Below are 144,179 nucleotides of genomic sequence, written 5' to 3'. Positions count from 1 at the left end.
GGAAGCATAGGCTCTGGAGATGGTGCTTGTGGAGGTCAGGTGTGTGTATGTGTGCGTGAATGTATAGAGATGCTCCCACAAGGTCGTCAATCACACACAATCATCAGAGAAAAGAAAAAAAGGTGGGTGGGTGGGGGGGGATCATTCACTAAAAATCCCACTCTACAATACTTTTGTCCTTGTGTCTGAATCTCTGAGGCAATTACTTTTTTTCTAATTTAATTAACCATAAAAAAGGTTACATGACCCTCTTATATAAAAGTATCTCAAACCTTGGATAAGTTCCATGTAAAGTTTCAAACCTTATTTTATACTGTTTACCTGAGATGTATTTAAACCATCAGTCGAACAGATGTAGTGGTTCATTTCTTCTTGGGCGAGTCCTCTGCAGCACCTTCCTCTTTCCCCGACAGGACGTGAATCAAGCTCTGAATCAGCACGGCAGCATGTTTTCTGCAGAATTCAGACCTCAGTTTGGACTTACTGAGCCAGTGTCGGCTCGGTGCTCCTGGAACAGCCGATCTGTCTGCATTGATTACCACCGTGTGAGGGGTCAGTGTGGCTGCAAGCAGCACAATCTAAGCGCTTGTAAGAGGCCTTGTGGAGGTGAACTGTTTATTGTTTAACCCCCTTGCACCCTTTTCTTTTCTTTAAATTTCCCCTTAAGTAGCTCTAACACTGGGTAATGTGACAGGTTTTGCAAAGTCTTTCTTTGGTTTTTCAGCCTGCAGCTTTACCACGGTGGTTGATTCTCAGTGCTCCCATCAACCTTGTTTCCACCAGCAGCAGGCAGCTCTTCTGAGTGAAAAAACTGTGATAAACTCACTGTGGACTACCTGCCCAGCACCACACAGCTGACACACAAAGTTAGCTACTAGCTGGTGAACATGGTGGAGCATTTAGCAGCTAAAGAGTCTTTTCATTTCCTCAGGAGTTGGTTGGTGAACTAAAACAGGGGTGAAGACTGGACTTGGATTCGTTAAGTTATATGACTCCAAACCAGAGCTAATGTTGCTCCGTCTCTGCAGCTGTTTGCTAACACTTTTCAGTGTTGTGTTTACAGTAAGACGACTGAGGGGCTACATAAAGATGACACCTATCTCCTAAAAATTATATTAGTAGCAAGTAAAAAAGCCAAAATATAGGCTTCAGAGAAACTGTCCAGCTGCTGACCTCTTTATAAATATGGTCAAACATCTGCATCTTCTAGAACAGATGACTTATTCAATATAGCTCTACAAGAACTGGGAGGAAAACAATAGGAAAAACGATGTGTTTGTTTAACCAATGAGACAGATCTTTCATAATTATTGTGTGTAATGTGCATTATTTTGTTTTAAATTAGGCAAATTTGCCTTTACTTAGTTATCATCCCATGACCTCGTATGCATTTGTTCTTTTTTTTTTTTATTGTTATTTATTTGTTCTCTGCAAGGTGAATAATGTTAAAATGATGAAAAAATCAGATCATATGAGAATATCTAATATACTGTATATTTCATATCAACTTGCAAGATGCACCTTATCAAATGTGACATGTTTTTTTATTTTTTTAATTTATCACCATTTCATAAAATGGAAATATTCGAGCTGCATTTAGAAATATTTCATGCACGTGACCCATCATTTTTGCCCCAAATGTTTGGTATTTTTGGAAATCTTGAAATCCAGAGTAGATTTTAAAACACTTTTGGGTTTGAAGGATGCTTACATGAAAAAACTGTAACAATGGCTGCACCAGTCTAACTGGGTCAAAGGGACTATTTCTAAAACCCACAGTATTCAGGTCTAACTTGGCCAAAAGACTGAAGACTAAATGGTGTGACATTGAAAGCGACCACCTCTTTCAGATGCTCTTAAAATATCTTTTTTACCATCCTCAAAAAAAATAAAAATTAAAAAATTAAAAAACAGATTGCCACAACCTTGCACGCTTCCGTCAAAGCCAAACATACAGTATGAGTTTATAAATGTAAGCAATGTCCTTGTTCAGGGGCTGAATCCTTCATATTCTGTATTTAAAGACTGAATGCATCATATTGGGGCTAAAGGTTGTCCCAGTCTAAAGGTTGGTCTAAAGGGAGCTGATAATTTTGTCCAACTTCATGGTGTCCTTTTAAAATACCACATGTCCACATCAAATTGACCAGGTACTCGCAAGCGAAAAGCCACTGTACTTTAAATCAGGCAAATCTGCTTTTACTTAGTGATCATCCCATGACCTCATATGCATTTGTTCTTTTTTTTGTCTTATTGTTATTTGTTTGTTCTCTTCTTATTGTTCACATAAGGTGAATAATGTTCATAAATAAAAAAAGGCTTTAAACTTTAGAGAAAAAAATCGTCTCCTGAATGAAACTCTAATTAAAGACACAACCAGATATTTGTCTCTGAGATTTCTGGCTCCCTGCCTGCATGCGGAGATACAACAAGAGATAAGCGAGAAAATCCACTCAACCTTTGTTAAAGATAAAGACAAAAACATTGTAGGTGCTTATGTCTGTTTCTAAATGTACATCTGATCTGGGAAAATACATTAGAATTGCAGTTTAAGCAACTTTAACTTTAATATGTGCGACCACAGAGGTGTAAAAATATTCCAGACCGACTCTCCAAAACCAAAGCACTTCGTCTTCTGCTGCAAAAGCTGACGGAGGCTTGGATCAATAAGCGAGAACACTCCTGACTTCCCCCGGTCTTCTCTCACAATCGTTTCAGTCCTGTCCGAACCACAAAGGTCAGATTACCTGAAGAGAGGACAGGGGGGAGAAGGGCAGCTCATGCATTAAAGACTGAGGCGAGTTATGGGGTTTGGAGGCGAAGGAGGTGGAGGAGTGACTTTAATAAATAACAAATTCCCCTCAGCTCCACAGAGCCATGCTTTGTGTTTAATTGCACTGTATTGATTTTTCTCTCTCTTTTTCTTTTCGTTCTTGGGTCGGGCATTGCTCTCATTTTGGATGAATCAGGTGGCCAAGGTGGACCTCGGAGTTGAATGCCATTTATTCTCCCTCCTCCTTCACCCTCTCACTCCTCTGTCCTTCCTCTTCTCCCCCTTCCTCCTCTCACCTTCCTCGTGATGCCTTTAGTGTTTTACACTTTTTGTGGCATCTCAACTGTCAAGGTTATCTTGAAATGACTGAACACTTCCCGGCTGTTTGTGAGGGATTTTGATAAAAAGAACAGATTGCATCCACCGGCATAAACGTTTTTGTTTTTTCAAAGTATAATGTATTTTTTATATTTGTCAAGATGAATGGAATAGAGAGGAAATAAGACATTGGCCACAGGATCTGAAGATCTAAGAAAAGCATGGAAGCTATACTGTATATGCTAGAGAAACTCAATGCCCCACTATACTTTACAAACAATGTGAAATCATATTAAACTATAGCAACTTGAACCTTTGTCGCAGACGTGAGTCACTCAATCTTTAATTACATCTTCCACAGTACATGAGCTCAAGTTCTCCAAGTGTTTATTATCATAATTTCTTTGTCCTTTCCCGTCTTCAGCGTCATTGCTCGTTGCTCATCTGTGTCAGAAAGTTTGGAGAATACTTCAAAGGTGACATAAAGCTCAGCCGGAGCACAAATCGGAAAATAACATGAAAATCCATCAGGAGAAATAATAAAACTCAGTCGATCTAACTCGACGTGTCAGCAGCCCTCACCTTTAAATAAGAGCGTGTGGTAAATTATGTGTTTTGAGCCGACAGGGTTCAAGTTAAATGCCATGAATAAAGCTACAGTAGCTCAACCTCTGGTCTGATGAATCAGGGAGAAGATCACACATGTCAACAGTGCCATCACACTGCTCTGAGCCCCGTCTGTGAACGGAGGTGTATATTTTCATCTAAAAGGAAAGCAATTTGCCGGGATCCTCCCCTTTAAAAGCTGACTTGACATTTCCTGCCATTATGAACACAATGTGCTCTATTATAGAATGAATGGCAATTAAGCACATGGGAAAATGTCAGATGAATTACCGTCAGCCATCACCCACTTTGATCCTCCCTTACCTAACCACATTACCCCTCGTCTCTATCTCATCAAACTACCTGAAAAAGGGAAGTTTTTAGGTCCAGAATAAACTTTTTGACAAGTCAGACAAAACCATTGTGTAGGCACAGCTGTGGAGAGGGTGCTGGTAAAAACGATGAACAAGGTTCGACTTTTGCTGCAAAGCAATATGACAATGACAGGTAAGAAATCAAGCAGAGTCTGCAGGAACGAGTCGTAAAACCCAGAAATTAGTTCCCATTTTAGCACCTCTGGTTCCCTCATCCCAGAGTCTCTGGGCTGAACGTCTGTGGTTAACACAAGCTCAAGACTTTACCTGTTTTATTCTACAGCATAAAATATGTCACGTGTGATTTCTGTGAGGTTCCACGTCTCTTTAAAAAAGAGCAGTTGCTAACAAGTGGCTAAATGACTACAGAGGTTATCAGGGACGTTAAATATGATCACGCTCAACAGGAAAACTGAACGACTCACCAGTCCTCCTTTACAGAGGAAAGGCTTTTGTAGAAGAGATAACCTCCAAACTAAAAGTTGGAAGTTTAGTGGCGGTGATGCTGAAGTCATGTGACCATGGTGTAGTTTGTTTATAGCCTCACATTAGCTTTTCACTTCTGGTGATTTTATTCGGGCTTCAAAAATCATAAAAGAGGTGTTTTTTATTTGTGAAGATTACAAAATGTGTAAGTATCATAAACTGTTGTTTGCTTATTTTCCGCAGTAATCCAAAAGATAATGGAAGAATCCCATTGGCTTTTAGTCGAGGGAACCAGGGTGATGCTAACTTGACAAAAATCAACATTCACTGCAGCACTTTATACACGCAAGCACACAGTTGTAGTGAATGACTAACTGTGGAGCTAGAGGCTTTTAGCTTAACTTAAAGGTTCAACTGACTCTCAGTGAATAAGGACATTACCAAAACTATTCCTGAAGCATAAACAACTGTTGGATTTTGAATTTCTGTCTGTTAGCACGTTTTTAGGTCTGGGGTATTTAATTACCATTAAACCTTATGGCTGTACCTGCTACTAAAAGACCATAGATACAGTAGGAAGACTGCCAGTCAACCAGAAAAGGGTGCAGGAACCATGGTGAGCTCGACTAACTTCCCACCATCCCTGCGCCTGTTCTGTAGTGTCACATCCTCAACTGCATGATCTGCTCCAGACCTTTTCTCATATCAACACAGTCAGTTCATTCAGGTTAAATAGATGCAGACAGAAACTGCACAGAAATACTTCAGGAAAGAGGGTTCACATGCCTCTCCTCTCTTTTCTTCTCTCCTCTGGCATCTTGCCCTAAAGCTGGCCAATGTGTAAAAAGCATGACAGCCTTGACCACAACAACATTACCATATTAACCTACTGTGCCCATTGCTAATGATGTAATATTTATCAGATTACCTTCTTAGCTTGCAGCATGCAAACGTGTGTGCAACAACACTCATTCATTCATTTAAACCTGTATTTAACCCTAAAAAAATCATCAAGGTTTCCCTGATTTGCAATGACGTCGAGATACAGAGAAATAAAATTCAAAAGACGTGAACACAGTGAGACACTGAGGCGAAGTGGTTTGAGATCATCGTCTGGAAGTAATGATCTTGAGAATGTCTTCTAGATAATTTTATGTTTGGTACAACTGGTGAAAGGGTGAAAGGGTGAATAAGTTCAGAATAAACGTGGAATTTGAAGCATGAGAAAGTTAGAGTGAGTTTCAGCGATAAGGGGTTTATTCATGAAAATATACAAGTGTTGATCACATGCCCAACTTTATTATACAGAATGCAATGGTGAGTGTCATTGGGATCTCCAGTAATCAATCAGAGGCCAGAATGATAAACGGAGTCGAGGGGTTTAGAGGGGGGCAGCACGTCTGTAGATTATGTCACCATAAAATAGGAATGATAGAAAGCCTGCTTCAACTATGCTTGTCCTTCAATTCAAAGAGAGGCTGCATCTGTACAAAAATCATAGTTTTTGCTGCAGATCTTTGAATGTAAATGATTCATGAAGCCAAATACCAACATATTTATACTCTGTGTCTCTCTCAATGTTGCAGATAGGTGTAGACAGTTACAGTCAGTATCTCCTGCCCCTTTCTTCTGGTGCTGTATTGCAATTCAGAGAGTTTTGGTTGTGGATAATCCACAGAACACACTGTTTTTTTGCTGCTTTTTCTCAAATTTATGTCAGTTGTATTTCAATGGAGGCAAACATTTCTGAGATAGACAAATAAACCTCCAAATTACCTGCAGATATATACCACCAGAGGTAAGTGACGAAACACTGGGGCTATTGCTAGACTCACTCGGAGGCTGTAAAGGAATCAGAACAGAAGCATTTTGTCCTGACGAACCTGAAAGCTCTTGTTGTTCTGGGCGATGGGACTGAACATCATATCTGAGGTTTACCCTCTCATCTTCACAGCTGCACACTCTAAATCTACTGGAGATGTGACACAGGCGTCCCTCTGCCGCTGGTAGTGCTGGATAAAGTTTTCCAGCCTTAGCAACAGTAACCAAGCGGAGCGGAGAAGTGTGGAATGCCAGCTCGTCTGCTCAGATTAGCCCGCCGCTCTCTGTTTGCTGCAGCTTCCTTTGTTCAGCCGTACACATTGTGCAGAGAGACTATTGCCTGTGCCGTCTCTCAGGTAGAAGTCTGACTGAAGTTTGTTTAAACATGTCAGTCTGAGAACTGCTCCAAAAACACAGGTCAATTTTTGAATTGTGAAGGACATGATAATGACATGACAATTACAAACTTTGTCCACTAGAGAGCACTGACATGACTCATTTTCAGCAGCGAAAAACGTCCTGCTCAGTACAGACTGTATGTAAAATATAAATTTTTAATAGATTATTATTAAAACTGTTTTATATGCAAATTTTCATATGCAGTTTTTAAGTATTGGTGTTGTATCTGCCACCAAAAATTGGGCTCTTAAGATTTAATCCTCATGTGAATCTGCATGTGCATCAAAATACACACATGATACAAATGCAAGAAATATGTCACAGATCTTTTTAAAATCAAATGAGTAAAAATGGGGGCAAAAAACGGACAAATGTAAACAAGACTAAAGCCCACATTCATGCTAGCAGCTCTGTGAGGCTGTGGCAGTGGTGCTTTGAGCTAAATGCTAATATCGCAACATCACAATGTTAACATGCTTATTCTGGAGGTATAATAATGTATGAGCAAGCAAACATCTGTAGATAACCATATTTAATCATAAACCAAATACTGTACAATTGTAAAATTTTGGCCTGATGATGGCGCTAGAAGAAATGTTAAGGGAGCAACCGAGTTATCAGGCTTCCTCCTCTATGATCATCAATATCTGTACAAATTTCATGGCAATCAATCCAATAGTTATTGAGATATTTCAGACTGACCAACATGACAAGGTTGAGAATCACAGTTCATACCCAGATCCACACCAGAAACATATAAATCATTTCTAACTTTCTGCTAAATTCTGGGAAAATCTAATGAGATAATCTAATTACCAAAGAAAACCACATATTGAGAATGAGAGCACAATTTAAATGTTAATAACCTAAAACCATAAGACAACGTAAAGCAAGAATTTAAAAAAAGAAAAAGAAAAGAAAAGGTTATGTTGCACATATGAAGACAGAATAAAACACACACACACACACACACACACACACACATACACAGTGCACCATCAACAGTCATATAAAAACAGGTGACGCCTTCATCCGTGCCTACTTACCTCATACTAACACACTAATCATCAGCGACAGATTTCCAAAGCTATCTGCCCGAGGTCATGCCTCTTTAATTATCCAAACAGGTCAGAGGTCACAAACACTTATCATGTGGCGAAGGGTCAAAGGGCAGCCAGCGGGGTCACGGAGGTCAAGGCAGTGGCAGGGCACAGAGAGAATCTGGCAGCAGATCCTGGTTACTAACCAGACGTGATTAGTGTCGACCAACAGGGAGCTGATCACTGGAAACTTTGATGGGTCAGAGCAATCAAAAAAACCAGACTGACTTACATTATTGATGTAATTATCAAGTTTTTTACTGCAGTTACTTTACTTTTAGCAATGAATGAATACATTAACTGACTTTAGTGAGAAATGGTAGTAATTTAAGAATACTTCAGAGTTTCCTGCTACAACACCTGGAGGTCTGTGAACGCTGCAGTCTGAAAAAAGGGATTTCTAAAAGCAGAGATTTCATTGGGTTACAAAGGCATCATGCAACACACTCATTTCATTTTTTAGGGTGTTGCAATTTTACATTCTAGTGCAACATTGCATGATGAGGAAATACATAATTACTTGCTGAAATATCAGTTGACATTTTCATTTGGAGACATCGGTTGGTGGCAGCGTAAACAATGAAAACTATAAAACGATGCTGCTTGTTGCACCACTTAAATCTACTCTGCCTCACACACACAGACACACACAGACACACACAGACACACTTTTAATTGACTTTGCTGTGATTTAATTACCTCCTGTAACAACCTGTCTCAGTTTGAATTTACACCACCCACCTCCTTCCCTCCCAACTTAACCCCATTAAGTTTCCCACTTGAAAACACACAAGCACACACACACATACACACACACACACACACACTCTTTTTGTCTGTCTGCTTTCAGGTGGGGGCTCATGACATGACTGACAGCTCTAACACTGCCAATCAGCTGCAGCTCGGCAAGGTCACCTACCGTTCCTCGCCTCTGATTGGCTGTTGTGCTTCTACCTGTCATCCCTGTCTGCTTTGATCACTGCATGTGTGTGTGTGTGTGTGTACGACTCTCACATTTTGTCCGGTAATCACTGTCTTAGGGTTAAAATTGGGCTTTGGCATTTAGTTGTGAGGAGGTAAAGGGCTAGGAAATGCATTAAACCAACAGTTGTCCTCACAAAGATGCACAAATGAGTGTGTGTGATGGAGAGAGTCTGGCTTATTGAAAAAGATGGAATGAATGAAAGTGAAATGTGAGACACTGTGTAGAAAACAAAGCATTTCAATGCTCTATTATTTAAGCATTGAAATCCACATTATCACATTTGACTTAATTTGACTTTTGTCTCAATCACATCATCCATATGTGCATTTATAGGTTCAGGATGTGACAGATCTTCACACACACACACACACACACACACTTAGACGATCATGTCAGCCATCAACAGGGACAAACAGGCCAAACTGTAAGCAGGCAATTATGAGTGTGTGTTTCTTTATTCTGCCTGCCGTCAGAGAGATTATGGGAATAATCGGTTTAATGAGCTCCAAACTAAAGATGGGATCCAGATTCCCCGGGGGGGGGGGGGGGGGGGGGGGCTATTGTTCGAAGGCCACAGCCTACACATAGCTGCTATGTCAAACAGCCCTGCTGCTCAAATACCATTTACTGCAACACCAATCACCACAGTTCTCTTTGTTGTATGTGTGTGTGTGTGTGTGTGTGTGTGTGTGTGTGTGATAGGGACAGAGATGACAGTGAAATCTGCTGTTCACAGAGGACTCCTGTGGTTTCTACCATCATCAAAGACAATAAATGTTTGTGAATGTGAATAACTGGCACACGAGTGACGTCACCTCAGCTGTGCTCTGTGAAGATTTTCAGATTAATTTGCCTTTTACACACATTGAAACACCTAAAGTTCTGATCCTTAAAATGTGCATTACATTACAGTAATAGCTGCTTCATGTATTCACAATCTGTAGTAATTTTCCAGTGTTTTCAGATTCATGCCATACATGTGTGTACTGGACACTGAATTTCTGAATTAATAACCCCCGACCAGCGGGTTAAGTTGGCGACATGTGTGGTTCCTTTTTTCGTCAGTGTTTTATGTAGCTTCACTACAACTACAGTCTGATCTGATGGCTACTGAGAAAGTCCACTGGTGGGGGGGGGTTGAGGCTGCGCTCAAGGACAGTGGTGGTAACGAGTGAAGGGCAAGTGTTGCTCTTTCTTCTTTGTCACCCAGATTTAACCCACCAGTGTAAAAATACAGCTGTGTTTGAAATGACACATGTATCCAGCACTGGGGGAGCAAACGCTTCTTTAGCACCTGTATCAGAAGAAATGCAACAGAAGAAGAGCAACGTCTGCATCTGTACAGCACAGACGCATAAACTGTGGCCAAAGACGATCCACCTCATCATTGTAGATTTATATGGAAGACTAATGGTGTCAACAGCGTCATCCAAAACAGCACAATTGAACTCATGACTGAATGTTGAATTGTGAATTAAATGAAATGCACACAGGCAGGACAAGTTCATTTACATAGAACCATTAAGACACAAAGCAACTCAAAGTGCTTTAAAGAGGCATGGAAATACATTACAAATAGAACATTAAGATGACATTAAAACTGCATTAAAAACAATGAGAACTAATTTGAATAAATAAAAATATTTAAATAAGAAATGTTAAGATTGTGAAAAATAAGATGAGAAACTTTCTCTTAAAGATGAAACTTTTTTTTTTACCTGAATGTACTTTCTACTACTAAATGGCACCTGAGGCAAACAGCACAACAGAACCTCTTTTCCTGACAGACACAAATGCACCACAGGTTTTGTTTACACCAGGATGAGCCTGTTTCTGCTGCCCCAGAGCATTTTCCCTAAGGCCTGGAATATACTCGCTGTTTGACCAAGCGTTCGCGTACGTAACGGCTGCGTTGTGAGTGATAACTTGCTTCAGCACATGATGCTGGAGGTCTCCACTTGGGGGCAGACCACAGAAATCAGACCCAGGGTCGTAAACAAAGCCAGTCTTGCACACTCATGTAAATAAACAACATGGCGACACTAGAAGAGGTCTGTGTTTTGCAGAAAAAGAGACAGCGGCGCCATTGTAGCCGCCATTTTGTTGACCTTATCTGACCCTCTGACCTCACTTTCCCAGTACTCGCACTACCGCCCCTAGCGTACATGTCAATATTGCATCTTGCGTATGTGTCGCGTAATTTTTTGGCTACATGAACGACCGACGAACCAAACGAACACAGGATACACTCAGAAAAGCAAGTATGCTCCAGGCTCAAGGATGCAATCTTGCCAACTTTTGTCTTCCACAACGCGTCCAGCACGTAACAATGAAAACTACTGCACAGAATGTTTTTAAAAGAAAATTAGGTGTCATAAGAATTATGACTTTTGAGTCGACACCTCATCACACACAGTATTTCCTTCTTCATGATCATCCTGAAGAATCTAGTAAACAAAATAAAACTTAACAATCAAAGATAAACCGAGCGTGGTTTTGCTTTTGAGCCCTCTGCTGCAGCAGCCCCTGTTGTGTCAGCAAAGTTTTCTTATTTAATTGCATTTTTTTTTTTAAACAGTACGACTATTATTGACTTGTTTCATGGAAGAAATCTTGATATGTCTCTGAAGGAAAGGCATAAATGTAAGTAATAAAATTAATGAATTTCATTTAGTTACATCCACACTCAACTGTTCTGGATCAGAATGTGAGCTTAGTCCTTACTATCAGGCCTGAAAACACATATCACATGACCACTCACTTACACTGGGCATGTACATTCAGGTGTAAACAGGAAGCAGATTGTCTCTCTACTTGTGTAGCTGCAGAAAATACTACGAATGAGGAGCATGTTCGAAAACTAAAACGTATTGTTGGCGTCCTCGTGCATGTCGTCATGTTTTCATAGAACAGAGCCAGTGATGATGTTAATAATAACACCTGTGCTTCTCCTACATGACAAGTCAAAATGTCTGCTGTGCAGCAGGCTTATTGGACTGGAACTGGTCCAACCTGTGCACCTCTACCCACAAAAACAACAAAAAAACTTCATCCACCACAGAGGTCTCACAGATTCTGCCGCACACATCCCAAAGCACAGATGGAAATGATGAAGACGACTGCTTCCTGCTGCCGGCTGGTGTGATCTCCACCTCTGCTGACAGAGCTGTCAGGGGCTCAGCAGCTGCATCCAGGCACAGCGCTCTGCAGTACATTGACATTTTATCACTGCAACTCGGATTACAGTGGACCTTTTATTTTCTTTGATAGTGTGACAGTCTTGTGACATTTTCACTTCACAGCTGAGAGATGCCAGCACACCCACCAAAACCTGAGTCTCACAGGTAAAAAAAATGAGACTTGCAATACAGGAGGATGCAACTCCTCCACAAGACGGGTGGGTTTTTGGTAAGGTGCCACTTTCACTGCTTTTTTACTGGAACATTTATAAGTCTTGTGGCCTTTTAGAAAATGGAGGAAATATTTCCCTGAGAAAAGAATTGAAAAGGCAGACTGGAGGGAAAGTAAAAAAAAACAACAACATAGATTCATTTATGTACTACAATGCAACAATGCAAGGATCAGGATGGACACCCTTCAATCTTTTATCAACAAACTGTTTAAAATAAAAGTTGTTTCTATTCCTTCCTCAGAGAGTCAAATTTGAACTTTGACTTGTCTGCTGATAAAATATACTACACATAGATTCTTTGTGTATTTTAGCTTCAATTTTGTTTTTAAAATACTTGACTTGCTGCTGGGAGACTTGGTGCCGGGTACATGAACACAGCCAGAGGACATGGAAACATATTTGGAGCAGGAGAACGGAGTTAAAGGGGTGTGGGGAGTGTAATTCTACTTTTAGTCTGATTGGGAACATATGGACCCGGCTGAGGTCTGGCTAGTCTTGTAAAAGAGGTGAGAGGCTGTTTAATAGTGTGACTCTTACAGCCATGAGGTCATCATCTAGAGACAGAAAGGACGAAGGAGGGAATCTGACGCACAGTATGCAATTTTTCTTCAGCTAGGGGTCTCTCAATCAAAATAATATTAAAAGACAGTGTGGGATCATAGGAGTTGACTTCCCCACCATTGCCGTCATTACAGTCAGCTTCTCCCAGTTTGGATTCCTTTGGTGTCGTTCAGTTTTTACCAGGAGTCAAATTATTCGCAGAAGTTTCCTCCTCTCCAAAGCAAACGGATCAGGTGATTAAATCATAGACTGTAAATAAAGATGGACGTAGCCCCTGTGACGTCACCCAGAGGTTTCTGAAGAGCGATAAGCTTATCTAAAACTAGATAAAGAGCTGGAGCGTGTGTGGAGCTGAGACTTCAGTGCAGACCTGTTATTCAAAGCAGCCTCACCTTCCATTGTGCATAACTTTAAGCCTTAATAAAATTTTATAAAAACAGGTGAGTTATATGAAAATTCACCCAATGGAAGACTGTGGGGATCGACTCGCTTTTTGAGGCACAATCCTCAAGTGGACATTCGAGGAACTCCCACATTTGCTTCCTTTTTCAGCCCCGGATGTTGCTGGTTGGATTAAATCCAGTTTAAACTTGAATACAGCAGTTACACGTTTAAAAAATCTCCCTGGAGGGGCTGCAAGCTGCTGCTAATGTTTCTCATTCTGCTTGGCATTTGGGTAAAAACAAAAAAAAATTATTAAATGGACCTGGATCTGCAATCATCAACTGGAATGAAAGATAAAAATGTATATGTAAATAATGTATATTTCTAATGTCTGTTCATGATCAGTTTCTCATTTATCTCAAAAGGAGGGGAGTGCTGCCAAACTAAGATTCATTGTGTCCTGATATGCAATGATGGCGAAGTATCGATCAATCTAATATTTAATGGACCTTAATGTTTTTAGCCTAAAAATATCAGTATCTATGCAACACCAAAGCCTTGAGGTTCTGCAGCAAAGATGGAGCCCAGAAATAGCAGCGTTATGACACATTCATGATCTACACTAACTAATCACCTGTTTCACCACAGGTCAAAGGTCAGAGGGATCCTAGTGGAGCTCACTTCAATAGTCGGCTCTGTACAATATGCTGATGTCTCCTGGTGATGTCATCTGACCCTCTGACCTGCTCAGTGTTTTAGAGCTCTAATTAGCCGTTGACCTCGTCTCCTCCCACATCACCCCTTACACCCAGCGTGACCCCGCTGACCTCAGTGGCGAGGTCACATGCCTGTTGACATCAGCAGTCATCACTCTTGTAAAGAATTCCTGTTATTAAAGGAAGAATATAAGAAGACTAATTGTTGATAAAAAAAAAAAGGCCTTTAAATTAGTCTTTAAAGTTTTAACCCTGAAGTTGTTCCTGGTTAATTTGGCGTAAACTGTTGTTACCGTGGTAATGGTGAGTGCAGTTTAATACCACAGCCAAAACTCTTTGAGCAGCTACTTCATCAGACATACAACAGAACGACTGGTGTATCTATTTCCACCACAGCCAAACAAACTCACATTGTTATAATCAAGACGTCCTGTCAATAATCTGCCTTTTTTTCAACATGCTGGCATCAGCAGCTGCAATCTGATTTCCTGCTGTGCACAATGCAGCTATTTTTCCACACAGCATTAGGACTGGGGATGTGTGCAAGTAGTAGATTAATTCATTTGCTAATTGGACAGCCAGACACCAACATGAGCATCTGCATGGACGAAAAAGTGGCGCATTAAGATTATAAAAACACCATATTTGTCCCAATATAAGACTTTTTTTTCTGGAAATTATGTTTGAAGAAGTGGGTTATATTATATTTAAAGACAAGACGATACTGCATTATTCACAGCATCACATATTCTGTTTGAATGTAAAATAGTATCTCGTTCCACTACAGAGAGTGTTGCATTGTGGGTTGTTCGTTTATAGTCTTTTACAGTTTCTCAGTGCAAAAAAAGGTCCTGTTGTGTGTTGCCACGACAGAAGGAATAAATTCATGACGAGCAAAAACAAGTCGAAAGCGTCACCTGACGTCTTTATTGCAGAAACTGACCTGAGAGCGAACTGTCAAGCAGACGAGAGCCACCACTGTCACAGAGGATGAGGAGCTCAAAAGGACAGAAAAATAGTAACTGACAGAAAAAAATCATTCTGACGTGTTCCAAGAACCTGACCAACAGACAGCTGACACACATTCATGTTTTACTTTTACATCTTAACCAGGGTGGTGTAATATTCGAGCCAGTACGGTAGATTTCTTCTTTCTGCTCCCTGCAATATCTCAAACTGACCTGCTGTCAAAAATTATGAAAATGACTTGTTGTTTTGTAGAAGCATTTTTTAATGAATGACTGTGGTGAGTGCTGACAAATACGTAGTGTTTCCTGTGGCTTCTTCACAATAATAGCCCCCAGGTGGTGTTTTGTCAGTTGAACGCTTTTAATGTGAAGCAGCGGCAGCAACAGTTTCCATCCGCAACACAACTCTGACAAATGAACACAAACACACAAATCAGCAGTAGAAGTAAACAGTGAGGCTGATAGCAATGACATAAACTACTATATAGAGCGATAATTACTGAATGTAAAGACCCTAAACAATCCCACAAAAAATGATGAACAGAATAATTATCAAACATTGGGTTAGGATTAGGCATTAAGGTTTCATCTTTACTGCAGCGGCCCTTTGCTGCATGTCATCCCCTCTCTCTCTCTCCCCAACTCTCCTGTCTCTCTCTCACTGTACCCATAAATAAAGGTTTAAATTAATAAGTAAAGTATTAATAAGGAAAATTAATAAGTAAATAAAAAACTGGGTTTGATTTCACAAAAATCTTAGGAAGCCCTTGGTCTGCAGTAAAGATTACAAAGATTTTCCCATGTTAAATTTTTCCATGTTAAATAGTCAACATCAGCATTTGGTATCTGAAAACTGTCCCTGGTATTATTTGGTGTCCCAGTGACAATATTACCCAGCATGAAGTAGAGAAAAAAGAAAGTTTAAAAGAGATTTTAAGAGAGAAATCTTAGAAGGGAATTTCTCATAGAGACCAAATGAGTTCTTTCTTTTTTTCTTGCCATTAACTGGAACTTTAAGAGAGATATTTTAAACTGATCACTTGACTCTTGGGGAATCAGAGAAGCCTCTGGTCATGTCCTTGACTCCTGCAGGTTAATTGACTTTCTGATACACCAGATTTCTCAGTTCACTTGTTTTCTGAGGTTACTACATCTTAAAGCACAAACCCCTACAGCTGAATGAAGTATAATAAATAACATTTTTACAAGCCAAATGGTGGCACATAGCATGTTATCACTGCCAAGTGGGGAACATTTGTTTTTCTAGAGTCTGGGCACAGGAAGCCAACGCCCCCCACAAGCCAGCAAGATATAACTTGACAAAGGCGAGTCTGTTTCCCCTTCATACTCCATCAGACAGAAAGATGGAGACAGACTGACAGTGAGCTGTGTGTGTATGTAAGACGATAGCCTGGTATTCAGTCAGAGGAGATGGGCAGATGGGTCATCCATCTACACCCTGACATTACAGACCCAGCAGAGAGGAAACACTGGATTAGACCAAGTCTGTCTCATGAAATATACGTTTTCTGTCTCGCTGTTAAGAGTTTTTTAAAGTTAGGATATAACTTTTCTAAAAAATGGCTGGACCCATGTTATATATTATCATACATGTTGTGTTCTTACATTATCCGAAATGTTTCCAGCAATTTTCAAACCTAGAGAAATAAGTGATTGTAATCATGGTAGCAGTCCGTTTTATTTGGTCGCCTGCTGATGATGTCATTATTGCCTATGTGCATGCAGCTTTTTGACTTTTTATCCATTTTTTGTTTTCAACTATACATTTTAACCAGATGAAGGATTTTAGTCATCGGACGTCTAAGTTAGAGAAAAAAAGCCAAGCAAATGTTAGGCGGCTTCTCTGAGACGTCCTCTGTCCACCGAAGAGCGTCAGTGAATTACTGATTTTTATCTGAAACTTCCTTATTTGGCGTTTCCACCTGTTTTAATCCACTGGTCAGTTTGTTATGGAGAGGAGGACACCTCTGTGGATAATTCAGCTGCTGGTAAAAACCTCCTGAACAACTGGATCATAAGTTATCAAAGAAGAAACCAAAGACCATCAGCAAAACACTGACTTTAAATATATAGAAACTGATTTATTCAGTGCTTTTATCAATTATAATCACCAGTCTGTTCGTGCCGGAGATGAGGAGACCTCTGTGAAAAACACTTTCTGAGCCACTGACACTGAAGGAATCCAAACCAGGAGAAGCTGAGGACAATGGTGGTGAAGACAACAACTCCCATGATCCCACACTATTTCATGAAGTAACTCACTTCCTTATCTGAAAACCTGTCTGATGATCTGATGGTTTCTTATTTTTTCATGAACACTTACTGTGAAACAGAACAAAGACCCAGTTTTCAGGGGCTGCAATAGTTTCTGATTTGTTTACCTTTTATTTTCTCTGAAAACCACTTTTTTTTTTCTCAAAGTTACCGCTCAGTCTTTCCTGCACCTGTCCATGTATGTGAGGAGTTCACATGGTGGCAGTCGCAGGTTGTCCAGTGGGTACAGGCCTGGTCCCTTTTCTTCTCTAATCTGTTTCCGTAATCTGAACAAGGTCCCTCAAACTGACAGGGCTCTTTAAAGGGAGAAAGTTTAGAGGATCTGGGCTCTTGATCATGATTTATGCAGTAATCCTGAGCATGTCCAACTTAAAAAAGACCTGAGTACAGGCCCACACACTGGAGGGATTATACTGTATATCCTATCTAGACCTGAACACCTGAAGTTCCCCCCAAGGGAATTGGCCAAGGAGAAGGATGTCTGGGTTGCTTTGCTTTCCAATGCTCCTACCATGTGCAACAGCTCCATGATTATCAGCATTTCATTCAAGATTACATCACTGGTAAAATCCATGACAGCAGTTCAGAGACACACAGAGAGCAATAACTAGAAACATGGGCAGCAAAGGCAGGAGAGGGGCTTTGGTAGAAAGTAATAACTAATAAAACTTGAGAGCCCCCCACATAAACAAAAAAGTAAGTGTAAGATAAGTCAAGGTAAATCTTTCAAATACGTCTGCACTTTCAGTTTCAAGTGTTGACGGATGGCAGAGGACACACATCAGCATTTTTGGAATATTCCCTCTAGAGAGCGTCTTTTTTAAGAAGCTTCATTTTCTATACCGTGGACAGAAGGTGAAAACATGCAGTGAAAATATTCATTTCAATGTTCCTGCATAAGTTCTGATATCACTCAAGGTGAACACACCACACACACTGTGTTGTAGGACAGGCATGCTGCTCCCCACCTTGGATGTCCCCTGTGACCTGAAGCCCTAATAGAGCGGCAAACTTTGGGAACCATATGTACCGTGTGTGTGAGTGTGTGTGTGAGTGTGTGTGTGTGGGGAGGTGCTGAGTTACACTGTCAGGGTCACCTCTGCAGCCTCTTGTGAACACCCCTTACAATGCGCCACCTTGGGGTAACAATGACTCCATTGTTTGTCTGGACAATGCCGTCTGAAAGACAGGGTTAAAGGGGCGGAGGGGAGAGGAGGGGTGACGGAGCAGAGGAGACAGTGGGGGTCTCAGCACCTGGTAACAGTGTATGGACGGGAGCTGGAAGTGGTGGGGGTGGACACAGTCCATCGGGCAGCAATGGTAGTGTTCAGAACTGGAGGCAAACATGCAGCACTGATGTTGGGCAGGATCGCTGACCTGAGGCAGCCTTTCCCAAAGCTGCGGCCTGGGAGCCACCGGGGGCCATAGTTAGAACCACAGTCAGTAGGTTTAGACACATCAAGAGGACAAATGCACTAACAGCCTCTATGTGTTCTCCCATGTCCTCAGTCAAGTTGAAGTTTTGGAATCAGGATCCCAGAATTACCAGGACTAGAGCAGACACGAAACTGGGGGGGACCGAGAGGGATGGGGGATGTTGTTGTCACATGGTCAGCAGCATCACAAAATCCACCACCTTCTTTTTACTGAGGACTGAAAACTTTTAGCACTTTTGAAGACTCTTAACTTGTAGCCAATAAAGCACTGTTTCCCTCTATTAGCACAACGGGCAGCGATGGGTCCTTTCCAGTTTGGTGTCATGCAAACAAGCTCCAAAAAAGATGGGATTTATACCATATAAGTATTTTTAACCCATGGGTTAAATAATATATAACATAAGTCCAGTCATTTTTAGACATTTTAATGTGGAAAAGTTATATCCTAAAAGAAATAAGCTACATGTATATTAGTTAAACTTTACAACAGCTCACTGCTGCTCCCTCAACTTTTGGGATGTATCTGAGATCATCTCCCATATAGTGGATTAGACAATCCCAAACAGGACTGGGAGATTCTCATCTCAAGTCTGTAAAAGGAGCTTTACAGCAACTCTAAAGTTGTCATATTTATAGTTTGTGTGTGATTTTAACATGTGTGGAAAACACTGGACTACACATTTTTTGACCATATGCTGTTGACCCCAGCGACTGAAGCAACGTGTCAGATGTCCAGTTCTTATCACAAAAATGTTGCACAAAAACCAGGTGAGCTTTGGATGTTATTGTAGTAGACTTGCAAGTGTTGCTGACCCAAGAACTGAAACCTGAGGACAATGATAAGAAATCACATATTAGGGGTGGGCAGATCGATCCCCAAAGTATCAATACAATCAATACAAACTCTTGTTTAGTCCTGTGCACATCACCAACCTTCTTAGTGCTGCAATATATGCATCTCTGCTGCTGTTGTGTGCATGTGTGCAAGATATATTCAGATGAGGTGAATGCTTTTTTTTTTAGCATTAGCTCATGTGGATATTTTACATTGTACCCCTAAATGAACAGTCCATACACGGATTCCTCATGGCTGTTGCTGACTGCATGATACATACTCTACCTGTCTAAACATGCAAACACATTGTGTATGTGACTCACATATATACACACACACACAGATGCATATGAACCAGCTACCACTACACTGCACTCAGGGCCACAAAACAAATACATCCCATTTTTTGCTCAGAAATAATGGGCCCATTTTTCTCCCACACAGTGGTCTTTATGAATAGTGTATAAACCCGGCCACGCGTTGGATCCTTGGGGGTGAGGGGGTGACACTGCCATAGGAGGTGGGAAGAGCTCAAACACATTTCTGCCTTTTATCCCCTCCTGATAAAAAAAAAACAAAAAAACTCCCACTTATACAAACATAAAGTATGGCACGCAGACCCACACAACAAATACACACATGCACACATACACTGTTTGATTTTACAATGAGCACAAGACATGAGAGTGCTTAAAAGCTCTGTCTAAACATAGATCCAAGGCCAACAGTGAGTGCTGTGGTCCTGAATGGAGCTCCACCACTGCTGCATGGCAGAGGAATTGGCCACAATAGCTGCTCTGTGTGCAGGGGAAAAAGGGCATAACGCACTTCCTTGCATTTTTAGTTTAGATTTTTTTTTTTAATGCACAAATTCCATCATTTTCACCATGCCGCTCCTGTTGGCAGTGGCACAGTAAGACGTATGTGGTTGTGAATGTGAGGATTACTGCAGGTCTCAGTGTCTCTTGCTCTCTCTCTCTCCTTGTCTTGTCCGCTGTGTTGTAAAAAGCCCTTTGTTGTGCTCTGCAGTATAAATCATTTACAGGCTTTGCATAAATTTGTGTAATCTCCTTCATGGGGGCTGGGCAGCCTATCGGATTCACTGGAAACCAGGGAGGAAGAGTTCATGTTGACAACGTGTGCCAAACATGCATGCGTGGGGAGAAAACCTGAATGCACTTAGTTACAGTATCGCATGCTTTACACGCAACATGTGTGAGGAAACGCAGTCACATACCATTCCAGTACATCTATATACAAACATTAAAATGCCATACGAAGCGTGTTTCCTTCTAAAATTATACACTGCATAAAATATATATTACCTAACAATTTCATTAAAGGTGAAATCTACCTTAAAAAGAGCTTATAGTGAGTTTTTGCATGAGATAAATCTTGAGTGACTCATAACTCTTGTCAGAGTCCAGTTTGCAGCATTTGCCAAACGCTGAACTATCGTTCCTGACTTGATCAAAATTCCAATCCTAAGCAAGGACTTATTTAGTCATAAAGCACTTTTCAAAACTTAAGGGCTTCACAATTAACACTAGAATGGCACTCAGTAGAGTGCATACTCCTGACAAGGCCAAACAATCCTACACATGTCTGTCTAGTTCTTATCATAGAAAAATAAAATGAAAAGGGAAGCAGTCTGATAAGAAAATTGTACAAAGTATTAGATCTCATCAACATAAAAATGATTTTTTTATGTTAAGGTCCAAACATTGACGAAATGCACAATCTCGCAATGTGTAGGAGGAATTCCTGGATCTGCTCCTGACCAGATCAGCACCAAAACTGAATGGTTTCTTCTCTGGCCCATGCTCCGTCCCTCCACCAAGTTTGGTGTAAATTGATTAAGTGCTTTTTGTGTAATCCTGTCGACAAACAAACAAAGCAAACACACACAAAGCATAACCTCCCTCCCCGAGGTGATAATTGCAACAGGTGCGAGAAAAAAGATCAACTGCAGTGCAAAGCAAAAAATATCAGTGAGTCTTCTATTAAAAATCTCAGTTTTGTTGATGACATAAAACTTCCGTTGTTGTCTGTGGTACTGCAGTGCGTTTCTGTATTTGTTGTGTTGTGAGTATTTGCAGTGCATGTGTTATCAAATTGACAAAGCTATTTTCTGAATTTGTTTGTGTTTTGTCAGTTTCCATGTGTTTTCTTAAGTTGCAGCACATTGAGCCCTCTGGGCCACCGTAGTTCTCCAATCTCAGTGATAACTTCAGTGACAGGATTGCACAGATAACTGATCATACTAATCGTAACTAATCGTGGCCAAAACTATGAACGTGAGACCCTTGTTAAAATTATACTTTTAATTGGTAAAGTGATACAGCAATTCAGAAATGTACTCTGGCACTTCAGCGTGTACAGTAGTGCCTGATGGGCACTTTTATATTTCATCTTGCACTCCACTTAAAGCTAATGTCTAACATGCTGATTAGAATGTGTTGGTGCTAATAACAACTTTCTGCATTGGCCTCTGTACTGAGTCAATTGATCTCCTAGAGCAATTATGTACACAGTGTACCTTTATATTACTTTTTTTTTTTTTGTAATGAATTTTTTTTTTTATCATTATTGTATGGAGCTGCTAATAGTTTGTTCTGTTAATTCTGACCCATCTAGCAGTTTTGAAAAGCTAACAATGCCTCTGGGAAGATTTAAATCAACTGTTAGATCCTGACTCTGGCTGATGTAACCGTGCCCACGCACTTCTCCCCTCTATTCCATACCAGTGAGTTTTATTTGAATGGAGGGGTTGTCCCAGTAAAACCACTATGGCAGCTGTCACCTTGTCCTTGCTGTTGTTCTATTATTCACTGTCCATGGAGGAGATCCAGGATTTTTGTCTCTGGATGACATCATCACCACAGTCCGTCTCTCTGCCCTTCAGTTTAATGAAAAACCGGCTCGAATTCATTAATTATACAGTAACTGAGTTGCACTATATTATAGAAATGAGATGAGAATTCTCTGTTTGGGAGGATTTCTTTAATAGCATGAAATCAAATCCAATTCCAAGACTGTATCAAGAGTGGTACAAGATAGTGTGTGTTTTATAGATGTCGATTAAATTAACTTTTTGGGACATAATTAGTTTTTCCTGAACAGACATTTCGTACATCATTCTGTTCTCATATATTTCACACCATCAGTTTCTATACTGGTGCTGTGATACACACATTCACACACATTCACACACATTCACACACATTCACACACTCCCTCGGTGCAGTGACGAGGCTGCTGTGCGACAGTAAATCATTGGAAGGCGGAGCGCGGCACTGAAAGCTCAGTGACAGAAGATAAAACATACAGCAGCGGGTGGACTCTCCACTCCGAGCTCAGCACACCTCCCGCCACATCTCCCACTCCTCTGGAAAACACTGACAGTATTTAGTCGAATGAAAACAACGTCCACTCCATCATGAGGCGCAGAGGGAGCGCTCATTTCATTCTGATTAATCACCTCAAACAAACATCTGAAAACAGAATAAAGCAGGGTTATGTACAGTATTGAACTGGTGGAGAGGAGACTGTATCCAGTTTAGAAACCAGCAACACGTTTCGAAAAAAGTTGGGACAGAGGCAACAAAAGACTGGAAAAGTTGTGTAATGCTAAAAAAAACACCTGGTTGACTATCTCACAACTAATCAGGTTAATTGGCAACAGGTCAGTAGATGATTGGGCATAAAAAGAGGCTCCAGAGAGGCAGAGTCTCTGGGAAAATAGTGTAGCAAATTGCAAAGAATTTGTGAATTTCAACCTCTAAGGTTCATAATATCATTAAAAGATTCAGAGAATCTGGAGAAATCTCTGTAGACAAGGGACAAGACTGAAAACCAGTACTGGATGGCTGTGATCTTCGGGTCCATAGCAGCACTGTATTAAAAACAGATATGATTCTATAGTGGAAATCACTGCATGGGCTCAGGAACACCTCTGAAAACCATTGTCTGTGAACACAGTTTGTTACTGCTTCATCCACAAATGCAGGTTTAAACTTTACCGTACAAAGAAGAAACCATATCTACACATGATTCAGAAACATTACCGACTTCTCTGGGCCCGAGCTGATTTAAGATGGTCTGAGGTGAAATGGAAAACTGTCCTGTGGTCTGACCAATCAAAATTTCAGATTGTTTTTGGAAATCATGGACGCTGCATCCTCTGGGCTAAAGAGGAGAGGCACCATCCACCTTTTTATTGAAAGCCAGCATCCGTGATCCGCATTAGTGCCCATGGCTTGGGTAGCTTGCACATCTGGGAAGGCTCCATTAATGCTGAACGGTATAAACAGGTTTTGGAGCAACATATACTGCCATCCAGACAACATCTTTTTCAGAGAAGGCCTTGAATATTTCAGCAAGACAAGGCCAAACCACATTCTGAGCGTATTACAACAGCATGGCAGGAGACACTAAACTGGCCTGTCTGCAGTCCAGACCTGTCACCCACTGAAAACATCTGGAGCATCATGACATGAAAAATACAACAAAGGAGACCCCGAACTGTTGAGCAGTTGAAATCCTGTATCAGGAAAAAATGGGACAACATTTCACTTTCAAAACTCCAGCAGCTGTTCTCTTCAGAGTGTTGTTAAAAGAAGAGGTGATGCAGCAGAGTAGCAAACATGCCCCTGTCCCAGCTTTTCTGAAACATGTTGCTGGCATTAAATTCAAATTGAGCAGATATTTTTCATAAAATAATAAAAATTTCTCAGTTTCAACATTAGATATGTTGTCTTTGTTCTATGTCCAATTAAATATGGGTTTACATGATTTGCACATCATCACATTTTGTTTTTATATACATTGTACACAGTGTCCCCCACAGTGTTACAGGGTTGTAAATGCATTTACAAATCATGGCAATAAAAAATATGCTATTGTTTCTTTATGTTCCAATGGACTGAGAATCTGAACATGAGAAACCACCTAATAGTAAAAATGACAATAAATAGTCTCAAGAGACATCTTCAGAAAGCAGCATGTTCAAAGCCCTTTGAGTTGAATATGGTGTGCACATAATCAATAGGATACAATATACTGATTCATTCCCTTAGAAAATGAAATTAGAGCAGTCACATTAAATCAGGACAGTGTTTACTTATTGATTTCCCTTTTACTTCTCGCTCACTTCCAGATCCACCGACCATTGGATGGACAGATTTCTTTTCAGAAATCCTGAGTAAAAGTTGTAAATCTTTGATGATATTTTGACATGTATAAGTACAATAACATCTTATGTTTACTTAAAACACAGTTTCAACACAAATGATGCACTTAAACAATATAATTAATAGATTATGATGTGCCCTATGCTTACTTCTTGGCCATACTTGCTGAAAAAGGGGGTGTGGTTCTACTGCAGTCCACTCTAGATGATGTGGAACACTGATGTCATCAGAATGCGCATGTATGCATAAATAATCCACCACTACCCAGCCAAATAAAGTATTCTCCAGAAATTACAGACCCACACATTATCATTATTTCTTATTATTTATGGTATGGTAACACATATGACACTGAAGTAGGCTAGTTTTAAATAGATAAACATTTATGTTTAGTAAAAGTTTATTTATTTAGGAAAAATTAAAATGGCAACAGGTATTTCCACAATAGCCTTAACACAGGCTGATATTTAAATTCTGAATGTCACAATTACAATGCAATACAATACAATGCTACAAGCTCATAATAACCTTTGGCCACTGCCCAGAATAAATAATAAATCAAATCATTAAAATATGTTCACATTTTAAAGAGTGTAATTAATATTTTCCTCATATATTATAATATTATTTTTATTATATTATTATATTATTATAACCACCGGTTATACCACAGATATAACTACGATCCACACATCAGTGATCCAGACTTCCTAGACATCGGGGGATCTGAACGGGTTAATATCAGCCAATAATACCTCAGTGTAAGGGATCGTGTCATTATAATGTTAAAATTCAAATAAACATTGTTCTTTTATTTTCCAACATCGCTGATGAGCAGTCAGGTTTCTAGTGTCTCCCAGGATCTCAATGTTCTAAATGCGACATAATGTATGTTTGTGAAGATTTGCATGTGTTTTGTCCATTTGCATATGTTTGTTGAAGTCGCCATGCGTTTAGCTCTCTCAGACACCTTGCGACAGGGCGATGAGAGATGTTTGACTGGAGCAAGTAGAGCTTAGAAAATTGGCAGACATCGAATTGAGTCACACAGCAGCAATCAAATGGGCTTCGAAGTAGTTGTGAGGTAAAATGAGAGCCGCAGCGTGAGACCACACAGCCTGGCTTTTCAATCAGACTCGCTTCCTACCTTACCTGTTCCAACATAATTGTAACACACACATAATGTCACATTACGCACCAAAGTCTACTTCTCTTTCTCTCTCACACACACACATACACACACACATACACAAATCACTTGCCAGGATCATTTCGCACGTCCTCAGTGGGAAACCCCATCAACTTTCACAGCAGGGAACAGAGCAATGAAGCGCCACATCCCAGACACACACACACACACACACACACACACACACACACACACACACACACACACACTGCGGACACATTTACTCAGAGAAGTAGTGGGTTATCAGCACCCAACATGGTGGTCACATTCATGCACGCCACACTGAGATGTAGCATGCTGCAGGAGGTTAAGCACTGCGCTCTCCCAAGGTCTGAAACAAGGAATACCCAGCAGCTCCCTCAGGTAGAATCTGATAGAAGATATTGATCAGACACTTGGCTTCGGTGTGCTGCGAAATAAATATCAACATGTTTGTACAGATGCAACTTCTCTCATGTGATGTTTGGTTTACTTTCTCGTGCATCACTTTCTAATAAGTGGCTGTATCAAATTCAGATAATGGTGTAGTCTGTTTCCCAGAATGCCTTGGCAGTAGCCACAAATGAACATGGAGTGTTAACTGGAATTACTTCTCTGAGGAAATGCTGCTTCTGAGCACAGTTTTTCTCTGAAGAACAACAGTGTCAGATAAAGTGGAAGTGTGTGTTCCTCTGATGTTGTGTATAGTGGTTGTTTCCAGTCCAGAAAAAAGTGTAAAGTGTTTTCTTACCCAAAATCATGGATGTATTAAGAGAGCTGGACACAACAAGACAAATCAGTCTTGCTAGCAAATTGTCCCAGTGGTCATACATGGTACTGCAACTAAAAGAAATTTAAATACTTTGGTTTTTTTCCCCCATATTCCACCATGATACATTGAATGGCACACTAGTTCTATTATAATTCTTTTTACTGTGAAATTTAAAATTTTGTAAAATTTTCTAGAAAACCTATGATTATGTGTGTGTGACATGTGACAATGTAAAGTGCGTTCAGCAGCAGAGAAACTAACCGGCCCTGTATCCTAAAAATTATGTAATATACCACTAAATGTTCTACCGAATACATTTTGGAAGAGAGACGATTGCTGCTTGGATTACATTCACTGACAATGTAGACAGAGGTAAGACTTCGGGGTTAATTTTGGATCTACAAACTGCAGGACTTTTGGATTGGGAATCAGGGTTTGTGTCAAAAGTGTGGTTCCACTTTTGCTTCAAAAAAACTTCACTTAGCAACAGACTGTGGTTTTAGTGACCTAAACATATCCTGTGTTGAGTTTTTCAATATTTAACCAAGACTCTGGACTTAACCAAGTGCATGGAGTTGCCTCAACATAACCAACAGTTGTCATCAGACTGTAGCTGCCACAAGACGAAGACGATAAGTGAAAACAAATTAAATATGTTGTCAGTAAATGTTTTGTACATGTAACATGAACATTTTAGGACATTCGTGATGTTTCTGGATTATATTGATAAAAGAAAATCTGAGAGACAATACATTTCTTCATTATATTGCTGTGGCTGTTCTGTCTCCCAGAAATTACATTTACATATTACTAAATTGTTTTACCAGTTATGCTACATAGATTTTTTTGGTCTGTATGAAGATATGTTCATCTACCACACACCGGAGTCGCAGGGAGGAGGTGAATGGCAGGTGTACAAAGACCAGGACTTTGAACCCAGGGACCGGGATTTGTATCCTGTGGTTGGGTTTAGGCAACAGAGGCACTTTTGTTCAGGTTAGGAAAAGACTTTGGTTTCTGTTAAATGCTGATATTCACATTGATTTTGTGATTCAAGTCACATTTTCGGTTGTAAACCAAGACCACAATTGTTCCCTTACCTCAACCAAATGCTGTGAGTCCCTAAACATAACCATTAAAAGGTTTAACAACACTGTAACTCGGTACAACCGGATATTGTGTTTGGAAAGTTGGAGATTTTGGCAGAAATACAAATTAAATGCACTTTCAATGAAGATGTTACTGATTCGCATCAACATTTTCGCAACTTGCCTGAGATCTTCATTAGCAATATCCTCATTGTATCAATAGAAAATGTAATCCAGACAGCATTATGTTTCCTCCAGTGGAGCTGCTCGGTGGTGAACAGCTCAGACTGTGGCTGCAGCTTTCAGGCTTGAATGTGTGTGACTGTGTGAGTGTGAATAGGGTGACATTGCTCTCAGTAAAAATTTTGCTGAATACAAAAAGGTGTGGGTCGGTTAAAACAGCTATCTGGTACATAAGCCAGCAGAAATCAACTTTGATTTTGAGTTGTGTTTCTGGCCTCCTGGTAAATTTGATATTCCAACCATACAGGTTGCTTTTTTTTCAACCCTCTGATACGACCCATAGGACTGTCCCAAAGGTATTAGACCTTGGTTGTCATGGTTACAACAATAAACATGCGGACTGTACTGAGAGCGGTGCACCTAACTTCATCTCCATGGTTACTATAATAACAGTCATAGCTTGGTTAGATTTTGGAAAAATTGCGATTTGGGTTCAAATAAGTACTTCCTCAACATTAGATGATCTTTGTTGCCATGGTTACAGTAGTAACAACATGGTTAACTAATCAAATGGTCATGGATAATAGAAACAACATAAATTGCTACACCGCTGTCCTGTGTCATATTCCTGTGTTTTGTTGGCTCATCCATCCAACCCGCACACTCTCTTTACACTACATCACCACACTTTTCACTTTCCTCCTGTTGCTGCAGCTGCTAGATGTCACCTAACAACAAAATTTAACTATGGGTCACAATAACCTGCTGCACAAATACGCTATGGGCTTGTAATACAGCAGGACAGTAACTAATATTAACTCTCCTTTAGCTCTGTTTTTGGTCTCTAACAACCCCTGAGGGAAATATCTGGCTCAGTTAGTCTCTAACTGTGTCTGTGTGGTGGCTGAGCAGGTCATGAACAGTAGCTTTTTGGAGCTTTTTTGCCAGAAACAGCTGCGTGCTGCTGCTTGAGAGCAGTGAGCGTGAACCGCAACAGTAAATTTACAGACCAGACAACTTAAAAAAAATGAGCTCAGACTTGCTATAAAGCTCTGTGCAGCTGAGCCAAGCTGCAAACCAGGGTGATAATTCTCTGTAGGCTCATCAATATGAGTGACCCCCTTTCACACTGTTGCAGTTTTCATATTGTCATTTGACACACTGTTAATGGAAAATATTGGTTTTAGCCATTTTAAGAAAAATCAGTGTTCTTAGTTTGCAAATTACTTTTTGTTCAAACTCCCACCATTCAATGCTTTTCCTTTGTTAGAGGTGAAAATTAAAGTTGGTGCAAAATCTCAGTTTTTTATTGACTGTAGAATAAACTGTTGATGGTTTACTATGTATAGTAAGGAAAACTGAATGAGTGACCATGGGAGTGAGTTCAGGCACAGCAAAGTTCTCATAATATATTCAAGCTCAAAATATGACTCCTCAGTGGTCTCAAGGCTGCATTACAATTATGGTCCATGGAGGCTAAAACCTCCAAAAGAAGCCCTGTGTCTTTGGTACTGACTAGTTTAAAGTGCTTTGAGTGGTTGTTAAGCACTGAAACTGTCCTCCTAAAAAACAAGTCCATAGGTTTGTGCGGCAGGTTATTATAACCCATAGTTAAGCTTAGTTGTCAGGCGACATTTAGCGGCGTAGTATAAAGAGTGACAAAGTCTACGGGTGGATGGATGGGTCAACAAAACAGGACTATGACACAGGAGAGCGGTGTTTGATTCCCATTTGAAAGTAGCAGTTTGTGGTGTTTCTGTTATCCATGTTCATTGTTATTATTATATTATTATTCATTGTTATTATTATAACCATGACAACGAAGATTGTTTAATATTGAGGAAGTAATTATTTTAACCCAAATCACAATCTTTTCCTAAACCTAACCAAGCCATGACCATTATCCCTGTAACCATGACAACCAAGGTCTGGTACGCCTGCCACCTTTGGGGCGCTATTTCAGGAGACACTCCTGCAGGTCAGATCAGAGGGTTGAAAAAACAACATGTGTGGTTGTTCAGGTTGGAGGACTGGTTGATATAAATGCAGTCCAGTCCATTACTGACACCGAAATCTGACGTTCACCCTAAATGCTTTTCAGCTTTCAAACGCCACAGTGGCTGAGAAAAATCAGATCAGCATCAGATTATTTGCACCGAGAAGCAAAAATACACCAGATACCAAAATGTACAGTGCATGCCCACTATCAGATTTCACCCATGTTTCAGTAATTCTATTTTTTTGGCCTATTCCTTCGCTGTGTGCCCCCCCCCCCCTCTGCCCTTAGTTGAGTTCACTGTCTTTAGCCGGTGTCTCTGCCCTCTTTCTGTCGCTCTGTTTTCTGGGTGAGTCTCAGTGTCTGCAAGTTCAGCCCTCGCTGTCTGACCAGCTGACCTGCTGACATGCTTTTATCCTGTCGTTATTCTTTCCCGGTCCTCTCACTCCCTGCCAGTGTATCAGAAACTAGTGTGATGGTGAGCCAAGCATCCACACACACACACACACACACACACACACACACACACACACACACACACACACACACAGAGGCCCATAGTTGTTATATTCAGACAATATTTAATGGAGGGGTATTTATCTATATATAGTCTGCAGTCAATCACTGAAGTGCAATCAAATGCCCTTGAAAAAAGGAGAAAATTATCTTAATATGTTGAAGTAGTAAATATAATGAATACAATAAATAGGCTACATCTTACACAATGGCAACATCTCAAACTATATTAAGTCAAATATATTCCTCTCAAACATGAACCAAATCCCTGTGGATTCATGAGATCCATTTATTTCTCATGCATTTTTTTTGGGCAGACGTGTCCAAGAATATCCAGCTCCTGCCATTTGTGCATGTGCAACAGGAACTCGAATGAGCTGCATTTTCATTTTAAAAGACGGGAAAATAGTTTGTGTGTTGAATGACTGATGAAATGTACAGCAGCAGTGTAAATATTATGTGAATTTATAAATTCAGTGTGTACAAGAATTTCTGAATTTGTCCTGCACCATCTCCCCACTTGAGCTGGATGTGCACACTATATCATAACAAATCCCTCTAATCTGTACTGTGTCCCAATTCTATATTATATGTTTTGTATGTCACATACAAATACTAAACTGTACACAGTACTAATCTTTATAGTACACTGTTATGTACTGCAGGCAGTATGTAAGAAATTAAAGGTCCTGTACTGTATAAAGTAACTTTTCCATGAAGTTTTTGATTATAAAGAAGGTCGAGGTGCTTTATTAATATTGTGAAAATATCAAAATGTTCAGTCCAAAGAGAAAGACACACAACTGTCAATCTAGACATAGGCTTTGGTATGAGTCTGTTTTGTCAGCATCTGAGGTTGAATCTGGGTTTGGTCATCTCAAAATACTTGGTAAGATGAAGATTATCAGTCATCCAGGTCATGGTTATTCAAGGAGGCTTGAATTGAAGGTAACTGAATTGGTGAACCAACCAAGTCCCTTTGTCCCTTCTTGAACAGCCATGACTGAGAAACTTCAGACACCAAATACTTTTTTGTCTACTTTTTTTTTTTTTTTTTGTGATACCTGAACAATTTATTGTGTTGTGAGTTTTTGTGGACACCAGCATCCACCAAAAATTTATTCTGCAACACTGACAATCTTTGTGTAAGCCCAACAAAACGTTAGAAGTTAGAAGTAGTGTATGGTATGGAACAGTTTGCAGTATTTAAGTTCAGGCTTGGCGTTGTGGTATTGCACATGAGGACTGTTGGCAAACACAAGCAGAGGATGGAGAAAGTTATCAGAGTAATAAAAACCACAGACAGTGGATTAATTGCGAGTGTAGGTGTTCAGGTCGTCACCTCAAATGAGCAGGAGTCACTTTAACAGAGCAGCTGAGGACTGAGCACAATCCAGTGTTGTCCTCCTCTGAACTTCAGCTAATCAATTAGCGTGATTTAATACACAGGCACTCCACATGGAGGCCAGCGTGGCTCAGCGTTCTCCTAATTTATACTGTATCGACCGCTTCACATGCATGCAGAGGGAGAGGGAGACAGAGAGGAAGTGGAGGTGGGCAGGTTGTGTTGAATGGTTATGGGTAAAGCTGGATCTCAGGGGGAATTGAAGTGATTGTTTTATTTTTACAGTTCAATGTTGCCAAAGTTTAAAAGGGCTGGAAAATAAAATAAAAAAGATGCAGAAAGCAAGCAAGGCAGAGAGAGACTGACTCAGAGAGTCCTCTCCTGTGAGCCTTCGTCTAGCCTTTGGCATAGAAAGTGAGCCTGCATATTACTCAGTCTATCACAACACAGCAGGAGAATGGGAGGAGAATTAATACACTTTCATGCCAGTGTGCTTTCTCTTAGCCTTTCTTCTCCCCTACACTCCTGCACTCTCTTTCTCTTCAAGCTCCACTGGACAAAAGCACTTTATGTGCAAATAAAATTAACTCGTATATGGCTTTGATTTTTTCCTTCTAGCTGATAACAACCAGGCTGAGCAAAAAAGTAAAAGAGAAAAAAGAGGTGTTCATTTCTTAACACAAGCCTGGAGCTAGCTGCGGTTCGGTCTTCAGAGTGCTGCTGAGGCTCAGGGGCAAACATTTTTGTCTGTGTGCATTTCAATGACACAAACAGCATCTAGCCCGCCATAGCCTCAGCAGCCATCTATCTGCCTCCCATAAATCTGAATGACATTAACATTTAAAAAACCCAAGTCCCGCCTGTCTGTGGACGGGCCTCTCAGACAGACAGGTTTCCATTTTATTTATCCACATGACGGGCAGGGGAAAGACAGGCATTGCCACAGACAGGCATAAATCTGTGCAGGTTAGAGCCTCTGGAACGTCTCGGCCAGCAGGTTAAGTGAATATCACCCCTCTGCCTCCTGAAAGAGCTCACACTCCTATTTCCCACTCCTATTAAATATGTGTTTCATTTCTGCCTTATTTGGATGGAAAGTCATTTTACTCTTTTATAGAAGGTCATAAAATATATAGTGTTTTTTTTTTTTTATACTCTGCATAACATTTACATTTTCTATTGTATAAATGTGATCGCTGCGACATGGGGCTGAATAAAACATTTGTGGCAAAAGCCATTTCTTCTGTGACATTTGGTCCCCTATCTATCATCAGTTTTCTATATGCAGCCAGGAGAACAAACGCTGGTCAGATGTTTAAATGTGGCCTCTCCTCATAAAATTTAAACCCCGCTTTCACATTAACACCCGCCGGCTAGTAGATGGAAATGCTTTTTTTTTGCTCAGATAAGAGAAAAGTCAAATGGAAATGACTCGTAGGGCTGTTGTGGCAGTGGGGCGCGTGCTGATGGGCCCGGGAAATTGAAGCATGTCAGTAAAATTAGAAAAAGCCAGTTCTGCCTCAACTAGCAGACATGTAAATGTGGCAGAGCCCCTCAGATGAGTCCATTATGGACCGTCCGACGCAGCCTTTTCTCATCAAAAATCCCATCAGTGTATTAAAAGGTATAGCCTTGGCACAGACAAATTAATTCTTTCATTTTTTTTTTCCCCCCACTGATTTGAATCACTGCTGAACTCAATGATGGGCAGCAATTCAGCATTATCATTCATCTTCATTCAGCAAAAGATATTGCAAAGAAAGAAATGGAAATGGTTTATTATGATATACAATTGTATTTTCTAAATTAAAATTATGTAAATATTGAGCTATACACAGGTCTCACAAATTAAGAATTGCAAAACGTATTTGTAATTATGAGCTTTTATCATAGTCTATTGAGCAGGCACGCATTGCTGTGAACATTAGCTTCATTATTTCACAGAATTATTTTGCATGTCTGTTTTCTGTTCCACTTATATAAGGCCTTGTACTGTACTCAGAGAAAGCCACAAAACACCCAAAACATGCAGTAATATTTAGTAATAGGCTTTACAGGATTAAAGGATTACAGCAGAGTGGAGCAAAATGAGCACTGTATGTGTGAACTAATAAACAGAATCAGTTTTCATCGAAGTGGTAATCCTTAATGAAGGCTCCTTAAATATGAAAATAAAAAAAAAAAAATGGACAAAGGGGGAGATGAAGAACACCTGATGAGAAGAAGAGTGGCGTCTCCTCCTCATAGTCTGTCATTTTCTAAATCAGCACAGCTTCAGTATCCAATATCACACTAACACCATGGTCACTCTGCAAAGGAAAGAAGGAGGCAGTATTTAAATCAGCATCCATTATTTAAAGTTTGTCATGTAGGCAGTTTAACCCATGGCTGAGATGATTTCTCCTGCAATTTATCTATGAATAGTTTGTTTCAGTAAAGTCAGCGCAAACCAAAGATAGACAGTTACTCAACTCTATTTTTTAAAGCACTTTAATGTTACTTAATATTTTTTAGATTTTATAAAATCCCCTGCCCCCATTCTCAAAAGTCGTGCAGGCTAATTCAAGTCTCCCTTCTTTGACAACAGAGTTTTCTAATTCTTTCACTATCAGATTTCTTTCTTCACAAACAGAGAAACAGTTGATGCACTAAAAACTGCAATTTGCATATCTCATACTACTGAAAGACAACAGCTAACTGAAAGACAATGAATGAAATTAGACGCTGTATTTGACAAAATAACATAAAGTTTAGTCACAGAGAATGAATGGAGAATGAGAGCTGGACACCATATGATAACTGTATCATTACAAACATTATTGGGCACAAAAATTTGCTAGTGAGCTGAGTCATTTTAGCCCCTGTGTGATTCAGAGCAGTTTTTATTTATTTTGTGCTTATGCGATACACGTGTGGAGTACAGTTGTGAATATGAGTAGATGTGATGCCTCGTCAAGCATGTTTACGTCATTTGAACTGTGATTGGTCGTCAGATACAAACTATTAGAAACTACACAACCACATGCTAGTGACTGTGCTGCTGTTAACACATGTAGTGCTTCATTCATTCATAAAAAAGAAAAAAAAAGAAGCTGTTTCTGCACATAATCCAACCAGTGATTACGTTGCCACCGCATTGTCATTGGGAAAATAGTTTACATGTATATGAAAGTATATTCTTTCATGATTAATTCTTAATTTATTTATGTGTGGTTGTTCTGATGTGACCAGGATCCACATTTTGTCACGTGATGACACTCGAGCCGGCTCCATTTGCTGAAGAAGAACATAAAAGGCTGATAAACAACAGGTCTGCACATCATGAAATTATGAAAAATGTATGACAGATTCCAATATCAACAATTAAATGATGAGTTCAAGAGCGTTTGTTTGTTTGGGCTAAAGGTCCTTTGAGCAAATATGGTACATTTCAATACTTGTGAGACCCCAACAAAACCAACTTTCTCCCAGACTTCATATATAATTTAGTGAATTGATAATCATCGAGTTAAACCCTACGATCAGGACGCTCTTTTTACATCCAGTCATCCAAGTTGCAGGATTTTCCCAGTTTGGAAACTGTGTTGCCCCATTTCAGGTTGTGTGAAGGACTCCCACAGGTGCTCATTAGTATTGTTTACTTGCGAACCCAAAGGGACCGTGCTGTCTTCTAATCATAGATTTTACAACACCTTCTATACTCTGGCGTCATTTTCCCACACATCTGTGATCTTATGAGGGAATATTCCAGGTCAACATTTGCACTAAACAATGTTTCTTGTATATTAGCTGATGCACGAATAAACATTGAGAACGTGGAATTCAGGTGCCCCAATTATCCAATGTCCAATTTACTAATAAAAATGTATTGATTTTGCTGTTACTGTCTATTATCATCAAGATGATCGATTTGTTTCAGCACGCATGCTGGTTTACAAACAAGGCCGTGTGTGCTTCAAGTTCAAGGTGCATCAACCAAAAATATTGAATACTGCATAAGATTTCATGGGATAAAATCAATTACCTTCTTATTATGCCATGTCATGAAGCCTTACAGCCTGAAGTAAACCTACCACAGCAACACCTTTCTCCAGGGCCAGAAAGACACAAAGATGGGTGAGAAACAGTCAATTTAAGAGCCTGGGTGGATGTTTCTGCTCTCACTGTCTCCAGGGATGATAAAAGAAACCATGGGGATGGATGCTGATGGGCTGGCTTGGGAATTAATTTCTAATTTGAGAACTCAAACCTAGTTTTTGAACAAAGAATGCAAGTTAAAGTAAGAGTTAAAGATATTTGAACTGATTTGGTACCACTTTATTATAAGGCACTCTTCATAAAGGGTTTATAAGTTGTAACTACTGCCTTTATTAGTGTTTAATAAATAGTATATATATAATAAGATAAGTCCCCTTGACTTGCTGGTGGAATAAGAAGCTGCAAAGCAAACAGTTTAGTAGCTTGCTTTCACATTCAGTTGTCAGTCTAAACAGAAACCCCAACTCTCATTTCACCTTTGTTATAAATCCCTCTAAAAACAAGTGTACTAAAGATTGCAGTGTGTATTTTAATGCAACACTTTTCTTGCATTCGTTTTGAATGTTCCTGCTGCTTTGACTGATTCCTGTATGTTGATGTTGGAATGATTTTTAAATAAATAAATAAATAAATAAATAAATAAAAAGTCGCCACTGTGTGTGAGGTGTATCTCAACAGGAAAGTGTCATTTCCGACAGCATGTGAATGCTGCATGGAGGTAGAGCGGGACTCCTCCTCCTCCTCCTCCTCCTCCTCTTCCTCCCTCCTCCTCCTCCTCTCCATCCCGCGCCTCGCTGTGCGTGTGCCCGCCGGTGAAGGCGCGCACACGGGAGGTGGCGGGGGGTTGTGCTCGCTCCTGCTCTCCCTGCTCTCTGACCCCAGTGGCAGCTCCGACTCACTGCACTCCGGCTCCCCCTCCGTCAGACCGAGGCTGCTCTCTCGCTCCCTCCCTCCCTCTCTTTCTCTCTTTCCCTCCCTGTTGTCTGTCAGTGTCTCTCGCCCTCCTCTCCGGCTCTCTTGTCTGGTTTCTCGTCCGCAGGAGCCAGCCGAGGTCCCGCCGGGTCGAAGGTTCTGCCCTACCCGCCCAGACTGCCGCAACCCCCGGACGGCCGCGCACGAACCTGCCCGCTCCCCTGCTGCCGCCGCATGGACCCGCGTCCCTCCGCCGCCGCCGCCGCCGCCGCGTAGAGGGCGACCCCGACCCGACACTCTTTCTCCGGCCAGATAAAAAAAAAAAAAAAACGCACAAAAAGCCCCCACAAGACGAAGGTAGAGCAACCTTTCCGCTTTGCTTTGAGAACCGCTGAGGGAGGGAGGGGGGAGGTTCCTGACACAAAGCCGTCGGTTAAAGGTGGCTGTCATTTCCGAGGAAGAGCAGGAGGTTAGCGCCACTGACCACCTCTGGGTGCTTTTTATCATTATCATTATCATTATTATTATTATTATTATTATTCCAGGTGCAGTTCAGGATTGCACGGAGCTTTCTTTCTTTCTTTCTTTTTTTTTTTTTTTTTTTTTTTTTTATTGTGTACATTTCTGCAAGCGGCGCATAGCACACGCCGTGTGTGCGCACGGCATCGGGAAAAAGGGTCAGTGTGTTCGGCTTCACCCGCTCCGCTCACCGGAGTGATTTCTGGCCGTGAAGTTAGCGATACGGTGGCGTGTCCAGCCACGGGGCTCCCGGTGTGTGTGTGTGAGTGTGTGTGTGTGTGTGTGTGCAGCCCCGGTTGTAGGAAAAGCAGCTCGGTGCGGAGCCGCGGCACCGCATAATAAAAACGGTACTGCCAGGCAGGTTTAGCAGGCTAAGCTACAGAGCTAGTGGCTGCTACTGTAGCCGTAAGGTAGAGACAGACAGGCGAGCGAGGCGAGTTTTAGCAGCCACACACACACACACACACACACACACGTATATGTATGCACACACATATACACACACACCGAGGAAACTGTGAAGCATGCTGCACACACACCCGTCCCCAGCTTTTCGGCCTACATGTGCAAAAAAACAACAAAAAAAAAAAAGAGAGAGAGCGCATTTTCCGGGCAGCAGCATCAGCAGTTGTACTTCAGGTTTTAGATTTTGCTTTGGGAGAAGTGATTACTGAGGTTAAGTGTGTGTGTGTGTGTGTGCAATGCATCTGACAGGGCAGCTTTTAACTGAGGAGAAATATTTTTTTCTGAAGGCCCAGGACGAAATGCAAACTTGTGTTTTGTGCAGCCAGCAGCAAGGATTCAATGAAGTCGGAATAATGTCGTTTTAACTTTACGCAGCTGCTTTAACTCAGTTTAAGCTGTTTTTTTTTTTTTTTTTTTGTGCAGGAATTGAGTTTACCCACATTTTTTTTCTAGGCTGGCATAAATCTTTCTGACTTAAATTCATAGCACACGTCGTAGGAAACAGCATCCAGTTGACCCAGAAAACATGAATCAATGTTTTTGTGAAAATGGGACAGTTTTTTTAGTTTAAATTGAGGGTTGTTTGCTTCTAAGATATTCAACAACTGGAGGTTACAGCTTTTTTTTTTTTTTTTTTTTTTGTACTCACCACTGCATCACAGGATTTAACCATCAAATGAACTCTGGAGCTGCTGATTTCCCTCCAAAAGGGATGATAGACTTGTAAAATTGAGGGCAAAATTTTCCAGTGGTTTTTTTTTTTTTTTTTTTTTTTTTTTTCCTTCCTCTTATGCTTGTGGCTGCATCAGGAGGTCTGGTATATAAAGCCTGTCAAGCCCACAGTGGCCACTTTACTATCAGTCAGGGAGGTCAGACAGGAGGGAGGCTCAGGGTGGAGGGGGACACACAGCCAAGCCCGGTGAGTGAGCTATGCAACACCACAAAGCGTTTCAGCTGCTTTTCCCTCCAGGATTTAAGGAGTGAAAGTGTATTTTGTTTTTTAACCTAATTTAGTGTTTATTGTACGGTTATGCAAAGGTGCTAAAGCAGTTCAGCTGGCAGATTAATTGTTACTGGTCCATTTCAGAACTGGAGCGCCAGGCCTGGAATAACAAAAGCAGATCTTTGTTTTATTTTTGTATGTTTTGGGGGTAATTGTCAGCAGGGAAGCAGACCTCGCTTCATGCATGCGCTGTGAAGAAATTTCTTGTTTTATTGAAGGCTTTGCAACACTTTTGAACACCAGCAAAGATTATACCTGCAGCTTCTCTTTCCCGGTGTATTTAATTTCAACAGGCTGATGCCTTAGAGGCCATGCCTGCAGTCATTTTTGCATTTGAATGCATTAGTTTGCATAAAAACCAACCAGGTTAAGAGCAGCAGAGCAGCAGTTAAAAATGTGCCCTCCAGATTGTAAACTGTCTCTTTAAAAGTCCAGTGTTAAATTTTTGAAAGAATATGTTACGTGCAAACTTTTAGCAAGCTGTTTTTATTTTTTTAAACAGAATACCATATTGTCTTGTAAAGGTAGAGTAAATCTGATAATTGTGTTGAAGTTGCCTCACTGCATTTGACTAATTTTGGGTTTTTTGAAGAATGGCTTGATGGGGTGTTTTAGGAATTAATTTGTTCAAATTCTAACACAACAAAAAACCCAAATCTGTGTCTGGTTGTGCTTTCTAGTTACATTTGTACAACACAGACGGTGTTCATGAATGTTGTTATTATAAATGATAAGAGAACAATCACTTGATTTGTGCTCTGCCTGTGTCGTTGCACCACTGCAACCCTGAGTCGTTGCAGCTATTCAAGCCACCTAACGTTTGTTTTTCCTTATGCATTTCATCTTTTGTAGAATTTAAATGTGTAGAAATGTATTTTGGGAGGTATTTAATTGTTATGTGAGAGACTGCTCCACGAGTGCAGTCACAAGTAGGTGCATGCCTTGTGGTGCTGTTTTAAAGCAGCTGATGTGTGTCTGTGTGTGTGTGTGTGTGTGTGTCTCTGTGCTCCTGTCAGTGCAGACTGCAGTGTGTCGTGGTCGAGTCGGTCGGCCGGGTCGCTGCTGCCGCCGCTGCTGCTGGGAGACTTCCTGGGCTTCTTGAGCGGCTCTGAAGGATGACTGCTGCACGGCTCGCTGCTGAATCCTGGTGAACGAACGGCGTCTCATGTCCAAACGGCGGAAGGATGGCTCATGGCAAAGTGACCATCACGGTGGACGAGTACAGCTCCAACCCCACACAGGCCTTCACACACTACAACATCAACCAGAGCCGCTTCCAACCTCCACATGTCCACATGTAAGTGCACGCAGTTTCACACTGACACACACTGTGGATCATCTGCCATGAGCTGAACTAACCTCAGAATTACCTACAGAAGCAACTTCACGTGTCACCCTGCCTATTTTCAATCTTAAATCCCTTTTATAAAGACAAATGCAAGAGATGTGACTTTTAAGAGTACACTCATCCAAGTCTTCTTTGTCTAATTTATTTATTTTATCATCACTTTATTTCACTTTTTATGTTTAGGTGCTGGTTTTGTATGAAGTTTTAACCAAATTTCAGAATGATATATAATTGACAAACAGGGAAAAAAAAGCAGATATTCAGACATTTTGAGGCACAACAGGAAGCCAATCAGGAGTCTCTTTGATGCAGAGTCTTTGTTTATACTTTGATTTAATTGGCTCAAGCTCAGAGAGTCTGTGCTGGCTGCAGTGAGTACAAACTTTGAGAAAAGGCAGAGACACTGTGTAATGTTTAAGGAAATTAAATTTAACTGGAAGTGTGGCAGGTGAAACACGTTGCCTGAAACGCCAAAGTCAGATTTTACAATCATGCAAACACAATCACGCACTGAAAGCAAAATGCTTCCCATGCTTCACACAGATTTGAGCAGAAGCTTTTCTGACTTCGATGTTTCCCCCACCCCGTCATGTGTTGCGGACGGCGTGCCGCTGTCCATTGTGGTCGTGCTATGAGACTGTTATCGCTTGTGCCATCTTGTCATTGCGGTGTATGAACATTTTTTTTCGCATTAGGGCGCTCTCTTTATTTATTTATTTATAAGACCAGTTGCTTAGCGTTGCTCTTGTCTGATGTGGTTACGCTCTGCCTCTCATTAGTGGGTCAGAGTGCCGTGACCCATCAGCCTCCGCCACGCACACACTCATCAGAGTGCTGTGTGTTTTATCTGTGGACAGATATTAACGCAGAACTGCAGCTTGCTTTGTGTCTGCTCCCAATTACAGTAGTTTTGGGCTTTTATGGAAGGTTTGCGACAGATTGTCGGTTTGTGCATAAGAGATTTAATATTCACTGAGAGTGCTGTGTAAGAAGTTAACCTGCAGCAGGGACAGGAGCTGATTGAAGAGCTGCCTGCCTGTTGTTTTCATTGTCATCACACTGGATTTGTTTGTCACTTCAGTTTATTAACTTTATTCTTTGTTGGTAATTGTGGTTTGATGTAGCGGTTTTTAGATGTGTGATTATTTTTTGGAGAAAAGCAGTCACACACTCCTACTGCTTTGGCATTTTCAAAATTGCAGGTGCAACAAATAAGGGAAAATAAAATATTTTGCCAAAATAATAAAATATGAAGCATGTTGGAGCTGATTGTATGCATTCGAACAGCTTGAGGTTGTAGTACAAAGTAGCACAGAACAGAAATAATAGAGCCTGTGCAAACACTGTGCATTAATTACACAAGTGCCATTGTCGTCTTTGTCATAGATAGATTTGACAGTAAGATAAATACAATGCTGAAATCCCCAAGTCCTGACATATAATTAAATTGTTATGGGTAAAACCTAAGTAAAGCTCAAAGCTTATTTCCATTGTTGTCCTTGTTAAAAAGTTAAAATGGTAATATCATAGCCTGTCAGGTGAGGCAGGTCTGCTTAAAAAAAGATGCAAACAGTCTGATGATTGACTGTTAAATGACTGCTTCTCTACCATGAGTTTAAAACTTATCTCTGTCAGTTGTTTCAGAGATCCTGAAACTCATTTCTGAAGAACAGCAGCAGCTGATAAAAACACATCTTTGCCCACACAACTGTAACGCATCTGTTTTTGGATAACTACACCATTTTCTGATCAGATTGAAGTTAAAGACTCATAAGTGTTTTTTGTTCAACTGACTTAAAGTCTTCATTAGTCTGTCAGGTTGCATGTGTCTGCTCAGCTCGTTGTGTTGCGTTTAGGTGGCAGGTAATTTGAGTCTGGACCAAGGTGAGCCAAGATGGGATCGACACTCTGAACTGGAGTTTGTTGCATGATGTGCAAAAGGCTGAGCTAACGCAGATAAACAAACATTATAATAGACACACTTTTAGAGAAATACTGGATAAATCAGAGCCGGAGGAAGATTTGAGCAGCAGTGCAAGATCTCTGCAGAACTGCAATGCAAAAGTCAACCAGCCGCACTGCTTCACTCTGGGGACCAACAACATCTGGCAAACGAGAGGATGAGTTTTTTGTTTTTACGTATTGTTTACCTCAAACACTCAGATTCCCACAGTTTTGTCTGGATAATCACAGTCATGTAAACAGGATTATTTTAGGGAGATGGTCAAATGATGGAATCATGAAAACAGCTAAACGGGACTCTTACCTTCCTCCCAGTGTTGGCAGCGTTCACATTATTGTGCCAATGTGTTGTTTTGGGATTCCTCAGCTGCACCGCCAGCATGGCGAGCATCAGCGCCATGAATGTGGACGAGGGAGACAAGGTCACCTCGCAGTTTGTGTTACGTCAGTCTATTTTAATGGTTGACAAAGACGGCAATAAATCAGGCCAAATGGTTCAATATGAATCAAGGCAAACACATGCCAGACAGCACAGGGTTCATCTGAATGATTCTAGTTTGATGTTTGAAAAGGCTCCCTCGTTTTCTGACATTGCAGATAATAGATAGTGCAAAACAATATTTTCAAGCTTTATAACTGACAGAATGGCATCTGCAGGGTTCCAGATTTGCTGAAATCTGACTGTTTATTTTTGGATTTATTTATATTTTATGCTGCTCTGACTGACAGTGACGTGCATGCTTCATCTTGGCCTTTTACTCTGCAGCCTCGCACCAGTTGACCATAAGTGAAGTTCAGCTAGAGAAGCAGCAGATTAACATTGCGGAAAAGAAACATCAAATAAAACCTGTAGGAAAATGGAGAAACAAGCAAAATGGGACCTACCTGGTGCTTCAGAGGGAAATCCTGACTATGAAAGTTTCTCTAAGTGGATCAGCAGCCGTCGTCTGGAGACAGTTTCGTTTTATTTCAGATGACGACAAACAAGAACAGATTGAGGCTGTAAAAAAGGAGCTGTTTATTAGGTTCATTTAGTAAAAAGGACGCATTAAGAGTCGGGCAGGAGGAGTGAAAACATTTTCTAGCTTCTGCTGCTCTTGGAAACACAGAAACATTGACTGTGTGTTTAAGGTGCACAAATGCAGTAAAATTTTCTCCTGAAACTTGGAACAAATAATCAAAACGTTTAAAGATAATCAGTATAAATGTTTTTTTGGGGGTTTTTTTGTTCACATTTTTTTCCACATTTTCACTGTGGTAGTTTTTGGAGGTGAAGCCCCTGTAGGAAGGGGATGTGTTGAAGCCGCGGGGCCTCTCTGCAGATATGTGTTTGGATAAATACATTAGGCTGTTTCCTGGCCTCCACAGAGCCTGCAGTGTTTTACTCTGTCATTCTTAAACTCAGACTGGGAACTCCGTGATCTCTCACACACACACACACACACACACACACACACACACACACACACACACACACACACACACACACACAGACTCACACACACTCGCTCCTATAAGCCCATCCCCCCACTATGTTTAAGTGCTTATAGAATACAAGCTCTGTTCTGGGAAAGTAAAGGCTTGTTTAGATTTGGGAGATAATGACCCAACTTGCTCTAGGTTCCTCTCTCACTGCATCCACAGTATTTGGACATAAATAAAGTTTTTGCTTTTCTGGAAGCAAAAAGAGAGAAAAAAAATAAAGTGAGAGGGTTGCCCGCCTTTTGAAATACAATCCCTGCTCTAATGCCCCCCCCTCCACCCCCCCTTCCACCCTCTCTCAGACAGAATATTTAGATTTCTGTGATGGAGTACAGCAGCGCCTTTTGTGTGGCGTGGAAGGTATCGCTCTCTGAACCACATATGAAAACATGCATGTAGAGCACATACACACTCAGGCTGACAAACACACACATACACACACACACAAGCGCATACGGTGGCAGTTGCAAGCTAATGTGCAGGGACGTGACCCTGAAGTCAAAGTGGGCTTTCTTCAGAGCATGGGACGTCTCTCTGCGTGTCTGTGAGTGAGCGACAGACTCAATCCAGCCCTGTTTATGTCTGGTTTATTTTTCTGCGCCGTCTGTGTTGTTTTTTTCTCTCTCTCTTTCTTCAACCCCCTCGTCGTCGTCTCGTGAAATGAAATGCTCAGCAACTTGGAACATATGCTTCGAGTTGGGACACTAATGGCTTTGAATCCAATTTGAGCAGGATCTGGGCCAGACACAGGGAAGGCCCAGCACACAGACGCAGACAGACAAACTGACACAGAGCCGAAACTGAAGGGACTCTAGACTGGAGATCTGGGGGTGTTTTGAGACTTAAATAGTTCGAAAATTTAAGCACTGAAGAAAATGCTTCAAATCCTGTTATTGGACTCCAGAAAAAAGATTAGACATAAATAATATTTACAATATTTTGATTTAACATTTAATTTCCTGGGGTCAAGTTAAAATCAGCTTTATAATTATTTCCATTATCAGAGTGTTTTTCATGTTGATCCTTAAAACAGAAATTTCTCACAGCTCAAGGTGATGTCTGCCAGCAGTTCAAAGCTGAAAGATTCAAGACTCAGTTTGCAACGACAGAAAACAGAGAAAAGTGCTGACAAATGACGATTAATCAATCACTATAACAGCCTGCAATTTGTTGTTAATCGACTGATTGTTTCAGGACAAAGTTTAGTAAAGATAAAAGCAATTAATTTAGCATTTTAACCATGAAGACAGAGGAAAATGGCTGCGTGACGTATGAGAGGGAGGAAAGTGATCCGAACATGGCGCTAACCAAGTGCACCACGATAGATTGTGCAGGGATTGAGATGTTTGTGGTTGATCTTGATCGCAGATGTGTTTGCATTTCTCTTGCTGACTTAACTGCATTATGCCATTAACGCCTTTAGAGTGTTAATTTATTTGATTCCCACCGGATGGATGCACAATGTGAGCCAACAAATCCATGGTGGTGGAGGAAGCTGACTTTTCCCGCTCCTGTCAGGGTCAGCGACGGCAGACATGCATGTGTCATTAGAGGTGTATTGTGATGCAACACTGTGTGTCCATTCAGGAGGGAAATCGTACTAATTTACTGAAATCTTCCATCATATTCCTGAACTCTGCAGACTGTGGGTGGGATTTTTCTTTTTGACACACTCAGCAAACCTCGTTTAAGTATTTTTTGTGTTGACAGAATGACTCAAAGAAGAATGCTGGGATGTTGTGACGGTGCCTAAGAGAGAACCACATGCTCCACCAAGTTATTGCCCATTCCTCGCTCAGTTTTTCTTAAATAGCACATACAATGGGACTCTGCTGAGTTAAGAGCCGTCAGAGCAATTTGGAGACATATTTTGTGAATATGGACCTTGGTGTCTTTATCTTTCCTTTTTACTTCACAGTCCGTCTGTTTTTGCCTCCTGCATTGTTTTTGTATTTAAAGTTTTAACTCGGTCTGAAGTTCAGCTTAAAGTTTTGTCAACAGGGTGTTGAAAAGCATTAAATCCAGCTGTGTAAGACCTACAGATATCCCACGCTGATGTAGTGACTGTGGGATCTAAATTTGCTGTGACTCTCAGAGCTGGGAAATCTTCTGAAATGTTCCAATGCTAGCGTTAATATTGTACCTTAGTTTATGTCCCAGTGCCAAAACAAAAGCTGTTACAACTCATTCCTGTCAGGGATATAGAAATGTGTTTTTACAAAACTTGTTTGCCAACAAAGTAAAACAACTTTCTCAAGACCATCTGTGTTTCATTTTTATCTTAACACCAAACAGCTGCTTAAGAAATAAATACAATTACCAAAATAAGGCTTTTAATCTGATAAAGTAAAGCATGAATAAAAATCAAGAAAGGATTGGCTGCATTGACCCAAAATCTATGTATTGAATTTCTATGTTGACCTAAATGTTTTGAGGAAGACAAAACAGAGGCAGTTAGATAAAATTAATAATATAATCAAACAGTGGAGAGCCTGTTATTTTCTATATCGGGACACCATGGAGTATCTCATTGTTCTTATTCCATAACCATAGGTAAAAAGATTTACATACATTTACATCATCTGTGGTGTTTTTGTGTTTATCACTTGGGTAGGTTTGTTTCACTGGTGGGAGTGAACTGGTAATATTGCACAAAGCAAGATGTACTGTTGTTGTTGTTGTCACCTGTTTTAGCATAAAAACTGATGACTGGAACAATGTGGACACTGAGCAGCCAATCAGAATCGAGCCTCGTCCATGATCGTCCTATAATATCTTCTAACAGCTCAGTCAGCCTGTAACTCTTCACACAGAGGCATCGCCTGTAAACACAGTGGAGAAAACATACAGTCTTAGATGTTCCTTTCCCTTTTAGGTAGTTATTTATTCAATATAAAACATCAATCACTTAAGACACCTGAGCTCTAATACATTAATTTTAATGCTGGGAAATGAAAATTCTTCTCTCACACACACACACACACACACACACACACAAATATCCACATTTAACAAACTCCTTCTCCTCCAGATGCCTTGTTAATTATTCCCGCCCTCTGAATAATTGAGGAGCTCATAAGTATGAATCATTTAATGATGCCGCCGCCGCCGCCTGCATCCACACACACACACGGTTATTCTGACACAAGCTGGTGAGGAAACAGCTGAAGAAGAAGAACACGGCCTTCACACATTCGTTCCAACACCATCCTGGTTTTTATTAATGAACTCCTTGAGAATTTTTTTTTTTATTTTTTTTTTTATGTGCCATGTTTCCTTTTCTTGGTGCAGTGGAACAGGGCTGTAAATGTGGTCGAGGAAATAGTTTGGAATTCAGATTTTTATAGGATTTGTTTCTGCTCAGTGAGAGGAACAGCCTCAGTTTCACAGCTGACACTGTCGTATACGCACATGAATCCTTTCTGCAAGAAAATCAAATTTTTTTTTTTTTCTATAAATGAGTTTGTGTATTGGAGGGAGGGAAGATACTCAGCATGTAGAGTCACGTGACGGAGGAAACCAGTCGAGGCGGTCAGATGATAATTAAAAAGGACATTTCCATCTCTGCGGTGGTAATAGCAGCTTTTCTGCTCACGTGACTCCACTCTCGACCCCGAGTCGACTGCTCCTCTGTCCATGAAGGGATCCCATGTATTCTCTTGTATCTTGTTGTGGGAAAACAAGTTAAACCTTGTTTGTGCGGAACCTTCAGCGGCAGAGGTCACTTTGAAGATGAAAATGCTCAGAAAATTGACAATTTAATTGTGGAAAAACAGAAAGTGTGACTCGCAAACAAATGTTTTAAACTCCCTGTGTTGTCTAATCTGCCGTTGAACACATCAGAAGTGTCGGCTTTTCAGCTTCTCCTCACAGCTTTAGTTGCGGCTAATAGATCTGATGGAAACATAAAGGAGAGAAAACTCAGCTTTTCTGCCTTTCTAGTGGATCATTTGCTTTATCTTTTGCTGTTTGAGTTCTTGAACCAGTCTTTGAGGCTGACGAGGCTCTGCTGTGTTTCCACTCTCTCCACCTCTTCTCTCATTTTGCTTAATATTGCTACCACAACTGTAAATGATACTTATTTGTCTTAGTTTTAAGAAATATAACTATTGAAATTCACATTTAGGCCCAAGCATTTGGTTTTTACTTTTTTATTGCAGTTACAGGGGCTACAAAATCTGGCTTCGACTGTTACTGTTTAGCTGTAATTGTTATGATGCAGTTATTTTATTAGTCTGTGGTGCAGCTACAACCTGAGGCGAAACTCCAACCAGGGTCTGTTCGTGTTTGTGGTCGCCTGATTTAAAACCAAAGCGTCTCTAGATGACAGATGATGATCCACTTTTAAGAACTAAAACATGCTCGGGATTTTGTTTTGCAACCATTTACTTCTACGTTGCATGTCGCTCCGATTTTCTGCACATACGTAGTGTGAAGTTTCTCTGCTGCTTCTCCACGTTTTACTTTTGTTTGGATCACATGGTTTTAATTGGTCCGTTGCACTGGGAGCAATTGTTGTAGCCTGGTTAACCTTTTACTCTCTACCCACCAATCTTTGATTTTCTTCATTGATTCAAATAGGTTGGAGAAACAAGGAAGCCAGTCAGCTTTCTATGGTTAAGGATTAAAGGTCCCATATTTTACCTTGTTACAGTCTTTATTTGAAGTATTGATCTCAATCAGAAGATATATTTGTGGTTTTAAGAACTAAAAACCATCTCAGTGTAGTTTTACATCTCCTCTCTCAGGCTTCACCCTAGAGCTCTAGTAACAACAGGTTAGTGAACCAATCAGAAGAGAGGATCTGAGCCTCTCTTCTGATTGGCTTCTGATTGATTGAATTAAAATAGAGCAGATTTCAGGTAAACACTCAGAGAAACCAAATCCTGCAAGGTTGGATGGTGGGTCCAGGTGGGCCGGGATTGGAGCATGACTGAGGGCGCTGACTGCTTTGTTTTGACATCACAAAGTTACAAAAGTCCTGACGGCTGGTTTTAAGGCTCAGTTTCTGAATACAGGCTGTGTGCATTTCTCTGTGGACTGAGGCTTTGATACTTTCACAGTATTAATATAGAACCTAGACCTGCTTTATAATAAAAAAAACACATGGAAATTTAATTTTATAAAATATGGGACCTTTAAGTTGTCTATGCTCTGGTGCCAGAATCCACACCAAGCAAAAAATGGTGACAAGCGTGGATGAGATGGAAACAGCTATGCAGGTTGTTTCAGTTCAAATTAGAGAAATAATTCCTCTCAAATGGACATCAACATAACAAATGTTAAGTTAAACCTCTCAACCACTATCATGAAGACTGAAAATGACGTGGCGACAGATAAGCCACAGCCTACTGAGTGCAAAATAACCTCCCTTCCCCTTTGCCAAACATAAAACGGCTAACATGAACGCAGTGTCAGACTTAATAATGAAATGAAAATGAAATAGCAGCTCAGTCTGATTATCAAGCTATTGATGTTCCACAAAAGGATTTTTCAGGAATTGGAAACCAAAGCAGCCGGGAAATCTATGATTATTAATCAATGGCACATCCAAAAAAAAAAAAAGAGTTTCCAATTAACAGTGCAGCCTCATGTTTACCTCTCACCTCTCCATCCCTCTTATTGTTTTCCTCCCGAACAGTTTGTGGAGGAGCAGCAGTCAGGCTTCAGCCCTCCTGAGAACAAAGAGCCAGTCCCATCGCGCTGCCTTTTGTTTCTGTCGGCCTGTTGCTGCTCGTCGACAGGAGTGGAGGGGCTTTTGTAACAGGAGAACCCTTGATTAAGTTCCCTCTCCACCCCTGACCTGCTGCTGGAGCCCGACGAGGTGCTGGTGCTGGTGGTGGTGGAGTTGATGGTGGAGGGGGTGAGGGAATGGGGGTTAAGTGACAGTTGACATTGGACAGGTCTGCTGTTTTTGAGATTGAAGCCCTTTTGATGTCTTTGTGATTATGGCTTCGGAGCCCTCGGAGCCTGGCATCGCAGGGCACGATCTGATGATGTCACTTCCCCTTTGACTTTAAATAGACATGAAGTCTGAGCCTGCAACTTCTCAACGTGACAAGTTTGCTGTTTGTGCAGTTTAAAGTGGGTTTAGTTTGCCTTTACTTTTCATCCCTGTTTGTTAATACATGTGAATCATCTTATTTCTTTACCCTGGATGCTAAGTTTTCTGTAAGGTGGTCAGAAATGTGATTGCGTCCCCCTTCAGAGATGGAGATGAGTCGTTTAATTTCTGCTGTGAAGGAACAGGGAGACGGGACGGGACAGTGTTTCCATCTCAAAAAACTGAATGTGAATATTTTCTGGTATTTCCCCTGAATTTGATTGATCCTGATGAAAAAGAAATGAGGGGGAGTTCAGTATGTTTTTATGATCCAACTTCCATCAGGTTGTGTTATGCAGGTATGTGGATCAGACACGTGCATTTCTTAACAAATAATCATTTGTCAGAATGATTATTCTAACTGGGTAACTTTTTTATATATAAACATGATTTTCTACAAACCCTTTCATTTAACAAAAGAAGCCTCAATTGGTAAAAGCAGCTGAACAAGAATTTTGCCTAAATAAAACCAGTTTTAGTCCATTTTTGCCTCAAAGAACAAGAAAACAAGATTATAAATCTAACCAGACTTTGGTTGATAGCTTAGTAGTTTTTGGTTCTACCAGAAAACCATTGAAGTTCAGTACCTGCTCCTAATTGCGTGAGGATATCTTCTAAAAGCACCATTATTGTTTAACTGGATATTGACCTAGGATGGGTAAACCTGAATATAAATCTGTCTAAATATATAAAAACAGCTTTAATGCTGTTGTACAAACGCGTCCATCCGTCCTTCACTAAACGCAGTGCTGTAAAGTGCATATGTCACATTTCTCTCTGTACTTGGTTGTGAGTCGTCTGTTCAGGTAAACATCACTCCGACAGTTTTCTTTTTCTCCCAGCAGTCTGCTGGTTGGCTTTTGGCCCCCAGGAGCCACTTTGTGCCCATCTCCTCAGTCTTCCTCCCATCAGGCCTGCAGCCAGGCGGACTGTCAGCAGCACAATTAAGGGCTGTGCCATAATGAAAGGGGCATTAGCAGAAGCAATTTATTTCCCAGCGCAGTGCCGGAAGGTTTCTCCGGTGCTGATATTCCAGTGCAGGCTTTGTGTGCCATTGTGAGAGGAGCACCGGGGAGGGACGGCAAGGACGCACCCTGCCTGAACAAATGGAGTCTGTGTGTGTGTGGGTGGTGTTGGTGGTGTATGGAAGGGGAGGCATCATATTTTCTTTCAAATCAATCCTCATTTGAATGTTTCCATCAGCAGTCTATCGTTTCATGTTTTCCCTCCTCTCCTGTGAATTTCCATCATTCTGCATCTTTGTTCTGTTTGTGCATTTTGCCCCTATGTTCGTGTTGGGTTTTCTTGTTTTCTTGTTCTCTTCTCCCACCTTTGCCTCATTCTCCGCTCCCTTGTGCAATCCCGTTCCCCACCTCCACCACCCCCACCCCCACCCCCACCTCTCCGTTATTCCTGTGTTCATTTTGTTCCTCTGAAGTTTATTGAATTAGCGCAGACAGCTGAAACGCAGAAGATAAGAGAGGCGCTCTCTCTGCTCCTCTCGGAGAAATGGTATTGCACCGTGGATGAGTGAGTTGTGTGTGTGTGTGTGTGTGTGTGTGTGTGTGTGTGTGTGAGAATCTATAGGAGGGGGAGGGGAACTGATGCAGAGGTTATAGGCAGGAAACGGGGAGCATTGTGTTTTGATGTTTCTTCTGAAAGAGCGATAAAACGAGTGTGAGCTCAGTATTTTGTCTCCAGTTCAGCCGTTATCAGCTCTGAAATGTGTCGCTCTTTTAGTGCAGTGGACACACAAACATCACATTTTCTCTGACGCTCTTTGTTGTGGATTTCAGCAAAGGAGGCATTGAAGAACAGAGGTCCATTTACAGTCGTTTAACCAGCTGCTGTGATTTTAGGTCTGATCATCAAAGGGTGTGATTTCCTGTCAGCTCGGTTCAATAAGGCAGATGTAAGTCACAGTCAGACCAACTTTTATAACTGATTGTCTGCATTATAATATTTCTTTCACTGTTAAATAGGTGAAAGGTGCAAATTATTTTCTCCATGTTATTTCACAGTTCAATTAGTTTAATTCTCTGGAAAAATTATCGATTCATCTTTCATGTCAGAAATAGTGAAACATGCCACTATTGCTGATAGAGGTAATGACAAATAAGTAGAAATAACCAAGTCCTCACATTTGAGAAACTGGAACCTGGACACCCCCAGGAACCCCCTCGAGGACCCCTGGGGAAAAGGAGAATAACTTTCCACTATAACTCTATGTATAAATTACACAATCACAGAGTGTATCACTGTTTTGGTCATTGGTGTCAAACACTTTCTATCATAAAACATCTAAAAGCAAAACTCTTATCAGATGGGGGTCTGTGGTCTAATCTGTGTCAATTTAGGGTCCTTAATGTGAAAAAGTTTGTGAACCACTGACTTAGATAACTGATCAATTGTCAAAATTGTTGATTAGTTTGTCTAATTCGTGAATTTCAAGCTATAAAAACTATGCTGTTTCATACAGATAATTGTCAAATGCAGGAGGTGGGATTTGATGGTTCCTGATTTTAATGCCGTTGATTCGAGCCTTCACTCTCTGCTGGCCTGAGAACCAGCAAGTGTACGAGTCTCAACCCTGTTTGTCAAGTATGGACAGGTCAGCCTTAGTTGATTAGCAGTCTATTTCCACATTTCCCCTTTGACCCTGTGGGGTGGGTTTAGGTGGCTGTGTCCCCACCGGTGGCCTCACTGATGAAAAATCATTAGCAGGGCAATTCCATTAACGACGAAGGAACAGGAAGGAGAGAGGAGGAGGAGGAGGAGGCGGAGGCTAATCCTCCGACAGCAGGTGGTGGCAGGTATGAAATGGATAGACACAGAGCGGACTGTGATTGACATGCATTTCTGTCTGAGACAAGTGAGCAGCTCAGAGGTCGTTGACCCCATTAACCCTGCCAGGACTTAGGAGAGCATCAGCATATTTAGCCCAGCCTTAATACACATGTTACAGGAAGTAAGACTGTTTTTCATGCTGCAGCATATAATGATATTTTAGACAACAGTGTGCTTCCAACTTTGTAGCAACAGTTTGCGCAACGTCCTCACTTGTTTCAACATGATAATGCTTCCCTGCACAAAACCAGCTGCGTAAGGAAATGGTTTTCCCAGTTTGGGACTTGACTGGTCTGCGCTGAGCCCAGACCTCGATCCCATCCAGCACCTTTTGAAATGCTGAACCTGAGCCAGGGCTCATCACCCAGCATCAGTGTTTGACCTCACTAATGCTCCTGTGAACAAAATGGGAGCGAATCCCTGCAGAAAGTTTCAGTGTCTGTTAGTGCAGCCTGTTAAAGCAGCTAATGACTATGAGTGTCATGTTTAGGTTTTACATGCTTTCTTTGATTGTCAACATGCTTTTGGCCGCATAGTGCAGTGGTTCTCAAAGTGGGTTCCGGGGACCCTCTGGGGTCCTTGAGGGAGTTCCTGGAGGTCCTTAGCTAAAAGGGGAGTCATTTATTTTCCATGAGTAACACAGTGACAGAATGTGTGACTATTCTGGTCATTGGTTTCAAACACTTTCTGTAATAAAACACCTAAAAGCAAAAATCTGATTAGACAGGAGTCAGTGGTCTAATCTGAGTCAGTTTAGGGTCCTTGATGTGAGAAAGTTTGAGAACCACTGGTGTTGTGGGCGTATGTATAGATTATTATAGAGTCACCTGTCAGATTAAATGTGTACGTTATGTATTGTTTATAGCACTTGTCCAGTATAATGTTGTGTCAAATAACTAACATTTCTATAGATAAAAACTATTTTTTTATCTTTTCTAAAACTAACGAGAAACAAGATCAGTCTGTCGAATAAATATCATATTATTGTTAAGTAATTAACAGCAGAGTAAATCAATGTAAAGATGGCGCTGTGAATGTGCGTAATCTGTCTGGGAAGGATGTGGGGTTATGTTTTCACTAAATTCAGAAAATTGTTGTTTGCATACAAGATAATTAGTAAAGTTTAATTGTGAAGGTAGTTTTTTTTTCTTTCTGGTGATAAATCAGCTCAGTTTTATTGTTATTTTGGCTAAATTGCCCTTAATCTTTCTTAAAATGACTTAAAAATATTCTTCTGGGGGGGAAAACAGGCTGAATAGAAGAGCTCAGTGATGTTTAAGAGGTGTCACTCCCTCTGACTGTAGAGACATGGGTTACATTTGGACAGCAGTGAACTCTCCGGAGGATTTCCAGCCTCACCTGCCGAAAGTCTCTATCTTGTCTTTAATCCCTTTCTTTAATAAAATGGTGGATGTCACAGTTAAAATAATTCAGATATTACAGTTCTGCAGCGATTTCTTCAGTCCGGTCTATTCATACATTAGAGGCAGACATTAAGTTATCTCTTGTGGTGATGGATGGCTGGGTTTACATGTAACTAATAATGAAATTCATGATGAAGCGCTCTTTAGCTGGACAGTTTTTTGGCCACGGTGTGTTTATGGAGACTGGTTAAGTTTTTAGCAAAAAAAAAAACTTGCAATCAATCACAGTGAAAGAGCAGAAGGAGTCAGAGAGCAACGGAGACGGCGACCTTCTTATCTGCTGCGAGTTAAGTGTCACGTTTGAAGAGGCAAGCTCAGACTGAACTTTGACCCCATTTGCTTGTGTGTTTTTCCAAAAGGCCACGGAGCCAAGTGTGCTCAGTCAAATGAAATATCCTCCTACAGACATCAGAGAGCACTCCACCGTCCCTCCTCCCATCTCCCACGCTGATTTTTACTCCTCTTCCATATGACACATGTAACCAGTAGCTGTGTATGTGTTTAATCCTGTGCTCCAGGAACCACCTCGAGCTTGTTAGTCTTATTATAAATAAGCTGTTTCTGTGAATTATGGAGGCTACGGGGTTTTCACGATATTACTGCAGGTTTTAATGTTAATCATCACATCTTGAAATGATACTGAAGTGTTTCATTTCCCATGAAAGTCCTTGTTGTATTTTCCCAGTAACATTTAAATCTGCCACATTATGTGATCTGAATAAATGACAACTTCAGATGTTAAGGCAGCAGAGAGGCTTGACATTTTCTGAGAAAAACAGAACAAGCGACGTGAAAGAGAAGAAACTGGCTTGATTTTTAAGGGGAGGAAAATGTGGAACATCTTCTGTCGTCTGTGAATTTCGTAATTAAGAACAAAGGGTTGTGTGGCTGGTGCAAGCTCCAGAAATACTGCACTTCATAATCAAAGTGAAAATGAATGTTTAGCTGCAGAAGTGCAATGATATATAATTTTGTTTCCTGAAACGGACACAGTTGAATGCGACTTAACCATCACGGTTTTGAGCGAAAATCTTAAAGCTCATTTTTTTGTTGCAAATGTTGCAGCCGGAGGTGAGAAGTCGACGCAATGAGGTTTCTCTGCAGAATGATCACAGACGTTTCTTCATCGAGCAGATATTTCTGCAGCCACAGACCTCGGTTTTTGTGTCAGCTCCAATGTCATGGCGGATTTGAGAGTGTGCTGCTGCCCTCCTCGAGCGCATTAGCATTTCTCCTCTCTCCCCCGCTCTTTTTCCCTCCACAGTCTTCCTTCTGATGTCACGCCGGAGCTCAGACATGTTAACACGAACCTTCATGCTAACACAGTTCAGTCTGTCACTGGAGAATATTCTTTTACCTGCAGCCGGAGCACAGGAAGACTTTTTCATTCTCACTGTCTCCGTTTACAATAGATCAGAGGCCTCTGCTGAACTCCTGAACTCCTGTATACATTACTAATGAACCTCTGGATTCTTATACAGTCATATGTTAACAGGAAAGACAGGGTCCCTCTCTCTTTTTGTGTGTGTGTGTGTGTGTGTGTGTGTGTGTGTGTGTGTGTGTGTGTGTGTGACACCAATGCGGCACTATCATGAAGGTTTCTTGGCCCGGGCCAGCTCTAATTGATAGGGGCTGCTGGTATTTACTTACATTCTCTCGGTGGATTAAATCTCAAAGGAGTGGAGATGGAGGTTGTTTTTCTCTTGGCTTTGTTTTAATATGCATGCTTATGTGCATGCATATAAATGTATATATATATATGTGTGTGTGTGTTTGCGTGCATGTCGTCATCCCCATGTGGTTCTGCGTTCGTCCTTCCTCCATGACGAGAACTGTCGAATCCTGTAAAGCTGCATGACATCCAGGCACCACAGAGCACCAGATCTAATCAGCAGCTACACTGCAATGTATGTGCTGCTCTGCTGGCTCAAGTTAATGTGTGTGTGTGTGTGTGTGTGTGTTTGTGTTTGTGTGGAGGCGCACAGAGACTTATTTACTGCACACAGTCAATAGTAAATGTTATTATCTCTGTAGCTGGTTTTTCATTTTGTCCATTGTGTTTAATATGGAGGCCAGGCCTGCTGGGGGCAGCTGAGAAGCTCTGCCCTGCTCCAGTGTCTCAGAGCTGAGATCTCCCAGCTGAAGCTGTGCAAGAGCTTTAAAGGAGGGACAGGACCAACAACTACCGAACGCTGATGACAGCAGGCGACAAACAAGAAAACACAAACCACAGGCGTCAGACTAGATCATGAGTTTTCTTGTAGTGAACTGAAGACACAAAGCTACAAGCTGATGATTACAGACAACAAGCTACAGGCCAAAAATACAGGCCACGCACTGATAACTACACTATGACATCACCTGTCTACCACCCATGTGCTTACTAATTGGAGGCTCATCAGTGAAGGCTTGTGTTTATTAACTGTTACTGCTAATGAGGAAAACAGTCAAAATCAAAAAATATTAGAGGGCGAGACTGACACAGATTTCTTCAGAGATATTTTCTAAACAGAAGCAGCTTTTAAAACCATTAATTTTGAGCTGCATCAAAATTTCGTCGCTCTGCAGTTTGTATTTTGTGTATTGTGCTTGCTCAGGTTAACAGACTGAAAATAGTCCTGCATATAAAAAGTGGTGGAGGTGTGTTTTTTCAGGTACCAGTGGTTGATAATATGCAGTTATAAGTATTTATTGCTCTGAAAAAGGTTCTCAATGGCAATTATTTAAACATATATGGATCTTTTGATCACATCTAGGGATTATTTTCATAGATAAATTGACTATCATTTGGCTACATCTACAGCTACATTCAGTTTACTAATATAGGAGACTAAGGGAAACCAGAAAATATGCACATTTAGGAGGCAACCAATGGGCCCACAGAGTCGCCTCATTCAGTATGATGAGGGGGCTTCATTTTTTTGAGACAGTGCTGTTGTCTCTATAAACACAGCCTAAGCCAAGTATGTCAGTCAGATTTTTTTTTTTTTTTTTTCCGAGCTGCCTCGTGTTCCTCGCAGCTTCGGATTCATCCAGTTTTGCAGAGGCAGAAACAACAGACCCCTGGGGAACTGGAGATGCAGCATGTGTGCAGCTGCTTTACAGGCTGCAGACAGTGGCTACTGATCACAGATGGCAACTACAAATGTTGGTTAGACTTCAGTGGCAACAGACAAGAGCTGTGCGACATGTACAGTGGGACAACACTAATTTATCAACATGATTTTACTGTGCTGTTTCTACTGACACACACACTCTCTCTACTCTGATATCTCTGGTTGTGTAAGGCCTCTGTGGTCAATGTTGTAAATCAGTGACTGGGATTAAAGTTGCATTTACATGGTTCCTGCAACAAGATGAAGAACCCTGACTTATTTAATTTACTGGGTTAGTAAAAAACAGATAATTCAGTTGAATAGTAATAAAATCTTTTCTCATGTTTTATCTGAAGTGTTGATCTCCATCAGAAGATATATTTGTGGTTTTAAGAACCAAAAACCATCTCAGTTTAGTTTTACATCTCCTCTCTCAGGCTTCTCTCTGGAGCTCTAGTAACAACAGGTCAGTCAGGTAGACTGTTTTCTGATTGATTTAATAAAAATATAGCAGATTTCAGGTAAACACGTGGAGAAACCAAATCCTGCAAGGTTGGATGGTGGGAGGGGCTTGAGGCATGGCTGAGAGTGGTGACTGCTTTGTTTTGACATCACAAAGTTCCAGAAGTCCTGACGGCTGGTTTTAAGGCTCAGTTTCTGAATACAAGCTGTGAGCATTTCTCTGTGGACTGAGGCTTTGATACTTTCACAGTATTAATATAGAACCTAGACCTGCTTTATAATCAAAAAACATATGGACATCGACCTTTATGTAATGTGGGGCCTTTAAAGACAACATGCAGACTGGTGCAAATTAAAGGTGAAAGTGGCAAAAACGAGAGGAGACATGTGACATATCCAGATGCCTCTATAAGAGGCACAAGGGGTTACTAGTTTATGGTTTTATGAAAATTGATGAGGCATGACTTTCATAGACACCAGATCTCAACCCAGCTGAACACCTGTGGAAGATTTTGGATCGACATGTTAGGCAGTGCTCTCACCACCCCCATCAGGAAGGAGGGTGTTCATCCCTCCACTGTGAGTGAGCTGGAGAACTGAGGCTGTTCTAGAGTCCCGCGGTAGATCAAGATTTTATGGTGCTCCAATTCTTTACCATAATTGAAGATTTTATCATTATTGACCATCCCTCCTGCAGACTTCTGATCATAGATGGTGACCACAGATGCCGGGTGGACTTCAGTCTGCACACTGGAGACGGTGGCTACAGACAGTGGCCAGCTTGTCCACCATCTTACCAATAACATGACCTTCCAGATGACTGTTCAACTCAACAGATCCAGGAGTCTTTGTGAAGACTTTCCAAGTCTAATATTCTGCTCAACGTGGCACAGAAATGGGAAAACAAGAAAATTGCTTCCTAAATGAGACCCCTCCGATTTAATGTTGCCACCCTCCCAGTAATATTTTCTTTTGTGCCGAGGTGCCTATTTTCTCCGTCTCTGTTAATAACGTCTTCGTCAGTCTGAAACCTTTTGATTTCATCTGCTTCTGTGGCTGTTTCCATGCCATGTTTGTGCACACATGCGAATTAACTGTGTGTGTGTATGTGTGTGTGTGTGTGTGTGTGTGTGCGTGCACGCTTGTCAGGTTGGAGATTGCAGCGTTGATTATGTGTCTGATGTTGTCGACAGAGTGACATCCCTTCTAATGAAATAATGGTCTGGTGGCAGAGTGCTGGTGGATTGCACATTGTAGACTTCAATTACAGACAAGATGATTTTTTTTTTTCCTCTTCCCTTTCAGTCAGAAAAAAGTACAGGTTTTCTTCTTTTTTACGCGCTTACATTGAACAAAAATGCTGAATAAAAGGCTTTTTCCAGCCAGACTTGGGTCTAAGTGTTTTTCCTTTAGATAATGGATAGAAAGCACAAGACATGCCTTAATTCACCGTCTCTTTAGCCAATCTGATGACACAAAACAGCCATTTCCCTCCCTGTGTGCACAGATCAACCCGTGCGCTGGTTGTTTTCCAGACCAGAATGCACATTTTTCCTTGTTGTGATGTCTCCTTTTTTCTTTGAGATGCATTTTGCTCTGCTGCATTCATTATTCTGTGCACTGTGTAATTTATTTTGAACAACAAATGATCTTTTTAAGGTTCCTGTTTTCGCCTGTGCCCCTTCTGCTATCTGGTATGAAATTAGCATACATTTCCTAAAAATGAGTTTCCATTTCGAGCACACCTTTTTAAAATATAACAAAGCGTAAAAAGGGCACATTCTTTGAATTGCAGCTCTTTTTAGGAGAGAAAATGGTAAAACCAAGGGCAGACATCTCATAAATAAGTGGAGGATTTCACGCCTTGCAAGAGATTGGTTGAGTTTGGTCTTTTTGTCGGTGACAACACACTTGACTGATAACTGATGTGATTTCATGGGTCAGAAATCACTTTTTAAACTGATAGTATGAAGCTGTGCAGTGTAAGCCGTGCACAGGGATGAAGAGGATGTCATATTTTAGATGCTGCAGACATTTATTTCAGGACAATAAGATGGTTGCAAATGACCTCAAGGATGCAAAATGTTCATGAACTGTCTCAACAACTTTTAAAGTTCAGGCTAAAACCTTTACTGCAGCAATTACCTTTTTTTTTTTTCTTTTCAAAAGTAACTTGATGAGTTTAGCAGTTCATTTAAAAGAACATAATTGTTTTCAATTTGTCTACATTTTCACAGAATAACTTGAAATTCACTGCAACATTTTAGTTCTTACAGACTCCTTGTGTTGGGTCAGGTGATTGACAGATTAGAGCACTGATATGAAAACAGTGGATTTAACGCACAGAAAGGGGACAAAGCAATGGTCACGTTTCAGTGTGAAAGCTGTTGTTCATACTGTACAAAGACGATGTCTTTTTTTGAGGAAGGAAAACAAGCCCTGGAATAGAAAGAAGAGAAAACACAGACGCACACAATCTGAATTCAACAAATCACCAACTTAAATTTATCGCATTTTGGAGCAACCTGTTAGCTACATGGGTTCAGTTGGGCTGAGCAGCGAGTCCTGGGTTTGACTCCCTGACAGCTGGACTTTTTGCTGCATGTCATTCCCCAACTATCTCTGAATTTCTTGTCTGTCTCTATTGGCTCTAATACAGGCATAAATGACCCAAAAAAAAAACACTTTTAAAATTTCAATAATTAGTCAGAATCCTGTGTAATAACTGAAAATAGCCAATGATGTGTAAACAGCCAATCAGCCCACAGTCCAGAGCCGGAGTCCAGACTCTAACACAGTTCATGTCATGCAGCCTCACTCTGAACATCTCTCCCTCTCTCTGACTGTCTTTTCAGGGTGGACCCCATTCCATATGACACTCCCAAGCCGGCGGGACACACCAGGTTCGTGTGTGTCTCCGACACACACTCGCGTACAGACGGCATCCAGATGCCCTACGGCGACGTGCTGCTGCACATGGGCGACTTCACTGAGCTGGGCCTGCCCTCCGAGGTTAAGAAGTTCAACGACTGGCTAGGTACTAAGCTGCTTAACACACTCACACATGCATCGTTTTCACACTCGCACACCTCTCACATTCATGGTCTGTTACAGGGCAGGGGGAAGGGACAGAGGCACGAGACATGCTGCATGCACAACCAGTAACTGGACCACACAATAAACCCCCACCTCCTCCTCTTTCCCCGTTGACCCCAACTGCTGTGCTAAAGTGTCCAGTTTAACCCTTCTGACCTAACACCCTGGTTCAGTTAACCTTTGACCTCCCCTTCTGGCCCCATGCTGTGGGTGGGAGCTCTAGGCTGTGTGTGAGTGTGTGTTTTTGTGTGTGTGCGTGTTTGGCTTGAGTCCCAGCAGCCAGTGTTTCAGCTGTGAACCCTCCAGGCGAGAGCTCACAGCAACTCTGAAGTATTTCTGTCTCACTAATGTAGTCACATTTCACTCAAAAACACACACACACACACACACACACACACCCACACACACACACACACACACACACACACACACACAGACACACACTGTCTGACACTCCTACTCAATAAGTGCCACCCACCACACTGCACTTCTTTTTACACATTTGAATTTCTGTGTTTATCGTTAATTAATTTGTCTTTGCCTGAGGAGTAGTCCTCAGCAGGTGAAACAAAAGACTCTAAATTTAATGAAAGATGCACGATGTCTAAAAGACTGAATGCAAAGCAGATTTTAAAAGCTTGAAATTGTGTATAAAGTCAACACAAAGATGCAAACAGATGCAAAGACACGTCTGTATTAGTTGAAAATGTTTAAACTCAAAAGAAGATTCGTGCAAACTGATCCTAGGTAGTTACACCTAATGTCTCTCACAGGCAAATAAACATGCACTGCAGTGGACGACAGGAAAATTCACTATGCCTTTTCATGCTTGCACAAAAAAAGTGGATGAAAAGTGGGAAAGAGGATGTGAAGGAGGAGGCAGCACAAGAAACGGGAAGTGGTTTGATGTTGACAAAGCATAGAGGGAATAGAAGATCTGAGATGGGTGGCAAGGGTAACCTTAAAAATCCTGGTTCAGTTCCCAGCCCATGACGCGCTGTCTCTGCTGGGAGGAACATATTAATTTCTCAGTTCTCTTTCTTAGAATTAACAGTGAATAAATACAACAAGTGTCAAAAGTGTAAAAGAAAAGTTTGGGGATGTTTCAGAGCTTTAAGAAAATGTAAACCCCTTCACTTAAAGCGGTACTCCTCCTAAAATCTGTTTTGAGTATCAAACACTCACCCACTGTGAAGTTGAAAGGTGGCTGTCAATGTTTTCCCTCTCCAAAGACGACTGCAGCTACAGTCAGTCTGGATGCACAGCAGTTACAGTGGCTTCCAACACTGACCCAGTTTTCACAGCCAAAGAGAGAAAAAAAAATCAAAAACATAAAAGTGTCCAGGCGTCTATAGAAACTTTTCAAACTACTCCTGAAAGTAATCCACTTCTCAACCATCCATCAGTACTTTCAGTCATGTTAAGTATAGAATTTAGCTAAAAATTAGCTTCCATCCTCATCGTCATGCACAGCCCTGTCAAACTCACCACCTCCTGCATCTCTGCTTTTTAAAACTAATATAAAAACGACATTTAAACGATGGCCAGTTTCATTCACACCAGCATTTTTAGGTTTGTTTTACAGTCCACACTGGATTTGTTGAACCTCCCCTTCCGCTTTTTTGCTACACCTGCACATGTATCTGCTCTGGAGGCTGTTTTCAAGAAGTCAGTGGTGCAAAATGGCAGCTTGATGTGAACTGAAACAGGTTTTATTGGGACGAACATGGAGAATGTGCGGAGGTTTAGATACAAGCTACAGCAGGAGCTTCTCCATCTTCCAAAGTTTCCTGTGGTGCTGTGCATCTCTCCTTATATTTTTCAATACTCATATCTGCTGAGTAAATGCATGAAAATTAGTAGTTTAACCTTAGCTGAAGTTAGTCAGTGTCGTTCTAACTGTAACAGCCTGAAGAGAAAACTATTTCTATGCTTCCGTATTTCACCGGAAACACTCACTTTCTTTCATAAAATTTGAAGCTATGATCAACGTCATAGAACAATTAATGAGAAGCATAATAAGAAGACGGGTTGTTTTATCTTGTCTGTGCAATAATATCACCGTGTCCACGTCTTCCAATGTAAATCCATGCATCTTCCTTTCTCCCTCTTTCTCTCTTTCTGTTTGTCTTTGCCCGTTAGCCAAATGAAGAGGTACAGGGGAGCGAGTAGGATCATTCTGACAGATAAAAAAACATACAAATAAAATGCCAAAATGAGTCGGCAAATATCCTCGGGCGGCCTTTAATATATCTCTGCAGCCTGCCCAAGTTCGGTCTGTGTGTGGGAAACCCTGTACAGTCAAACACAACCCCAGATTTGAAAGACTGGAGGTTAGTTTTCATCTTTTAATCGACTGATGTACTGATCCAGGTTTGCAGTGTAAACATCTTTTAAACGTACTGTGATCTTTAAAAACGTATCTCCAGTTTTATGAATTGTGAATTTGATTCGTAGCTGGCGGCCACAGTGCACCCACTTTGCCAGGCTGACCCTGTGAAGTACTGCCAAGTGCTGAGGCCTTAAAAGTGTCCTAAACAGACACACACATACAAAGAGTTAACACTCGAACACACATGTAGGCAATGTCCCAGTTCTTCCACCTTTGTTTTCTACTTTGTCAGCCCCCCACCAGGACGACACACCGCTCAGCTTTTCTATCAAACTCCTCCACCCATCTCCACACACAGCCACATCACGTGTGCGTTTATCTATATGTGTGTGTGTGCACTCTTTGTTAAGCCAGGGTGAAAACAGCGATATCGCACATAATAGGAAATCGATGCAGAGCAAAGTGGAAAATGACTTTGTGTAGTTGGGGGCAAGTCTGTGTGTTAATGTCCCATTGAAGGGCAAGTGTGTGACGCTGCACACCTGGACCTCAAACTCAGAGGACAGATGAGGTGGGAAAGTTTTAAGTCTAGTATTATTATTATTAAAATGAAGTTGTGACTTATTATGAGAATAAAAGTCATAACACTGAGAATACAGTTGTATTTTCAGAATAAAGGTGATAACATAATGAGAGTAAAGTCATATTTTCAATCTTTTTAACCGCAAATCATCAGTGGGGGTTTTTGTTATATAATTATCTAATTCATGTTCTTACACAGGATAAATGCATTAATTATAAGGCGCCTTGGACAGACGTGACCTAAAATAAATGTAGAATTAATGTTAAGACAATATAATGGTCAAACTTAAAGATACAGGTTATCCTCCACCCTGTCTTCAAATATCCGTATTGATCAAATCCCAAAGGAGATGTAATTTCTAGAGATTTTCCAGCAACAGTTACTGATTGTTTCAGATTGTAAATGTTTCGATCATGTTTTGTTAGTCGGTATGTTTTGTTTCTACCACTTAGAGGACAGACAGCTCTCATTAGTCTGCTGCCAAGAAAATGTAGCGTATTTATATTGTGGCTTGTACAGTGCTGCTTTGAGCTTTACATACAGAACTGGCTCTAATAAAGGAAAAGCAAGGTTTGATATTCTCTCCAAGGCTGGTTTTTGTCCTCTTTGATGAAGGCAGAGTGACTTTGAGTCAGAGTTAGAGAAACAGCAGCATGATGAAAGTCGTGGACATTTTGAAGACATATTAGTTAAATAATTTGATGTTTTTCTGGATGACAGATGAGGGTTGCAAAGTGGGGACTGTCCACTCACATATGCTCAGAACTTAAGCACACTGGGATTCAACTGTGGCATCTCAGGAAAAAGCAAAATATTTTTTTCAGTTGTAACTTAATTCTGCTCACATCCTTTTAGAAGTTGTGAAGCTGCATATTTTCTGTCATCATCGATGTTTGTCATTTTTATGGTCGGCCTCTGGTCTGACTTGAAAAATGCTTTGATTTCCTGCTGGTAATAGTCCTGGACCTTCAGGTAAAGAACAGCATTTTACAATCTTCTGGTATTTAAATGCTGGGTACATAAGGATACAGAGACTTGTCTGTTGATTTCACTCCACTTTGAACTATATGAAACTCTGGGGTAATGTGAGGTAACGAGAACCAGTTATAAACTTAAAACAACCAGGGTATTTTTTTAAAATAAACATACTGTGATTTTCACTTAGCATTTCTTGAAGGTAAAGGTTGAGCTAGTGTGTGCATCACCTGTGTGAGGTTTGCAAAAGAACCAGAGCAGTGGCTCAAGAGACAAACCTTCACAAAGGTCAATAGTTTTATAGCAAAATGTAATCACTGTGCTAAAGCAGTTTCAGATATGGAGGAAGTTAAACAAAGCATTTCTTTGCAGCAGATAGGAATAAAAAAAATTGAATCTGTCTGAATCTGAACTGATTTTGGAAGGTGGAGGAGGGTGAGGAAGATTAAGAGCTTCTTCAAACTGAGTTATGTGTTTGTGCTCCCGTGCTGCCCCTCCTCCCCCTCAGCCTCCTCCGTCTGCTCCTCGCAGACTCTGGAGGAGGCAGCAGTTTGTCCGGGCCATTGACTGCTGTTTGGTCTCCTGGAGGATATCATTGGAGATCGATGCTGAGGAACGAGCTTTCCCTGACCCAGCCTGTCTGATGGTAGAGCTCCGACTCTGATCTCCTGCTTTAAGATGCTCCCAGAGACGCGCGTGTGTGTGTGTGGGGTTGTTTTTTTTTGTTGTTGTTTTTTTTTCCCCAGTTTGTGTAAGAGTAAAGCATTTGAAATAGATGTCATCCAACCAATCACAAACCACAGAGAACTCATTACCCTTACACAGCTTTCTTTTAGTCCTACATTTACTGATTTCAGTTTTCTCGCCATTTCAAATATAGAAAAAGGAACTGAGCCTGAAATATACCTTTAATCATGTTGGTGTGCGAAGCTCGACGTGTCAATCCCAGGAAGACTTTAGACTGTAACCACTGCCAATGCTGCTTCAACTAAGGGAGGGGTCTGAATACTTATGTCAATGTGAGATTTCAGTTTCTCCTTTTTGATAAATTAGCTAAGATTTCATATTGAGTTTAGATTGATGACCACTTTCTGAAATCACTGTCTTTCAGCCTTTAAAAGTTTTTCCTTGCAGATTTTGTTTTTGTGAGTTTGACACTTTGTCAGGTGCGTATTTTTACCTCCATGTGTTTTCGACATTGTTCAAATATTTCAATATTGATTGATAAGTAAAGGCTTTTTTTAAAAAAAACTAGTGTGTATTCGCTGCTTTTGCACTAATTAGAAAACGTGTAGATTCAGCTCCATCTTATATTAATCCCTTATATTAATCCTCAAGGATTAATATAAGGGGACAAGAGAGGAGATGAGAGGGGGAGATGACAATTTAATTTTCTAAGATGTTCACCTCTTTAATTTTCAGGATGTCATAAAGAGTATGATTTCCTATTAAACTCCTGGATGGAACGAGTGTATTTTTAGTAGTGCGCTGTGAAAAACACTTTTTGTAATTGAAATGTTTTGAATATGCAGGTGTTTTTGTTATCTTAAACCTATGACAAATGTAAGTCTGCGCTCATGAGAGGTGTGACAAAAAATTTCTCTGCACACATAGTTCTTGTTCTTCAGAGCTCTGTTTTGATTGTCTCGCTCTCTTTCATATCCCCGTTTGTGGGCGAAGAATACAAAATAAATCTGGGTGTATCGCTGCACCACGCCTCTGTAGGACGTATCATGGTGGCAATAAAAAGCGGTAAAAATTCCCAGTAGAGTAATGGAGATGGAGTTGTTTGATGGTAATTATGTTTTCGCCACCTTTTCCCAGCCTGGCGGTGGAGAGGATGATTCGCTTTGGTGTGTGTGTGTGTGTGTGTGTGTGTGTGTGTGTGTGTGTGTGTGTGTGTGTGTGTGTGTGTGTGTGTGTGTGTGTGTGTGTGTGTGTGTGTGTAAATGGATGCGTGATCCAGTTAGAGTGCTGGGGGACTGAGAGACGGCGCTCTCATATAAGGTTAGCCTGGAATTTATGATCCTGAGACGCGACAAGAGCTAATTTAGAGCAGCGGGAATGAAACTTATAGACCAGGCAACCATGATTCTTTCATTTTCAGCATTAGAGAACACACACTTTCTCTCTCTCACACACACACACACACACACACACACACACACACACCTTAGACGGATGCAGTGCAATTTTTAATGTCTCTGCACTGAGCCAGTGCATTTTGACTGAATTTTATTCTCATGTATTCACTTGCTATTAGTTTTATTTCCAATTGTGAACCTGGCTGCAGTTACATATTTTCTTTCACTTACTGTCACAAGCTGAAAGCATTTTTAATTCAAAAAAAAAAATGCTTTTATTGGATTCTTTATTCGACATTTTCTTCAATTTTCCATCACCTCTTTTCTGCTTTTGCTTGCCACAGCAACACGGAGCAGAGCAACAAATGGACAAAAGCACCTCACTAACAATGAATATCAGATAATGTTGGTGAGCTGAATACCTTCCTGTCAATCAAACTCTATGTTGTAGGTGGACGTAGGTGTCTCAATTATAAAACGCTGCAATAATCCTGTGTTGTATGTGTAAAGATTTCATACCATTCAGTGCTTTTGTACAGTTTCTGTCAATAAATATGTTGAATGACCTGTAAAATCGCGGTTTGCAAGTTTCCCACTTGTTGTTTAGAGACTAAATAACGTTCACATTCACACAGACCTCCGTCTGTTAGTGATTGTTGACTGTGATCAATCCAAACACTTTTCAGTCTGTGGAGCTGCATTCAGGTCATAAAATGAAAACAAAAACACTGCTTGTTCCAAAATAGCACAAAACTGGCTCCATGCAAAGTATTAAATAACCTCTCGACAGCTCTATATTACATAATCTCAGCCAAACAATATCACTGCATGTTAACAAATGTGCTTTGGTAATCCGGATGGATTCATTAGTTTAGCACATACTCGTCACTCGTGTCAGTGCCACGCCTCTGAGGTGCAGCTGTTGGTTGAGTATTTTGTTCATATTCTTAATACAGATTCTTTCCTGTGAGGATTTGATGCTTTTTTTTTGTTTGTTTTATTTGACACCGAACAAAAAAGTCTTTGTGTTTCATTGGACTGATGATCAGGCTAAACAAGCAATTAAATGGTAAATGGACTGCTCTTAAATAGCACTTTCCTAGTCTTATCAACCACGGGAAACACTTGGAAACATTGGAAGCCATTCACACACATTCACACACGGCTTCTTTTCCTACACATACAGCGATTCTCTACATTCAGTATCTTGCCCAAGGACACTTCAAAGTGCAGACTGGAGGAGCCAGGAACCAAACCACCAACCTTCCAATTAGTGGACGACCCGCTCCACCTCTTGAGCTACAGCTGCCCGACATAAAAGATGTTAGCACTTTGACCTTTTGTTGACCAAACAATTAACAGAGAAAAAAAATTGGCAGGCTAATTGATAATGAAAATGATAATTAGTTGCATCTCTAATGTAAATTCTATCACCTGCTTTCGGGGTGCAGCAGCACTTAGCACCCATTCTTCCTGTAGCAATAGTGAAGTTAATTCTACGCACTGTGGATTAGTCTGTGCAGCATCTACAGAGCGGGCTAAAAACGACAGAAAGGACGGAAGGACGACAGGAACAAAATCAACAGGAAGCCTAAAAATTGAAAAAAAGAGAGATACAGAGCGAGAATGGAGAGGTGATGAAGGCCAGACCCTTTCGCTGAGTGCTCAATCAGCTGGAATAAAGTAGTGAGGCAGTTTCTTGATGGCGAAGGGGAACCGAGGAGAGTGAAAAGGGCACAGCAGAAGTTGAAAGATGAGGGGATGAGAATCGTAATAGATGTTCTTCTCTATTTAGTTCAGGTTCATGCTTTTTCCAGCCGCCTGGTGTCTGCAGAGATGGACGGCGGTCCTCTGGGGTCAAGCAGAGCCGTCAGCTGTGGTTGTAACCTCTCCGACTGTCTGAATGGAGGGTATTTTTCCCTTCCACTTACCGGAGTTTTCTCTCCAGTCCTGATCATTGCTCAGGGTTAGATATACAGGGGGCATCTGAGGGAATCTATGCTGCGTGTACAAAATATTAGGACAACAAGCTGTTTCTGAAGAAGTACAACTCCTTATTGATTTTATAAAATACTGCTCTGACTTTAAAGGAGAGCAGAGCTGCACAGTGTGGACAAAATATGCAGTGTGGTGAATTTGTTGGGTGTACAGAATAATTTGCAGTAATAATAATAGTAATAATTTGTTGTAATTTAGATTTAATTTAGCAACGTTAGAAATAGATATTCTGCAGAGTCAGTGTACACTCAGTAACACTCAGTACAATATGTAAAAGTACAGATTCAGAAATACACACAATACAAGTCAAACTTTATGCAACTGCTTCAGTAAGTCTGAATTTCTTAGGAATGCTAAGTCACTTCTGGTCTAAATCTTTATTTGTTCATTTTTCTGTTGAAGGACAGATTGAAATATTTCTCAGTATGAATTTACCTCATGCTTAAATTTCTTATAATTTCATATTACCTTCATTTTTCAATTATAATAAAAACAATATTTTCTATCATTTCATATTACTTTCAGGTTTCAGTGATAATAAAAACACAGGTCCTTATGCAGCACTAACAGGGAGCTGTAACACAAGTCAAGAATATCAAAACCTTTGGACAGGATCTGTGTAAAACTGGTTAACAAATCCATTTCATAATATATTGAATACTATCCTCTTATTTGGCCTCTTATTTTTTTGATAGAAGCAATTTTCCTCACAGTTTGCAGCAACAGGTGAAAACAACTTATTGGTCGTTTTGTGCAACTTTGACACTGCAGACGTTTCATAAAAAATTTGCTTCAATGTAAGAAGTGTGAGTTGATGTTGAACGGGGGCGCCATGGTAAGAGTTTTATTGAGGAAAACTGTGATGCAGCCAGACTCATATCATGTAACGTAACCTCCTCAGTTACGTTTTATTTCCGCAGTTCCATCAGTTGACTTGTGCATAAAACTGACATTGTCAGCTACATATTGGTGGAGCAGATGTTTCAGAAATGCTTTAGCAAACGGTTTGTTTCAGCTTAGGTCAGAGGAAGAAATCCTTGTCTAACAAACCCTATGAGAAGAAAGTTCTGCAGACTAACACGACAAATCTCGACATGTGGATGTGGACTCTGAACTCCAGCTCACTCCCCTCTCCCTGGTCTCTCCTGTCTCTTCTAGGTGGCCTTCCATACGAGTTTAAAGTGGTGATCGCTGGGAACCACGAGCTGACCTTCGATAAGGACTTTATGGCTGAGCTGGTCAAGCAGGATTACTACCGATTCCCCTCAGTCTCCAAACTCAAACCAGAGGACTTTGACAATGTCCAGTCACTCCTCACAAACTGTGTGTACCTGCAGGACTCGGACGTCACCATAAAGGGATTCCGGATATACGGGGCGCCATGGTAAGAGCGCCGTGCTGTCCCCTCTCTCTTTTACCCTCCATCCTAAACGTCCCATCACTGTCTGTCTCTCATAACCACTGAGTCACATTTCTGCCTCGTTGTGTTGTGGATCCCTGAGGTGAAGGTGTGTCTTCCCCTCTGTCAGTGTCTGGCTGTCTTCCAGCTCCCCTCTCTGCAGTAACTCTGTACTCTGCTGTACGTTCCCAGCGAGGGGCCTCTCTTACATGCAGGGTGCTATTCCCAGCTCGCACAGTCTTTTATGAGCTCAGGACCTTCGCCTGCTCCCTGGGCTTACATTACACCTGTGTTTTGACATGAGGTTAAGTGATACGCGTGGTACCGGGACACTGTCAGTGGGCTCTCAGGTGTGGAAAGAACGCTGGAGGGGAGAGTGTGTTAGGTCGAGGAACAGTGTAAGCTGCACGTATTCAACAGCAAGAGGCTGGAGGGAGTGTTGTTAAAGAGAGATGTGTCTGTGCAGAGAAAATACTTGTAGATGGAAGAAAACTCCTGAGATCGCTGCTGCGTTTATGGATGGACAAGCTTTCATGCAGTTTTATTCAGAGACATGAAAATCTCAGAGACTGTGTTCATGAATTGGCGTCATCTGACAATTGATTTCTGGGGTAAACTGTAGCAAGAAACAGTAGTTTTGTGGCTGCATTTAAAATACCTGTTTGATTTTGAAAGTAATACCAAAATCCAGTATTTTTACATATCACATAAAATTGGTACATTAATTTCTGTACATCATAGAAAACATGAAGATAAAACACCAGTTGAGGTGTTTACAGCTGCCTGTTTCAGATAACTATTTTTAAAGTGGTTGTTATACTATTGCTAATTAACTTTAAACTGTACTTTCCCTGACGTGAAATTATTCTTGCAGGCAACACAAAGGATGCACAAAACACAATAAGAAAACTAGTGAGATTAACATATCAATCATATGCTAAAATTTACCATATAAAGTCACATAAAGTTCAGTGAACATTAAAGCAGCAGCATAACATGAAACCTGCAGTTTGTCATCTCATTATCATTCTGTGGTTAAAATATTATCACTGTCACAGTCAAAAAATATTGTCTCAAGACTTTAATGTTTTGTCTTAAAATTCACTCACTTATTGTGACCAAAATTGTAAAATATTATAATGAATTTAGAAACAAACAAAGCAACTCCCCACATATCTGATGCTAAAATAGTTTTTTTGCTCAGTAAATAACTTGATTAAAAGCATTGATTAGTTCCCATCATCACTGAAATCCTACATTAGCACTTGTGCAGTTCACTGCAGTAGAAGTAATCTTAGACCGATGCAGATATTTTGTCGATAAAGTTTTGTGTCTCCAGTAAACCTTTATTCTCAGGCCTCTCTTTGGTCCATTAATCTTTGGTAGATAGTCCAATACAGAGAAAGCTGTAGTTAATCTGAATTGATGTCGTCTCACAGTATTTGGACAGTCGTGCAGTCTGACCTCGTCTCATCTGCGCCGTAGCTGTGTTTTTTATCGTAGGACGGTCGAGGCCTGAACTTGTTCCCACGCGTCTGCTCCAGACTTAAAATAACTATTTAGGTCACACCTTCATCCTTTAGCAGCTATAATTAGCAGGTTTGCAGCCTGGCTTCAGAAGTGGCGGAGGACAGGAGCGAGGAGGAGACGGGGGCAAATCGCAGCATTCCTCAGACATCACAGCAGCAGGAAGAAGAGATTACGCTCTCTTTTCCCTTCCTCTTTTCCATCCTTCTGTTTGAAAGAGGAAGGATGCTGCCCCCCTTTCCCTGGTGGGTGTTTAGTGTGAGGGCTGGTAAGTGTCTGTTGTGACAGCTGGGGGTCTCAGGAGAGGCGGAGCAGACAGCTTGGCTGCCCCCCCCCCCCCCCCCCCCCCCCCCCCCACCACCACCACCACCACCTCAACCTCTCCTCAGCTTCCTCACCTCCTTCACACCCATATGCCATCGTGGCCTGAGGTCTGGCCTGCCTGTCCAGTGTGAGGTCTCACTTAGCCCTGCAGTGACCCCTCACTTCATCAACAGCTCGCCAGCTCACTGCCTGGGTGGCCGAGCTCCTCCGAGTTCTCAGTGTGCTGCCGCTGCTGTAAGCGGGGACGCGACAGCATCACTCAGGAAATGTAGCGTGTAACTACCACCTGATAAACGCTGCTGTAGCTGCAGCAGTCTGTTCTGTGGCTGCTTTAAAGCCACATTTAAAGCAGCACTCAGAGTGGAAAACGTATAAAATCCTCAGTAAAGTCCTGCTTTCAAAATCTTACTTGAGGAAGTAGGTATGAGCAAAAAAATGCATTTACGAAGTAGGAATGTGGTTCAAAAATACTCATTCTGAAGAACTAAGCTTAAAATGAAGCGTCTGTATTATAAATACTAATTATCTTCTGTTTTAGTTTTCAATTATTGATTCCTCTGCCTGAAAACGGTGGATAATCCTCATAGTGTTTGTTCTAACTGCTCCATATACTGATGTCTCCTGTTTTAGAAGCTCATCGCCTGTTTGCATGTTAAATTTTACACTGACAGGTTGTAACTACAGGAATCAGACATGATGTTAAGCATAATATTTTCCTCACATTTCAGAGAGTGGAGCTACTGCCTGTATCTCAACACTTTACTTTAGGAGGAGAGACAATGTATTTCATTATGCTCCACCTTGTATTTAGCAAGTTTAAGTTTATTTCTACCTTTTCTTGTATTAAAGGTATTGCAGAGTCTTTGATTATCACTTTGTACAGGAAAGTATCAACCAAAAGTCATTGATTTTTTTTGTTTAACCTCAAATGCCACAAATTTGAAAACTTTTTGTAGAAAAGGTATTGCAGAGTATTTTTGGTCATTGCTGTGTACAGGAAAATATCAACCAAAAGTAATTTACTTGCTATTTTTAACCTCAAATGCCACAAATTTTAAAAGTTTGTGAACCTTTCAGAACGTGTTGCGTCCCACCCCAGGTCCAGCTCAAACTGAAAAATGTCAACGACAAAAACGAAATGCCATCAAAAGGCCGTTTCCTTGTTTCTTTCCACTTTGTCAAGAAATCAGCTGTGATTGTTTTTGTCCGAAAGAGCTGCTAAAAAACAGGTTTTCTGCTTTTCGGTTCTGTCTCAGGCTGTAAGATGAAAAAGCAGATTGTTCCTACTTTTAATGAAAACTCTTATCTGCGTACAGTATCCCCGAACGCCACCACATAAAACACAGCTCTTAGATAATCATCAGCACAGTGGAAAACACAACTTTAATATTCTCCTTACATCTCCTCCACTGCTCATTAAATCCACTAAAATAATTAATTGTTTGAGTTTTGCAAACCCATTAGCAGCTGGATCAATTAGTCAGATTTGTACCACAGGAGCAAGCACGACTCTTAAGTTTTGATATCTCCTGGAAATCGTTGACAAGCGGCAGGTTACAGCTGTTTACACACGACGCCGCTGCAGGTTTTCATGTGTTCAAAAATGGAGGGAAACGTTCTGCCACGACTGACTGATTAGCAGCATTACACCCTTCTCTCCAGCGCCGCTCCCACCGTTGCCATTAGTTTTTCATTAATCCATCATTTCAATGTCTGTTTTAAAGGTCTCGTGGATAAAAATGACATCCCGCCGCAGCACTTTGCAGACACAATCCGTTCCATAATTATCTGCAGCAGGTTGTCAGTTCAGCATGGGGCCGTTTTTACAGCAGAAAGATCAATCGACCACTGAGTCTGTGCAACAAGTTTTTCCTTAAAGGATTTTTTCGACACATCTGTCTGATCCCCTCTCATTAGGTCCGAGTGTGGGCAACTAAAGGAGACTTTTTTCACATTATATCAGTGAAAACCTGCACTTTACTTTTTATCTCCTAAAACTGAGAAATTAAAGTCCGCTCTGAGCTCCACTCCTCAGGGTTTGAGTTGGATTTGAACAAGGCCAAGCTTTCTCACTGGCATAGCTGGTTGGCTACTTAAATATGTGATCACATTGAAATTGTGCCAACAAGTTGCCTCAGTTAATTAATCTCACTAGAGTATTTGAAGAAACAGTTATCTATAATTTTTTTTTTTAAATGTTGAAGAGAAAATTGCCCCAGATGTTAGAAATCTGAGCACTCCTCGAGATGTGGGTTTATTGATGGGAAAGAAAATATTCAGAGATTAATGGTTGAAATATAAGATGAAATCATGGTGAAAAGGATTAGAATTCCTTAAATTACTTTGCTTTTATTTTGTTAATGTTATTAGTGAGCTATAAATCGCAGTTTCCATTACTTAAATAAAACAGTTTCAGTAAAGTAACAAATTACATGGCCATCATGAGGCTTCATTAGTCAAAAACGTAAGCAAGTTTTTCTATTTCCCCCCAAAGTAAAAGGATGCTTGAATGTTTCGTGAGATGTGAGTTGAGCTGTAAGGCTGCAAGGAAATGTAATTTTTAACTATTTCCACCTCAAAACGTTGGAATAACGTCGTGTGCCGTCATTCAGATTCTTGAAAACTACAAAATTCAGCTACTGAAACATGAATTTAAACATCCTCAGTAAATTTCTATGAGAAAAGTTTTCATTATCAGGATAAATAGATATTTGAATAATTACAAGCAGGGTGAATTTAAATTTTCTAGGGCTGCAACTAAGGATTATTTTCATCATCAATTAACCTGCTGATTATTTTATCAGTTGATTGTCATCTTGTTGCTTGTTTTGTGCAACCAAAAGAGATTCAAGAGCAGAAATTCCCACACATCTGAGAAGCTGAAACTTGAATATTTGGAATTTTTGAAAAATTACTTAAGTGATAAATCAGTCACCAGAATAGTTTCTTATTAATAATTTGTCCATAGGGTAATTATCTCTAAAATGTTGGTTTATGACCTTAAAGACAATATATTGTCAAGATGTCCAGATGTTCATTTCTTTTGAGCGAATCATTTTAGAAAACGTTTTCAGCACCTCATGATGCTCCTCATGCTGCGTTCTCAACTGTGTTCTGACCCGGTTCCCTCCTGCTCAGAGTCAGAGCACTGTACCATGAAAGACACACAACACACACCCTTTAATGACAGATGCTTAACAGACCGAATACCTAAACCTCCCCTCCCAATACTCTCTCACTCCTGCGCACACACGCTGTGGAAAGATGAGCGGGCTTCTGCATCTTGTCAGTCAGACCTCTGTAAGAGGGGCTGAAGGTCTCTTGAAGCCCGACAGCTTTGTATTTTATTCACTCCTTTAGTTAACTCCTGCTGCTCCACACAACTAGATTTCAGGGAACATAAAACTCCTAACTCCTTTGTCTGAACTTTAAACCCATTAATATATTAATTAATCTTCTATTTTAATCTTCTCTCTCTCTAATCTGCTGCTTTAATGCAGCATATGAATTTCAGTTTTTTGCCCTTTGTAAATGGTAAAAAGTCGTTCCAGTCAATCAGTGATGCGACACCTTTTGCTGTAGGTTAAACACTTTGCTAAAATGCTAGATGATACAACCCAAAGACCCAACAGAAAACTAATCTGAAAACTTTTCAAGTTCATAAAGTGTAAATCTGAAATATTTTCCGGCCACAGTTTCTGAGACATGAAGAGTTTTGGCTTCTTTCTCTGTTTGGTATCACTGCATGTGGAGGTAGATGAGACAAAATAAACTATTCGATGTAATTTTGAAGAAAAAAGATGAGCACGCAGCTTTGTCTTTGTCATTATCTGACAGTGGGTGGACTGCATGACTTAGTAATTAATTGAAAAATCAATCATTAGATGAAAAAGTAGTGGAAAAGCCTGGTTCAAATTTACTCACACTTGTTAAACATTTTGGTCTACATTAGTAATGGACAGCTATCCAGCACTAGCCCATGCTAATAGCACTCTTCCCTCCATTCTGAACTAGACCTTTGACTTCCTCCAGTTGTTTGTGCAGGACTGTTAACCATTTAATTTGAGTTATTAAAGAAGGAAAACAAAACTTTCTATCCTACCAACCAAGGTAGTTAGCTCACTTGCTAACTGAACAATGAGTTGAATCTTTCTTTGAAACATTTATTTGTGCCATCGTCTTCTGTCTTATGCAAAACATTCCTCCTTTGTAAGTGTTTTTTTGCTCCAACAGAGGAGGTTAAATAAAAGTAAAGCATGCAACACAGCTAATAAGCTACAATAGCTTCACAAACTCCAGCTCTCAGGTCCTTCAGAGGTTAGCGCTGTCAGTGATGGCTCACTGTTGGTCAATGGTGCAATTTTATGAGTCACAGTTATCAAACATTTACGTCGCCCCTTGTATGCAAATCCACTGTCGACTGTAATTCTGTCCAGATTAGCTGATTTGGTCAGAACCCTCTGCTGTTTTTTAAATTTTTAAGCAGAAATGCCAAATATTTGCATCTCAAATGTGATGATTGATATTTTTATTTGTTGTACATGATCACAAAATGATTTTCAGAAAAAACAAGACACCTGCAGACGTCACCTTGGGCTTTAGGAAACTATAACGGGCATTATTCAGTATTTGCTAACATTTTATAGACAAAAGAAATAATTGATCAATCAGTCAAATAATCCTCAGATTAATCACTAATGAAAACAATTGCTATCTTGAGGCATACACAAAATATCCACCACACTAAAGCTGAAGAGATCAGTGAGTGCATGGTGCAGTTCTGATAATTGATCAGTCATTCAGATGTTTTCCATCATAAATATTCCCAATCATTTGCTTTTCTCAGTCTCTCCTGTGTAAATCTTTCCTGCTTCGTTTGCTTCACATCGTTATAAACTGAATCCATTTTGACTTTTGATAATAGCATGGTATCAGTCAGTTGAAATAAATAATGAGACTAATCATCAGTTGCTGCAGACCCTCACGTAGTCAGTTCAGACATGAATCCAGACGCAGCGACGGCAGGCTGGTCACAGATATGTGAAGAATCCTGCTGGTTTTACCGACTCTGATAAGCTGCTGACGGATTCAGAGCAGAGAGGTCCGAGCTGGAGAGAAGGAGGGAGAGAGAGAGAGAGCCCTCCTCTCTCTCTCTCTCTCTCTCTCTCTCTCTCTCTCTCTCTCTCTCTCTCTCTCTCTCTCTCTCTCTCTCTCTCTCTCTCTCTCTCTCTCTCTCTCTCTCTCTCTCTCTCTCTCCCTCCCTCTCCCCCTCTCTCCCTCTCTCTCTCTGTAGGGATTAGACTGTTTTGTGATTCTGGACTTGACCACAACTTGACTCAAAAGTCAAACTGTTCACTCCAGCTGCCGCCTCCTCCCTGCTCATCCACTGGGGAGACACTATCCTCTCATCCCTCCCTCTCGCTTCATCTCCTCTCCACTCATATTTTTTTCTTTCATTTCTTCTTTCTACTTCTTTCCTAACTCATTGACAAACATTTTCTTTTTCTCGTCTCATTTCCTCTCCTCCTCTCTCTTCTGTCCTTCTCATCTTCCTTTTCTTTGTGTCATGTCCTCTTCTTTCTTCTCCCACGCTGCCTCTTGTCCTCTCCTGTCCTTCCTTTTTATTTCTGGTCTTTTTTCCATTTCTCCTCTCCTCCCATCTCGAGTTCTTCCCTCTTCTCGTCTCCTCATGATGTGGACGGTTTGTTAATGATAATAATTTTTGGCTGGACCCCAACAGAGAGGCCTGATAAACGTGAATGCAGACTGACTGAGTGGTGGACTTGCACCACTGGTCAGGGTCGCCGCGGTAGCACAGAACACATAGAACCCGATGTGAATGAGCTTCTAACTTTCTCTCTGAGCAATCAGCCAAAATCACAGCTAAACCTTTGTCTTCAATTTATGGTATTTTTGTAATTTTGTCAGATGACATCAGTTATAAAAACAGGAGCAGCTCAGAAATGGTTTGGAAGTGACCGCTGGTTAATGTGTGATCTTAATGGGTCGTGTTTTAGTCACTATTTCATACTTGTTCCATTGTCTGACAACAGAAAAATATGTAAATAAGAACAAGTACTATATATATGAAAACAGAGAGTAGGAGATATGCAAACATATTGACTCTTGGCTGAATATAAATAGCCTCTAACACATTTAGACCTAAACAAACCAACAGTTTAATCATTTTATCATTTAGTAATATTGTTCAAAGTCTTACCATATTTTATTTTATTTCCCAGTTATCCACTTAGAGCATTTTCTTTTCTTTTACAAAAAAAGTCTTGGTGCTTTTCCAGAGAGTTTGTGTAGTGGGTTATTTTGTGCTTAATGAGCCATTATAAGCACTTGAATGCCTCCACCACAGCCTTGTGCTCCAGGACAATTGTGGGCTCAGATGAAGTGAGGACAGTGTTGCCTGATGTGAAATGCAGAAGTCGACCACCCAGTCCACAGAGAAGAAAACAAGCATCAGCATCAAGGAGCCATAACACTTTGGATATTATTGATAAAATTATCGTTTAAATAAAATAAAAATATGTCCATCTGCTGTCAAAACGCTGAGGCTCAGATGCCATATATTTTGATGCCATATCTTTCTGTAGGACTGACAGCGTCACAATCACACTCTCCATTTGTTGTGTTTTTGGAAATGAAAATGTTTCAGTTATCGTACATTGTTTTATGTTAAATCAGTTCTCTGTAGCAGTCGACGCAGGTTTGATCGTGGTCTGAGTGAGTCCGTCCTCCCCTGCCGTCAGCAGCAGCACTGCTAGCATCCTCGCCACTGTCACCAGATTATTTCAGCCTGACGGTCAGACGTTTGGGGTCAACGTCTCTCCATCTTTGGTTTGAGAGGGATTTATAATAATTGTCGGAAAGCTTTTATTGCACTTAACGTAAGTTGTCAACCTGGGGCTTAGACACACACTGACACAGAAAGCAACAGATAAACACAACCGTATATGACAGAAAAAAATGCAGCAGAGACCAGAACTGAAACGAACGCACATAAATTAAATTAGGTATTAGAATACACACTTTTTAATTTATTTATTTTCCTTTGGTTTCTTCTGGGGCGCAGCATATCCCTTCAGTGCAATGAAACAGTGACACTTACTTTGGTTCCTGTTAACCAATCAATGTCAGTCTGCTGGCTCGCGTGTGTGTGTGTGTGTGCGTGCGTGCGTGCGTGCGTGCGTGCGTGCGTGCGTGCGTGTGTGTGCGCGCGCCTGTTTGTCTGTGTGCACCTTCCAGAGGCGGCAGATTAAATCCGACTGCCCTCATTTGACTCTCTGAAGCTCACCTCAGAGGAAACCCGCAGGGCCAAATGCAGATTTGTCATTTGCAGATTTTACTTTTATTCATGTATTCATTTTTCACTGTAAAGGTCAGGTGTGTGTGTGTGTGTGTGTGTGTGTGTGTGTGAGAGAGATATGAACTAATGTTTCAGGATTGGCAATGTTTAGCCAGTTGATCAATCGATGATCTATTGATCTATCCGTCTCTCTCTGTGTCTCTCTCTTTCTTTTTCTCTCTGTCTCTTTCTCTCTCTCAATTCTGAATTTGAAAAAAAAAAATTGTGCATTTCATTTTCCTTTCCTGTTGCAATGTGACAAAGCCCCTGTGCACAAAGCAAGGTCCATAAAGAAATAATTTCCTCTGTCTTGCTTGGAGGAACTTTACTGGCCTACACAGAGCCAGGACCGCATCTACATCCAACATCTCTGAGATGAGGTGGAACGAGCCAGACTTCACTCACTTGTGCTCTTGTGTCTGAATGGAAGCAAATCTCTGCTGCCAAGATCCGCTGGAAAGACTTCACAGAAGAGCAGAGGCTGTTCCAGCAGCAGATTAATTAATGGTTTTGGAATGAGACATTCATCTATGACATACGGATGTAATGTTCAGGTGTCCTCATACTTTTGTCCATGTAGTATATGGCAGGAAAGACCTGTTTCGGTCCTCCCTCTCTCTCAGGAAATGGCCTTTTGTTGAATGAACATCCTGGTGTTGTAAAATAAGGACCACCCCTGACCCTGAACACACACACACACACACACACACACAAACACACTCTCTCACACATTTTACAGTTTTTTTCTCCTTCTGGGAAAATGCACTTTGAAAATACTGGGTTAAGTAATCACAATATTCTTTTAATTAACTCTGCTGTACATGTACAAACACTCGGATCTCCTCTGACAGTAACAAGTCAAGTCAAGTAAAAATACTGAATAAGTCTGACAGAAGAAAAATAACCCACAACCACAAAGAAATGCAGCATTTGTTTAAAAAGTTTATGTAAAGCTGCCGTTTTCATAAAAAATATCCACAGAACTGACGCAGACTTCATTCATCCACAGTTAAATTCTCATGTGACAAAACTTCTGTTTCTATCAAAATCTAAATCTCAGACTCTGCTTCAACATACAGGGAATCTACAGGTCTGAATTTACATTAAATGATATTAAATTTGCAAAGGAAAATATTTCAAGCTATTAAAGATCTTAACATATGATACATTATCTGATTTAATGTATTTTTTATTTTGTTGACATTTATCTACTTTTACTGTACTTCTCTTTAATTTTTCAATAGATTATAAAAACGTAAGCCATTGAGACCAGCAGTGACTGCTTTGTTGTGACATCACAAAGTTCCAGAAGTCCTGACGGCTGGTTTTAAGGCTCAGTGTCTGAATACAGGCTGTGTGCATTTCTCTGTGGACTGAGGCTTTGATACTTTCACAGTATTAATATAGAACCTAGACCTGCATTATAATCACAAACACATGGGCATCTGCCTTTATATAATATGGGGCCTTTAATTCATTGACATTGTCCGTACTATTACGTACTTCTTTGTAAAACTTCAGTGTATTCCAACAGCTCTACAACACACGAGTGAAAGTGAGTAGAGACATTTTTAACTTCATGTTGTTTTCATCTGTCCACGTCGCCGAGGTCTGACATTTGTGTCGGCTGCTTTTAGCTTAATCACCCCTAAGTCACCTCTTCACCGGCGCCAGCCTCTGTCAGTTTGTGTTGGCTGCCTGCCCCCACACACACACACACACACACACACACACACACACCCACTCTCACTCACAGTGACACACACTGTTTTCTCCGTCAGTCAGTGTGAGCACATGGCAGCGCTACCTCCAATGAGGCAATGGGCCCCGACAAATGTCCGTCACCAAAAAGTCAAGGGCTTCATGTTCGCTCTGCCCTCATGTCTTTAACTCTGCAGACAGATTGTTGGGTGAAACTTCCTGAACCTCTAAAACGTCACGTTGTGATCAACACTATTTATCAGAGGGAAATGTGGGTTTTTGTCTTTTTTCAGATTAAACATTTGCCATCCAAGCTTTACACTGCAAATTATCAAATAAGAAAATGAAAAGAAATGACATTTTTGGTTTTGTATGAACAGTTGCAGTCTATAATATCTGTCCTGTATGATATTTTTAAAAATGTCATCTCAATGTAAAGACACATTAGTGTTGTATGGCCACATGTTAGTGCTTTAAAATAGTTTATTCTTGTCCAGAAAACATGAACCCAAACAATTAGCCAAGTTGATCAACAGAAAATTAATCTGCAGCTGTTTTGATAACCAATTTTTTTGTCATTTTTCATGCAAAAATGAGACAAATTGACTAATTACATCATCTCAAATACAAGCATTTGCTTGTTTTCTTTATTATACATGATAGTAAACTGAAAATCTTTCCGGTTTGAGGCTGATGGTCAGTCAAACAGTTCATCTGAATACATTAACCCTTTTAGCACCATAATAATAGATATATTTATTAAAACGCCTGGTCTTTTTTGTCTATTTTTGTCAATAATTGTGTCAAAAAATGCCCTATGTGTAAATAATTTACACCCTTTTCCAGGAGAAGTAGAACTTTCAAAATCAGTCAAGTATTTACCATTCTTATGTAATTCAATACCTAAAACTGTGTGCTATAAGAAGAAAAGGACAACAATGGAATTGAATTTTCTTCAACTTTCTTTTCATAAATTCTTGAAAAGTGCAGATTGAACATTTCTGAGATTGCAAAAATCTAATTCAGGAGGAGTTACGGTAATTTGAAATACACATGCGACGCGGTGTCACCGGTGATCCCCATGGTTTTAGAAGGGTTAACAAGGGCTGATGTTACAAACAAACCTTTCATTTGACTAATAAATAATCTGAAGTTGCAGCTCTAAACATGAAACAGGCATAAATGGAGACAGTTCAACTATTTGTATTTTAAAGACTTTATACAGTGGATCCTGCTGAGAACATTGTCAGAGTCATTTTAATATAATGTGTTTTAATTTGGCAATCCAGCCGAATTCATTCGCATCAAATGACAATAACAATATTCTCAGTAATGCTCATTAGTTTCCTCAGGTAGAGTAAAGTGAGATTACTTCATTTAATCAATTGTTCTATTTAAAAAAAAAAAGAAGAAGAATTATTTATTTCAAATGCACTGACTAAAAAATAGATTCAGGATTTAATTATTATGAAGATGCATATTTGTAACTTCAGGTGCAGGATTACATGTTGAAGGTTTTACCACCTTTTCATAATGTGATCAGACAAACAAATAAAAGGCAGCTTTTTCTTTCTCAGCTTCCCTACAAAACTTTTTTTTGTGTTTTCAGTCAGACTGCAGTGTCACATTAATTACAGTAATATTTCAAAATTAATGAGATAATGATTTATTGATGTTAAAATGTGACACCTTTACTTAACGGAGCATAAAATAGAAATTATTAAGCATCTGTTAAAGGGGACGGATTGTGGTGGACGCTCCAGCTGTGTGCGTATTAGACTGTAGGTGTGTATGTGGTTGTTGTTGTTGTTGTTGCTTGGTGCACCCATGGGTGCTGCTGCAGCTGCAGGTGGTCGTCAGGTTACAGATGCGGGGAGGTTCAGACTGTGTGGAGCCTCCTCCTGCAACTGATGATGAAGGTTGAGGAGGAGGAGGAGTGTGGTGGTGGTGCAGCTGTTGTGTGTGTGTGTGTGTGTGTGTGTGTGTGTGTGTGTGTGTGTGTAAAGTGTTTCCCAGTGTGTGTCAGAGGGTGAATGAGAGGGTTAAGTGATGGATTTGTCATCGCGCCCTCACTTGCTGCAGCATGACGGCTCACAGTGTTCCCTGCTAAATGACTCACCCTACACACACACACACACATGCAGGTACATACACAATCACAGGCATGTTTCTCAAAAGGCCGTTATGCAACAAAAATATGAAACGGTGAAAATTCAAAAGCGCAGCACACTAGAAACCAATAAACACACAGTGCACGTCCTCACAGAGGAGTGTTCATACAGACCGACTAAATGTTTCACATGTCCCTGACTCCTCCTGGCGCACCACCCACCCCCACCCTGAGATGAGCCCCCAATATGTCAGTAGGAGAGTGATGGGTCCTCGCCGTCGTTTAATAAAGCTCTCCTCCGTGGCCTTATGTGCATCAGTCACCGGCCAGGCAGGCGGAGGTCTGCCACACGATGGCCGGCAGCTCCATCAAACACCACCGGGCCTCGAAAAGGGCTGAGGCAGCCAAAATCTTGCTCTGGATCAGGGCCACAACACCAGATCCACTGCAAAAAAAAAAAGCTCCACTTTAATAAGTTATTTAGTCTGGTGTTCACTCTTGACAAGTTTGTTTGTGTGTTTGTTTGTTTATTAAGATCTCCATTAGCTTTTGCATAGCAGCAGCTATTCTTCTTTTGCTATACAGCTTTGATGTTGACAATACAACCATATACATTCACAATACACATAATAATGCACATAACAATAACAACTGACTCAATTTAAATGACACACACACAAAGAAAATGAACAAGCTCCGACTGAATCAACAGATAAATATCCTATGACGCTGCATGTCCATGGAACTATACAAAAAAGTGTATTTATTAATTGCTAAAATGTCTTCCAGTCCAATTTCAAGAAACAAGACAACAATATTTTACTACACAAGGAAACCAAAGCAGATTTTCCAACAGGGAAAAATCCTGCTCTTTTTTTTTCCTCTCCGTTGTTCTATTTCATGTTCAATCACTTTCTTCCCAATTGCAAATCAAGACACGTTGAGAATTGTGTTGACATTTTCTTGACACTTGTGGTGAATCCAATAAAAGACAGATTAGTCATTTAGCTCGGTATTGATTTGAAAACATCCAGACAGCAGGATTTGGGACAGTATTGATTGTTATTTTTTGGATTGAAGAGATGCAGTAAAGCTTCAGTTGAAGCGTTTGTCTTTTTTCATTAGTGTTAGACATTTTTTAAAAAGCTGATTTAGTTCAAAGTAGAAACTTCATTCTTTTGCACTTTGTAGGTGGTTTGACCTGCTCTGCTCTTCTCTCAGCGTCATCAGGCGATAATGAATCATTTAAAGTCTTTAATCTGTTTGTTTTCTGTGAGGCTTCTCATCTCGACTGTAACGTAAACCAAACACAAATTGCTTTGTGAATAAAAGTAATGATGTGACATATTAGAGAGACACTGCTGCGTTTCAGCCTATGGTGTGTTTCTGCTCTCGCGGCGTGTACAGCAGACTGTTAGAGCTGCTCTGAGGTCAGGTCGGTGTTTGTCGGTGTCTGTGTGGACAGACTGTGGAGCCTCCAGCTGGAAGGTAATTGTTCCTGTCGGTTTGCATGTTGTGTGTCTTTCTGAGAGTGTGAGAGCTCGGTCGACCCCGTCTGACATGCCGCCAGCCTCGGCCCTTTGATGGGGTCGCTAAAGGCAGATAAGTAGCGCTGTCTGTCTTCTTCTTTTGTGACCACACTACTGGAAAATCTTAAAATAACAGGACGTTTTTTTTTAAGTCAGTAAATTGTTACTGTCTGCATGTTGTGACATAAATGTGCAGAGCTGGCAGCTATGTGAGTTGCCTGCCTCTTGTCACCTAATGTGGTTTCCGTCTTTTATCTGGAAGCCCTCGATTTTCTTCACACACGTCCATCTGCAGCAGCGAGACACTTAACGCCAGGCGTAAAGGTAATGCGCCTCCTCTTCAGCTAATTTTGGTTGCAGTGTGAACGGAGACGTTGATGTGTTTCGAGCCATGAATTTTCATATTGTCACCTTCTTGGTTTCTGATTGAGAGTCTGGGGGTGGTTGCATAAAAAAACACGTTAAGTTAAGATTTTCCAAAAAGTCTGAGTTAAGATTTCCTTAAAATAAAACCATTTGCACAAAACACCCTCAAGTCTTCTCCTTTCGGTTTTCTTAAAATGTTCACTGAAGCATTTAAGGCTTTCTCTTTATCTAGGTCTTATTTTTAAGGAGTTACTTAAAGTCAGTTAAACTGTTGAATAAAAGACCTTAGCAACCAAAGTAGCAAAACAAACTAAAGGTACCTCTGACTCTGTCTTAATTGCAACATGGTGGAGTTCAGAGATAAATGAAGAAAATGAACACATCCAAAGAGGAGAGTGCCGTGACCCGGAGACACCGTTAACGATGAGGAATTGATTTTACTTTACAGATTTGACTTGCAGCCAGTTTATGATTTGTCCAACCGTCTAGAGTTGGATCCCTCCTCTTTCTACAGCTTAATGATTCCTGTGCGGTTTGGTGCCGTATGATCTCACCGGTCAGGTGTAGTCGAGGTATTTCATGTCCACAGATCAGCGTTGTGCAGGATCGGACACTGACTGTCTGCTGAACAGCATGGTGAAACTTCTGTCAGAACAACAGGAGGATAATAGAACAACGCACTTCTTTAATGTTACCTGCTTCCCAAGACTGATAACAGGTATCACAAGTGCTAATGGCAGCAAACCAATGGTCTCCATGGAAACAGTAGATTTCACCTGGAAAATCTCTTTCACTGCTGCAATTGTCTCAACTTTTTTTCTTTAGTAAGGAATCCCTTTAAGAGATTGTGTGTAACACCCTTGGAGCTAAGGAGAAATTAAACCTTAAGTGTTATATTTAAGTAGAAAACTCAAGGTGTTTTGTTCGACCAGCCCCTGATTCTGATATATATAAGTAGATATTTTGATATCTCATCAAAAGCACTTTATAGATGTGCAGTTTAACCCTTTGATGCATAAAACACACTTATTCCCTGCCATATTTGTCAGCATTCAGATATTCTTTAGTGGTTTCTGTTGTTGCACAATTTTAAATTTACATGCACAAAGGCAGAAATCACAACCAAGTTAAATTTCACCCTGAATAAAAACAGCTCAAGGCAACAAAAAATTGCTACCTGATGTTTGCAAGCTCTCTATATTATCATTTACTACATCCCACATGGAACAAGCCACAATGCAAAGAGCACATTCATTATATCGTCCACCCCGAATTTCTGATTTATTTATTTATGTTTTGTTTTTTTTAATGCCAATTTTTGATTATATTTTATTTAATTCATGTGTTTATATGATACTTAACATTTAAGGCCATTAGCTGCTTTTATTAAATTAAAGATGGTTTTTAATATAAAAACATGTTTATAATTCTAAATATATCATTTTGGCATCATCACTAATACAGAAAATGTTAAAATATTTAGATTTACCCTGATTACCTACGACTATGACAATAAAAGTGTTAATTGTTGCTGTTAAATTGTGTATTTTCTCTATTCGTGCTAATGCAAAAGCTCTGTCAGGGATGGGTGTTTCAAATTAGCATGAGCTATAAACACATCTGATGCAACATATTAAAATTGTGTATCTAGTTTCTGTGCGTGTGCATATCAAATAAACAATATGAAAAAGAACAGCAGTACAGTTTGTTAGTAGTGAGCATGTAAACACAATCAGCTCCAGGAAACAGCCCCGAAGCTTCAGGGTTTCTGGGCAGGCGGAGGAGGTGGATGTTGACGTGTGACAGCCAGCAGTTTCTCGTGGTCCGAAAGCCGAACAGCACGAAAATAAAGCCTGAAAACGGAGCAGATGAAGTCTCAGTGACAACACTGTTGACTCGCCTTCTCTGCAGGCTGCAGCGTCTGACCTCCGGGGTTGATGTGCTGCTACAACTCGGACCAGTAAACAAGAGACCTCTGAGTCTTGTGACTTCTGTTTATAAGCTCTAGTTCACTTGTACTTGACCAAATACATCAAGGGACTCTTTTACACTGTGTTTGAGACCCATTTTTTCCCTTTATGTAAGCATGATAAATGACTTTCTTCAGCACAGTTGCTCCCTCCAACTCAACCACCAGCGTCCTCGAAGACCTTTTTTCTTCTTCATTCTGTCTTCAAGAAAACACACCAAGGTCAGGTTTCACTTTGCTCTAAATGAACGGACATGCAAAGGTCAACAGCGCTACCTTTCTTCTGGTGAACAGATATGAGAGGTACACAGTGGAGTGTAGTATAGTGTTTTTTCATTTTTTCCTAGTGACATGTTTGGCCCTCCCTTGATGGCCTTGTGCCGTCAGAGTAGCGTCCCCGTTCTTTCATCAAGCTGAAAGGGCTCTGAAGTGCGAGTTTCCTATAGACATTCTGTAGCCGCTTGTTGGAAAGCCTCTTTTCTTCCTCCCCTCCCTCCTTCCTCTTTTTGCTCTTGTGTCTTGTTTCTTTCTCTCCCATTCAATGGATAAATGTGTGGAGGCTGTTGTTTAATTTTTTCTTGAAATGACAACTTGGAGAGGGGAGAAGAAGAGAACTGGAGGAAGGAATGAAGAAGCAGGGGCTAGTGTGTGAGGAGAACAGGTTAAGGAGGTGGAGGAGGGGAAGCGAGACTGCTGATGAGAGCGGCCTGGCTTTCAGCCTGTTTCACAGTAGCTGGCTACCTGCTTGTGTCAGTGGTTGCGTGGTGACCCTTGACCCCGGGGCTGGCGGGCTTCAGTGGCAGCGTCAGCTTTAATTAGAGAGCCACACGACTCGACGCTCTGCAGAGCCTCTGATCCTCCACTGCAAACGTTCAGGCTCAGGCTGGAGCGGGAAGAGGGGACGACAGATGCATGTAATGACACGCACACACGCACAGACGGTTAGGTCATCCAGCTCCTAAAAAAAGACCTCAGGAGAAGGGTTCAGTATCATTTCAATCTTATCAATACTGGTTTTAATTCTCAGTCAAATCCTGCTTCTTGTCATTAGTGAAGAAACCAAAAAAATTTGGTATTTATAGAAATTATTTTCTATATTCTTATTCTGTTTTTTTCTGTTTTTGTTACTATCTTTTCGACATTTTTAACCTTTATTAACAGCAAACAGGAGAGATGAACAAAAAAACATATGAGAGAGGACAGGAATGCTTGCAGGGAGCCCCACACACATTTAAACATGCAAACACTTTACTAACATTAGAAACCCACTGGATTTGAATGAGATTTGCATCATGTTTGTTGGTTTCTAAATGATTCACAGATCAAAAAAACCACATAATTTATTTACAAACTTCATACTTTCACGCTTTGATAAAATGTCAGTTTTCCAGTAAATCAATTCTTCTTCACTGCTCTGAAAGAGTAGCCTACACAGGAAGTTGTGCTGTGAATTCACCTGCAACTACTGTTTTACGGCAGTGAAGAAGAATTGATTTCCTGTAAATAGTGTAACGTTAGCCATTGGCAAAAGATCAGCAGTTTGGCAACATGTTACACTGGAAAGTCCCACCAGTGAAAAGGCAACGTGTACAGTGTGTGAGGCTTTAAAATCAAGGTGTAGGAACTGTTTATTTATAGATTTATTTTTTATGACTGACAGTAGAAGTTCAGATACTGTTGTCTTCAGATACTTCACTCTTAGTTTGATTGGGGGGGTGGGGGTCCTGCAGTAGAGTAGACCATGTCTTTATTGCAGTGTTGTACTGAAGTCATTTTGGACTGAGTCCAGTCTACCTCTGCAGATTAGAGACAGTAGCTTCAGGTTTGCTTTGTGTCTTTGCCAAAAGTCACAACACAAGCACCATTACGATATAAACACATGATTAAGGTTGCATGGTTATTCACCTTGTAGTACTAGTCGATGCAATGCATTCATAGTTTTGTTTTTCATGTTCTTCATTCAGAAAGGAAAAGGAAGGTGCAGACACTGATAAAGGTGTTCTACTCTGCCCTTTGTGTTTTCTTAATTAACTGATTTTTTTTTGTACTTCAAATAGGAGGCTGAGCTTTAATGTTTATCTACTTCATCCTTGGATTCTTAACATGAAGTTAGTTTGGGTGTCTTGGTCTTGTATGTCTAAGTGATTGAGAGCACCGTTGGCAGGAACAAACAGTATCTGACCCACAAAAAAAAAAAACTTGTTCCTGTAAGGAATCCTCTCTGTTTACCTCTGTGGTTCAGCTGCTGTAGTTTTCCTCCAGCGGCTACAGTCGGCCTTCAAAGTGTGCTACATTTCCAAGAGGATTAATTAGATTAAGCAGAGTGTTTGCCCGGTCCTTAAAGTGTTTGTGTTTTCTCCTGCAGGACTGTGTAGCAGTATTTTTATTTTTTTTCTCTCTAAAGAGAATAATCAGCCACATTAAGGAGTAATGAAGGGATTTGTTGGCGGTTTGGAACCTGAGGGACCAGACTGCTGTTTGTGGCTGCAACAAAAATCCACAGTGTGTTGATTTACAGTGTGAGTGCACATGTTAAACGTGCCCCCCACCTGGTCTGTCCATTAGATCCACCCCCCAACCCCTCCTCCCATCCATCAGGACTGCTGTGTTTTGCTCTTGGTTGCAGCATGTTCATGTTTCTGAGGTCTGTGATGGTTGAGACTGATGGTTTTGCTGCTGAAGCACTTGATGAAAGGCAAAGAATAGATGCTCAAATAGAAGAGTGGAGTAAAGTTGTACAAGACAGGGAAGGAAAATGATTTTTAAGAAAATAATAACCAAAAAAAGAGAGGATTCTTCCAGTATCCTTAACTTATTTCTTCATTTGTCCTTGTCAGCATCTGTAAACCCCTGCTGCTTTCCAGTTGGGTCATTTCTCTAAAATCCTTGTAAAGCTAAATAATGAGTTTTTCACATTGCGTGAGCCTTTTGTCTGTCATTTTGACCTCCAGCCAGTGTTAGCTTGCAGCACAGCGACTTTGGTTTGTTCACAGTGGAAGTGGAATTACCAGCCATTAAGCCTGAATGGGGATCAGCTTCCACTTGCCAGCACCGCCAGCGACGGTGAAACTGGCAAAACTGGCGCAAAACTCGCAGCAGCAGCTTTTTGCAGCCGCTAGCTCCCTTTCACAGGTGGAAGAATTACACATCTGAGGAATGTAGTTTTTTCTAAAAACACAAACATTTCTTCCATGGTAGAATATTTGTCCAGGCACTCGTTTGCAATTATGCTTTTCACCTGTGTGTGGTGGTTGAAGAAACCTGGAAACACTGGCACAATCCTTTTTAATTAAACCAGGAAGAGATTGTTGACAAGCAAAGACAGAGATGTGAGAGAGGGAGAGTGAGCGAGAGATGAAAAGAAAGCCGGTGTTAGGAATACAGCGGGGGATTAAAGACAGTGAGCGAGTGTTACAGACCCCTGGCCAGCTTGCTGCTGTAATGAACATTAGGGCTGCGGCATAAATTTAATGACCTGTGAAACAAACAGCGTGGCCGAGACCGGTGCCTCTGAATGCTAAGTGGCTCTATTATTAATACCAGCTCAGAGATGCCACTGTGTAAACACACTGTAAGTCTCTTTCCCCTATGAGGCCTGTTAAACACACCGAGGCCGTGTGATGGCGGTGCACCGGCTCGCCGCGGCTTTCTGAAACGGGGTCACGTCTCTCTTTGTACCTGCAGAATTAATGGCACGTCGCCCGTTAACAGCGTACCTGCACTAACTAACGGGTTATGAATAGCATCGCAGATAATGGCTGTGCAGGTTAGTCACCTTGATAATGAATAGCTTAGTGATGGGGCAGGTGAGCAAGGTGTAATAAATAGGTTCCATGCTGCTTACAATTTAACAGGTTAGGGAGTGCGAATGAATAACAGAGTTCATCCTACACTGTTTGGTGGCACGCCATCAAGTTGTGCGCAATGTGTTAGAAGAATAGTGGTTCAACCAGCAGGTAGGTTATGCAAAAACTGTTTTAAATTTGATTTTTATTTACTTGCACAAGTTAGAATCAAACAAGGTGTGCAGGGACGGGAAAAACATTACCTCAACCTTAATAATATGAAACAATATTCACAATGTCAAAGTGTGGAAGAAAAAAAACACAAAACTATAAAACAGATGTTCTGAAAGATAATGAGCAAACGTTTGCCCCCTGTATCTTGTTGACATTCACATCTGATAGTGAGATGTTTTGTGAGGAGTATTATTTGATAACTGGTTGATTAATAGTAGATCTGTGGATTTGTTTTAAAATAAGACATGACAAGATCTTGAGATTGTTCTCTCTGAATTGTGACTTGTAAATAAAAACAAAAGTACACTTTTTAAAAATAATAATTTTAGTTGTAAAGAGTTACATTTTCTGAGAGAAGGAGGAGATGATGTGCAAGGACTTGAATAGTTGATCTTAAAATCTCAGGACACTCAGGACGTGATGCAGGTTACATTTTAGGTTTGATTGATTGTTTGGAATCAGAAGAGGAAGATAGACACGTATTAAACCTGTCACCTTGCAACTTCGAAATGGACCTGGTACAGTGATTGTGTTTCTCTACTGGGGTGTAAAACCTGGATCCCTTTGACACATCATGGCTGTTTAGTTATCTTATGTCCTGCACAAACTTCCTGTTCAACCGGAAAATGTCAAATTAGAGAAGCAGGACTCAAGATGCAGTTGTTGATATGTGACGTCTATGGAGTTAAGGCTACGTCCACTCTACTCCAGAGTTTTGGAGCCCAGAGAACTGAGATTTTGGCTGTGATTTAGTCTGGATGGGCAAAAACTGAGACCTTTGGAAGTCTTATCAGCCTCGACTACCAGCGGTGAAAGGAAGATGAATAACGAAAGACAGGCGTCACTGACCTTCTTGTCTCTGCTAGAAGCTACTGTGGAGTTAAATCCTGCAATTTAGCACTACATCTGTCTTTGCTGTTCCTCATTTATATTATCGAGTGTAAGTAATCAACTGCAGGTTAGACTATCTGCTTCCTGTTTACACCGGTCGTGTATGTCTGCATTTTCAGGTGTGTTAATATGGATGGAGATTGTTTCTGATACGTCGGCAGGATCGTTTTTGTTTGAAACGATTTTTTTCATTTAAAATGAAAACGTAATAGCATGGACATAGTTTAAGAAGCCAGTCTGCAGGTATGGGGAAGAAAGAGCCCTGAGTCTGATTACTACTGATGCAGGCTTAATCAAACGATCCAGCACAGCGTGGTGCAAAGGGGAGACTGGGAGAGCCCAGAGCTAGCCAGATGTCTGTGACATGAGGAGGGATACATGACATGAGGAGTCTGCTCCAGGCTATAAAATGCAATCACAATTCCCTGGAAGGGAGCCCAAGATGGCACAGCAACCAGCCGGGTAGTAAAGGCGGTCTGTCAGCAGACAATCCCCTGCCCTCCCCCCCTGAACCCGACCTCAGGCTACCTGCTCATTCAGCAGAGAAGATGCTGAACCTCCGGGCTGCTCTTTCAGCAGACAGGCAGCAGTGAGTTTCTGTCATTATCAATGCTGTGGTTGGAAGGGGGAGCACATGTATGTCTCTAACATCTGAATCTGCCCATCTGTTTGTTTTTGCTTTGCTGTGTTTGTCCTGGTGTATATGTGTGTGTGTACACTGGCAGATCCTGGGCTCAGCAGGACTCCATCTTGTTTTCCGTCCCATGCTGTGTCTCACGCTTTGAGGGGATAAATATTTGAAAAGCAGAGGAAGCCCTGTGTCCCCAGCTCCTGTGGCCTGAGGTGTGCCAGCCCTGCATTAGCTGCACCTAAACATAGACTTCAGCTCAGAGTGTGCCTTACTCTCCTGGCCATTATTTTCTGTAGAGCTTGGTGTGAAAGGTCACCAACTTAAGTGCTGGCACAGCTGAATTCAGTAAGATGTAAAAAGCTCAGATGAATAAGTTATACCATCGATGACAACAAGCGTGGACACGACACCAGAGATGCTAAGTGCTCAAAGGGTTTTGATAGAGAGAAAACAGGGACAAGCTCTGCAGAGTTATCTGGCAAGTTTTAGAAGGAAGAAAACATTAATGATTTAAGATGGAGTGAAAAGGAAAAGGACGAGGCAAAGGCTCAGTCAGACTGTTCAAGGAGTTCTGTTTTTTGCAGTTCACATCCTCTAAAAGCAGCTAACACATTGAGCTTGGTTTAGAGCATATCACAGTGGGTGAGGATTACCCGTCTAGACACCTCCGCTCACATAGGTTTGGTTACTTTGGCTCTGGGGCTGTTTTTCATGTCTTAGATCCCTTAGTTCCCGTAAAGGGAAATCTTATATCTACAACACACAATTATATTTTAGACAATAGTCTGCTTCCAACTTCGTGGCACCAGTTTGGGGAAGGCCCTTTCCTGTTTCAGTACGACAATCCCCCAGAGCACAGTGCCAGCTCCAAAAAGAAAGGTTTGGTGTTAAAGAACTTAACAGACCTGCACAGAGCTGTGACCTCAACCCCATCCAAAGCCTTTAGGATAACCTGGAAAACAGTGCCGCAGGAATGAGTCTTAAATCCCAGAAATTAGTTTTTAACACTTCAGGGTCCCAAGTTCTGTGGGTTGTTTGATTGGGTTTGGTTAGATATTGATTTTGGTTAGACATTTTCACCTTTTATTCTACGATATAAAATGCATCTGTAAACGCGCCAGTCATGATTTCTTCAAGCTTTTACGTCTGTTAAAAAAGGCCAGCTGCTAACAAGTGGCTAAATGAGACTATACAGAAGTTGTTCGACGTTTATACCCTAACTTTAGCTTTTTACTTCTGATGCTTGTATTTAGGCATCAAAACTCATAAAAGTATTGTTCATTAGTGAAGATTATCCTGCTGAACAAAATATGTAAGTATCATAAACTTTTGTTTGTCAGTAATCCAAAAGCCAATTGAAAAATCCCATAGATTTTTTGTCAAGGGAGCCAGGGTGACGCTAACATCTGGGTTAGCCTACAAAGATCCGTCATCCAGACCTTATCGCCAAACATCAGTGTCTGAATGGGAGCAAATCACTGCAGCCGGGTTTAGAAATCAAGTGGAAAGAATGAAACCCGGAAAGTGAGGATGGTGCAACAGCAGAATTTTTGGATGTCCACATACACACTGCCTTAAAATTTTGAGCTAAGTGAACTAGTTCTCTGTATTTTATTAAACTTGGTTGGATTCTGGTATTTAATTAAAGCTGGATAACTAATCTACGTACATAGAGTTAATGATAGAAGATGAGTTGATTTAATTACATTGATTACAAGATTTTATTGTAGGAGAACGAGAAAATCACAGAATATCAGACCTGGAAAATGGACTTAACAGTCACCAGGAGCTGCAAGTGGTTTTCTAAGTATTTTTTTTTTCAAGTCCTCTCCACACACACACACACACACACAAACACCCTCACACACATTTCTCCCACCACACCATGTGGCTCATGTGGGAGATGTGGATTGTCTGTGGCGAGCCATCAATCACAGCGGTAACGACAGCTCCATAAACAGAAGGGCAGCCTACCTACTGGTTTCTGCTCGGCAGTGATAGCATTCACATCGTCCCGCAGCACTTCCCTTCCTTCCTGCTGACCTCTGCACAGTTTCAGTGGCAAGGACGGGACTCTGCTTATCTCCACTCGCTGGATTTAGACCCACCACGGTGGTGGTAGGAACACCCAGGTGTCAGCAGGGATGTAGCGTCGTAAATAAAAAGGTGGGGAAACTGTGACCTCCATTCAGTGATCGGTGTCAGACAAAAAACCAACAATAGAAACAAAACTCGGTTCTATTTAGGAATAGCAATGAAAGGAATATGTCAGAATAGAATGACTCACTGGCCAGTTTGGTTGCTGGAGAGCTGCAACAAAAAAAATCTTAAATTTCCATTATTGATAAATCTGTCATTTTCCTGATGAATCATTTAATGTCCAAAGTGTCTGAAAATAGTGAAATTGCCCTTCAGAATTAAGATGACGTCCTTAAATAGACCGTTTTCTTCAATTATTCAATTTAACAGAGAAAAGCAGAAAATTCTCAGATTGACATTAGCTGGAACCAGCTAATGTCAATCTGAGAATTTTCTGCTGGAACCAGCTAATGTCAAGCATTAATATGATTCATCAAATGTCAAGGTTGAGGTTGATTATTTTTTTTGTTGATCTTGTTTAGCTTCCATGGAAAAAAAAACTGTCCTGGATATTTCACAAGCGTTTTCTGTCCCTCGAAATAATTGCATTTTGTTATTCACTTTTTGGTTTGGTTATTATTTTGGTTTGGTTTGGTTATTTGGGTTTATTTTGGTGTATATTTTACTGGTTCATCTGCACAACTCCTGGGCTCCTTTGTACAGACTGCCCTGTGCAGTCTTGTGTGTTTTATTTTGTCTGTGTTCCGGCTCTTTGTATACAAACCCATGAGGCTAACAATGCCAGTTTGTGTGCTTTCCTGTGCCTATTGTCGACGCTGCGTCTTTGTGTCCTCGCTAACATCCACTCGTTGTAAGGTCGAGACAATAACCACGAACATAGTGCCGCGAATCTGCACTGGCTTGACCCTGTGGCCCTTCCTGTTGCCTTTTAACACCCCCTCCTCGTCCTCCCCCTTGACCTTTGACCTCTGCAGCAAAGATTGGTTGGGCTGTCATGTCAGGACAAGGCAGCCTGTGCTGCCGGCTTTTTGACAGGGCTCTGTGAAAACCTGCTGCTTTCTTTCCCATAATCCTCGTGAGGAGAGTAATTCCACACAGCGGCGCAGACAACCACCAACATAATCAAAGCAGTAATGTCATTTAACAGCTTGCAGCGTTCTCCATTAATGATTTTTAGTTTCCTCTTCGTCTGGCTGTGACAAAGAAAGCCAACCAGTGTGAGAGCTGTACAGAGAAACAAAGCCAAGGAGCCCTATGTTAGAAAATCATTTAAAAAGACCATTTTACTAATTAATGGAACGTGAATCGCACTGAGACACATGCTGGCCATGGTCTTTGCAACTTTTAATCTATAATAGCATAAAAACTTCCTATTGATGCTTAAATTTTAAAGTGTTCACTGTGTGGAGGAACTTTATTAGGAACACAATGTATATGAGTGTGTTTCTTTCCCTGTAAACTCTCAAAGAAAGGCCTCGTTAGTGACCATTATTCATTAACTATAGTATATATGCTATAATCACTCTCTGTACAAAACACTTACTCCTTAACTGTTTATGTTTAACGCATTTTAAAGCTTCTCTGTGTCAAATTAAGAGCTGTTTCATGCACACCTGGTCGACAGGTACGTAGGGAAAAAGTGAAACTATGCCGAGGAACGTTTGAATTCTTGCACTCTGCTGAAAATGTGATGTTTTAGTCATAGAGCCTCAGGCATCAGTCTCACAATAGGAAACAGCAACATCGTTATACGAAAGCCACAGGCTGCAACAAGGAATCAGAAAGATGAAATCACTAACAGCTGAGAACGCAGTTATAAAATCACACTTGTGATGCTTGTGTCCTGGAATCCTAGAGCAACTTGCAAGAAAAAAATGGGAAAGAGAGACGTCATGTAATGACAAACTGGATGTAATCAGTTCTTAAAAACATCACCGTGAGAAGAAAAAAGATGGCTCTTCACATCCTTGTTCTTGTTGCACTCAGTTATAGGTTTAGGTGTCAGCAACCAGGTCTGAGCTGCGGCAGCTTTTGAATTTATAACTATGAAGATTTGTTGTTTCATCTTCATCAGCAGCTACGCTTGTAACAATGCACATGAACAGCAGACTAAACATACATGGCGTCACAAAAGACAACAGTGATAAAGTGAAATAAGTGAAGTGCAGCAATTTTACATAACAAAGACTGTTTTCAGGTGCTGGGGAGCACTGCTGTATATTTGATGTGGTCAGTGCAGAAAACTACAAGTTAGAAAATAAAAAAATAAAATCTGAGGGTGTGGAGATCGACAGAAATTGACTCACCAGAACCTGCTAACCTGCTTCCCGTCTCTGGTGAGGCTAGAGGCTGAAGTGGTCAGGTTGCATCTCAGGAAATTTAGGCATCAGGTTTTGACAAGGAAGAAGGATTGTGTGTAGTTTGGTGATGTGTGTATTTATCTATATATGTGATTTTAGTGGAAACGTGCAGCGAAGTAAGGCTGACGTGTGTAAGCATCCTGCAGAACAAGACAGAGAATTGGGACAAGGGCAAAAATATTTTACTGTGTATTGAATTGTTAATGATTTCAGACACAGTTATTGAAGTAAAAAAGGTTTTTAAGTGTGAATGTCCCAACTAATGTCACCCCTCTGGGTACATTTCTGTCAAAGCCACTTCAGTTTGTGGTTTTTGTTCTTTCTTTCTGGTAAAAATTCTGTTTGTCTGAAGAGCAGCAGACCTTCAACGTCGGGCCTGAATTGGCACAATGACTGGCAGCTGTAGCAGCAGTCTTTGTCCCGAGGAGGAGAAGCAATAAGAGGCTACAGCTTTGGAACAACACCTGTGCAACGAAGTGCGTTCATTGCATTTTCAGATCACCTTGTTCCATTTAAAATCCGCAGAATAAGGGCTGCAGCCTGGTCCTTGGAGCGGAGCTGAAAAATGAAACCTTGTCTGTCAGTTATTGTCACTGAGGAAAGCTCACTATTTCCCAGAGATATTATCCTCCCCCTGCCCCCCTTTGCTCCTTTCTTCCCCTTTTTTACATTGTTCTCCAGGATCGAGTTCATGGAGTTTGGGGCTGGAGGAGGGTAATGGGACCCTTCTCCCTGTGTCTCAGGGCAGGTTGAATGGGCCTTGGCCCCTGCCCCCAGCCCCCAGCCTTTAGCCCTCATACAGGCTCTCTGAAAAGGACCCAGATTCGCCCTCTGTTTATTAGTCTGGTCTCCAGTTTCTCCAGACCTGCCCAGCTTCCTGACAGATCCAGATTTCAAAGTGTTTGGATTCCATGTCTACATGCAGACGTATCTGTGTTCCCACAACACCTCCCTGCTCCTGTCAAACCCCACCTGCTACATCCATAAGCAGCTTTGTACCACAAAAAGTACTGTGGCCCTGTGAGCTCTCATCCACCACCTGTTGTTCTTGCAAAACTCAAAACAAACTTAAGAATCTTTCAAATTATAATCAGTGTCTTCGAGTCACATTCATGAATGCACCACTCGGAGTCGTGGTCTTAACAAATATGGTGGCAGCCTGGAGCCCAGGAAAACATCTCGGCTGTGGGAATCTTGCAAATGAGCGATGCTGCTGAGGGGATAAATGTGCAAATATTTATTTCAGTTAACTTTGTTAAGGCTCTTTTACCTTTTTACTGTGGTTGTATGTGAATCGTTTTCTTCGCTCACAGTGTGAACAGTCGTCTGCTCACACTGCGGCAGATACACAGATAGTTTTTACTCTTTACATGAATTAATTGCCCTTATTCGTCGGCAAGACTCTGCCCCACATCTCACACACACACACACACACACACACACACACACATACATGAATACATATATACACACTTGCAGATATGCTACACGTACACTCAGTCACACTCTTCCAGAGAGGAAGTTTCAGTTACTGTAGTCTTTGATGGCTTTGATGTCTGTGCTAATCCAGTGTATCTCCAGCTGCAGAGCCCAGAGACTACACATATATGTGTGTGTGTGTGTGTGTGTGTGTGTGTGTGTGTTGCAGGGAGAGAGAGAGAGAGAGAGAAGTCTCTTAGATGTAATGATGGCAGGGGATGCACTCCGAACCTCTCCGCTCTCATTTGATTTCCTGCTACAATATTGAGCACTTGCCCTTTTCTCTTTCTTTCTCTCACCGTCTTGCTGTCTTCACACACACACACACACACACACACACACACACACACACACACACTCTCTCGCTCTCTCTCCCACTCAGACCTGTATGTAGTGAGGAACTGGGAGCTGCTGGGTCGTTCACAGCAGCTGTGTTTGCTATGAAGCGTCTGCTGGCTGATGCAGTGGTTGTTTTACATTAGCAGCCTGCAGGTCAAACTGCAGCTGGCTGTATCTCAGTGCAGGGACAAACCCTAAGGAGAGAGTGTGTATGTGTGTGTGTGTGTGTGTGTGTGTGTGTGTGTGTGTGTGTGTGTGTGTATATATCTGTGTGTGCGTATATATCTGTGTGTGCATCAACCCGTCCCTATGGTTGTAGCCTTTCCTAAGCGGGCTAAGTCTGGTGGCTAACCCTTAGCGCCTCTGCATTTGGCAGCATGACTGCAGCGAGATTAATCCATTCCACACTCCATCAGTCACTAGGCACAGGTTATTAGTGCTGGGGCAGAGCAGAGCGCACACACACACTCACACACATACACACACATTCACGGCCCCTTCACCCTTGTGACTTCGCCTTCTACCTCGTCCCCAAAGTTTGCAAAGGTGGCCTTGGTGTTGAGAGGCCATTTGTCAAAACCCAGCCAGAGTCTCCACTTGGCTCCTTTTAATAAGGCTACCTGGGCTCTGGGATTACACACACACACACACACACACACACACATTTACACACACAGGGCATGTACTCTGCTTTGCACATACTCATACAGCTTTGAGTGTCAGGTGATACGTCCCACAGGGCTTATAAAAGTCCCATTAACATGGCCTTCCTCATTGGTTCTGACAGGTTGATCAATTAGACCCCTCCCCCCTGCTGACCCCAGGGCCGCTCTGACTCAGAGGTCAGACACGATGGATCACTGGACCTGCACACACTCCCAACTCTCCCCCTCTCTCTCTCTCTCCTTTTATCTCTCGGCTCCTGCAGCTTGTTCCTTCCGTTGTGTTTTCAGCGCCCGGCTGATATCCCAGGGTGCAGCTGTTCTCCGGCTTTTAGGGGTACAATCATACTTTACCTAAGACATGTTTCGATCTTATCTCTGCTCTCAACACGACCAAAATACACACACACACACATAGTGCTCTGTCACACCCTGCAGGGATGTGTGTGTCTGTGTTTGTGCTCCTGTGTGTGGTTGTGCGTCTTCTTCTGTAGAACAAATGTGCACATGGAGATGAGAGGATTCCTCTAATGTGAGGACTTCCTGGTTCTTACTTCATCGAGGGTGTAGTCCTGGGTGAAGCCTGCTTGTCAGATGGAAATCACCTCCCCCAGCACCTTTTTGCCATCAGGTTTTTTAGGGGAGGGGGGTCAGGTTATTTGGCTGGCTCTGCTGTGTCTCGTAAAGTGTGGCGTGAATAGTCACAGTTCGCTGACTCAGGTTGATCTCACAGCGAATCTAGAGATCACATCTACAAAAGGGTTAGACTGGGAATAAAGACTCTGCTCACTGATCTGAGCTCAGTTCGTGTTTGTTAAAGAGATATTATCTCAGGCTACGAGATGTGTGGATTCTGCTTTATTCAGTCTGTCCGTGGCGGAGCGCTAACGCTAGCTAACAGCCGCCTGCGGATATCAGCCTGATGTCTTGTCAACACAAACAAACAGTGCAGATGAATTAGTGAGCAGACTTTCAGTTTGTGTCCTGTCTGTGCTCAAAGTGAGTGATCGTTAAAGTGGATGTCTGTATTTACACTGCTACTGACAGTGCCTGTGTGGGATAGTATTTATTTGTTTAAATCTGCAAACATTGACGTCCTTGTCAGTGTTGCAGATTTTTATTATCCTCACTCAGATGTTTTCCATATGTAAAAACTGTAGATGTGTCATGTTTTAGTCATTTTTTACATTTGCCAAGGAAAATATATCCTTGATCCATAGTTTTATAACCGTAAATCAATGTGTTTACAAAACTAATGGACAGATTTCCATGAAATTTTCTGTGGTTATTAGAGAATGAGTCCTTATATTTTTGGTTTCCACCTGTGCACAAGAAATGTGCAGGTTATCATGAAGTTCGCTGCCCAAATTTATTCTCCTCAGACAATGACCTTTAATCAGTATCAACTTAAATCATCATCTTTAAAATGGACATTGCAGCTTCTGAGGGTTTTTAAGGACCTTTGTGGGACATAATAGGACTTTAAGGTTTGTTACAGCGTTGAAGGGGAGATCTTCATATTGAATATATAAATTCAGTCAGGGTCTATACAGGTGCAGTGATACAGAGAGACAGACAGCTTCTTCTTTCCAGCCTGAGTGTCGTGAGTTCTGTAATGCTGTGTCTCAGTTGTGTTGAATGAGACACAAAGAGGTGGCTGAGAGTCTGCACTGTGTTTGGTAAACAGTCTACTTGCACAGGGTAAACGCCAGTACCTCTGTGTGTGTGTGTGTGTGTGTGTGTGTGTGTGTGTGTGTGTGTGTGTGTCAGGGACAGGATATAAGAGGCAGACCTCAGTTTGTTGAGCACAATGAGGGAAAAAAGCTTTTGTTGGGCCAAACACTGAATAAACAGCAGGTTTGACGAAGAAGAAGTAAACAGTTGAAAATGTGTAACCGCAGAGGCTTTAAGTTTAGGATTATAACTGTGTATTATATATTTAATTTATGATAAAATATCTGCAGTACAAAATGTCCAAGAGTAGATGACACTGAGTCAAACAGTCCAGGAATGCCAAAGATGCAGCACACACATATTAATCTAGCAAATGGGGGTTATGTAAGTGGCAGGTGTAAGACAAGACTGTGTTTAGCAAAATGCAGCTTGGATCTGCCTACATGGTGCCTGCAAATTTGGTATATTATTAAGACCTGTGCACAGGTCTTTAGTTAAAACAAATCTGCCTGATGGTGCAAAATTTGATCAAATGTAGACCAACAATTATTATATATTTTATTATATGATATTTTTTCTAATATATTATATGTTTGCACAATCACACATAAAATGATCAGATGCAGTGAACTGTTTTGTGTTATAAATTTGAACAGCTTATTTTGTTTTCGTTGAATTTTAGTTTTTAGTCTGTCAAGAATCAACATTAACAAACAATATGAAGACAAAACAATATGATCAATATGATTCAAGTAAGTAAGTACGATAGTTAAGTGATTTTTTTTGTCGGTCTTGCACCAAACAAGCATGTTCCTTTACATCTGGAGAATATGATTTGTAGGCCGGCACATCTCTGGAGCACCACAGCGATTTATGGTCTGTTGTGACACATTTTACATTTATCAAAAAATTGCAGCTCTGTGATTTGGATATTGCACTTGGTCATATTGCAATTTTGCTTTCAATTATATTTGAATAAATATTAATTTGATTAATTGTGCAACCCTAGCTCCAAAACAGCTCATAGGGCTTAATTACTAATTAACCTGCAGATTATTGTTTGGGTTAATCAATGAGTCGTCTGATCTATATTGCGAATATTGTGATAATGTCTGTTTCCAGGGTTCAAACGTTTTGTTTTCTTCACATTGGAATAGTTGGAACAAGGAAATTTTGCTTTTAAAAATTCCTTTTGATGGTTGTCAGAAGAGTTGCCATTTCTTTTTCCATTGATCAACTAATGGAACGAATATTTCAGCTGTATTGTTTTAAATCACAGTTTCAACACCTGAATTTGGTGAAACGCTAACACAGTTTGATGAAATCAGTGTGACATCACCCGGCTCTGTGAGATACCAAAATAATTTCAGGCTCGGTGACACAGAAATGTCAAAGGAGCTTTGCCTTTAAACAGCTGATCCAGTGAGCTGTAAAAAATGGTCACAATGATCCATTAAGTGAGGGAGGAGTCAGATTAAAAGGCCTAATGAGAGGAATGAAGCGTTCAGTGTGTGTGCTTGTGTGTGTGGTATTAGGGGGATATCATAGCCTGTCTAGGGATCCGGAGAGAGCAGCTCGGGGGGCAGATGGGTTAAGAGCAGTGTCACGTCCAGAGAGACACCGCGCCGTCGTCCTAATGATGTCCACCGGCCTAATTGGATATTGACGTTCTGCACACGCGGGCTAAATGGCTTCTGTCTGCTTCACCTCCGCTGCCGGCCCAGGTTGCAGATTTTTAACCTGTTTCAACCGTTTGTTTCCCAGGGGGGATCCTTAAATGCCCCTGTTCCCATGGTTACCAGCTACTTCCTCCTTTTTGTGTGTCGTCGTTTGGAGCTGGTGTTTGAGTTAAAGGAGGTGGTGTCCTCTTCAGTGATGTTCCTCCTGAACTCAAACGCTCCATTTTCTGGAGTCAGCAGCACACAGCTGGACCACAGACACATCACATCTGGAAGGAGAAGATTCTGCCTCATCTTCTGCAGACCTCCTCCTCCTCCTCCTCCTCCTCCTCTTCCTCTTCCTCCTCCTCATCTTCCTCCTCCTCTCTCTCTTTCTTCACCTCCCAGCTCCTTTTCTTTTCTATTTCTGTGTCGGTGTTTTACTTCCCTGTGTGCCTGCCTCCAGACGCTTCTCCTTTGTTGCCACGGCGACATGCTCCAGATGGCGAGTGTCAAGGCAAGACTGGGCTCTGAATGTAGTCTGATCACAACACACACACACACACACACACACACATATACACACACTGGTCCTCATATATATACACTGAGACACTGGCAGCGTACATTCTGTTCAACACTCACATCCTACTCAGAAGCTGGTGGACCTGACACACACGCACACACACACAAACACACACACACACACACACACACACACACACACACACACACACACACACACACAGCAATACAGTATAATAAAACCTGTGTCACAGCCACACAGGAAACAATCTCTCCTTTATGTGACCGGGATGTCATTAATCTTGGCGGAGGTTAACAAATGCACTTGCATGGAAGGTATATTTCATAGGCAGACGGCCGACAATGGGGCCATTGTGGCGTTGAGCTGCAGCGCCTCGCTCTGCATTCAGTCAGGACCTTTTGCTTGGCTCTGGATCCACAGCTCATGTCAGGGGTTATGTTTCATCTCCCAGATGAATGTGTTTATGTGCAAGAAAACATGTGAAACACGGAGCAAAATCAGCGTTGCAGCTGTTTATTTATTTTTGCTGCAAGAAACCACGATTTATTTTTCTGAATGGGTGAGGGGGGGTGAATGTGTTGGGCTATTTTTCAAAGTTTGGCCTTGTCGCTATTAGTCAAAACCGGAGGCAGACAAATACCCTGCCGGTGCTCTCTGTGTGCAGCCGAGCGACCAGGCCAGCTCAGCTCTGATTCACTGCTTGTAGGTCTCTGCACAGCCGCAGCAGCGGCGGCGCTATTTCCATCTGAGAAGTGGCGAGTCTTCCCAGTAATCCATTAGACTTCCATTAGCTCCGATTTGTGTGATTAGTTCTAATTAATCAGTTCAGTCTGTGGCCTTCACTCCCCTGCGCGCTCCTCACATTTCATTTTTAACCTCATTTCTCAGCTCTCCACCAGGCGAGAGAGCGAGGCAACGACTGAGCGAGCAAATCAAAGAGCGAGCTCCAGGTCTGCCACCGCCACCGCCTTTTTATCCGAGGGCACAAACACTCAATACTGTTCAACCACCAGACCCAAACGGGCTCAGCCGGCGCCTACGCTGCATTATAATGCTCTTCCCTCTCGCCACGCTGAATTTTTTTATTTTTTTGTCTCACTTTCAGCAGAGAGTCTGGTTGTGTTTTTAAAATGAACCAGGAGGGATTGTGAGCTCATGTTTTACACATCTTGAGTCTGGTTAGCCCCACTTGGCCCTCCTCTGGAACAGTAAGTATTGATTAGTGCCGGAGCGTCCATCCTTCACTGTAACAAAGCCTATTGATGTTGGTGGAGCTCTGATTTCCCCTCGGTCAAATACCATCCGCTGCACCATCGCTAAGTGACTGGAAGCGGCTCTGAACTCGGCGGCCAGTCCCAAAGTAACCTGGGAATAACGGAGCCAGAATCATCTTTTCATCAGCGACTCTCTGCTGCTCTGTGCTGCAAACCTCAAAGTAAAATGAAAAGATTTTTTTTTTCTGGGGGTGTAGCAGTAGGTCAGCTTATATACTGAGGTATTATGTGATGATAATCTATCTTCCTTTCCTCTGTTGTCAGCCTTCTTCTGCCATTACCACTATTGTGATAAATGAAGGCTCAATTTATCAAGCAGCCTCTGCTCGATTTCTTTTTCTCCCCTCTCCTTCCCCGCCCACGCTCCTACATCTAACCTCTGCACAGTTCGCTTTATTTCTTCATCTGGCTTCACCCCCCCCTGCATCCATCCACCCATCCATCCATCCCTCATTCCCACTCAGCCAGATCGAGGCTTTCTTTGTGTCTGCTGGGGGGAGGCTGAGATGCTGCCTGTCACCCTGGAGCTGCAGACTCCCATCCAGGCTGCTGGAGGTGGCCCGGCTGCTGTCAATCAATCTGTAACTGGGTAGCAGAGGGGATGGGGGGGGTGACACATGATGTGGCTTCCAGCTCTTTAGAAATTCTTTTTTTTTCCATTTCTAGTAGGAACCGCTCAGTCAGTCGTGTAGTTGACGGCTTCTAAAACTTAAACTTGATCGTGACTCGTTGAACTTATGACGCCTGCTCTGGTGCATCAAACCAAGCGCTCCCTGTTTGTGGGTAAACAGTCTGGTCAGTTGCAAGTGTAAACCATCTCATGCATTTTCACTACATACTGTGGTTAACCTGGAAGTGTACTGTTGTACTCGATACTTCAATTGCATGTCCTTTGGGGGATATATACAAATTTTCATGTTTAAGCTCAAACAAGACAAAAAGATTTGTGTATCTGAATTAAGTTTCACTGTTTTGCTCAATTTCCACAGCAACAGAATAAAACATTTGTGATTATCTTTTTTTTTTATCATGTAGCTCTTTCTGCTGCACAGTTCATTTGCGCATTGTGATTGTTTTTCACTGTGAATGATTATAGTTTTGTATTAAGCTTCTCCACTACACCAGGGCTTTCACAGCCTCAGTGCTGCCACTATCAATATTTGAATATTAGCAATAGATATCACCCATCAGTCTCACTGATTTAAGCTTAGAAAGCTCTGCTAAATGGATGCTAGTGTCTGCAGGTTGTTTAAATAGACAACTAAAGGAACTTTTATATGGTGAAAATGTATAAAACTTGTGTTTACAGCTGGTTGTGCTCCTGAGTGGCCAAATAAATCAGTTAACGTTGGTGTTATACACAGCTTTTTAATTTAATATTCTATAATGCTTATAAAACCCTGTTAGCTCCTTGTGCACACTGTGGTTTTGTGGTTATTTGGATTTACATATAGATCATGAACGACACTATAAATGTGTAATAAAATATAAATATGTTAAGTGAATTTAGTAAATATCATTAAAACGAGATCACGATGTTTATTTGCTGAAGAAAAGTAACATACATTGCTTCCTGATTCCAATTATGTTTCATGCCATAATCACGGTGGAGTTGAGTCTCCTGAGCGATGTTAATGTGATCTCTCTCCCTCTCTCTCTGCAGGACTCCGTGGTTTAACGGCTGGGGGTTCAACCTGCCTCGGGGTCAGTCTCTGCTGGATAAATGGAATCTCGTCCCTGAAGGCATCGACATCCTGATGACCCACGGACCTCCGCTCGGTGAGTCCAATTAACCAATCACAGTCCCCTCATCACCATATCTAATGAGGTTGCGCCTCATTATTCGAAATCTGTATGAAATCACTGGAGGCGTCGCAGCGGGCCCTGTGTGTGTGTGTGTGTGTGTGTGTGTGTGTGTGTGTGTGTGTGTGTGTGTGTGTGTGTGTGTGTGTGTGTGTGTGTGTGAACACCCTGAACACGGCCCATGAGTCAATATTTGTGTTTGACTTTATAAAAAAGAAAATACGTATTGTTTGGTTTCTGTTTTTTTCCCCAGTACAGACTGATTCAGTTTTACTTCTAGCTGTTTGGGCTCCAGTTGTTTTTTCCCATTTTGGCTTTTTTTCCTTTCCGCTCTCCATCTGGCTTTATTGAGTGATTTCCTTCCCTCTCGCCTACGGAGGGTTGGTGCTGCTGCTGCTGCTGCGGCAGCCGCTGTGGCCGTTTGATTGCATGGAAACTCGATTTTGCAGCAGAGTGACAGACGCTGCAAACGACTGGAGAGAGACCACGGGAAACGAGAACAGCGCTGGGGGAGGGAGGGGGGGCAGTAAAACTGGAAGACACAAAAGGGAAAGAATCAATGCTGCACAAAATATAAGAACAAGTTTCATCTGCCGCGCTGTGAGTTTACTCTTGTGAGGTTTTCACTTATTTACAGGGTCGAGTATCAAGAACTGGTTCTGAACTCGAGAAAGCTGCAGATATTTTAGATTCAGAAAATAAAGCTTCAGTGATTTTTTTTTTTTTCACCCTGTGCTGCACCAAAACTGTGCCACAGTGAGAGCTCAGGAGTTTACACAAGCTTCACCAAAGTCAGTAGTGATGCAGCAAAATATAATCATTACAGAAAAGTAGTTTCATGCAGAGGAGGAAGTCCAAGCTGACTAAGCATGTGCTGCAGCAGGTGATTGATGTCACCGCTCCTGAATCAGCTAAAACATCCAACTCACACTTTCAGCTTGTGTGTGGTGAAATATAAAATGATCTATTTCTTAATTTTACATTTTTAACCAGAAGAATCACAAATTATTTCAGTATTTATGACAAATAACTGCAGATGGCTGAATCTGCTCAGAGACGTAGTTGATATTATATAGATGAGTTTATTTTCTTACTCAAACCATATGATAACAATCAGAGCCAGGATTTAATAACAAGCTGATTGAATATGCAGATTTGAATCAGCCGTTAAAACATAAACAGTGGCCATAAAAGGATCTGGTTCATGAAGACACCTTATTAACTTAAGTAGCTTTTATTTTTTTACTCATCTGAGCACATTTTTGTGCATCTATTGCTCATGATCGGTCGGGCGCAGTGGAGAGCACCGGATAAAACTGATAAACAGAACCAGGACTGTCCAAGAACTGAGAATTTTAAAACAACACGTGTCTGTTTATATAGGTTTCCGAGACTGGGTTCCTAAGGAGCTGCAGCGGGTCGGCTGTGTGGAGCTGCTCAACACGGTCCAGAAGAGGGTGCGACCCAAACTTCACGCCTTTGGAGGGATACATGAAGGTACTGAGGAAATAATCCAGGGTCAGAGGTCAGGAGGGCAACAAAAAGTGGACCATTTGTTGTCCAAGCCACAAAAAAAAACTGGTTTTCTAATCAATGCAAAAGGAAGATAGTGGGACCCCATTCTTCACCTCATTTTGGTGTAAATGTAGATAAAGCATCTTTGACCAACACAGGGAAATATGCTGTTTTGTTGTTACAGGGGTAAAGGTGTAGGTTAATGGTTTTCTCTGGCAGGTAAATCCCGCCAAGAAAAATTCCCACAAATTACTTATTCATGCTCTTAATGAACTTATTCTGTTGCCGAAACCTTCAAATCACACTATTAAGCTATGAAGAGCTTTGTAACCTTGAAACTGACTTTTACTTTTAATTAACTGCATGTCTCTGGCTGAAATATGATTAAAGTCTTTACATTTAAACATTCCCATGTCCATAAAAACTTTAAAGAGATGTCAAAGGTAACACAATATTGTGTTTAGAAGCCTTAACCATTTACACATATTTCAGCTCTAAATCAAATTTGAACTTAATTAAACTCAGACTATTCATAGCAATTAGTGCTGAGATGAGAAGGTGAAATGAATGCTGTTAATTTTTAGAAACGGCAGGAGTCACTGAACTGTACAAACGCGAGGAGATTGAGCACTAATGAGTGGCCGTGTAGTGTTCGAGTGCAGGTGTTTGAGTTCTGCTTGTCGCTGACTCCTGTGTCCTCCGTCCTCAGGCTACGGGATCATGACAGACGGCTACACAACGTTCATCAACGCGTCGACCTGCACTGTCAGCTTCCAGCCCACCAACCCCCCCATCGTGTTTGACCTGCCTAACCCCTCCAGCTCCTGAGACCAGAGGACAGGGGGGCGGGGAGGGTCGCAGGCAGGATAAACTACTTTTTTTCTATAAATATGTCAAGTTAAAAAAAAATAATTCTAAGTGTTTCTTTGCAAACTTTTGGTCTTCTCTAAGCTGTTGTTGAGATTGAGAAGATTCGGAGACAGCGGCGTGTTTGTCTGGGAGGGTTAAAGGAGAATATCGGTGTTTTTTTGTTGTTGTTTTTTTTTTTCTTAAGTTTGTGCCAACAGTGCTGGTTTCCCTCTCAGACCTCAGTTTCTCTGCAGTCAGTCAGTGTAGCTGCAGATTTCAGGGCTTGTTTTCCTCCAGAAGAACAAAAATGTTTTTCAGTTTTGTTCAGCGAGATAAACCCTGAGGAAACTTTGTTTTCAGTCCTGATTTCGTCCTGCAGAGTTGAGCGTTTTTCCGTCAGCACTCCCTCACGTCACACTCCACTTCCTGCCAATCACCTGACAGCCACAGGAAGAAAATTAAACCTCATCCAGGAAATAATCCCTAAAAAAAAAAAAAGAACAATGGTGAAGATTTAAGGCTTTTTTTTTTTTCTTGATCATGAAAATTATTTAGATTAGATCACAAAACAGTAATTAACTGTTTTGTAATCCCAAATATATTTTTTGTGATAACAAAATGACTATTTCATGATCACAGGAGAAGAAAACATGAGGAATATTTACACACTTGTCCCCTCTGACCTTCTGTACCCTATTACAAACACATCTGTCTCTCTTTGTTTTGCTTTGTTTTTTTTTTTTGTCAGCTGATAACAGTTAATTTGAAAAGTTTTTATTTAAAAAACAACAAAAACTAAATGTAAAAATCTCAGTAGCTACAGCATGCGATGCAGAATGAATTTGAGGGAATGTTAAAGATGAGCTACGAGTCCGACTGACACCGGTATTCTCCTTTTCAGAGGGATTTTGTGGTTAAACAATCTTGCTCTTGATAAATATTGGTCAGATCTGTAAGATAAATGATGCTTTGTGAATTTGTACAATTTCTTTATGTTTGGTTTGCATTGGCCGGACAATGGATGCCATTGTTTTATGTTGTGTCATCTGATATTTTGCGATTAGGTTTTCTTTTTTTCTTTCTGTTTGTTTTCTGGTCAGTTCCTCTTTTCTTATTGGCTGACAGGGACGCTGCCTTAAACTAGCTTTAATGTTCTCAGCTAGAGCCCCACTCTCTGCGAGCTCAGAGAAAAGTCTTTATTTATTACCCATCATCCCCGCAGAACAACACCTGACTAACGCAGGGACAGAAAGCTATCGAATTACAGCCCAAAAAATTAACTTTGTAACATCCCATTATGGATTTCTGATCTAATTTGGAAAATGTATGTATAAAATATATATATATTATATATTCATGTTGTAAAACATCTGTACTAAAAGTTGTGTTCGGCGAAAAAATAAAATCTGGTGCATTTTTTTTTTTTCTGTATGCACCTGTATGATTGACATGTTTCTTTAACGCTCCCATCAGACGCTCTTCAGAGTTTTGTTAAATGTTTTTTGTATCGACTCTCCCTGTAGGGTAGACATTCATTTTGGATGAGAGAGGAAATTTTGTCAGAGTCACAATCCAACAGGTGCTGGTTGTTCCCAACAACACACCTGCCTAAACATTGTTAAGTTGTCCTTTAAAGTGTAAATCTGATAGTATTTGTGTTTTCTTGCTTTTTTTCTAATTTTGCACTGTGTGTAAATGCAATCTTGCTAGCACAAAAAAAAAAAATGTTGCCAATAGTTGTCTCAACTTTGCCGCTGTAAATGCTCTTTTCGTGCTCTGTTCCTCTCTCGCTCTTGCTCTGATTGTATCCCTCTTCATGGAAATGTTAGTTCTCTCTTTCAGTTCATTGTGATATATTTAGCTGCCTTTATATGCAAATAAAATTGCAAGATTTTTACTTATCAAGCTCAGTCTTGGTTTTTAATCTTTCAGTCTTCAAGTCCAGGTTTAGTCCTGAATGTTTTAATCCAACTTGTCTCAAGTCTCAAGTCTCAAGTCCTCATTCCTTCATATCAAGTTCACACTTTGCTCACACTCCTTTTTTAAAATCTCAAAATTCATGAATGCTCTTTAGTTGCCTGTACGGTGGCCCTGAGGTGCAAAACACTATAAAAAAAATCAACAGAACATAAAACTTTTCTAAAATGCTCCAGTTTAGTTCATTGGTTTTCAGAAATGCTTTGTTTTGCACCTCAGGGTCAACTCAGTTTTCCAGAGGTTGGACAAAGTCCTACACAAGTCATTGTGTCCTTCACCAAATGTATCTCCGTTTTTAAAATGATTAACATCATGCTTTACTAACTCTGCAGAAATAATGTTTCTTTTTTTTTTATTTTACTCCCTTACATCTGACTGTGATAACCTGAGCGATCGTCTGTCGTCGCCCACACCGTTCCACCGTTTTTGGTGGAAACCTGGACTTGTCTCACTGCGTATGTTTTAATAGCATGTTTTTCGTCTCAGCTTGTGTGATGCCAGAGTTCAGTGCTCTGAAATTCATCCAGTTGCAAGTATTTTTTGATTCATCATCATTAGATTCATCACTCAAATTCACATCATGTGATTTTTAATATGCACTTCTCAAAAACACTGTTTCTCACCATGTGACCAGCTTTTTTTTTGCAAACCCGGCTGATGTACTTGCTTTTAGCCACAGTGTAAAGGAAGCCAACAAACAGGTTTCCTCATTAGCTTGTTTTGAAGTTTCTCTTGTCTCATAACTGCAAACAGTATTAATTTAACTTCAGGTCACTAAAACATTTTACAACAACAAATATAAAATCTCGGTGCATGCAAGCATGTAACGTAAACATTGCTCACGTTGTGGACCCAGTAGTGGCCACAGCTGCGAGCAGACTTGGCCTACTTATGAGAGACAGGTGTATATTTATTTGTAAATTACATATGTACACTTATCTTTACAGACCAATATCACAGCAGGTGTTTTTCCTCTACAGGCAGAACATGTGCTGGCCCTGATCGTTGTGAGGCAACATGTTTAAATATCCTCCACCCTGTGCAGATATAAATATAAAGGTGGTGCAGCAGCAGTTTTTTCCTGCTGTGAATGTGTAGATAAAAGCCATTAAAGCTGAAAGGTAAAATATTTTGCACCTTGCTGAGTGTTAAACTGTGAAGGCTGTTTGAAATGAAGTTAGAAATTGCTTTGTTGTGGACGGCTGCTTGTATAAACCACTGCAAATCTTAACTAAACTCAGCTATTGACAGCACTGGGTTAGTACTGTTATGATATTTTCCAAAACAACAAAACAAATGAATTGCAGATTCTAGATTTAAAGAACTTAAAACACAAACAAAACATTAAGAGGAGAGATCAACAGTTGACTCAACATGCCACACTCAGCAGGAGAGTATAAAAACATGGCTCCCGTTCATATTGTCTCAATATTCTCAGTGTTTCAGCTCCAGATCAGCATCATTTCTAATTGGTTTCATCAGGTTTCATTCCTTTTCACCACTTGCCAGCACAGATCCCTCGTAGGCCAAAAATAAAATGGGCTTGAGTTGTAGGGCGCCTCTGCCAGTCTTTCCCACCAACCCCCTTCTCTCATCACCACAACATCAAAGCAGCCCAACCAATTAACTATTCCCCGAAACGAGAGCAGCAAAGCATCGCCCCACACCCACCAGATCCCCCTGCACATTACCATAATCCAGTCTAATCATATTAACATAGGCCACAGATGAGCAGGAGGAGACACGGCTGCTCTGGCTCTGCTGTGCTCGTACAGCCTCTTAGTGTGGGTGTGAATGCATACGGGCACTTTTATGCTGCACCGTGTGAAGGCACAGTGTTACTTAATCCTTTAATACAGCCATATACTCCTTAACATGCTAAATATTATATGCTAAACATCCTCCTGTTAACACCGGAACAGATAGAGAAAAAAATGATAATGAATAATCGTTTTTAAAACAAAAGTGACAAACGTTTACTGGCTCCAGCTTCTCAGATGTGAAGGTTTGATGCTTTTCTTTGTTGCGGGCTGTCAGTCAAACTAAAATGAGAAAGTTTTTGGTTTTTTTAGCTTTAACTTATCATTATGAAGTAAATGTTGACTGCACAATGTAATGGCTACAGAATAATGACACCATCAGCGTTTCGATTGGGTCCCTATAAGCCTCGCTTTAATTATACAATTCTTTCTGCCATCAGGTGCAAAACCTCCCGGGGAAACGAGGGCTTCATTCACAGCACGAAGGAAGTGTGTCCGCCATCGCACAACCAGGACAGGAAGAAGAGAGTGGTGCTTGAGCTATCGGTAGCTTCCCCAGTCAGTGGAAATGCTGTATGGTGGAACAACTGCAGTACACGTGGAGGCAAGAAAAAGTGTCTGTGTGCACTTTAAAAGCGTTACATTTTTCCTTTGACAGATGATTAAATTGGTTTTATTAGCATCCATGTGTCTGTCAGAGAAATAATTATCAATGCTTCCTTCTCTCTTTTCTTTCTTCCCTTCTCTCTCTCCTGGCCCAATCTGTTTTTGCGATAGTTTCTCCACCAGTCACCCCTTCATGCCTCCGTGTCAGGGCGTTTATAGCTCTGCCAAATTGCTGGCTGTATTAATTATCCTTGCCCAGGCAGCTGCTGGTGATATTGGGTGTTTGTCAGGTTAGCCTTCGTCTGCTGCTGATGGATACGGGGCAAGACACGGTGAAGGCTCACCGAGTCTGAGCACCCATATCAACCTGTGTGTGTGTGTGTGTGTGTGTGTGTGTGTGTGTGTGTGGCTTACTCTGGTGCCAGCACTCTGCATGCAGTGTTTATATGGACTTAATTGCCCGCCAGGGGTATTATTATAATCTGGAGCTCATTTGGCACGAATGGAGTTACTATGAAATAATTCTCTAAATCAGAGTCATGCAGGCTCATGTTTTCCATGCACTCATCTTTCCCATGTGGTTTTGGTTAACGTCTTTTCCGGGTAAATATTTCATTACTGCAGTTTACATTATTTGGGGTTTATTTGTGCAAGATATTTGGAAATTGAGATGAAAAAGAGCATTTGTAAAACCAAAATTGACACATAGGAATTTCCTACTTTCTGACAGAAATGTGAATATACTGTACTTAGAGTATATGCCATGTACAGCCATATGCAAAGCAGACAGACGTTGCCTCAGTTTTGATTCAGTCAGTTCCAAATGTAAAACTTGATTAAATTAAATTGAAAGTTCGTTGGCTAATGAGAGAGCTCTCCTTTCAACCTAATTATTTCCCTTGTCGAGTAGATTGATGTGGCCATTTCTCTTTACATTCGGAGTTTTTAAAGGAATCTCCGAGAGCTGATTGAGCTGGAAGAGAATTGACCCTCCGACCCCGGTAACAATACATGATTATCACAAGTGGATCAGCCGAACGAGGGGAGATGATTAGTACCTCCGCTGTTTCTTTACATCACCACAGAGACAAAAGCTACATTTGCCTAATGGTATATAATTTACCTCCTTCCTGCTTTTCGCTCCGCTCACTCTTTTTTTTTTTTTTGTTGAAAGCACCTCCTTAATTAGTTGTGTGGAGTTTAGAAAATTACCGTAATAACAGTTATTGGGCACCATTGTCTCATTATTCTCTAATCAAGAAACAGACAATCAAAATCCTTGACAACTGGATGCATCAGTGTCGCTTCTCCTCCACATCAACAAATTATAAAATACTGGGACTCACCAATAAGTTAATTAGTTTGACATTAGTGTGGCAGAACAATGTAAACACAGTTATTGTTCCAGATTCTATAGAAATATTCCAATTAAAAACATTAAGAGAAAAGTAAAAGTAGTTTTAGTGTTGGGGGGGGGGTTATCATAACCAACTGTCACTGTTAATGGATCATATTTAATGTTTGGCGCTGGATGTGAATGCCCTCTTTGAGCTCTCTTCCTGGTCACTGGCTCTGAACCCGTCCCAGTTTACGCTGTGACTGGTTTTGGTCTGGTGTTCACAAACAGCTGATGTGGACTGCCTCCTCTGTTCTCTCAGCCTCTGGTCCAGAATCCTTCACTGATTTCACTGACACTGCTTCTGTTTGAGGGTGTTGAAGGAAAGACTATTTGAGTTTTTGTGAAATCTAATCGCTACTGAATCATTGATGTTGACACTGGAGACGGAAAAGCATCTTTGACACTTGCTACAGGAGAAATTTAGTTGTTTTTCTTGGAGAACTGAATTTGAAGATGGACTGAAGAAAAGTTGGGTTACGGTTAGACCTGCCAACCTGTTTGCATTTTGACATCACAGTACACTGGTATGATATGTTGCTCTAAAGTACGATAAATCAACAGCAACACTCGTTCCCCACCCTCACTCCTGGCTGGCTGGCTCCTCAACTGAAGACATTTCTCTGAACTCCTTTGCAAAGGCAGACAGACTGAGGAGGATGTGGAAATTTAAGATTGTGAATTAAGTTAACATTAGCCCTACGTTACGTATGTGTTTGCAAGCTAGCTTGGTTGTTCACCATTCATTTAAGTTGGCACATTAAGTCCTATTGTCTGTGTGTGTCACAGATGGTGAAACGTGACTTCTCTTAGTTTTCAAAATAAGAATTATTGCAGCCAAACGGTGACAAAAGGTGAGAACATGCACTGCAGACATTCCCAGAAAGTCACCAGGAGAGATGGTCACGCCTCTGCATCTCCAGACCACCATGCCCTCTGCACAGTCTGCAGCACTGATATCGATTCCAGTCATCAAGCATCAGCAGGTAATAACTGAACATTGAACAAAATGCATTTTCAGACCAATGTTTATGTATGACAGTGAATTAAAAGGGATAAAACTACAATTATATATGTATACCCACAGAATCAAAATAACATGGAGTGCTGAAGTTGATGTTCTGCAGGAAAGTTGTGTTAGTTCATTAATTGACAACAGGAATATGACAGTAATGGATAAAAAGAAGTAATAATATAATAACCCCACCGCACAGCCCTACACATTCACACACGTGTGTTTTGGCAGAAGGTGAGGTGGTACTTCAAGTCTTTTTCAAGGTTGGTTGGTCTCTTTTGTGAATTAGAAATGCTCCCCTAATAGTTAAGAAAATTATCAGATCACTCAGGTTTTGAAACCCATTAGAAAATGTCAAAAGTACATCACAAAGCACATTTTTTTCAAAACCTACCTGAAAAATCCTGGTTATAAATAAGCACAAAATAAATAAAAAGTGGAGACTGTAGGACGCTGCACAGAAACAGGTGCAGGAGATTAAGCTTTCATGCTCATCAGATACACCACATTTCACACTGAAGCCAATAAATGTTGATATATTTGCACTGAAAATGTCTGTTTTTCTTATTTAGATTTTCTTTCTTTGTTTCCAGGAAGCCGTTGCTGTTTGCCTGTCATGCAGAAAGCTGCAGCAGCAGCATCAGTTTTCATGTCAGTACAATATATATTGAAAATCAGATTCTTAACACTCAACAAAAAAAAAACAGAGCAGGAACAGAGCAGGCAGGTCGATGTGACTCCAGACGTAAACAGGCAGACAGACACCGTGAACAGCAGTGCAGTGCAGAGGTCAATACTTCATTAATGTCTGATTAATGTCTTCAAGCTGATTAATTCAATTGAGCCGTTTATTACACTGTGTGTATTAATAGAGGGGAAGGAGTCCCTCAGCAGGAGATGCTGTCTGCCATATGGGGGAGCATTATGGCTGCGTTGGCTGGGAGGGTGCAGCCAGCGCTGAGGAAGCCAACCGCAGCACTGGGAGGGTCAGGAGGTTTGGCAAAAACTTTGATTTAAAAAAAATATGTTTCCCAGCATGCACCATGAACTGGCTTAACAATACAAGATGCTAACAACTCACCCTGAATAAACCGTGGAGCCTGAGGCAAATTCGGTCTTTTTATTTCTGTATGAACAACTTCTGACTATGGCTCTGCTCACAACTTTTTGGTATAATATTATATTTAAAAAAATCAAATTCATTAAACAAACTGTGAAACTTCCCAGTGCTGGAAGGGATCGTTACGTACAGCAGTTTATGTTTGTTTGTCGTGTTTTTAATTCCAATTTTCCATCCAATACTAGAAATAAATACTTTTTTTAAAATGCCTCAGCCTCAAGTAGTTGACGTGATGTAGTTTATAGAGCGACAAAGTCCACGTCAGCAGGAGGTTGGGGGTGGATGGTTGGGTCAACAAAATGAGGAATGTGACACAGGAGAGCTGTGTTCGATTCCCCGACAAAGTTTACCACGTTGTTGTTATTGTAACCACGACAACAAACATCGCCTAACATTGCAGAAGTACTTCTTTAACCAAAATCAGCATCTTTCCCCAAACCTAACCAAGCCATGACTGTCATTATAGTAACCATGGCGACGAAGGTAAATACATCACTCTCCGTACAGTCCACATGTTTTTGTTTATTATTGTAACCATGACAATCAAGGTCTGGTACGACTACTGCTGTAGGGACACTACTTCAGGAGACACTCCAGTGGGTCGTATCAGAGGGTTGAAAAAACAACCTGTACTGTTGTTCAGGTTCGAGCACTGGTTGTTTATATAAAGTTTACATCAAAAAAATATTCTTACAAAATATAATTCATCCTTAAAGATTAAAACAGCAGTTCCTGAACTTTTTGGTTTGTGGCCCCAGACACTAAAAACCACTGCCCAGCCCATTTTGAAGCTGCACATATCTATGAGTCCGTTCTGCTAAAGAGATATTTGCCCTCTAAACTTCTCAAATCTTTTTATTTAAAAAACTCTAACAAGGCAAAATAGATCCATAATTTCACAAAAAAGCAAAGATATTCTTGTGACCCCTGTAGATTGGAAACCATTGGACTCAGTCCTAAGACAGATTTACTAGAAGGGTTAAAGAGAAATTAAATGACTACACTCAGAAAAAAAAGCCTTTAAATGGAAGATGTGAGATTTTTGGTTTCGCTGTGGCAAATTCAAGTAAAAACATTTTAAGACCTCTTTGTTGGTGAGTTATTCATGAACTTCAGAGCTATGTGGAGAAAGAAAAAAACACTCACCAAAGGTAACAAATTCCCAAGGACTTCCAAGACATTTTAACAAGCTAACCAGTAATCTTAGAGCTATGAGCAAATACCAATTCAGGAAATTAGGGGCAGCAGTTCAGTCACACACAAACACGGCAAATGTCTAATTTTCTACATTGCACATCTTCTCTTCACAGAATAACCACGGCAGACAACATCAGGAATCACAGAGGTCTAACAGCGTAAGAGTATCTGAGGGGGATTTTAGCTTTAATCCTGAGGAATTTCTCCTTCTGTCCTGTGAAACAGTCAGTTGGCGCCAGTGTTTCTTCCTTTTACCCCGATGACGCAAACCCCCGGCGCACACACACACACACGCACACACACGTACATTCAGGCTCATTCAGACGCACTACAGCTGTTGTAGTTGGCACACAGTGTCAATTGTGTTTGCCCTGAGAGTTAACAGCAGCCACTCGACATGAGATGCCGCCTCGCCCTCGGCCCCTCTGCTTTCACATGACAAAAGATCGGGGTCTATCTTGGCGATGGCGGCTTAATTGAGTATGATAACCTCGGTGTCACAGTTGTTTATCCAGCCGCTCTCTTTTCTCCACCACTGCACGGTGAATTTCAATATGTTTGACCGGAGAATGTGAAAGTATCCATTAGGTGAATGAGGTAGTCTTTTATTGAGTAGCACTTTATGCTTCAGTGGGAAATGCTTCAAACGCACAAACCAGGACTTGAAGGATCCGTATGTTTTTGATTCTGGCTTCATCAAAATCAAAAAACTTAGCTTAAGAATGTCAGTCTTTACAGAAACATGTCATACACACATTTCTTCTCAATTTTCTCAGCAAAGCAGCAACATGATGAAAGAAATGTTCTTATATAGTCTCACTAACCATGTATTTGTTGCTTTGATTTTCAGTGTAAAAGTGTAATGTATTAAACCTAGAATTTAACCATGATATAAAGACCTGTGAAGGCTGTTGAGTCCATTTTAAAACACTTGTAGAGAGAAGGTCAGGCTGGATGTTTGGCAACACCAAAGATCAAGGTTTCAACCATAAAGTTGTTCCATTACTAAACCTTAAAGCTGCTATAGTCAATTTTTTTAGCAGATCAAATGATTAGTGTAATGTGAAAGTTGTAAATTGCAGTGAGCGTAGACAAAGATGAAGGCTCATTCAGGAATCACATTTTAGCATCATAGACTGTAAAGAACGAAACCACCCACAGGTTTCTGAGGACCACTTTTGAAGCTCAGAGTGGGCTGCTCCAACATCGCCATCTTGGCAGTGTCTAACTCGCCTAACTCCCTGCTAATCCCAAAATGGGCAAAAAGGTGGGACGTGTGTGAAGCCCTGACTTTGGTGCACACCTTCAATTATGCATAACTTTAAGTCTTAAGTTATATTAAAAAAAATAGCTATAGAGACCAAAACCGTTTTTTGTACCAGGCTGTAAACATGTCTATTTCTGTTGTAAAGTTGGACATTTTAACACCGGAGTCTGTGGGGACTGACTCACTGGAGCCATTCGAGGAACTGCAGCTTTTAATACTTCCATGTTGGCCAGGTTGCTGCTTGGTAGTGACGAACCCACAGAGACTCTGCAGTCACCCTCATCTCTACACACTTTTTTAAGCATCTTTAAACGTTTCACCATTCTTCATTCGATTACAGTTTTTTGCTTTGTTTTGGTTCTGTCTCACCACTTTCATCAGCATCATTTCCATCTGCTGCCGGCAGACAGACACATGTGATGACCAGTATCTACTGGACGTGTAGATGAGCAACTGTTTGTCCCCTATATCAACTTAAAAGGTCATAATATGTCATTGTGGTGGACAAAAAATGTGGTTCAACGGAGTAGTTTAAGTTTCCCAAACTTGACCAAACCTTAACCACAGTGAGTGACAGAGCAGAAAAACCCTCAGCAGTTGTTTTTGTAAAGGTCGTAGGGTCATTTTGATGGCAGTGACAAAGACCGATCATGACTCTGATCCTGTTGGCAGGCTGTTTGAATATGTAACCTCATACTGGTTTCACATCAAACTTACATTGCTGCTTTTCTAACAAGTCAAAAATAAAAAAAAAGTCAATTAATTGCTGTTATTTGTGTGTTGTGTCTCTCAGTATTCACCTGCAGTTTGGCTTTCACCCCTCCTCCCCCGCTCTGTGTACGACTGTGTCTCGGTGCTGTGGCCTCGAGTCCAGGGTTGAATCATTTAATTAGCCATGATTCTTTTTTTTTTGTGACAAGCCATGTAGGTGCACGGCCTCCTTTAATTGAATGACCTTCTGTGTAATTACTGCCTTTGTGAGCACGAGGGAGATAGCAAGAATACAAGAATATCCCCCGTCTCTCCTGTGAAACTCAGCAAAGGTGAGCAAACCTGTGATGCTCAGAAACAAAGAACACACTTTCCCTGCTGTAAACACACTAAATAAGAGTCTGTATATTTAATCTGTGTGTTTGGTCAAGAATTGTAAAGCCAGGTAGTTTATTTGAGGCAAAGCACAAACTGGGGGAAGATATAAAGTTTGCTTATTATCCGTGTGACGTGCACAACTAACCTGAACCTGCAGTGAAGATCAGGTTGCCTTTGTTCTCTGACTAACTAAATCTCCAGTAATTATAGCACTGCAGGGGGAAAAAAACAGATGTGCAAGGGTTTAGAGAAGGTATAGATCTATATGAATGCAGACAACGTTCATCACATATTTATAGAGCCGCCGGGTTACAGGGAGACTGTTATGACCATCATGATTTGATCAGAGGGTTATTTGCAGTTCATTCACCAAGCTCAGCTCTGAGGTTCACCAGCAACAGAGAGAGCAGGAGCTCAAAGGGTTGAGGGAGCGTTCATCAGTGTTCCTGTTGCTATGCAACTCACTAATTAGCCATAGCTAGCTCACCTGAAGAAACAAAGGGGATCAGGTTGTTAAAAATAAGAATAGATAAGAGGAAGTAGAAGTAAAGTAATTGTTCTGCTTGTTCCTGAAGTAGAGGAGCTTCCACTGACCCCAAAGAACAAATATGAGGTGACTGTTTGAATTTTCATCTAAAAATGTGATTTTGCCACAAATATATGATTAGTTTTTTATTTTCTTTATAGTAGACTATAATAGTCTGGATTATTATTTTTTCTTGAGTCTCAATTCTCATGTTTTTTTATCCCAGTTCTTTTGATGCCAAGTAAAACCTGTATAACTCACATACAGCAGGCTTCAAGTGTTGCAAGCTTTGTTCAATTTTTAATCAAAATTTCTCAGCTTCTCTCATTTCTCCGTCCCAATGGTGGATCACCAGGGAGGGGCTAAACACAAAGAATTTTCACTGTTGTTTCCCACAGTTACACAGAAATTAAAATGTTGTCTTATACATATCACTTGGGAGGTCACAAAGTTTCTAATAACACTAAATACTGCATATCACAGAGGCTCTTTGTATTATTTATGTCCTGTCAGCCACACTGGTCTGCACTGATACACACAGCAACTAGGAATAACTACCACACTCAGCATTTTATCACTTACTGCAATACATTTAAAAGTCTTTCAATCTTACTTCTGGTCATTTCCATTGAGTTGTATTGATATAAAACACCGTTTTCTAAATGGAGCCCCACACAGACAAAGAGACAAGTGACAAGGAAGTGATGTCCTCACAGATGACCTGTCTTGATGAGAGGACTGACACTTTTGAATATGGTGATAGAACGCCCACATTTTTTTTTTTTACTAAAATAACACCTCCGGTGGGAGGTGGAGGTCACATGACTGCTGGGCTGAAGAGCACAGGTGTGCTGACTGGGCAGCTCACACAGGTGCCTTGAGTTTTCTTTGTTCTGTGTCCTGAGCTCGTTCTCTGTTTGTCCTTCAGCTGAGCTGCTTCCCTCCATTATTTCACCTTTGTTCCTGAGTGTTCAGTGAGTATGATTTATTTCATTATACTTCTTCAAGTCATGTTTATTTTGTTGTTAAGTGGAACATCTAATCTCCTTGGTTTGTTCTCACCTGATTGTATATTTGAAGTCAGAATGTATTGAAGAACTGATTTTGATTTAGAATTGTTTGCTGCTTTATTCAAGATAATATAATAGACTTTGACCTTTGTGTTCACTTTCTTTCATTTGTAGAAATATAACCACTCATCTGTAACCACTCACATCCAACTGACTGTAAAACATTAAATACGTTCAACTGGAACCTGTTGACTGCTTCTCCTGCTTTGCTCTTATTCACTGAGTTATGTCCAGATCCAAATTACATTTTCAACTTCACGTGATCATTTGAATAAAGTTCCCTATAGATGAGTCCAGTTCCAGAGCAGGTGGTTCTGTTGTAGGAGATTTTAAAGATGGATGACGGCGAAGGCTTGAATCTTCTTCACCAGCAGAGATTAAGGTATCAGAACCACCTGCCCTCTGATTGGACTGTCATTGTCCAAAGCACTTTTTTCAGTGTCTTTGTGTTTCCTCACCATCGATATTGTTAGTTTAGCTTTTATTCACACAGTCTTGTTTCTTTTTACAGATACAAATCTCATTTACACTTTATTTTATTTTGCACTAATAAGACATAACAAGCTGTACTTTCTATCAAACTAGACAAAACCAGAAATATGTTCTTTATCAGAGAGTAAAGAAACAGTTACATTTCAGACAAAGGGGAGCTGCTGGGCTACACTCACATGGAGCCAAGGATGTAGTTAAAATGCCTTTATTATGTTAGGGCATATCAAAGTAAGGTATCTAACAAAAAATCCCAAAGAGGGGTAAAAAAAAAAACGCTGTCCGGTTTCAGCCTCTACAGGGTTTTCTTCAGGGTGTGGTTGGAAAGAGAAGTGAACCAGAGTGTTGTGATTCCTTATATTGATCTCTCCTGCATATCGTATATTACAAGTAGGCTATGTGGATAATATGATATTAGTTACCATCATAATTATCAATGAAATTTAGAAATAAAAGTGTACCAACCATTTTTTAACAATAAAGAGCAGTAAGCTACTTTACAAGAAAGGTCTGAAATCTATTTCCTCATTAAGACCTGGATACACCAAAGAATTAAATTTTAAAAGTCCCAAAAGTCTCAGAATTAATTTATTGAGACGATCACCTCCTCTGATGAACTGCTCCACAAACTCAATACCCTCCACTTTCAAGAGGCTGCTGTGATAAATATGGAAGTGATGTGCCGTAAGCTAACAAGAGTTATTAATTTTTATAGCATATCTGTGTTCTGCTACTCTTTCAAGCTCCTCTTAGTGCTCCCAGTGTAAAAGCAGCCACAAAGTCAGGTGAGGAGATAGTGATATTATTATTGATAATTATGATGGTAACTAATATCATCTTGTCCACATAGGCTACTTGTAATATATGATATGATATGCAGGAGAGATCTGTCAATAAAAGGAATCACAAGACTCTGGTTTACTTCTCTTTCTCAATGAAAACCCTGTGGTGCAAAAAACTGGTTGTTTTCATTCTTTTTTTTCTTCTTGTTCCATATTTTACTCTGATGCCCCAACACAATAAAGACATTCTAACTTTATCCTTAAAATGCTTCAAAAACATTTAAATACAATGATGATCATGTGTTTTCATAAAGATGCCAGGATCCACTTCAGGCCAGTACCCACACCTGATGGTCCCCCCCAGCCAGCAAGAAAAGGTAAGTCATGACTGCACCTGATAACTGTATGAGCTCAGATTAGAGTCAAAATGGTTCACAAATAATTCCAATGTTTAAAGTTGTAAATCAACCTTTGTAAACTTGTAAAATAAATCTGCAGGAGAAACTGAAGTTTTTGCATGTGAAAAAAGTGGTTGTGTCAAAGAGATGTGTTTTTGTTAATAAAGACAATATGAATCAAAACTGAAGAAATGACCAGCTAATACTAATGCTAATGCTTGCTAATGCTAATGCTAGCAGCAAACAAGCAAGCAGAGCCCAGCATGGTGCAGGAGCGTGGTGGGAGAGCTGAGGATTCAGGCAGGGCTGTACGTTACTTTCAACTTGATTGGTCTCAGTCCTTTCTCCGGTGGCAGAGATGGAAGATGGGTCCTCAAAGATCTGTCTGACACGTGGACTCTGATACTCAACTGAACTCCACCTACTCATCTTTTACTGTGACGAGCAGCTTCTCTGCACAATCCCTGGCCAGTTTCCATCTCTGAAACATCCTCATCAGCAGCAGCGTTTCCTCTCTGTTCCACTGGGTCAGTATAATTTCAAAGCACTTACACAGACAACCTTGTATACTGCACTGGAGAGTCGCCTAAATATGTACGCACATTAAATCCCATCCCCTGTCAGAACTCCTCAGCTTTATACATCGACCAATAAACCCAGAGCGTGAATCCGGACTTAATAATCCTTCTGGAGGTTCATCAAAAATTTATTTCACCTCATTCACATTTTCAACTTTTAAGTAAAAGAAATTCTATGTAAAACATGTACACACTGCAAATACGGCTGAAGCCTGGGGAACTACAGATATACATGTTATAGCTGTTAAATCAGTCACATAACTAATTATTATTTTACATGATGTTATGTTATCACCATCTCACCTCCAAGGCAAACTTGTGTTTTTATTTTATGTTTGAAAACCTGCCACTGATGAATATAAAACACTGTTCCTGGTGCTATTATATTACTCCTTATGCAGCTGATGTTCACAGCTAACAGAAACATGTTGGCATCGCTTTACAGACACTTTGACATAAAGATCTCTTGATTGTTTTCTAAGTGTTTATAGCTGATGTTCTAAACGGCCACTTGCAGGCGGCGTGAAAAGCCTGCCGTCGTAGACAGATGCAAGACACTTTCATTCTCCAACATGTCACTCTATTTCTTCAGTCCTCCGCTCACATTGACTTTAATGCATGACGCTACAAAATGGTGGAAATCTTGTCACTTCCTGCCACACTATACTTTATTTTAAAAGGCAAGCAAAGAGAGCAAGTCTAAACCTAAGTATGCCGGTCTTCACAGCCACTAGAAGGGGAAGATGATGTGGTCTGTTACGAAATAAAATGGATTTCAGCTCCAAAGCATGTGCTTGTGTGTACATGAGTACATGTGGGGAGTCACCACCCGCTACCCTAAAATCCATTTTAGGCTTTCCTATGTCATTAAGCATGAGGCTCACACACCCAAGGCCACTCAGACCGGCCCATGATTGGTTGGTAGTCTTTGTTACCCGCAGCGGTCCTTTCTGAGGGCACAAAGGTCGCGTTTGAAAGCTCTCATCGGAAGAAAAAAAAACCTGGAATGATGAAAGAAGGGCAACAGGGAGAAGCTTCAGATTGATGGTCGCCAGTAAGCTGACAGAGAAGAGGAATCGTGTCCTGGGGGAGAAAGAGACAAATGTTGAAAGAGTTGTTTGTTGCACTGATTGAAAGGATTGTGGAGTTGACAGAACATTCGGTGCACAAGGTTTTCTTGCTACTTCCGCTGCCTGCAAGCGGTTAGCTGCTTTAATGCCTGCTTCCTGTGTGTATTGATTCAAATTATGTGCAAACACAGGAATATGCACGCACGCACAGCCGCTCCTCTCCCTGAATTTGACATGTGTTTTTATTAAAGTAAGCAGCTGCTCGATAGTGCTAAGGAGTAATGGGGATTGACTCTGGCATAATTATACAAACCCCTGCATGAATTTGGTCCTAATGGAAGCTGAACACTTAACCCAGACTAAATGCAGAGGGGCAGATCAATGCTGAGGGGCTTTTTTCCCTCACTTGAGCTGCAGCCAGCTCTCTCCAAAATAGGACATTTACATATGCAATGCATCTCCTTTAAGATAATCATGGCAAGGCAGGAGCCCCGGCGCCTCGGGACCAGTCAGGTGCTGATACCTTACAGGGCTTTGGAAATGAAGATGCATGTATGAAAAACCCTCTTGTGAGGAAAATATACCCAGGCGTGCACACTCAGAAACATGCAAACATATGCTCTTTCATGCATGACCGCAGCCCATTTCAGCCTATTTCTATGCTAAAGACAATGGAAGTGACACATCGTGAATCCAGAAGGACGTCAACCGCTCTCATGTTTAATGTGCAGGGAAACAGCTAGAACTTTTGGGCCTCTAGCAACAGCTCACCTCCACCCGATTGATCTTCACCCAACAATCAATATCTTTAATCCTTATCCTGGCCCTCAAAACAGATATGCTGCCCCAGTTAAGGTGGATTGTACTGTGCTTTACCTTTAGGAGGACGTGGGTGATTCCCATGATGCAATCACCAGTTGTACAGCGAGGACGTCCCTAACTGGCTTCCCACCTGTCAAAACTGCAAATTTTGTTCTCTGGTATTCATGACTGAGCCCTGTAGGGGCTTGTACCTCAAGCATGGATGTATGAAGAGATGGATGAAGGACATTGAGTCTTTGGTGCTACTTCGCCCCAGTGGCTAACTGTGGTACTGCAACAAAAGCATTTTTCCCATTGACCACCTTTATAATTGAGATTCCTATGAAACAAGGTCAATTATTACCCTTTGTCTAATGATTTGTAAAAGCCTAGAAAAAATATTTTTATGTCTGTGATGTCATCCCAAAGGATGTTACATATACGCAGCTGAGTGGCTGTGATTTTGATGTCTTAAGTACTTTCTATTGGTTCAGTATTAATCCTCTGTATAGAAAAGAGTTGTGTATTCACTGTGAGGTTTTAGGCACTCATTTAGCAAGCTATACACAACCCAACACTCAGAGGTGTTTGGTATAGATTCTCTAAGAGCTGTGGTTTAAATGTTTTTGGTTTGGACAGCTAAGTGCTGAGTAGATGAGATCTTTTTAAAAGGCAGGAGTCCTTCTTTTGTTGTTGTTTTTCTGTAAAACTACGGCGCCTTACGAGTCAAACAACTTTGGTTTTACGTTGCTTTCCTTCCTCCCCATAAAAGCTGAGTTATTACACTGATCTTTTTGTTTTATTTAGCAGGTCTTTGCCACTGTTTGGAATCACAGTTCCTAAAGTCAGATGCCTGCTTCTCCTCCCGTCTGCGTCCCTGCTTACTGGAATGATGTCCTTCGGGGGACCGCTGACAGACATGTGGTACCTCTGTGACTCCAGCTGCTTCCTTTCACTTTCCAGCCCAGCAATGAGCTTCACTGACGGGGGGGGGGGGTCAACACTATCCTCCCAAATCCAGAGAGTGGGGTTATGTGTGTGAACAGAACTACTCTGTATTAGAAGTGTTTAAAGCTGAGGGAAAAGTTGAGGGGAGAGACACAGTGTTCTTTAAATATTTTCTCAGTGAATGTTAAATTGTTGGCTTCACTCCATGAAATGGTTGGTTGCAGCCCCCTAATCTGATGTCAAAAATGTGAAGGGGTTTCTGCAGCTATTCAACCATCCTACAACAGCTTAATCCCTGCATATGAAGTTATATGAAGGCACAGATATACTTTCTGCACCAGCGTCTGCAGACTCTTCCCTGTTCATGTAGACGTGGTTCCATTTTTTGAGGGTCCACATCAGGCTGGCATTTCCTGGTCCACACTTCAGTCCAGTTAATGGCTGCGATGCACCATGTTGTTTGCCTACTGGTATAAAAATCAAGAAGTAGAAGAGGAGGGCAAAAACAGAAAATGCAATGCGTGGCTCCTTAATGAGAAATAAGAATAAGGCCAGGAGTTCAACACCGTTTGCCTCTCTTCAAAACAAGAAACGACTATCTCACCAGCTTCCCAACCACAAACTTTTGAGTAAAATTTCTATCTATTGATATCATTTTATGTTTAATTAGTATATTAGTACAAATAACACCCCCACATACAGCACTGTGCAGGTGCAAATTGTTAATCAAATATGTCGTTGGTTTAATTGTTGTCATTTTCTTACTTTTGTTGCCATGCTGTTCTTTAGTTTTTCCTGTTGTTCCAAATTTTTAATTGTCTCTAACTAAAGGGCATTATAACATATATTGTAATGATATACATTACAAAATTGTATATCTAGAACATAGTGTATCCGGGGTTAAGGTGTTGTGGCACTTTACTTTAGCTCTTTGTATATTATGATTCCATTTACAAAACCAGAGATCCAGCACACAAAGCCTCTTTGTCACCGCAGATTTCCACAAATTCGGTGTTACAGCCACTGTCTTAAGGACACGGGAGCGGGCACACTCTGCCTCTCTTTTGTCTGGCCCATTGACATGTAAATGTCCTCCTGCTATAAGGCATCAGCAGAGAGCAGTGAGAGAAAAAAACCCACTAAATTGAAATGTCAATAGTAATTTTTGGCATGCAAGGGACATCTGAGAGTCAAGGGCTGCCTCCTGGGAGAAATGTAAAAAGGAAGAGAGTGAGGGAAGTACTGGGATGTGGAGGGAGGATAGTGTGTGTGTGTGTGTGTATGAGAGAGAGAGAGAGAGAGAGAGACAGAGAGAGAGAGAAGGTGAATTGGCCAGAGATAGAAGCTGTAATAGAGGGGGCAGATAAAGTGGAAGACAGTGTGATGGAGGAGAGGAAGAAGGGGGAGTAATAGCAGTCAGAAGGTGAGCTGTCAGAGGAGAAGCAAGGCAGGGACATCCAAGAGGGAGGAAGGGGAGGGGGGGGAGGGAGAGCGAGGGAGGAAGAAAGATGGAGGAAGGACGGCCGAGCCCCGGTCCTCCTCTGGGAATCTCTCCCCATCCTCCTCCTCCTCCACTGATGGACAGGCTGAAATACCGCAGGAGCCACCTTCCATAATGACTTGATGAATGAGCTTCTCCGACCAGCCCCCTCATCCCACCCCCACCCCAATACCACCTTCACACCTCCTCCCTCCTTCCCCTCACACTTCGCCCACTCTCCATCCCCCATCACACCCCAGGAAGGCGGCGGTGTCCGCATTTACACTAAAACATATTTACATACTGTGCACAGGAGGAAGTGTTGCACCTGTAATTCTGTGCATCGATGCTTCGATTTCATTTACAAACATGTCACCGCGGCCACGACCAAACTGTTGGTCTGATACTTTATATATTGTTTGTATATGTTTGAAAGAATTCATTGCTATTGAAAGTCCCTCAAACCAAACTGTTTGCCTTTGTCTGCTTTGATTCCTCTTCTGATTCTGCAGCAATAACACTGTGTGCTGTGCTGAGCAAAGTCATTAATAGTGGATTTTCTAATCAATGGCTCTGGCTCTGTCTTGTTTGTCAAATCAATGTTATGCTCTGATGCTGCTTTTATTTTATCTGAAGTGTCCCCTGTCTCCCCCTGTGTCTCCTGCTGTACTTTTCTCCTCAGACAAAGCAAAGAGAAAATGTTTCTGAATTTCAATATTTTCATGTTTTCTGAGTATGCTGACATTAAAACAGACATTTTAGAAAAACGGGTAGAAAAATGTTGCATCGTGAAATTATACTGGCAATACTGAAAAGCATAAAGCATAAATGATTCTGTGCTGAAAAAATTTTTAAAAAAATCATCCAGTTATATGAATAAATTCACTGAGATGCCTCCAGACTTCAGCACAAACCCAGGAGTCAGGAAGTCAGGAAAGTAAAGTGAGCAACATATTTTTGAAATATAATTTCATTTGACAAATGTTCACACTGTTGGAGAAATAGGAAAAATATGGAAAATGCTGATGTTACACCAAGAGAAGAAAAGGTTCACCTGTATTCAAAACAATCATGAAATTTAAAATAGAAACGACATACTGTGGTATGTCTGTGCATCCTGATATGTTTGCAACCAGAACTCAAATTAAATGAGTATTATTATTATAACATCTATTCTGTTCTTTCCTAAAGTATCTGAGCTGAAATGCTCAGGTTTGGACATTTCCAAAGTCCAAACCCAAAAGGTACTGTTGAAATGCTGAGAATCTGCTCTTTAAACACAAGACAGTGCAGCATGAGGTGAATCCAGGTTATTGATTTCCTGTCAGAAATGTGCATAATTGCGCAAAAAAAGGTGTGTGTGTGTGTGTGTGGGGGGGGGGGGGGGGGGGGGGGGGTACTGCTTAACATCAGTTAGAGGTCTATTACACATGACAGTTCTCCAGATTTTTGCAGCTCAGGACGATTTCTTATTGCTGCCATGTTTTGTTTGGTTTTTTGTAACTTTGTTGACTGATGCACTGCAGTATTGTTATTGAAAAGAAAAGTAAAGACTGGAGGATGTAGGGATGAAGCAGAACCGATTATCACTCCACCCTGCAAGCATGAAATGTCAGCTGAGAGCTTTTAAATTTTCTTTCTCAACCGATTGGAGGTGTGCTTTAATTTGACAAGTTTGTTAAATGCAAATTATTTTTTGTTAGTTGTTGATGGCAAACAGAAACAGAACAGACAGTTTGACTCAAGAGAATAAAAGGCCCATACATTCATAATGAGCTGACTAGAAATAATCATGGTTCATTCAGGAAGTCGAATAACAGCAGGTTGCTTCCTCCAAGGCATTTATCCAGATGCCCTCAAGCAAAAACAAACACACACTCACACAAACCATGGGGTTACCAGTTTAATCCCAGAGGCTGCACCCTGAGAGACAGCAGGGTAATCTCCAGGACAGCCCACTACAGGACAACACACACATAACAAAGTAGACTGCATCCATGTGGAGCAGCTGGTGCTCAGGCAGGCTGGGAAAAGACTGGAGATGAGTCTGAGGAGAAATGAAGGGAGGAGAGAAAAGAAAACGGGAGCAAACACTGCAGAGAAATATGCAGCCGGGATGGAGGGAGCACTTTAGCAAGAGGGAATTACAGAAATAGATATGAATGAGGAGGAGAGGTGGGGAGGCAGGGGAAGGTAAAGAAAAGGTGAGCGTATGAGTGTGAGAGAGAGAGGGGCTGTGTGAGTGTATGCACGGTGTTATCGCCCGCTAAAGCAGATGTGCTTTATCTGCCAGGAAACAGGAGGCCGCGTCTACAAAAGCCTCTTTTCACAGGTGAAGCCTCAGTCTTTACTTACAAGACTCTTACTGCCAGTTTGGCCTTTTTGAGATTGAACCTGAAACAGAGATTACACACACATACACACACACACACACTCACACATATAGAAGTCAGCTGTAAGGCTTGCCAGTGAAAGTGAGACTCTTCCACCTGACACACATTGTGTCCACTCAGGTTATTTTTGCACACCGTCCCTCCGGGCCGCTGTTGGCCGCAGCTGAAAGCAGACAGACACTCGGTGATGCAAGACTGGAAATTTGTCATTTTAAAGCGTGGGTCAAACGGCCTCTCTGGCTATTGATTGGCTTGTCCTCCTCTATTACTCCTGTGTTATGTATTGCACCCTTTATCAGAGCTGCGACAGCCACAAACACATTAAACTTGAGCAGCTTCGATCCGCCATAAAGTGCCACAGCATGTCGGCCGGGGTGGCGTGCTGGGCGAGCTGCTGATCAAGGACGCGGCCGCAATGCTCTCGCTGCTCTCTCTCCTGGACTTACGACCCAAAATCACAGAGTCGTGGCCGGGCTGAGAATGTACAGCTCTCCTGACTCCCCGGAGCCTCACCTCATCACACGGGGTCACTCACTCCTCTCCTCAAGAAAAACTGCCTGCATATGAGAGATGATGTGTTGGGGTGCTGTGTGCAGCAGCCAGATACCAGCCACTGAAGTATCACAGGCCTTTACTCAGAGTACAAAGGCTCGTGCATGAATGTGGCAGCAGCTACAGAGCAAGCCTGCATCTACCTCTGTGCCGAACATCCGCTATACTTTTTTATATAGTAACAAATATGATTCATGCACCAGCAGCTCCCACTGGTTGGCTGTAGAGTCTGACTTGAAGGACCCTCCAACATGTTATGTCCTCTCTTTTTATCTTTTCTGGTTTAAAGGAGCAGCTGGTGATGCCATATGTCATGGAGATGGACCAGGTGGACCATGTCTCTTTGCAGGCCCGCACCGGACGACACAAGAATGAGCAGAGATGACAACTATACAGCAGAACTCAAAATTGAAATAAAATAACAGAAAAACACACAGAAGAAGTTTAATCGTAAATAACAAGACATTAGTTTCCTCCGTAGAGTGTCTGGGCTCAGCCTTAGAGATGGAGTAAGGAAATCTGACATCCGGGGGAGCTCAGAGTAGAGCTGCTGCTCCTTTGTGTTGAAAGGAGCCAGTTATGTTGGTTCGGGCATCTGATTAGTATCCCTCCTGGGCGCCTTCCTTTGGAGGTCTTCCTGGTGCGTCCAACTGGTAGGAGTCCTCAGGGTAGACCCAGGACACGCTGGAGAGATTATACATCTAATCTGGCCTGGGAACGACTTGAGATCCCCCAGGAGGAGCTGGAAAATGTTGCTGGGAGTTGACCTGCTGCCACCACCACCACCACCTCGGATAAGCGGAAGGAAATGGATGGATGGATGGATAATAATGCGATATTTCAAGTTATGGTTAAAAACCAGTCAATAGCTTATTTTGTTTCAGTACAGTCAGCGGTGTCTGGAAAGTCATTAACCCTTTTACCCTTTTTTCTTTATTAGATCTGCTCCGTACTCAAAGCTCAATACAATAGTATTGTGGAACACATAAAAGCATCAGAATTTACTTTTATAAGCTGCTTATTTTTAGCATTTCATCTCACTAACATAAAAAACAAAAAAACAATTTCACACTGGTGGAGTGTAATATTACTGTTAGCAAGATTTAGCCGAGGGTGGAAAGTAACATCAGCTAAATAAAGTACTAGAAGAAAAGATAGGATAACTTAAAGACAGTTTAAAAAACACACTTCCATTGTGCATCATTATCACATTGGTATTTTTTTTTTGAGTATGAGATGAAATCAGATTAATAAATGCTTGTATGATGTATAAACAGCCACTGAAACACTTGTGATATTTTGTAAAAGTAAATATAAGTACAATACTTTCCTCTGCAGCTGGTACAGACCTCGAGATCAAAAGTCAAAATTTTATTATCAGTTCCAGGATCTAAATTATATGTAACATATTTACTGTGAAGAAGGATGAAGGGTGTTATTGAAAAATATTGAGTTTCTCAGCATTTCAACCCCTGTGTCATGTTAAGTGACAGAGTTGGCTGAGTTCCTCTTAAGTTGCAAAGACAGAGCATCCATGTTTGTGTGGTTGAGGGAGTCCCACAAAGACAGAAGACATCCACCTGTGAAATGACTGGTTTTCATGTGAGAAATCTGAATAATTCACTGCACTGCATTGGTGCGCTGCTTTTGTGGCTGTGAGCAGATGGCCACAGCGACAGAGTTCACACGAGCAGATTAAACACAACTTGAATGCCGTCCAGTGAAGACAGTTGCCAGCCCTTTGCTCAGATCCCTCAGCTAAAAATTCCTTTATCTCACAGTAGGCGTTTAAAACCCTCGAGTTAAGCTCACCTCATACGCTGGCTCACAGTCGGCTGCCAAAGAGAATCTACATATCCACAGAAAGACGCTTTTATTAGAGCAGTCGTGACAATGAGCCGACAGTACGACAACAATTTAATGTGGCGAAGTGGTTCATAAAAGGTTATCTCTGAAGTTCATCTCTGGCTGCTTCATGTACTAATGGAAATTTTACTAATAGTTCATGTCCTGCAGGCTCAATATGAGCTGTTTATCAACATATAAATAGGACAATTGTCAGACTGTTGCAAAAGGTGAAATTTACTTTCAGATATGGTTTTATATGTGATGTTTGTTGGGTCCGGTGCATATTTTAAGAGCTGTGTTGTTGTTTAATTTTATACCAAATTCACTATGACTCTGATGTCCTACATTTCCCAGAATGTCCTTGGTTTGATAACCTTGGTGCGACTTATCATAGAAAACATGCACAATTTTACACTATCATAGGGTTATGTTATATCCAATGTTTTGCCGATGTGTTTTTTTAACCCTCAGGTTGGTATCTTACATCATGCTAAATACTATATTTTCATTAACCTTTTGAGAAACCAGAAGATCCAGAAATAAAAATAAAACAATAAAAACAATAAAAAAAATTGACACATAGATAAGCAGCGGAGAACTGGCTGCTTCTGCAAGAGTGTTTTGAGAAGTTTCTCTTTGACGTTTTTAAGATTTAGATTTTTTTTTGTAGCTGTGTCTCTGGGTTGCCATTGGAATCCAATATAATTGCTGTAAAACAAAGATGACTGCAGCTGCTGCCCCCTGCTAAGGAAGACAAACATTTCAGGGCCACTTTTTAAGACGGCGAGTATTTCATACTTTTTATCCCTTGTGTTTCGGTATTTGGCTTCCACATTGTTTGAGGTCCCAAAGACCCACTGCTGTATGTGTAAAAATCAACCAAAATTTTTCCTTTAGATAATTTTTATGTTAAGTGGTAACCCCTATCTTTGCTGCTTCATCTTATAAGAGGAACAAATAAGGAAATAACCAAATACGGCAATAACTAATGTTTTTTACTATATGGGCTTTTGTTCGCCAAAGAATCCAGGTGATAAAACAACGTAAAGTATGGCTTCTGAGCTGAAAAATGTTAAGTGGAATACTTCAAGAAGATTAGGGTTACAGCGTTCAAGGGTAAATTTTCCTGTAGTATTTACTGAGAGTGTAGAATGGCTGCAGATAAAAGGAAGAGAACATAGAGACAGAGAAAGCTTCAAGCGAAGAGATCAATAATTCTGCAAACTGGACTCCCACCACAGATCGTCCCTGACTGACCCCAGTGTCGTGTCTGAGAGTGTCCCAGTGTGCGAGTGTTTACTGTCCAGACAGCACAAGGCCTGTTACATAATACATGACCACTGACGACACGGCGGGCCGAGCGCTGCTGAATCAGCTGCACAAAATGCCGCCACTGCTGCACTGAGCGAACAAGGGCCCACAGCGGCCACTGAAGATAGGCAGCCTGCACTGCCCACCCCCCCACCCCTGAGAAGAGCACTTGATCACCCAAGTAACCTTTTGCATGAGTGCACTCAATCTGCCACTCACCAGAGAGCCACTGCAGACATGGGGCAGACAGGGGGCATTAGGTGGGATTATCACCCCCGCTGCCCTTTGTTGTTTTGATGTCCGTCTCTCACCAGCTCACCCCTCCCCTCCTCCGGCAGCCCCTTACTCTCTCAACTCCTCACCCGCCTGACCAGCTCTGGCACTGCTACAGACAGGCAGCGGCAAGCTGAAACCAGAAAACCTCCCCTCAGTAGCCCACTTTCACAGCCACAGGCAAACACACTCTCACACACATTAAACCAAACACACAAAGACACATATCGACTGTACTAAATAATGGGGATAATTTCTCTTTTTAATGAGGGACCTGAGGAGGTGAATCCAGAGTAAAGCTGTTATTTTTCATTGATTTCCCTCGTTAAATCAAAAATCACAGAAGTGAGATTTTCAAGGAAGATATTTTTAAAGATATTTTCAGTGTGGACGATTTCCTGTTTACAGGCCAGATTTTTCTTGGCTTCCAAAAAGTCAGAAGTTTGAAAACATAAAATTTACTTTTGTTATCAACGATATTTCTTTTTACAGTAGCAGAATATACATCAGAACCCAACCATGCTGAGCCTATCATTTTAATTTTTAAAGTAAATGAAATCTGCAGACACCCTGATGTGCGATCAAATATCTGTCATGCCACTTTCATAATCAGACAGGCAGACATCAAATCAGATGTGTTGGCAGGAAGCAGATTTGCCCAACAGATTTACTGAAATATTTTTATGTTTAAGATATAAGTCTCTGCTGCTACAGAGACAAAAGAACTAAAAGAGTATAGAAATAACTCCATTAGTAGTGTGATAAACATTTTATTTTATTGTTATTGGTCGAGAAAACAATGTCACCACAAGGTCCATTTAGTAGCTGCTCTGGGGCTTTCACCACTCAATTTAGATTTAGTATTTTAAGAACTTCTTCCATGTCGGCACTTTTCTCAACTGCTGTTTTCAAAGTGAAAAATAAACGTTGGCTCGCCAACATGGCAAAAGGTCCTCAACCTAAACCTAATTAGAAAGGTGCTTTTTGAAGGAGCTATTTGTAAGTTTTGCTAATTGTTTCATAGCCAACGTTAGCATTAAAAGCTGTTTACGTACCAGACTAGAAGCAACGTTGTGAGTTCCGCTTTAAACTTTATTTCTTCTTTCCTTTTAAATGTACTTCTTCACAGATTCAAATTCCCTCCAGTTCAGTCTGTTGTTAGTCCAAACTGTCACATTCAGTTCCTGCCTATGTATAAAAGGTTAATAGCCCAGCAGCATATTATCTGAGACCAAATTACCAAATTCTGATAACTATTAGCGAGGAGGTAACGTGACCCACGGCATACCGAAGCTGAGCTGAAAACATTGCTCTCAGTCAGCAGCTAAAAGCCACTGATTAGTTCACTGACAGTGATTCAATACGGTGAGTCCACTTTGAGATTTCAGTGATAAAGATTTGTTTGTCGACGCGCTGAACACGGGTCACTTCAGCTGTGTTGTGTATATTTGTGTCACATGCCAAAGTGGGAATCGGCAGCCTGTTGAAGTGGATTACATAATGTACTTTTCTTTTATTTGTTGGACCAGATTAACCTCTGCAAATCTGCAGGCATGTGTCGTTTTGGCCTGGATTGAATGTCGCTCCCTGACCCCTCCTGTCCCACTGTACCCATCATTTAATGTTGCTGCTTGACTCTGTCCCTGAACTCAAGAGAGCAAAACACCAAAACAAAGCTCTTGTCTACCGTGAACTCTGACCGACACCCACCGTCAGTCCTGAGTGTCTTGATTTTCTAGCTTCATTTATCAACTCTTGCCTTGTAAATCTTCCTTTCCACTCAGACATAACTGTCCATATTCACACTGATTTACTTCTGCATGTGTCTGTAACCGCCCTTTAAAACAGACTAATTTCAAACATTACACCCCCCCCCGGCCCCCACCGGCTCCGTATCAGTATTACTATGCAGAGTGCTCAAAAGGTCAAGCAGGGTTTTAGTTGGTGACCCTCACTGTTATAGGCGGCGGTGTTCGGGGATGACCTTTAACCCTGAATATCCCCTGGTCCTCTGGTTCAAATGCAGACCGTGACCCTGCCGTTGAACTCCCAAAGGGGGGAGTGACATTGAGAGTGGCAGTGTGTGTGTGTGTGTGTGTGGGTGTGTGTGTGTGTGTGTGTGTGTTAGAGGGGGGTTGACAGCCTACAGTACACGTATCCACTGCTTCTCTTTTAATCCAGCCATTTATAATGGTTGTAATTGTGTCCTTATTTTGTGTTTAATTAGGAGATGTTTTAAATATTCAATGTGTGCATTTGACATGATCCCTCAGAGACCAGAGTGATGCAGATTTGTGTGTCATCTCATCAGTGTCTGACACTCAAAGGAAAATGTATTTTCAGACTCTGATCATCAGTATATTCTGTTCAAGTCTGCATTTACTTATGTCATTTATTTCATTTGGTGAACTAGTTTCTTTCTGTCTTACTGACCTCTTTTTCAGTTTGTGGATACCTACATTTCCTAGAATGCCCTCAGAGGTAACGTGTATCAGCTGCTTTCCAAAAGAGGCGTATGCAAGGACATACAAATACTGCATGTATATGTACAGCAGTAGCTTGCCAGCATCTTAACATATGAACACTTGTTGTTTCCTTGACTCAGATATAAAATGTCCCATAGAGGCCAGATTTCATCATAAATACATTAACATTCTCACAAGAGACTATCTAGACCAAGCATGTACTTTAATGCTTATGTTTCTGGTCCTTTTTGCAAACCAGAGACATATTTTGGTGCAATGGAAAAAAACTTTTTAGACTCCTCTTATTTCTTCTAAAAATTTGTTTTATTAACATTTTTACCAAAACCTCAATCTTTCCTTAACCTCAGGACTTCTTTCTTTTGGAAAATCTCCTTGATCTTATTGGATTTGTTTGAATTCAAGTTCATTGATTACATAACCATTCTTATTAGGAGTCTGTCAGTATAATTTAGGATAATTTGGCATTGAAAATTAATTAGTTGATCTATGGTGGCACAGAATAGCACTGGGTGTTGTACAATGTACTGCAGAGAAACATGAGGAGAGGGTTATGTTTTCTGGAATACAGCTTCATTGTGGCTGCTTCAGACATTTCAATTCATTTACAACCAAAAGTTTTAGCAGCTATTGTGAAGTGGATTTTTCCATTTAAAATGAAATAAGACAGAATAAACCTCAGTGGCTCATCCCAGGGAAACTGAAGTGCATATTACTGGTTCAGTAGTTTGGGAAATTTTAACACCCTCATTCCTCCTTTGTCTAACGAAGCAACCAGCAGAGAGTCCAACAGTCACAACAGACAGATCTGCAACGTTCAGTCCCACCGGCCACCGCATAATTTATTACCATAATTAACTTCCATCGGCTGGGGTCTTCTCACTTTCATATCTGTGAGCATCTCTAGAGAGTCTGAGCAAAGCTCGCTGTGAACACAGCAGGTTGCTCAGCACATTACTGACTTATTCATTCTCATTACGATGAAACAGTCTGGTGTCAGGTTCAGATGAGTTTTCAACTAATCGTGATCCTTCTTGAAAAATGTACAAATCCCATCAGCTTTTGCCTCTTAAAGCTGCACAACTCAATATTATTATTTTACCAATGAATCAAACCACTACATGTAATGTGAAATGTGTCACTCACAGTGACAAACTCACAGAGAATTATCACCAACTTTCACCTTTCTCAACGACCTCATATCCAGCTGCAGCAGGCAGATGTGTTCAGACCAAACCCTGATAAACCCACTGTACTGTGCACTACCTGCTCAGCACCAGTAGACAGGCCACTATTTTCCTCAGCTGAGATTAACCCAGAGCTAAAAGGACGGGACTATAGTTTACAGTCATCATGTGGACACAAACACCTCTGCAACAGGATGTTAATGTTCATCTGCTTTTGCTCTGTAAATGGACAAACAGCTGCATCTCTGCTTATTTCTCCTCTGTGTGTTGGTATAGAAAAAGTGGTCCGACCACGTGAAGGTGGTACTCTACAAAGACCACTTCTTCAATGTGAATATAACTGGATTTTCACATTAAATGCCCCACAGCTATGTCTGTTTATTATGTATAGTACTTGTTCTTGTTTTGTTATCTATATTGGTTGAAATTTGTTTTAGAATTACCCATATACCTTATGTTAATATACATTAATGTCTGTATGTAATTTTTTTGTTTGTTTGTTTGTTTTGTATAATCCATGTATATTTTTCTGAATGTAGGTCAATAGTTATGTGTGATGGTTTAATCCTGGGAAGGGTTCCTGTGTGTTTGAGGCAGGTCTGATGACGCCTCTGACTGCAGGTAGCCACTTGGTGCACCTGCTGGTAATGAAGCTTAGCAAAAGTTCAGCCAGGATGTCTACCTCCACTTCCCGTCCCTAAGCTCCACCAGCTCATTCTTGTCTTCATCCAATCAAAACCTGACACACTGGCCTTTAGCCAATCACATGTGAGGTGTCAAACTTTAAAAGTGTTCTCTCTCTCTCTCTGCTGTCATTGAGCTGTCATTTCATCAGCTCCAGTCCTCACCACCACCACCAGTGTCTTGGCTCTGGGGGGACGTTTCCTCTAATTGGAAGGACCTTCAACCTATGGACCACTTTCCATGGTGATCTACTTCCTGCCGGGGTCTAAGCACCAAAGCTTATTCCTTCTGTTCACAATCAATTCCATTTCACTTAAAATTTCTCATACTCATTTGTTCCTCTTATTAGTCTCTCCTGATTGAAATAAGATGATTGACACTCGTTGTTGGTGAAAAGCTAAAAGGACTGAGCACTTGCACACTGAAGCATTTACATTTTACCTTCATGCTGAATTCTGACAATGGAAAATAAAAGCAACAATTATTGTTTTGGGTGTGCGATCCATTTTTTTTTTTGCTGTCCCAACAGTGGCCAAAATATCAATTTGCATTAGATATAAAGTACAGTATGTGGTGATCTTTCCTCAGCTGTCTGTGTCTGTGTAAAGGGAAATGATTAGGAGCTAAGACAAGGCCAGCATGTTGTGCACAACCAACCAAAAACAGTACAAATACCCCAGAGTAAGTCATAAGAGCCACAAAGGCTTTAATGAGAGCAAAGTCCGTTCACACAGCTCCCGTCTATCAGCAGTGAAACACACATCCTCTACATGTTTTCACTGGATGGCCCTGCTTCCTTAATCACCCGTTTTTAATGACCCCAGTGTCTGCTTGGTGAAGAGTATGGACTCAAACCAAAGTTTGAGGCCTTAAATATGTTGATAACAACGTGCAATCCTCTTTTCCCCTCATGAAAATACTGTCATTCCTTTTCATTTCGCTTCTGCTCTCACGTCTTAGGCAAACCACAGTAATTTTGACCTCTAGTCCTCCTCACTGTTATGACTTCCTCCTGACAGCTCAATTACTTCTGCTTGGGGTTCGTCTACACGTACACACACACACACACACACACTGATGAGGCTTGTGCACTTAAGCTACTTTCATGTATCTAAGCTAAATGCATTTCACATATTTTAGTTGAAAGTTAAATTACTAGAAATTAAACCTTTTAAACCTTAAATACTTAAATAATACTCAAATAAAAATAAATAATCACAGTGGCACAGATCAACAGGAAAATATTTGGTAAGTGACAAAATCAAACTTTTATCCCAACAACAAATACATGCAAAAGAAAATAAAAAATACTGAAAACTTTGGCTGAAAACTGGATGTTTTTTGGCATCAGTGTATAACATACTTGAAAGCTAAGTATCTTTATCAAGATCAAGTATCAGAAGATTTATAAAAAGAAAAAAATCTAACTTCCGTTGGTTAATAAACTAAAAAGCAAACAAGAAAAAAAAAAGCAAAATGCTGTGCTGTAAAGACAAGCACATTACAATAAAGTTATCAAACGACAAGCTGTAGTGATGCTTGTCAGCTCCCATGTGTGAATGTTAGTGTGAGTTGGATGATCCTGAAAATGAGTGTTCATGTTCAGAAACCCTCCAGCAATAAAAAAAAAACCATGCAGGCCAACTGATAGAAGAATCATCCACTTAAGATGGCAGATCATACTCAAATGGACGGTACCCTACTGTAGGCACAGACTGCCCCAGGTTGAACCTTAATTTCATGAATATGTTTATTTAGTGTTGGTTGGACTGGTGCAATCACAATGAGATCACATCTCTTTAAAAGTGTGGGTGCTGCTGTGTCACAGAGGGCAGCAAACATAAGACTTGCATATGTTTCACCTGTTTGCATCTTACCATTGTTTCTGCATGTTTCACTGCAAAGCTTACTGTAGCGTGAGAATACATCGCAGAGACAGACACATTAGTCATTTGTTGCAGAATAATAAATAAATTAACATACACAATCATGTCTATACTAAACACCTGTGTGTTGTTGAGAGGCTGATGAACTTACTTGCAGCCTTGGCAGACAGAGGTTCTTCTGATCATCAATTGAACAGTGGCGCCATCTACTGCTTTTCACCTGGAAGTACAAGCTCTTCAGTCCGTTTATCTGGAGACTGAACTGTAAAACGCTGAAGAGGTGAAGAATTAGGTTTGGTTTAATTGAACTGAATGTGATGGGAATTTAGATTAAAATGGGAATAAGACTGTAACAATGGTTTCGGTATTAACTCAGCTTTGAACCATTTATCTGAACCTCACAAAAAGATCATGCATCTAACACAGTGACTTAGACTGAGTGCAACAGTGTCCTCACTCTGCAGCTGTTTTTGTGTTAATCTGTTTGACTTCCTGGATTAAAAACCTAAAAGTTAACATATGACTTTAACCTCAGCTCTTCCTCCTCACACGACACATGGAGTCAGATTCTACCTGATCGTAAAATACCTTATAATCATATTTATTTTGCATGAAGAGGTGGAAAAGTGAATTTCATTGATAAATATAGGATACAAACAGAATATTTGAGTTAATATAGCTACAAAATTCAATTATCTATTATAAATGAGAACTTATAAACTGTTATTGTAAATGTCCAATTGTGTTTAGTCAAGCAGATGTTCTCCACTTCATGTTTCCATGTTTGTTTTTGAGTTCGTCCACAGGTCACAGTCTCTGTACTAACAGCTCCATGGTGACAGTCACTTAGCTGCAGGATTTCTGAGCCTTTGGTCCATGATGAGCTCAACAACAAGGTAAAAGCCTCTTCTCCAAAAGGAGAAGCTGCTGCAGAGATAAATATGTAAAAGTAAAAATATGTAAATATTTGACTATAATGTTTAGCTTGCCACTAAAAGTAGCGGTAATACTGTTTGGAGTTAATTATTCCAACTCAAGATTGATTGTTATTCTGACTGGATGTTTTCTGTCCAGCCTTAATACCTCAGAGGGTATACATTTGTTTTTAAAGTTTTAGCTTTTCATTGAAAGAAAGAAAGAAAGAGAAAACAACCATTTAGTGACTAATATGTACCTTTGTTGCACTTTTTTACTTGATCTTCTTGCATTTCTCTGAATAGAAGTACTTACACCGAGGGATGTAGACCGACCACCTTTTCCACCTTTCAGCTTTTAACCAGCCATCGTGTTTTCATCCATCTTCATGATTCAGGCTCAGCTCACTGCGCTCACATAACTTATATGTAGTAGCAGGTTTAATTAAATGTCTGTTTATTAAGTATCATCTGTAATTTGTTGCTTCTGACCAATCCCCTGTCTAATGTCTGCGTTTCAAATCCAACCCAGCAGACTGAGCTACCAGTGGTTGAAAATATGACAGGATGTCTTCCGTAAACACAAAGCGATTAGAAAGTTGTGATTTTCCAAACAGAAACTACAACTGATTTTTACTTATGATACCAAAGCAGCTTTTCCAGTGAAATTTTATTTTGCAAAAGCCTTTTTTCAAAGACTTCTTTATTTTAAGACAGTTTAATATCCAATATGTCTCTAATGAATTTATGATAAGCATGTAATGCCTGATTTTCCTTTTTGAATATAATTGTGGTGTTTCTTCCAACTAAAGCAAAACCTTGATTTTCTATGCATTTCCATTGGGACGCTTGTTGTTTTTGTACAATGATGCTTTAAAAATGTATTTTCACTGTTGAATAATGCAGGCAGGAGCAGGAAGGGGCCTGTAGGTGGGAGTAAAACAAAAGCCCAATGACAATCATCTTTACATTTCAAGGAAGAGGAAAGACTAAAGAAAATCAAGGTAATAAAAACGACCAGGAAGAAGACTTCCTGTTCAACGCTCTTGCCTTCAAAATAAAATGTAAACGTTTTAATATTTATGGGCGCACTGAATAACTTAAGTAGGCTACATCAAACATGATTATCTGTCTGAAAACACAAACATGACACCTTCATGGGATTGTTGAATATCTCATTCTGAAACCATTAGCATCAATATAAAGTTATAATCCACTCTTCTGGGAAGGCTTTTTACAAAACTTTGGAACCGATCAAACAAATAAAACAATAGAAACATAAATAAGGAAGGAGTTCTTCCATCTCACATTATGTTTAATGTGTTTCATGTTTCATATTGATAAATACACATTTGACAAACCAAATGCACTTGTTTGAATAGAAGCATTTAATACTTACACCAAGGAATGTAGACCGACTTCCCTACTGAGTGGCACTGAAACCAGCCTTCGTGTTTTCATCCATCTTCATGTTTCAGGCTCAGCTCACATAACTTGTGTGTTGTAGCAGGTTTAATTAAATGTCTGCTTATGAAATAACATCAGTAATTTATTGCCTCTGAACAATCCCCTGAGTCCGAGTATGGATCTCAGCTGCAGCCTAAGTCTGTTTCATTCTTCCTCTGTTATTATCATACAATAAGATCACTGCACGAGTTAACTCTAACATTTGAGTTTCAAAACAGCAGACTGAGCTACCAGCGGCTGAACTTATGACAGAATGTCTTCTGTAAACATAAAATCATTAGAAAGTTGTGGTTTTCCAAACAGAAACTACAACTGATTTTCATCTGTGATACCAAAGCAGCTTTTCCCAGTGAAATTTTATTTTGCAGAGGCCTTTTAGTCACAGACTTTTTTATCTTAAGACAGTTTCAAATCCAACATTTCTCTGATGAATTTATCATAAGCATGAGATGCCTCTTTTTCCTTATTGAAGATAAATGTGTTGTTCTCTTCCAACCAAAGCGACCCTTGATTTTCTGAGCATTTCCACTGGGATTCTTAACATTTCTCAACAATGATGTGTTAATTGTGTTATTTTGTTTTCACTGTTTAATAATGCAGATAGGAGCTTTTTTTTTTTTTTGAGAATATTCCCCCATGTCCGTTTCGAGGTCCTGGCTTGACTTTTATTTTGAAAAGCAAACACAGGAAGTAGTACGTTGATTCTGGCCCGTCCGGCGACAGGAACTTTCCTTTCGTTCCTCCACAACAAGATGGACTGGACCGGGGACGCCAGTGTAAGTGGGTTTATATTCTTTACCTGCAGCTGTTACCTGGCTGGTAGGGCCGCTGGTTCGGCCGGCGGACACCTGGCTGGTGGATTTTATCCTAATTCCACCGCCTCCGCAGGTTGTTAGCATTGACGAGCTAGCTTGCGTGTACTCGTCGCTCGGCGGTAAGTTGCTGTGCCGCGGAATAACCTGTTCCGACATCGACACTAATCAACTGTCAGTTAGTCCGGTGGCTAATTTAGGCGCCTTTAACCTGCTGCTAGTTACCTGACGTTAACCTCTGTACCAGCTAACTAATTCATCAGTCCGGTTTAACTAGCTAATTTTTCTTCGTGTAAAGGATTGACGTCCACGTTACGGAA

The 144,179-nt window shown here is 41.0% G+C and overlaps 2 protein-coding genes and 2 long non-coding RNA genes across 14 annotated transcripts in view; all 4 read left to right on the top strand.

The window, feature by feature from the left end:
• The first annotated feature begins 36,523 nt into the window (after positions 1-36,523).
• On the top strand, positions 36,524-110,385 carry mpped2a (metallophosphoesterase domain containing 2a). Of its 8 annotated transcripts, none has more exons than XM_071489504.1 (7): positions 36,524-36,976; positions 39,628-39,903; positions 60,185-60,366; positions 69,556-69,781; positions 105,977-106,092; positions 107,500-107,613; positions 108,341-110,385. In XM_071489504.1, the coding sequence occupies exons 2-7, from the start codon at positions 39,791-39,793 to the stop codon at positions 108,457-108,459; spliced, it is 870 nt and encodes a 289-aa protein (XP_071345605.1). In that variant the 5' UTR covers positions 36,524-36,976; positions 39,628-39,790; the 3' UTR covers positions 108,460-110,385. The 8 variants fall into 8 exon arrangements, with proteins under 8 accessions (XP_071345605.1, XP_071345606.1, XP_071345609.1 ...); XM_071489505.1 differs by having other exon boundaries at positions 36,527-36,976; positions 39,623-39,903; XM_071489508.1 differs by lacking the exon at positions 36,524-36,976 and adding an exon at positions 36,993-37,088 and having other exon boundaries at positions 39,623-39,903.
• Positions 110,386-119,442: 9,057 nt separating this feature from the next.
• LOC139628437 (uncharacterized) lies at positions 119,443-128,798 on the top strand. Of its 3 annotated transcripts, none has more exons than XR_011692775.1 (5): positions 119,443-121,407; positions 121,781-121,885; positions 123,089-123,151; positions 123,529-123,699; positions 126,432-128,798. It is a non-coding gene; the product is annotated as an uncharacterized lncRNA (long non-coding RNA). The 3 variants fall into 3 exon arrangements; XR_011692776.1 differs by having other exon boundaries at positions 126,429-128,798; XR_011692777.1 differs by lacking the exon at positions 123,529-123,699 and having other exon boundaries at positions 126,429-128,798.
• Positions 128,799-140,426: 11,628 nt separating this feature from the next.
• Positions 140,427-142,829, top strand: LOC139628395 (uncharacterized). Its single transcript, XR_011692769.1, has 3 exons — positions 140,427-140,946; positions 141,473-141,562; positions 141,887-142,829. It is a non-coding gene; the product is annotated as an uncharacterized lncRNA (long non-coding RNA).
• Positions 142,830-143,731: 902 nt separating this feature from the next.
• zdhhc13 (zinc finger DHHC-type palmitoyltransferase 13) overlaps positions 143,732-144,179 on the top strand; it is a 13,090-nt gene continuing 12,642 nt past the window's right edge. Inside the window, exon 1 of one of the 2 annotated variants that reach the window (XM_071489501.1) lies at positions 143,732-143,823. In XM_071489501.1, coding sequence (XP_071345602.1) covers positions 143,800-143,823 — 24 coding nt within the window. In that variant the 5' untranslated portion in view covers positions 143,732-143,799. Of the gene's footprint in view, positions 143,824-143,957; positions 143,982-144,179 lie in introns of those variants that run through there. The other variant, XM_071489502.1, reaches the window with a different exon arrangement.

This window comes from Trachinotus anak, unplaced genomic scaffold (assembly GCF_046630095.1).
Source record: "Trachinotus anak isolate AG129_WGS33_773 ecotype Australia unplaced genomic scaffold, CSIRO_AGI_Tana_v1 ptg000011l, whole genome shotgun sequence".
Lineage (NCBI taxonomy): Eukaryota > Metazoa > Chordata > Actinopteri > Carangiformes > Carangidae > Trachinotus > Trachinotus anak.
The sequence above is the reverse complement of the archived record's forward strand: the minus strand, read 5'-3'. Positions and strand labels throughout refer to the sequence as shown.

Excerpts from the sequence above, each read along its gene's own strand:
- mpped2a (XM_071489504.1), top strand. The coding sequence starts at position 39,791 with ATGGCTCATGGCAAAGTGACCATCACGGTGGACGAGTACAGCTCCAAC. Across the intron at positions 60,367-69,555 it reads GAAGTTCAACGACTGGCTAG|GTGGCCTTCCATACGAGTTT; the intron begins GTACTAAGCTGC and ends TGTCTCTTCTAG. Across the intron at positions 69,782-105,976 it reads CGGATATACGGGGCGCCATG|GACTCCGTGGTTTAACGGCT; the intron begins GTAAGAGCGCCG and ends CTCTCTCTGCAG.